This window comes from Gobio gobio (assembly GCF_949357685.1).
Source record: "Gobio gobio genome assembly, chromosome: 5".
In the NCBI taxonomy this organism is placed as follows: domain Eukaryota; kingdom Metazoa; phylum Chordata; class Actinopteri; order Cypriniformes; family Gobionidae; genus Gobio; species Gobio gobio.
The window spans coordinates 15,747,870-15,892,048 of NC_137101.1; the positions used below are offsets into that span (position 1 = coordinate 15,747,870).

The window sequence follows — 144,179 nt, forward strand, 5'->3', positions numbered from 1 at the left end:
TGTGATAACCGGTTAACATTATCGGTGCCTTATCAGGCCCGAGCCAGAACAATGGTACCAGTCCAAGCCTGAATGAACTGGAAAGGTGGCGGAGAAGACAGCCTTTGTGATTTTTGTCACTACGTGCCTGATAAAGCGAGTCTGTGAGGAGAATGAACGGAGAGGCCTATCAATTATGGCTCAATTGTTTCCTATTCATGTATAATTTAATGAGTGGGGAGACGGCATAGTAGCGCACAGTACGGAAACAAAGGTCTACACAGGCCTTTCAGAATTTGCATCCCAGCACAAACGAACACAGAAAGCCCCTCAAAGTCTCGTGTTATTGTCTGTGTGCTTGAGTCAATAGCACTGAGGAAAAAAAGATCTAAATACAAAGCTAAGCTAACTGCTAACTCAAGTGTTTTGAATGACAATTCATTCTTCACGCGTACCTCTTTTTTTATGATTCAGGTTGCGGTTTTATCTGTTTTTAATCTGCCTTGTCTAAAATTTGATGAAGATGTGGTCGCCAGTGCGAAATCATGATGAGTTTATCTGCATAAACACAAAGGAGGTGTAATTATTCTCATGCAGTGATTAAGAGTTAGATTTCCCTCAAGGTACAAAGAATTATCTCACACACGTTCCCACATATTGAGACAATGAACGTAAACAGTAAGCCATCAAATGAATGATTGCATGTGTCTAATTGGAGATGTTCATTTTGAGGCAACATTAGTGGCGACGTGGATGAGAGGCGGGAGGGCGGGGGGTATTGACACGGGTCTTCACACAAATCAAAGGTTCAGATAAGGAAATGAACCATTCAGAAGTCATCCACAAGTGACATATTCCTCGACGTTAGGGGAATGTGGTGACGCCTGCATTTTTTGCAATGCAAACGTGACAGTTTAATTACCTTTGCCTAACGTGAAGATGGAAATGGTCCGAGTCACTATGAGAGCATGTGAACATTTTTTTTTTTTTTCTTCTTTAAATGATCCTATGAATCACACAAATGCTCACCGTTTTGGCAAGCACAGCACTTTTGGAAGCTCTCATCCCTCACATGGATCCACAGCTGAAATCAGACATGATTGGACTTTGTGTTCATAACACCATTCGCTTTACAGAGTTTAAATGATGTTGCTTTTACCAAAGTGCATTCAAGGTTTAATGGTTTGAAAACCATTTGGTAGTTGATGTTTGGGTAAGTGATAGAAGTGTCCTGCGGTGTGATATGCTTCACTCTCAAAAAAATTATACAACAGCTGTTTCTTGGGCGACACCTAACAATAAGGTAATATGCACCATTTACGTACTAATTTATATTTCAGGTAATTATACATATCGGTACTAATATGCATCCTTTAGGGGTATTTTTTGTACCATTTGAGAGTAATTTACTCAATGTAAAAATGTAATTAGTGTGTGTGTGTGTGTGTGTGTGTGTGTAATGAGTATGTATATGTGTGTATATATATATATATATATATATATATATATATATATATATATATATATATATATATATATATATATATATATATATATATATATATATATATAAAATGCAGGTTTTTTTAGCTCAAAATTAATTGCTTAAATAAATAAATTTAAATTTCTTTGTTACAATACAAAATAATTTATCACGGGAAAATATGTTAAATATACACCTGTTCTCTGTTTATTAAAATTTAAACCTTAAAACGAAATGCTTAAAATTAAAAGAAAACATCCTAATTTTATTTCATGGGTTTTCATGTATGCAAGTTGGGACTCCAATGCCAGAAAGGTGGAGTGTTCAGAAAACTTATTTGAAAACAAATCATTATTTTTCCTATACACTTGGTGACAGTAGAAATTATGTACCAAAATATACACAATCCTTTTTTATTTATTTTAACTTAAGGACATGAACATCAAGTTTTTATCATCCATTACCCATTTACATGTTTAGTTTGAATGTAATATTTGACTTTTCTTGATTAGGATTTTCCTCCGCTTTCTCTTCTTTTCTCCCAGGCCCAACATACAGTCAGTCACGAAGTCATAAAAGCAAAAGTTATATAACCTGTCAGACCTAGTGTCTCTCAGCTCTAACTCAGATCAAAGTGTATGTGTATCCCTGAAGATGTCCTTTCCTCTGCTCCGGTATACCAGCCACAGCACCCATATTGGCTTTCGTATCCTGAAGGAATGGTCCACTTTTTTTCAACAAAAAATAATTTCCATCAGTGTAACATAACATGGTGGGTTTTCTGCAGACTGTAATCTCACACAAGTAGCTTCTCTTCATTGACATCCACCTAAAAATTATTTGAATTGCCCTTTGGGCAAGGACAGCTGACTGACATGTTTTGCCACTTTGAAGCCCACAGGTTGAGTTTTGCTTTCATTTCCTGAATGAGATTTCCTTGCCATCTCACCCCGCATACATCTGCATCCAGCTCACTGGCTTTTTAAGGAAAAAGAGTTCAAACTGAATCGATACGGCACACAATGAAGTGGACTCCAGCGTAAATTGGCTCACTTGGGAGACAGAAGGCGTCTCTTGCTCCAGATACAGTAAGAGAGAAGATATCTTTATTCGGGTCGGCATAAGCACATACATTAATTCAGTAGCAGGTTGATGAATACTGACATTTTTGAGACATATTGCAGGAAACGGCTTCATCATATTTTTTGTTTAAGGTTGTTTTCCACTGTTAGAGATGCAGGTTGATTTTTGTCTTGTCTTTTATTGTTGGTCATTTATTTTGTTCCCCTTGTTGATTGTCCTCTCGAGTTTTCCAGTGTCTTTTAGAAAAAACATTTTTTAAAGGCTTTCAGCTAATCAGATTTATATTTAAGTAAATGTTCATTGGTCGACCTATAATGATTTTTCACTGAAAAATGTAAATGCTCATATCTATAAAATAATACAAATAAAATCTCCCAACTATTTATGACTCTAGATAACAATAACACGGCACATGGATGGATATGAATATATAGATGTACAGACATTTCAGTTCCTCATCAATTTTTAAATTACTTGATTAATGCTTCTGAAGTTATTCAGCCAAACATATGTCCTCTAAAAATACTTAAAACATCTTAAACTGGTTTGCTGGTCTTCAAACATGGTCAGGGTGGTCTGTTGGTGAGTTTCACACCGTACTGATGTTTCCTGTGTTTCCCAAAAGCAAGATGGTACAGACCTTTTGGGAAACAGATTCAATGACTTTCTTATCATTTTTGTTTGAATAATATCAACAACACACAAGCGTAATGATTTCACATCCTTTTTGTAGTTCTGCCTGTTTGCTTCCGATAAATGCTTAAGACATAACCAAATGCGGTAACACTTTACAATAAGGTTCATTAGGTTCGTTAACATATAGTTGACTATTAGTTAACACAAACTAATAATGAACTGCACTTATAAAGCATAACTTTATCTTTGTTAATATTAATTTCAACATTTACTAATACTTTATTAAAATCTTATTAACATTAGTTAATGCACTGTGAACTAACATTATACAGTTATTAACAAATACAGTAACGAATGTACTGCTCATGGTTAGTTCATGTTAGTTAATACATTAACTAATGTTAACTAATGAAACCTTATTGTAAAGTGTTACCCCAAATGCATTTACACAAAAATTTGACATTTTTGTCCAGTGATTCTCAACCAAGAGGCCACAACAAACTTTCAAAAGGTGATAAATGATTTAAATGAAGACGAAACTATCATTAAAATGAGCTGCTAAAACAAAAACAATTTAAGATATTTCTATTTTAAATCACCCCTTCAACAACTGTGTGATGTAGCCTAACTTTAAAAGTGTTATTTCTATGACTTTAACACATCTGTTTATACAGTGGGGAGAAAAAGTATTTGATACACTGCCCATTTTGCAGGTTTGCCCACTTACAAAGCATGTAGAAGTCTGTATTTTTTTATCATAGGTGACATTAGTATTTGATACATCAGAAAAGCAGAACTAAATATTTGGTACAGAAACCTTTGTTTGCAATTACAGAGATCATACGTTTCCTGTAGTTCTTGACCAGGTTTGCACACACTGCAGCAGGGATTTTGGCCCACTCCTCCATACAGACTATTTTTTACAGACAAATTTTCTATTGGGTTCTGGTTTGGAGACTGGCTAGGCCACTCCAGGACCTTGAGATGCTTCTTACGAAGCCACTCCTTAGTTGCCCTGGCTGTGTGTTTCGGGTCGTTGTCATGCTAGAAGACCCAGCCACGACCCATCTTCAATGCTCTTACTGAGGGAAGGATGTTGTTGGCCAAGATCTCGCGATACATGGCCCCATCCATCCTCCCCTCAATACGGTGCAGTCGTCCTGTCCCCTTTACAGAAAAGCATCCCCAAAGAATAATGTTTCCACCTCCATGCTTCACGGTTGGGATGGTGTTCTTGGGGTTGTACTCATCCTTCTTCTTCCTCCAAACACGGCGAGTGGAGTTTAGACCAAAAAGCTCTATTTTTGTCTCATTTGACCACTTGACCTTCTCCCATTCCTCCTCTGGATCATTCAGATGGTCATTGGCAAACTTCAGACGGGCCAGGACATGCGCTGGCTTGAGCAGGTGGACCTTGCGTGCACTGCAGGATTTTAATCCATGACGCCGTAGCGTGTTACTAATGGTTTTCTTTGAGACTGTGGTCCCACCTCTCTTCAGGTCATTGACCAGGTCCTGCCGTGTAGTTCTGGGCTGATCCCTCACCTTCCTAATGATCATTGATGCCCCACGAGGTGAGATCTTGCATGGTGCCCCAGAACGAGGGAGATTGACTGTCATCTTGAACTTCTTCCATTTTCTAACAACTGCCAAGCTGCTTGCCTAATACCTATTGTCCTTTAGCCCATCCCAGCCTTGTGCAGGTCTACAATCTTATCCCTGATGTCCTTACACAGCTCTCTGGTCTTGGCCATTGTGGAGAGGTTGGAGTCTGTTTGATTGAGTGTGTGGACAGGTGTCTTTTATACAGGTAATGAGTTAAAACAGGTGCAGTTAATACAGGCCATGAGTGGAGAACAGGAGGGCTTCTTAAAGAAAAACTAACAGGTCCGTGAGAGCCGGAATTCTTACTGGTTGGTAGGTGATCAAATACTTATGTCATGCTATAAAATGCAAAATAATTATTTAAAAATCATACAATGTGATTTTCTGGATTTTTGTTTTAGATTCCGTCGCTCACATTTGAAGAGTACCAATGATAATAATTACAGACCTCTAAATGCTTTGTAAGTAGGAAAACCTGCATAATCGGCAGTGTATCAAATACTTGTTCTCCCAACTGTACATACATATATTTATATTTATTATATATATATATATATATATAAGTCATGTAATTAATAAAAATGACATGGACGTTTTTATAATGAATATACATTTTACAATATATGCCAAGCTCTAAAATATTTGATCAGGTATTAACATTTAGCTCCTAAAACATCTGGAATTATAAAATTTGATTATTTTAATTATAATCATAATTATTTTATACTCTTAATTTACAGAAACTAAGGCCCGGTTTCACAGACAGGGCTTAGACTAAGCCAGGATTAGGCCTTAGTTCAATTAGGACATTTAAGTAACTTTTATAAACGTCCCCAAGAAAAAAACATTACTGGTGTGCATCTTGAGACAAAACAATGCCACTGACATATTTTAAGATTTGTCAGTGCAAGATTCTTTCAGTTAAAACAGCTAAAACATGCATTTTAGTCTAGGATTAGCTTAAGTATTGTCTGTGAAACCGGGGGTAAGTGTGATAAGTTTTGAAAATTTCAGTTTTGAAAGTCAAAATTATTTAGAATCAAATTGGTACTGAAATATATAAAATCTTTTGGAACACAAAAATGGTGCTTTATGGCACTAAAAGTGGTTCTTGGTCGTAATCATAGGGGAACCACTTTTGGTGCTATATATTGTTCTGTATATGGTAGCGGTGCTATGTAGCACTTCAGTCAGTGGTGCTATATAGCACCTCAGGTGAAGAACCGCTGAAGAACCACTGCACCAAGATTGGTGCTTTACAGCACTTTTACAGCACACGCAAAGTACCAGCTACGAACCAGGAAAAGTGTTTCTTAAGTAGCACCAAAACATTGCTGGTCTAGAAGTAAGAACCGCTTACGTCAGGGGCTGGGGCGGGGTTACCGTGACCAACAAGACCAACACAAATTTGTGACCGCCATTTTTGAAATAGCAGCTAATCGAGCTAATAGTGGCTCGATTGTAATCTCCGTCTATACAAATCACGGTGAGCTGCACGAATGCGTTGGATTCGCTGTGTTTTGATGCCGATGTAGGATCATAAAGCCTCGCCAGTCGAACCAACTCCGAACCGGACCTATAGCACTAGCTCTGAACTAGCACCCTTGTGTTTCAGAGGGGGGAAAAATAAATGTATACAGGTCATTAAACTGTTTCTTTAAGACTGTGACACCACAAAAATGTTTAGCCCATAGCAAATATTCTGATAAATTCATAGCATTGCAGCCCTGATATGTGTTTCTAAGCTTCACGGCGTGATCGTGCCTTCCAATTTGAATACAAATGCATAAGCAAGTGAGAAAAGCATCCTGCTCATTTATTTCTCGTCCTCTGTACCTGTTTCACAGACACTGCTTGCCCATTGATTAGATGCCACATTGGCTGGGCTTGCACTTCCTGCAGACTCGGACCCCTCCGAGCGCCCGCACAATGGAGATGGTTCACGTGCCAGGTAATTGGCGTCAGTGGGGGACAGGTGCTCCCACAAAGCAGCAGGGGCTCTCTGCCGAGTCTCCTTTCACATGGCTGTAATTACCTAATTGAAAAACTCACTGGGGGGAAATAGAAGCGAGAGATAAGGTCTCTTTCACCAAACCGCAGGCTGCTTTTCTGTTGAGCCGAGAAAACCTCTATTTGTTGCCACTTGAGGTAAATATTGTCCAAGAGAGAAATGATGGAAGGGAAAGCAAAGATAGAGGATCCATTGTAAACGAGGGGCTGATTCAGACAGCCAGTGTTTGATGGAGGACACACAGACGAGGCAATAGACAATAGGTCAACAGATTTTTTTGTTTTAGCGTCTATGCATGTCCTGTCCCTGAACTGAGGCGATAAAGAGTGAACATGGATGTAAATCGTATAATGCCACACTATGAAAGGAGGCACCTATATGGAGTTTTATAAAAAGGATGTTTAAACTTATTCAACAAATAAACCGGGTTGTATCATTCGTAATAATAGCTCAATATATGAAAGTATTAAACATTAAACATGGAAATACTTGTTTCCTTCACTATTAAATTAAACTTTGGAATGTTTTCAATTATCTCACGTATGTTGCCATTTGTGCACTATCCCCTGGTGTCATTCACTAATTATTATTCCTATTATATTTTAATCTAGATCTTATATATGCAGTAACCAGTGTTAACTAATAGGACCTTATTATTCAAACACTTCAAACATATCACACCATATCACAATGTTTGACTGACCTTATACAGTCAAACCAAATATTATTCAGACACCAGATATCTTTTTTTGTTTTGTTTTTTAAGTGGGTGGACACTATAGTTCATTTATGTAAGCAAGGATAGTAAAGTAAACAGTGACATATTATACCCACAAATTCTTCATACCGTGGACTACCAGTAAAATGTAAAAAAAATTGGGACCAAAATTATTCAGACACTTTGACTTGAACATGTTTTGCTTAAGTGTTTTTCCTTTAATTGCTAATGCGACATTTTACACCACAGACTGATCAAAATGAAGCATTGCTTGGTAATTGGTTGACCTAAATTGTTATTATCTAATTGTGTACTTAAATTTAACAGCCGACAGCTGATTGGTTTGATTGTAATCCATTACATACCTTTCTATCAAGATTAATTTGTTCTGACACAGTTTACGTCTGAATTCTCGTCATATTTTATTACCATTTTCTAAATTATATATATATATATACATATACACACATATATATATATATATATATATATATATATATATATATATATATATATATATATATATATATATATATATATATATATATATATATATATATATATATACACATATATATATATATATATATATATATATATATATATATATATACACACACACATACATACATACACTCATCTAAAGGATTATAAGGAACACCGGTTCAATTTCTCATTGATGCAATTATCTAATCAACCAATCACATGGCAGTTGCTTCAATGCATTTAGGGGTGTGGTCCTGGTCAAGACAATCTCCTGAACTCCAAACTGAATGTCAGAATGGGAAAGAAAGGTGATTTAAGCAATTTTGAGCGTGGCATGGTTGTTGGTGCCAGACGGGCCGGTCTGAGTATTTCACAATCTGCTCAGTTACTGGGATTTTCACGCACAACCATTTCTAGGGTTTACAAAGAATGGTGTGAAAAGGGAAAAACATCCAGTATGCGGCAGTCCTGTGGGCGAAAATGCCTTGTTGATGCTAGAGGTCAGAGGAGAATGGGCCGACTGATTCAAGCTGATAGAAGAGCAACTTTGACTGAAATAACCACTCGTTACAACCGAGGTATGCAGCAAAGCATTTGTGAAGCCACAACACGCACAACCTTGAGGCGGATGGGCTACAACAGCAGAAGACCCCACCGGGTACCACTCATCTCCACTACAAATAGGAAAAAGAGGCTCCAATTTGCACAAGCTCACCAAAATTGGACAGTTGAAGACTGGAAAAATGTTGCCTGGTCTGATGAGTCTCGATTTCTGTTGAGACATTCAGATGGTAGAGTCAGAATTCGGCTGGTGGTGGTGGTGTAATGGTGTGGGGGATGTTTTCTTGGCACACTTTATGCCCCTTAGTGCCAATTGTGCATCGTTTAAATGCCACGGCCTACCTGAGCATTGTTTCTGATTATGTCCATCCCTTTATGACCACCATGTACCCATCCTCTGATGGCTACTTCCAGCAGGGTAATGCACCATATCACAACGCTCAAATCATTTCAAATTGGTTTCTTGAACATGACAATGAGTTCACTGAACTAAAATGGCCCCCACAGTCACCAGATCTCAACCCAATAGAGCATCTTTGGGATGTGGTGGAACGGGAGCTTCGTGCCCTGGATGTGCATCCCACAAATCTCCATCAACTGCAAGATGCTATCCTATCAATATAGTCCAACATTTCTAAAGAATGCTTTCAGCACCTTGTTGAATCAATGCCAAGTAGAATTAAGGCAGTTCTGAAGGCGAAAGGGGGTCAAACACAGTATTAGTATGGTGTTCCTAATAATCCTTTAGGTGAGTGTATGTGTATACATATAGATAAAACTTTTTTTTTAAAGTTATCAGTAAATGTTGACATTAACATTAAGAATAATAATTTTTTCTTTATTTAGTAAAAAATCTAAATTAATGCATACTGGTAGACTGGTAAATCTCTTTGAGAAACTTTATCTCCCAGTGAGGCCTGTGATATTCTTTATTTTCATGCAAGAGGTGCGTTCAAGAAACAATGCAGATAAATCCTCACAATTTTTCTCCTTTTAAATGTTAGAACATAGACTAGTACCATCACCCAGGTTGTCATATACAAAAGAAAGACCATGCACCTACAGACCCTCATTATTGCTGTATCAAGCCTTTGCTGTATCTGGCCTTTGACCTGCACATCCTTGTAAATCAGTTCTTGTGCCTCAGGTGGTCCAGACATGGATTGTTTGCTGCTATATTGATCCATTAGATGTAACTATGAAACATGACATCAGTCATCTCATTGTGTCCTAGAGTCTATGAAGTCATTTTGACCTTCAAGCACAGGTTGCTAATGCTTCAAATGAACCTTATGCAGGTCTACTTCTGGATTAGAAATGAACCAGGCCTTCCTGTGTCATTAACATCTACTGCTTTAATGGTTGCCAAGTAATGATATTTTAATCCATGATCCCATTATAGATTTTCCAAGGGTCATTTCCTCCTTTATTATACTGCAATCATTTTAACTTGAGTTGTGTTTTAAATTACCTCAAATGTTCACTTTGAGAAAAAGTCTGTATCAAGCTGTTATAAGGTTATTGTTGGGAAGTTGTTCAGTATTTACTGTTGTGTGATGTTATCACAGAACAAAGCCACTGTAATCATTCCAAGACACTAGCTGTGTTAATAAAAACCTGAATCAATGCTGCAACCTGGTGGAGGAAAGTTGTATTTTTTTAATCCAAAACATTTCCATTTTGATAGTATATTTTGTCTCCATATGAAAGTAGTGGGGAATTAACAGGCAAATACATTTATTTATCATAACTGAAAGTTAAGAAGCAGGTTCCCTTAATTAAGATCTAGTCGATTTCTTTCCTACACCCCCCCCCCCCCCTAAATATGCTTTCACACAAATACATCACTTTATAAATGCAAAATCTTTTAAACTGCCAACTTTATTATATAAAAATATCCCTTAATTTTTTTTTTTTTTATTATTTTTCTTCATCACTGATATAATTCTTCAGTGGAGAATGATATTGATGGTAAAAAGGTCTAAATCTGATTAATGATATATATATTATTTCATTTACATTTTCAAGTATTTTCCACTTAATGCTATTACATTTTGCAGTACATTCAATAACACTCTTAAAGGAACAGTACATCCAAAAGCGCTTTAAAACAATCATAAAAGTAATGAATTGTGTGCTAGTGTTTTTGTCTATAAAGTCTTCAGAAGTCATACAGTGTGAGGAACATCAATTCACCTGGAAAGGAAGTTTTGAATGACATTTAGGTGAATAGATTATGACAATTTCCCTTTTTGTTGACTATCCCTTTAACCAGGATAAAGTGAAATGAAAATGGCAATTTGAGAAGTAGGCTTAAATGCACATTTCATCATTCAACATGTCAGCTTCGAGGTTTCGAGCTGAACGTTCACCACTGACGTTGCGCGACTGGAAAGGCTGCGACAGTGATGTTCATATCCATTCTCCCAGAATGCATTTCTGTCGTTATTCCGCCAAAGTGACAGTATCACATCTCAGCCACCAGGTGGAGTCCTTCTCTGGATCCTCCTTACAGACTTTCCAAGTCCTCTGGTAAAGAAATGACTAACTTTCCCACAGTATGTGTGTGTGGTTCCATTCAGCGCCACTTCTAGAGGTAACAAAAATGTTTTTACGAGATCCTCTCCAAATGTGTGCTGGCAGAAAAAGTAAAGAGTGATGCATTAGCTTTGGAAAGACAAATTGGTTGGAACTCAACAAAGGGGTTAGAAACTTTCATTGGCGTTAAACTACTCCAAAACAAAACGGTAACTCACATGTTTGAAAGCATCATACACAGCCTTGAAGGCAGGCTGTTTGTCGCTGTGAAACACTCCTCTGTTGCCGTGCAACATGACAACACCTTCTTCTTCAGCAGGGATGCAGTTGCTGCCGTAAATACAGTGGTCAGGACGGTAGTTCCAGTGGCAGGGGAAGGTAAAAACCATCTCTGGGTGGACACACACATCTGTTACATAGACTTGAAAGGCAATAAAGCTACAAGTAATAAAATAAATCCTGATAGGCTTACCTGGATTGTAATGGAAGATTATATTAATCAGGTCTTGATCACCCCAGGTAATGTTGAGCTTGTATTTCTGCAATAAAGGCATGAGAAGCTCGTTCCAGTGCAGACCAACAGAGGTCATGTCATTCTGTCCAAACAGAGTAAAAAAGAAAAGAAAAAGAGTTTTTAATATCTCTATCCAAAAAAAGGAGACCTTTGGCATTCTCTTCTGGACTAAAATGGAATTGCAACATGTAAAAAAAAAAAAAAAAAAAACACAAGGCCTGGTTTCACAGACAGGGCTTAGATTAAGCCAGGATTAGCCCTTAGTTCAATTAAGGAATTTAAGTAGCTTTTATAAACATACCTTTGGAAAAAAAAAAACATTACTTGTGTGCATCTTGAGACTATTTTAAGATATTTTCAGTTTCAGATATGCATTTTAAATGGGGTACCAGGGGTAAGATGGAGTCATAAATGGATGTTTCACCAGTGCATATATGAACTTTCTATTCATCAAATAATCATGAAAAGAATGTATCATGGTTTTCACTAAAACATTAAGCACAACTGTTTTCAACTGATAATCTGATTTCTTGAGCAGCAAATCGGCATATTAGAATGCTTATTAGACACTGAAGACAAGAGTAATGATGCTGACAATTAGGCTTTGACATCACATGAATAAATTACATTTTAAGATATATTAAAATAGAAAACAGCTTTATTAAATTGTAATAATTTTTCAAGTTTTTTACTGTTTTTACCATTTTTTTTATCAAATACATGCAGCCTTGGGTAAGCGCAAACGCAAGAGACCTCTTTCAAAAATATTTTTTACAAAATATCTTACAGACCCCAAACTTAATTTATATATATATATATATATATATATATATATATATATATATATATATATATATATATATATATATATATATATATATATATATATATATATATATATATATATATATATATATATATATATATATATATATATATATAAATATAAATATATATATATATTAATTATTATATTTTGAATTATATTTTAAATGTTTGCAGCCAGGAGTTTTAATATATTAATATAGATTGTCACATGACATTTACAGCTCACATGATTGGTCTACCTATGAAGCAAAGATGGCGGCATCCAGGTCATGTCCTTCTGCATGTGCCTGCTACTGAGATGAATAGGAATAGCTGAGTTCGGGATCCTGCCCTCTAATCTCACCTTGAAATGTGTCATTCGCATCCGGGTCAAATTCATCAGCATGACACCAGAGTTGATGCCAGTTTTTCCATAATATGGATGCCGGGAGAAGCGACTGTACCAGGCAATCCGTGGCTCCTCATGCTCTGGTGCCATGGCTACTAACTGAGTGGAGTTAAAGAGCGCCAACATGTCCCAGATCAGCTCTACAGGCTGCAGGAAGAGGACATCAGTGTCCACGTAGAGTAAGGAGTCCACCTCCCTCAGAATCATCTGTAGAGAATAGAAAGAAAATGCAAAAAGTTTGTCAAACTGCAATGTTTTTGAGTTCAAACATACATTTTCTGTTCTCAGAAAAAAAGCCACCATGTCAGAAAAGAGTAATGCACATTTTATGAATTTTTTACTTCTTCTGTGTAATCTCTGTCATTTTAAAGGTACACTATGATGTTTAAATAACACAATTTAAATAGTATTTAAATTTAAGTCAATAAATCATCCATCCTTTTCCAAAACACGTTTTTATCTTAGCCTATTATAAGTGTTTATAATTTAGACCTGTTGGGATGGATTTTCATCTATAAACAGAGAAAAGTTGCTCTGGCTACCTTTGCACGAGTATGGTGTGCTAGTTGTATAGGTCAGTTGGAATCATGTTTTTAAAATAAAAAATAACACAGAACAGAGGAGAGTCTGCTGGCAAAAAAAGAATGCAACAGAGCTTGTAATAAAACAAGAATCAACATTGATTTGGCTTTTCGGAGATGCAGCGATGGCGTTTTTTTTTATTACTCAAAAACAGGAGAATAAGGTATTTTATTGAAAAGATAAATTGCCATTTATAGCTCTCTATCAGAGTTAATTGTAAAGCATTGTTTATTGTGAAGGGTCATTTCATTATGGTTGATGTAGCGTTGTGCTAGAATTTATTTTCAAGGAAGTACCGTGTCTGTTAGCGGGGAGAACTAAAGTAACATCTTCAGCTAGTCAGCTTGAGATCCTTTCCATCTAAACTGGTTATATCTCTTAAGCCGAGTCGTGAATGAGCAGTAGGATAAAGCAAGGAACACACTAAACCGACGCCGACCAACTAGTGGCAACGAAAGCAGATTGACACACCAAGCAGACACTCGACATCCGACAGCCAAGTAGCACGTCCGTTCTGCGCCTGCGTAAGAGTAAATAGCTTTCTGTACCAGCTGGAGGCAGAAGTCTGTTTTCGTTATTCAAAGCGGGAAACCGGAAGAGCGACAGGGATATATACAAAGCACCTCATAATCTCGCTCACTACAGATGATCACTTCTGGGGTTTTTTCTCGTGCACTAGCTGAACAGCCAGATTGCCCGACTGACCGACAAGCGCCGGTGCTGATTCAACATGTCGAATCGGCTGAAAAATAGCTGACGCGGACCAACGTCAGCCGACGGTGCGGAACACACAGAGAAAGCTTAGTTAGCCGACTCACGAAAACTGCCCGACGGCCAACCGTCGGCTAGGTGTGTTCCAGGCTTAACCAGATTCATCCACACGTTCTTCCGCAAAATGCATGCAGTTTTGTTTCATTCAGTTTTTTTTTAATGCTAGAGGGTCAAAAGTTACATAGTGTACCTTAAATGACCATAAATGACAATCAAGCAACAACAAAAAAAAACCTTTTGATTAAAATAGTTGCAGATATTCTAAACTAAACATGTTGTTTCAATTACTAAGACTGCAGTAATTCTCACCGGTAAGAAGAGTCTCTGTGAGGCACATGGCTTGAAAAGCTGACTCCACTCTTCATGGTTCTCATGGGGAAATGAAATGGCGTGAACAACATAGCTGAATTTCACTCGGATGAAAGCTGGCCAGGAATCCAGCTGTACAAGAGGAAAATGGGGTAAATCTTTTATCTCTTCGCACTTTCTCAATGGTTCGCTAGCAGATTGAAGGACATAGAGTTTACACTCTTGGGATATACAGGGGAAAAATGTTCCCCTAAAATGACACATATCCCCTTTAAAGGAACACGCCACTAGAGTTCAACAGTTGAGTTATACCGTTTTCTAATCCTTTCAGCCGATCTCCGGGTCTGGCGGTAGCACTTTTAGCATAGCTTAGCAAAGATCATTGAATCTGATTAGACCATTAGCATCTATTTTTCCTATTTAAAACTTGACTCTTCTGTAGTTACATCATGTACTAAGACCAATGGAAAATGAAAAGTTAATCAAGGAATTTAACTGACGTACCATGGGTGCAGCGGCGCAATGATATTACGCAGCACCTGAAAATAGTCAGGTTGTCACATTGGTTATGTTTATGGAAGTAAGCCTATTTTCAGGCGCTGCGTAATATCATTGCGCTGCTGCACCCATGGTACGGTAGCAAAGTTCCTTGATTATTACGCAGAAATGAGAGTTATAGTTCCTAGCCATATCGGCCTAGAAAATCGCAACTTTTCATATTCCGTCAGTCTTAGTACACGATGTAACTACAGATGAGTCAAGTTTTCAATAGAAAAAATATCGAAACTCTGGTAAAAAATGTTTTGAGCAAGATGCTAACGGTCTAATCTGATTCAATGATCTATCTATGCTAAGCTATGCTAAAAGTGCTACCGCCAGACCCAGAAATCGGCTGAATGGATTCAAAAATGGTAAAAAAAAATGAACTCTAGGGGAATAGGAAAATGAGCCTATTTTCAAAAATAGTGGAGTGTTCCTTTAACACTGGAGAGATTATTGTGCAACAATATAGAGGTGCGCGTGCATATATGTCAGAAATGATAATTGGCTCATTCTAACCGCTGCTTTTATGTTGGTGTGTAACTGCTCTTCTGCAAAGATGTGAAATCTCAAGTCTCGGCTGCTGAGCATGGCTGCGGTCTTCAGCATGTTGACAGCTTCCCCATATCTCTCTCCACAAGCCACCACAGCCAGCTGCATCAACGTCTCTCCCTGTCCAGGTGAAGTCACCTTGAGTGCAACATCTCTGAAAAGGGACAGTCAGTTTTAGCTTTAGCCCTATAGATGGGCTGATACAAGTATGGATGAATAAATAAACAAGATCACAACATGGTCAGTGAAAGGAGGTTCTTATCATTTAGAAATGGTTGGAAACAAAATTTTAATTTCTAATAACTTTTATAAACTTTCTATTTTTTTGTGCAATAAACATTTAAATAAATTAAACAGACAAAATGCTTAGAAAATTTTAAAAATTATAATATGATACAGATATTTTATGTTTAAAGTAAACTTTGTTACAATAGCTTATTAAATGTATTTAATAGGTCTCACGACAGAAAAAAACATAGATGGCCTGATAAAAGGATGGATGGGTAAATAAACAAGAACATAACTTATTTCCCAACAAATGGCCAGTGAAAGGATATGCTCAATGTTCAGAAAATTACAGAAATTAAAATTTAAATGAGATATTTTATTTTCTAATCATTTTCTAATTCAGCCTTTTATTGCAACTAACATTAAATCAAATGTTTTCAAAAATAGACATGGCTTAAACTAATCCTAGACCAAAATGCATGTTTGAGTTGTTTTAACGGAATGCAACTTGCACTGGCTATTCTTAAAATATGTCAGTGCCATTGTTTTGTCTCAAGATGCACACTAGAAATGTTTTTTTTTTTCTTCTTTCTGAGGCACGTTTATAAGAGCTACTTAAATGCCCTAATTAAATTAAGGGCTAATCCAGGCTTAATCTAAGCCCTGTCTGTGAAACCAGGCCATAATGTTTTAATCTAGCTTTGTTATAATAGTTTATTAAACATATTTAATAGTCTCAAAACAAAGAAGAAAAAAACATAGACAGGCTGATAAAAGGATGGATGAGTAAACAGAGAAAGGAGCTGCTTAATGGCGCTATAACTAAATTTTATTTAGTTTATTTCCTAATATTTGCAATCATTTTCTAATTTAACATATTTGGCAATTAACATTAAATAAACATCTAACATAAATAGACAAAATGTTTTAATGTAAATATGATAAAAAAAACAGATATTTCATATTTAAAACTAACTTTGTTATAATATTAAACAACACGTCTTAGAATAAAAACCATAGGATTTCTAATGTCCCATATTCATGGGTTGAGCCAATAATACAACTGTATTCATTCTATAACATGTATTAGTTAAATGGAGGGTACAGTATTCTGTCTGATGTTTTTTTTTTTTTTTACAATCTTGTTCAGAATTAGGTTAAATTAATTACATAAATTCACCGAGCCTGATGACCCATTTGTCTGTAAGCTCAGCCTACCACCTGAAATACAGGTGTGTGTGAGAGAGGCGTGATTTGGCTTTTAGTTTATCTGTTGCATCACTGCCCAGCATTAATGCTCTCGACATGCCAGCACTCTCCTTTGACAATGAATCATTACAGGTAGGTGTCAACAGCTTCCACCATAAAGAGTGTCTCAAGTCATTGTGGAATTACACAGGCTCTTGTCATGTGCATCGTTTCCCTTTCACGTGGCTTTCAGGGGTGTTGAACGTTTCCTGTATTTTTGGCCTCTAATGTAAAAAAATTATATCAATAACAATAATAATTCGGATGAACTGGCTATTGCTACTTTCCCCCGTACTCGGATAGATGCACTGCTTATTTTTAATGTAACTTAACTTTCCAAAACAGAGTTCGAAAAGACAAACACACCGTTAAAATGTTATTCACGTGAATTCCGCCTGTTAAACACACATTGTCTCTAAATAAAATGAACGAAACATCTGATTACCCGAGTCTGTGTGGGCTGGTCGCAGTAGTGGGTCGTTGTTTTGATTTCACTCCATTCAAGTTCTTTGCGACGGACGGTTCCAGCGGCGCCCTAACTTGCTTTAAAAAACTTTCTGCATCATGTTTACTGAACAAAAATAGTAACGATAGAAGAGCGATAACTATGCACAAACTAAATGTACGAATATATACACGCATTCTAAAGGGCACGGATGATGTTTTCACTTGCAAAGAGTGTGTGTGTGCGTGTACTCGCCCACTGACCACTAGCGATGTCCGTTTCGTGAAAGAATCGTTCATTTGAGTCGAATCTTTTCCAAGACTCTGATTCACAGAACATAAAAGATTAGCAGAAATGTTACCAATAATCGTTTTAGAAATTTCATTGTATGAGTTTTAACAAAATAAACTTAAATACATAGCATTTTAAATAAATAGCACACTTAAAATATGCAAACTGTATATTCTAAATCACTAGTGCAACAAACTGAAATTGGATACATGAAATTATAATTTACAAACATTAATAAAACTTTAACGAAAATACTGTAATATACAGAAATGCATGCCTACATATGACTTCAGCGTCTATCAGAGTATATCAAATGTCTATCAGAGACCACGTATTGACGAAATTTCCTAAAGAACCACTGTATCGGTTCTTTGAAATGAACTTCGAACGAACCGATTCGCACAAATCTCAGGCTTCCTATCATTAACGACCACCACCACCATCCCCCACACAAGATTTTCCCCAAATGGCGTGAGAAAGACCCCTGCTACAACAAACGCTTCAAGATTAATTCCTCAAAACTTACTAGTTATTACTTTTTTAGTACTTCTACATGGTTTCTGCTTGTCTGAAGGTAAATTTAAAACCTTTTTAAGACCAATTAAAGAAAATGTAAGGAATAAATTGAAGGGAATATAACACATCAATATGTTCTCTAAATGTAAATGTCTAAGCACACAATGAGTTGTATTAGTGACACTTCAAACTTTGCATATACAATTTCCAACAGATCTCCGTAACTTTTACATTTTTACAAAAAAAGCTTAATGCATCGTTTGAGAGAGGACATCTTGGGTGATCTTGTAAAAGTGATTTTATGATTTAAACAAGAACAAATAGGCCTATCTGCCAATATGTTGATAAAAATCATCTTAATTCAAATGAGAGTAATTTTCATACCCAATGACAGATATTTGTTCTTGTTTTAAGCATACAGGTGCTGGTCATATAATTAGAATATCATCAAAAAATTGCTTTATTTCACTAATTCCATTCAAAAAGTGAAACTTGAATATTATATTCATTCATTACACACAGACTGATATATTTCAAATGTTTATTTCTTTTAATTTTGATGATAATAACTGACAACTAAGGAAAATCCCAAATTCAGTATCTCAGAAAATTTGAATATTACTTAAGACAAATACAAAGAAAGGATTTTTAGAAATCTTGGCCAACTGAGAAAGTATGAACATGAAAAGTATGAGTATGTACAGCACTCAATACTTAGTTGGGTCTCCTTTTGCCTGAATTTCTGCAGCAATGCGGCGTGGCATCGATCAGTCTGTGGCACTGCTCAGGTGTTTTGAGAGCCCAGGTTGCTCTCATGGCCTTCAGCTCTTCTGCATTGTTGGGTCTGGCATATCGCATCTTCCTCTTCACAATACCCCATAGATTTTCTATGGGGTTAAGGTCAGGCGAGTTTGCTGGCCAATTAAGAACAGGGATACCATGGTCCTTAAACCAGGTACTGGTTGCTTTGGCACTGTGTGCAGGTGCAAAGTCCTGTTGGAAAATGAAATCCGCATCTCCATACAGTTGGTCAGAAGCATGAAGTGACCTTGGAAAACACAATGGACCAACACCAGCAGATGACATGGCACCCCAAACCATCACTGACTGTGGAAACTTTACACTGGACCTCAAGCAACGTGGATTGTGTGCCTCTCCTCTCTTCCTCCAGACTCTGGGACCCTGATTTCCAAAGGAAATGCAAAATTTACTTTCATCAGAGAACATAACTTTGGACCACTCAGCAGCAGTCCAGTCCTTTTTATCTTTAGCCCAGGCGAGACGCTTCTGACGCTGTCTGTTGTTCAAGAGTGGCTTGACACAAGGAATCCCATGTCTTGCCTCTGGCTTGGCGTGCTCAGTTGGGGACAGTTTTCCAACTAAATATCCAAATAAATCTAATTAATAAACTAAATTAACCATATAAACTAAATTACTGATCTAAAGCCCACACTGTCACTGTATGATAATTGAAATGAACTGATGACATCACCGTTTTCTCCAGAATGGCTATACGGCTGAATAAAATCATGTTGCATTATTTTCCTGTTTAACACTGTAAAGCTGCTTTGAAACAATCTGCATTGTTAAAAGCGCTATATAAATAAGGTTGACTTGACTTGCATACGTCTGTGCGTAGTGGTTCTTGAAGCACTGACTCCAGCTGCATTCCACTCTGTGAATCTCCCCCACATTTTTGAATGGGTTTTGTTTCACAATCCTCTCCAGGGTGCAGTTATCCCTATTGCTTGTACACTTTTTTCTACCACATATTTTCCTTCCCTTCGCCTCTCTATTAATGTGCTTGGACACAGAGCTCTGTGAACAGCCAGCCTCTTTTGCAATGACCTTTTGTGTCTTGCCTTCCTTGCGCCAGGTGTCAATGGTCGTCTTTTGGACAACTGTCAAGTCAGCAGTCTTCCCCATGATTGTGTAGCCTACAGAACTAGACTGAGAGACCATTTAAAGGCCTTTGCAGGTTTTGAGTTAATTAGCTGATTAGAGTGTGGCACCAGGTGTCTTCAATATTGAACCTTTCCACAATATTCTAATTTTCTGAGATACTGAATTTGGGATTTTCCTTAGTTGTCAGTTATAATCATCAAAATTAAAAGAAATAAACATTTGAAATATATCAGTCTGTGTGTAATGAATGAATATAATATACAAGTTTCACTTGTTGAATGGAATTAGTGAAATAAATAAACTTTTTGATGATATTCTAATTATGACCAGCACCTGTACATTGACTTAATTTTCTTAGAAAACAAGACTTCATTTTGAATGTCAAGTAAATTTATCTTGATTTAAGGATGTTTAGTTTATGTTTACAAAAATATTGAGGAAGACAATTTTTTTGCAGTGCATGCAATTTAATTTAGCAATTTTTCTGAATATACTGAATTTTACATTCATCTTCGGAACACAAATGAAGATATTTATTAATGAAATCTGAGAGGTTTCTGTCCCTCTATTGACAGCTTAAGCAACTGCCACTTTGATGCTTTCAACATGAATCCATATGAATTGAGCGGTTAATTCAACATTTTCTGAAGAGACTCTATTGCTTTATATGAAGAACTGGAATGACACTAGGGTGAGTAAATGACACAATTTACATTAAGTGTACTTACCTACTTCTGATCCATCCAAAATTGGACAAATTCTGTGACTGCATTATACAGTAAATTCCATTTTTATGAATTGATTCTGCAGTTCTGTCCATGTTTTCTGCATCACAGAAATCATAGGGCCCTAATAAAATGCCATGATATTGAATTTAAGACTTTCTGGGAATTGTGGAGGGTCAATTTAAGACCCGCAGAAACCATGTTCTATTTTTTATTTCAACAATTTGTTCCATTATTATTGCTATTTTCTGTTGTTGAATTTTACAGAATTACATGACTAATTTACTGATTTAAATGATCAATAATTGCAATTGTCGCAACGTGCATTTTAATGTTACAAGTAGGATTTTTCATTGAATTATTCAATAGCCATTATGACTAGTCATTACATGTTAATTGCATTCTTAGTAACGTACCTACTACTAGTAAAAATAAAAGTTTGGATTTGTGTAATAATGGCTAGTAACTACATGTGTAGTAGTACTTTTAAAATAAATATGTTTAGAGGAATACTAAAGTAACAATAGTACATGTAGACTAAATGTCACATATATTCAGAATATTTTAAGAGCGCCTTAGGCGAGCATAGAGGAACTGGACTTTCTTGTTCTTGTCTACCAGCAAAACAGGCTTTCTGCTTTATTTCAATCAGATAAAAGGAATTAAATGTTTCCTGCTGTATAAGGCAATGCCAGTTGAGAAATGGATTGTCATGTTGCGTTAAGACACTGTTATTAGCGAAGCAACAACGGTCTTCATTGTCTCAGACTAAACTTGTATGCCAGATATTGCATCACTCCTCATGGTGAGGTAAACACCACAACACTTTGAATATCATCCTCATGCACGCCATGTGCATTTCAGAGAATTGAAAAGACATTTCACCACACAAACAACCCAAATTTAATAATCACTCCCTTAAGGTCTTTGTTTCCCCCTGAAATAAATCTCTTTGGTTGACGACAGGAGTCTAAATCTTAAATTTTATTAAGAGATATTTCCTATACTGCAATATATTTATATACCACCATTCATCATAAAGTAGGGGATGAATTTAACATCTTACAAATTCATTTGTCTTTTTTTTTTTGTCAAAAAATGTTATGTTTCTCATGGAATTAACAGAATTATATAAACACAATCTAACACAAAACAGCGCTGGTAGAACAACTAACCACACAAATGTGATGCAATCTACCATGACAAGTGTCAAATAAAATGGCATGAACAAGAACAAATAAACAATGAATTTATGCGTTTGATGGGTTTTTCATAAAACCGTACAAAGTTCCAGCAGGTGCAACAAACAATTGAAAAAGGAAGTCCTGTTTCGATCACAGTTATTCATAGAGGGCGTAACGCTCACCCTGTAATGCATTGAAAGTATATTAAAGTTTCAATACGCATCTGCTGCAACTGTCATTAATGTAGAAGCAAGTGTGTTCACAACAACCTTCTAGTTGAATCAACATGTTTTTAAGCCCCTGGGCCAATTCCCAGGACGTAACGGGCGCTGTTGAAACAATTAGATTGCGGTTTTAAAAAATGGTTTATGAAACTATAGCGAAGAGAACATGAACGGGTGTCAACGTCCAAATCCAAACAGACAACAGCACTTATCTAAATTAATAATACCACCATGTTAATTGATCTAAGTGTCATCAAATTCAGACTTCAAAATTGATTTCAAACTCTACAGTTTATCTCGAGCTGACCTACTGGGCATTGTAACAAATCAAGATGAGTATCATGGTGAAATCCTATGTTCCAGATCCTTTAACTGTGGTAGTAGTGAGAGATGGCTTATTGCTGGGTTAAGTCTGTGTCTCGGTAAGTCTTGACACACATAAGCGCACGCTCCTGTGTCTGTTCGTTTAAAATGGATATATTAGGTGCAGGAGACTGGAAGTAATGTTCATAATCCACGGGTTCCTAGTGAGACTCTCCGTTGATTGAGGAACCCTCCCCTCGCGGGGACGAGGATCTGGAGATCCCCTTCTCTGTGTTGTCTGAGTTGGATCCGCTCTGGCTGTGGTGGTCTCCAGATGTGGCGCTGGAGGACGAACTGGGGGAGGGCTTAGTTTTCTCCTTAAAGTCTGTTATAATAACCGTCAGATCTCCCACTGTCACTTCCAGATGCTGTGCGCTACTCCGGTCCACATTTTTTAACCTGGGCCTGTAGGATAGAGAGCAATGAAGAACAGATTGACTTCACTTGAGCTGAATAAATGACACTTATTGCCTTCTAATGTTGTCAAAAGCACTGGTACTGTAGGATAAGTCGGTACTGAAATTTAAAAAATGTGATGATACCAGCATTTCCCTCTAGCATTTTGAGCACTGTTGAATGGATTCATAAATTCCTCTGATTGGCCATCGTGTTCACAAGCTCAACATTTATGTCTGTGATTGTTTACAATGATCAACGCTTCAAAAATGTTGTAAATAGACATCATTGATGCTCTTCATGGAGCGCTTAGATACACATGGGAGTGTTTGAAAGCAGGCGTCTATCAGCGGATATATTAGGGATCTGTTGAAAGACACCTGCTTTCAAACGCGCCTGTGTGTATCCGTGTAAGCACTTGGTGAATAGCGTTAATCATCAGACATACATGTTGAGTGTGTGAACCAAGCCTGCTGAACTCCTCTCAGAAACTGAAGCCTCCATGCCTCGATCGCCCCCAGGTGGTTGGTCCAAGTATAGCTCATAAGCCCCGCCCCTCTGTGTTTTCTAATGGATGCGAGACAAACTAAACAATCAAATTACACTTCAAATAATTTTTCCCCAAAGTTGGTTTCTGTCATTGTAGGCAGCTTGTATCACGATTTCATTTCATGTGTTCGTTTTAGGGATGCACCGATCCACATTTTTTCACTTCCGATCCGATCCCTGAATTTGGATATCGGCCGATACCGATACTATTCCGATACCAGAGCTGTGTTTGCTTTAATATTATTATTATCATTATTGTTGATTTTATGATGCTGACATAAACTCCACTCAACAGGCAAGTATGATATGAACATAATAGTGACCCAAATTATCACGGTTATCAATTTAGATTTGAAAATCAACAAACAAAAAATAAATCAAGCAGCTCTAAGCACTTTTTTAAGCTAGATTCTGTGGGATTTCCTTCCTTATAATGGCCGTCGTCAATGGCAACGCATAATGCATAAATCTCTAATATTATATCTGTAAATATATTCTCAAGCAATATTCTCATCAGTGTTCTATCAGCTATGACACATTTAAATCTAGCATATTTTGTGTAAGAGCCCATACAATATTCTAGTGAAATAAAGCATATATTTCCATATGATTTGACAGTTTATTTGGTTAAATATCAAAAATCCAAAAGGTGTGCATCATACCTAACACCTAGATGAACACTTTACAGTCAGTTTTATGATAAGTTATTCTCTTCAAATGCCATTTAAGTTAGAAACGTGTATAGCCTACCAATGTTGTATGTAACTTTAGAGACGGTCCCTACATTCGCGAACGTCAAGCCAACCTAATGCCAGTCATATAAGAGATGCGCTGTGGTTCTGCTGTGTTTGTTTGAAACTATTTTCGGTGCTGAAATATAACAAAAACTGTCAATCACTGTATGATGAATGAATCTCCTGCGTATATCGCTCGTTTATCTCTGCTTTGAGTGTAGATTTCAGCGAGAGTGAGAGCCGCGCGCGCTCTGAACAAAACTCAGCTAATCTGAACGCCTCTGATTATTACATTCATAAACTCAATATAAACACGTGTGATTGGTTATAATGCGAAACGCGATTATAACAGATGGCTTTTGAGAAGACCATAATAAGTTCAAAGTGGCTGGTGTGAGTGTTACACAGCCGAAATACACACGCAGATGGCGATTGTCAATGTCAAGCCCTGATTATTATCTCTTAAATGTCACCCTAGTCTTGTCTGCTTTTTTAAATGTTTGATTGCGTTCGTTGTGTTGTACGACGCGAGGGAGCTTCCACCTCTCTGAATTACGGTTTTGCAAACATTGTCTTGCTCTGTGGTGTTTCCAGTGTGAAGTATTTCCACACAGCTGACATGTTGGCTAGCCACAATGCTGCTCAATGCTATCCTGCTGCAAACTGCGGAATGGATTTCCTGAGCAGGGCGTGTCTCATAACTCTGTGTCTCATTGAGCCGCGCCTCCGTTCAGGAAATCCATTCCATAGTTTGCAGCCAGCTAGCAGACAAGCCGGCGGGAATCACCTTTGGAAAGCGCAGACGTGGCTCATCATGGGTATCGGATTTCTCCACAGGTTGGATCGGGAAAATCCGATACGTGAATTAAGCTGGTATCGGTCCCGATACCGATACTGGATCGGATCGGCCCCATCCCTAGTTCGTTTTTTAGTTTTAGTTAGTTATTTGATGCTATATAAACGAGGTGTGACGTCATGATTGCCAGCTGCTCTGAGTGAAGTTGTCACTGAGGCATTAACTGACTTTTTTCAGGATTTTTGGGAATAGAGTGGAGCTTTAGCTTTAATTTCTACATTTCCATAACTGTTTATTTCACACGAACATAATGAATTTTTCTGCATCTGTGGGAGTGTGGGCGGGCTTTTGATATTGCATCTCTACTTCCTGCTTCTACCGCGCAGATTCCGGTCCTGAGATCACTACTGCGCAGACTCTGCCCCAAATCTGCGCAAGATGTCAGCGCCATATTCGGACCTCCGGAGGCTTCAATAACTTAAGCGGAAGCCAATGAAGTCACGTCGTCCATATATTTTTACGGTCTATGGTGTGAACACTATGGGCCTCATTCATGAAACATTCGTAAATATATGAGCAAATTCTGAGTAATTCGCGAGTAAAGTGGACCTTTACGAAAACTCTCCTCCAGATTCACAAACGCTTCGTATACCACAGATTCAGTAGTTAATCGTGTGTATATTAATGAATTCCAAACATTCGTAAATAGGATGCGCCTGCACGCTCATTCATAATAAGCATAATCCCCGCCCATGAGTTACAACAGCAAATGACGTGGCCAGGAACGCTGTGGAATCTTCTGGAATTCTTTCTCAGGTTTGGCTCTAGTATTTTGCATAAATGCTAAAGAGACTAACTGACCATATGCCTAGCAATAAATATTAAAGGGGTGGTAAACCACGATTTCACTATTCTAACTTTAGCTAGCGTATAATGTTGCTGCTTGAGCATAAACAACATCTGCAAAGTTACAACGTTCAAAGTTTAAAGCAAAGGGAGATATTTGCTTTTAAAGAAATCAATTTCTAAGAACTACAGCAAACGGCCAGTAGGCGACTACAGACATTCCTCCAGGGTTGGTGACATCACCAGGCTCAATATTTACATAAACCCCTCCTCCGAGAATATTAAATAAGGGGGGGTGAGACCATTTTGTATCGCGGCGCTGTTGTGGTATAGTTAGGCTGGAGTGTTGTTGCCGCGATGCCGAGGAAACGCTGTTATTTTCATCCGGATTGCAGGTCTGGGGTACTTGCTTTGTTCAGCCTTCCTTGGGACAGGGGTGCGTTGCAGAGCGTTTCACATACAACATGTTATATGCACGTGTGTATGAGACGGAAGGGAACAGGCGCGTGCGGCGCTCCCGCAGCACATCTCACGGAGGAAAACTTACACAATCTTCGCGAGTTCAATGCCGGATTTGCACAACGTCAGCTGCGTGAGACAAACGCGGCCAGTGTGTGAATGCACAACACGTGCGGGGCTCCCTCCCGCAGCACATTTCACGGAGGAAAAGGTCCACAATGTTCGCGAGTTCAATGCAGGATATGCACAACGGCTTGTCCTGAAAGCTGGATTTACAAACAGAAGCCGTTTACGGGCCACAACCTGTAAGTCTGATTTATTTTTCATCTATGCGTTTTCCTGTAATAGGTTGTAGCAAGGAAGTACACAGATGACAACGCTGTTCTGCAAACCAGTCTGTTAAATGCTTATTCATACTTAACGTTATCCGACAAACACCTAACGTTACAAACACTAACGTTAAAATCTCAACAGCGAACTTGGCATTAGTGTAAATGATTCTTTGATTAGAGCTTTTATGTATTATTTATCTACAGGCATGCTAAACATGGTTCTGTGTGTGATTTGGCTACTATAGTAAAGCCAGTGTTTAGTGTTCGGTTTGGGTTAATAGTTCTTGCGACAGATATTTGGCTATAATCGTTCTAAAAATACAAAAGTAACAGTGGCATTCAGTAGCGATCACTATAGATCCGCAGTCTTTACTTTTGAGGACTGAACAGGTTGAACAGGTTCTGCTCGATCATCTTCACTAAAATGTTCTGGGTCTGATTCGGGCTCAGATTGGTATGTTTTTATTGACGCCATTGTTTCTAATACTGACCAAAGGCGTGACGTTTCCGATAAACGTGCACTGCGGTTAGCGAATCACAACACACTGGGCCAGCTAACCAATCTGAGCCCACTGCGTATTTTTGAGGGACTGGCTTCATACAACCCAGAAAGCATCAGACCGTTTTACAAGGAGGGACAGAGCAGTGTAGAATAAAGGTCAAATATATGAAAAATAATGCTTTTTTTTTTTTAAACGAAGCATGAACACATGTTACAGTGCACCCCACAAACACAATCAAGCCTTCAAAAGAATGTGTTTTACCACCCCTTTAAATTATCGAGTGTCCACCAAAGCATTTTTAGCCAGCCAAAAAACACCTGCCAGCTGGTGGCGCTTGAATGCGATTTGCAAGGGCAGCGTTTTTCCAGCTGAGATACTTTGATTGCTATGATTCAGAATATCCATGGCAGTAATGTGTTAATAGTATCTAATTTTGAAGAATATTACTGAATATAAAACAATGCCGTAAAAAGCAGTATTAACTTCTCCATTTATTGTTGTTCAGTCGCTGTACCAGTAGGATGATTGGTCGGTGTAGTTTTTGTCCCACCCTTCCTCCACTGTGATTTGATGGCTTGGTAAAAAGTGACAGTGATGAGCACTGTCTATTACCCAACGTTGAACAGTAAAAAAAATTATAATAAAAAAGACAGGGCACATCAACTCTTGAAATATTATTATGGTACATAGTGCATCAAAATGTAGTCATCAGTTTGCCTCAATTAGAACATAGAAAGTTCAAATGCTTTACGCACCATTTACACGTGGTAGGGAGCAGGTGTAAATTTCTTTCGTACCAACTAACATTTTGAAAATACGAACATTTTTGTGAATCCGAAAATTTACGTCAGAGAGGCTTTACGAACGATTTACACACACATTTGTTCTGCTCGTGTTTCATGAATGAGGCCCAATGGCCAGACATATATTCAGTGCGTGAACACGATGATCAGGTGTTTAAGAATCTGTTCAACAGCCCTCAAAATGTAGTGGGAAATGCTGGTATCGTCACATTTTAAAATTTCAGTACCGACTTGGTACTTTTGACAACACTATTGCCTCATGTAGAGCTGTTTATTAGATTAAGCTAATTTTTACAATTGATGAACTTTGCAAGATTGACAGTTTTTGAAATAAACTGAATCAACATTGAACTAAACGGAGCTGATTTGACACTACGGTCTTATGTAGAGCCGTTTCATAATTTATGAATTGTGCAACATTACCAATAACGTTATTTTCCTGTTTATTGCAGTGAAGCTGCTTTAAAACAATCTGTAAAGCCCTATATAAATAAAGAAGCGAAGTCCAGCGGCCTTGGTTTTGAAATTATTTTCTCATCCATAGGCAATTAAAAATACTTAGGCAGGCAATGAACCAAACTCATAAAGCTCATTTGATGTTATTAATCATAACATCAAAAGCATTGATTTGAAGACATATTTGGCATACATAAACATATACTTGAACAAAATTCTGAACTTAACATCTTTTATGAGTAATTAAATGACACAATGAATATATAATATACACACTATCATTCAGTAAAAATACAGAACTTTTACAGCAATGTGGTGAAATATTAAAATTTAAAATAAACTTGTCTATTTGAATATATTGTCAAATAAATGTATTGCGGTGATGGCAAAGCTGATTTTTTTCAGCATCCCATGAGCCTTTAGAAATCATTCTAATATGCTGATCTGGTGCTCAAGAAACAGTTATTATTTGGAGAGAAAAAAAAATAGTAAAACCTATGTCAAAAGGGGAGAATAATTCTATTATTTCTCAGTACATTGTGGCAGGTCAAATATAATTTATATTCAAATAGTTTACAGGTCGAGAGCAACCATATACTGTCCATTTTTCACCGAGTGAGAACATACAATGCTACATAAAATGCAAAATACACAACCAGTTCATTTGCTTGGGGAGTAAGAACTACGCAGTAAATTCATGAACACAGGGACCGTGTCGCAATGTTTCACCTCATTTTCTTGTGGCTGTTCTTTTTCAGTGTCGGTTCTCTCTCGTTCTTGTCCTTTTCCGTCTTTTCCTTTTTCTCTTTCTTGGGCTGTGTGGGTGAAGCAAACTGCTGTGTGACTTGCTGGGCTACCAGCTGGGAAACAGGACGAGGTTTCCTGTGAGGGGAAAAAATAGGAAAGAGTGAGAGGCGAGAAAGCGAGATTTCTCAAATCAGGATGACAAGCACACTAGGGCCAAATAAAAAGGACTATGTGGGGGGAAACAAGTTAAAACAGGCAAGTGTTGAAGCCAGTTGAGAAATCTTGCCTACACAGAGTAATCGGAGAAGAATGTGTTTTCTCAACAGTTGAGAAACGGTCACAATTTCACTCATCGGTTTTCCTTTATACAGCAGGAAGACAAAAACAATGGTAATTTAACTTCCTGATACAGGCTAATATCCCCTAATATACTAGCTTTTCATGCCTAAACATGAACCTTTAATACAAAAAAAATGCTATAACATTATCAATATTAGATACATGGGCTATTATTAAATAAAAAGGTACTAGATTGCAATAACACTAGATTGCGCTGAGAAATTAAAATTTTAACTGAAACTAATTCCTACCTATGGATGTAAATGACCAATTGGCCACTGCTAGAACAGCCCTTGTCCTACTGATGTCTGTTAGGATACGGTCCTGGTCTTATCATTTTAACACATCAGTTGTTGCACCCCTAATTAACGACCTGACGGCTGTGGCAATTACAGATTATATCTGGACCTATGAGCTGAAATACCCACACTGATCTCAGATCAGAGCTCAGGGTCAAGTCGTATCAGTAGCGTGGTGTTTTCAACAACAGGGATATGCTGTGACCGTTGCTCTAATGTCAAGAACAACAGCTGTTAGACCAAAAACAGACCACAACAGAGCAGTATGAAGGCCAGCGTCGCTGCTGTCTGCTTTGCCAGCACACACACAGTGATTTAAAAAACAGCTTCTCAGTATCTGTGCATTGGTGCAATGTTTACGCTTTCATCCATAACCCCAGAGTGCTTTGGGAATAGCTAATTAAGTCACACATTGTGAAATTAGGACATCTAGAGCCTTAAAGCGGAGCAGCCAAGAACTGGTCATTAGCATTGATCCTGAGCCCAAGGCAAGTGAAAACAGCCATTATTAGTTGTTGTTAGCTGTCTGCCTGCCTCGGTCTCTGCTGCATGTCAAGACCTGGCTGCTTGCTGTGGGCTCGTAACACCCTTCACACTCAGCACTGTTAGACGTGCCATTCAGAGTAAAACCAATCGATCACTTTGTGATGCATTTCCTCCGTGCCAGACAGAGTGAATCGGCCTTAATGTTGCTGATCCTGCTTATTTCTGAATGTTTGTCATGAGCGAGTGAGATATTTTGTGAAATTACTTTTTGCGAAATTACTCATTAGTCACTCTCAGTCTCACGCATACATGTTGCAACTACGTTTTTCGCTTTATATATTATTTCAAGCTATTTGTTAGCATTCTTGTACTATTGTAATGGATAAATGTAAGCCAGTCAATACTGGGTTTACTGTATATTATCCTGCTTATTACATGGCTACTTATTAAATAAATAAAATGGACATAATGGAATAACTGTTTACACCTGGTATTAAGATGCATTTTGGTCGATCGGATCACAAGTGAACAACGCTAAATACAGGTGTAAACGGGGTCTAAAACGTTTTGAGCTAGTCCACTTCCAGAGGTAGTCAAACGCATTCAACCGGATTGCTTTCGTAGTGTAAACGTTCATGTGGTCGAATGTGTTCAAACAGCCACAAAATAGCACCTACTCTCCATCTACTGCCCTAATCTTAAACATTATGGAAAAGTGCGCAAGTCAGACGGAATTTAAGCTTTGTCGGCTGAAGACAAATGTTCTCTCACCATTCCTGATTTCTAACATGCACTGACCACGTTAGCCATGGTCTTGCAGCTATCAGATCAGAAGCAAAAGCTGCTGCTCTTTGTGTGATTTCCATCATCTCCAGTCACGTTCATATGTACATTGCGTGAGCTTATTTTTGTCCATTAGATTGAAAAATCTGAAGCCCATACATTTACCCACCCATAGACCCTCACCTCGAAGATATCAGGACAGAAGTGGTTGAAAGTGGACAAAAGAGACTGATCAGGGGAATGTGCTTCTGATCCGATCGACCAAAATACATCTAAACACCATGTGTAAACAGGACCAAAATGATTTTCTTATGTGACAAAAGAGACAATGGAGTGATACGAGACATAATTGCTTAACAATTAGTATCAATTATATTTTTAATATGTAGTAACCATTTTATAAACTCAAGTAGAGACGCAACAATAATCTAATAATTATGTTATGGCCAATAACTTGTATAATTAATAAAATAGTATACAATTTTGTCTAAACAAATTACAAATAAAACATCAACATTATAATGTACAGTTGAAAAAAAATAATTGAGATAATTTACATTTAACAGTGTTAGCGTTTTTAAAGATTAACTTTAAGTGCACATTTGATCACAGCAAAGGTCATTTAAATGTAAAAATAGATATGAACATGCAATGTAAAAATAGAGGATAAGAACATGCACAATTACATTTCCAACATTGTCAATATATATATATCCAATATTTAAAAATGTTTAAAATTAAAAAATAAATTTATATTACCACCCGATAACTAATATGGTACCAATATGTTGTGTATTCTTAGCAAAACGTCACTGAAGGCTGAGACATGGCATCTCGTACAACATTTCTTAAGTCAGTTTCATTAGTAAATAAATAAAACTGATTAATTGTATTTTCTCTCTCTCTCCATATAATCATGTCAAAGTCAGCTATTACATGACACACAGTAAGCAAATGTGTCTACAAATACGTCTTTTACAGAAGTGCACAAACTAAATTTCCCACATTATCGTGTTAAATCAGAAGGAGACATGGGCTGCGTTCTCTCCTGAGTGAGTCAAGAGTCTCTCAGATGTGTTCATATCTGCATGTTTGTATAATGGCGTAATGACTGTACTGGGGAGGCTTGTGTACTCATGGGCTTGAGTGATGGGAGGGGACACTATGATTAATGCGCTACACTGTGTGAACATGCAGTCTCCATACTGCTCCTTCCTTCGCTCCACTGCCAAGCCCCCCATTTGACAGATGGCTCTCTGCCTCCCACCGTCCCACCTCTCCACACTCCGTTTTCGGCTGTTCTTTCCAAGCATTTGCTTTTTCTTTTAGCTGCTTTTCAAAATCCCACACTGCAGTTCCACATTGCTTCTCCTTCGTTTCGGTATCCAGCTTTCTCTCCTTTCATCAAAGGCCTATAACTGTCTGAATCAAAATGAGGTCAACCCGTTTGAGACAGTACAGGCATGCGCTTTTGCATGCTTTTGCAAAACATATGCAAAATTTCTCTAATAAATGATAACAGGCTCTTGTAATTACAGAATAATGTGGATGTTTTATGTGGCTTTTGGTTTATTTGGCATAGGCATGCTGGGAACGTTTCCTCAGACTGCATTAGTTTCGCCTTTTTGGGCAAAGAGACGAGAACTCACAGTGCAGCACTCTGGGTTTCTGCACACACGCAATTAGAGAGGATTTCACATGCTGCTCAACTCCTTCAAAAGGCACACTTTAGCAACTGACTTGTATAATGTGTCCGGTATGAATGAATGAATGAGATATATATAAGAAATGTATATAATTATATTCATATAATATAGTATATTATATAAATTATATTAAATAATAATTATGTAATAATATCAAAGTTTACATGTTTAATATATGAATGTATATTGTGCATATATACATATATATTTGCACCATTGTATAATTATAATTACAATCATTTTAAGCACCCCCGTAAGAAAAAGTGTCCAACTGGGGTCAGGTAAATCTAGAACCAGCCTAACTATACTTAGCTTCCTTAAGACCCACTGGTTTTGCACATTTCTACTATAGTGCATGTTTTTTTTGCACCGTTAAGCATAAAAAACATGACTGTGACTGCAAAATATGAAGGTTAGATTTATGCATTCCTCAGTAATCATTTGCAATCGAAATCCTGTCATCACCTCACCGACAGTCATGAAGGATGATTGGTCGGTCCAGTTCTCTTAACGATACCCCTATACAGAGCACAGGTTGTGTCAACAAATTATAATCGACTGCCTTAAATTTGTTGTGACAGCACAAACGTACATTAGTGTCAAGTCAAATACAGCTCCAACGTGAAAGAAAACATAATACAGCATTCTTTTTCCTCAATCTGTCATCGTGAGAGGTCTTAAGTAAAAGAAAGCGCTTGGTCTAGAGGGGACATTCTCTCTATTTGTGGTAATTGAATGGTATAATACTCTCTCCTGCAGAGTGAATGCTTTCGCTGGGAGGCAAAGAGTGTCGGTACACTGAAATTAGAGGTTTGCCGGCAGGTTCTGGGGGTCAACAGGGGAATGGCTTTAAATGCTCAACAAGAAGCTCTGCAGCTTCATCAATTAACTGTCAGTCTGTCAGCGCAAGGTAACTAAACAAACCACTCTTCGAACAAAAGCAAATATAGCCAGCGTCGAAACAACATTAAAAAGACATTCACTTGGGGGCTTGCATTATGTGATTTAAAGAGATAATTCACCTTAAAATAAAACTTGTCAAGTTTTCACCCTCACGTTGTTCCAAACCTGTTTGAATTTCTTACAATGTGTGGAATAGAGCTGCAACAAACGATTATCTTTTCGGTCGACTAATCTAGCGATTAAAATGTACCTTTCATGTAGTGTGTAACATAGATCTAAGTGAACAAAAACATCCTGCAAAGTTTGAAATATGACAGTGCACCATATATATATAGTTATTTTCTTTCAAAAGTAAGAGTCGACTCCGAGTCATTTTTAAGAATCGTTAGAAGACCGAAGCTTTTTCTCTGACTAGATGACGTCAACTTGTCAAGTTATTTGAATACGATACGCCCACTTATTGCGCTCCAAGACGCCAGTGAAAACTAGAAAACATCATGGCGACGACGCTGTGTTCTGAAGTGCGACTCAAAAGCAAACTTTTCATCTGCCCAAGGATGAGCATTTGAAGACTAAGTGGCTTGAAGACAAACCATACATCGTCGCGATTGTGTTTATTAGTCTTGTCTCTATTTGCATGTTTCGCGATCTCAGGAAGCTTTTATTATGGACTCCTATTATGGCACATGGTATCTTCTTCGTCTGTCTGTACCATATATGGACTACATGTGCACAGAGCGCCCTCCGGCTGCCTGTATGAATTGAAAACAACACATAAGAGACTCAATCACTCATGATTAGGCTACATCTGCGCATTTTGAGGAAGTATTGAATAAAAAATACTCCTCCGTTTAGAAATTTGACACAGACATATGAGAATCTATCAATATTTCTCCTCATCGGCACACTTTTGAACTAAAAGCCCAGAGGGATGTTGATTTGTCGCGAGTCTTCTAGAGGAGTTTTTTTATGAATGAGATCAGCTGAGGCTTATATTACAATCAAACGGTACCGACGCGGTTTTCATATTCATAACTCCTGACACATATTAACAAATTACTGTCACTATAAGACTTTGAGAATAAAACAGAGGTCAAAAAATGGAAGCTTGACTCTTAGATCTTTTAAATGATGTATAGATTGACATGGTAATTACTTACATCTGACAGTCATTTGAGCTAATTTAAACAAATAAAGCTTGAGGACGAATGCGCCCTCAATCCAGTTAAGAGGTTCCGAAAACCATTTATGGTGATGGACGTTCCGTTTCCGAAAATATCGGCACAGACTATACCAATCACAACTGACTGGGTCATCGGACCAATCACCGCAGATTAGTGTCACGTAAAGGCGGGGTTTTGAAAAGTGAATCACTAAAGGAATCATTTGTGAATCGCTGTCAAAACAGGTAAAAATAAATGCTTTTTTTTAATGGAAACTAAGGTCTTTTTTGTCATTGCATGCATGCAAAACTGTTGTTGGGGACTTCTAAAACAATATTTGGAAAATTTTAAATGCCATAATAGGTGCTCTTTAAAGTACTCCCACACTTTTGAATGTCGCGGTCTGGCTTTATATGATAAATTATCATTTTCACTATGCCTGGGAGCAGAAGCCGCCATCATTCTAGATCTGTTCTATTCTAGAACGTAAATAATGTGACGCTGGCGCATTTCACGCATGTCAGCGTATTTTCGTAGTCGACTTCGTCATCGATGCGTCGTTGCAGCCCTAGTGTGGAAAACACATTGTGATATTTTGAAGACTGTTCTACTTTAGATGAAAGTCGCATAATGAAAGTCAACGGGGTCCAAAACAACACAGAACCACACTGGCTTGCATTGTATTGATTGACGGAAAAAAAGTATACATTTTCATAATATCTTTCTAAAAAACATGTTCTGACCCAAATGAAATACCTGATAAGATGCACAGCAAACATGCTCTAAATGAACCACACATCAGTCAGGCTCAGCTAAATCGTGGCCTTATAAAACATTCATCTGCTATCCGCTGCACAACCACAATCTATACAAACACCCTGGTGTCATTCATATTTGACGGTTGCTTGGAAAGATGAAGCTGAAAGCAGCAATCAGAATAAATGCATGTCCTTTGCGTTTACGTGTACAATTGCTTGCCAAATGCAGCACAACAGCAGAATTATTGGAGAAAAGTGAACACGCGGCGGTATGTCAAGAAGCTCTTCATTCCTCGTAAATGAATGACCTGCGAGTATCACACAATCAAGAGGACATCATCATTAAAACCCATCATTTGCAGCCATCTCCGAGGCATTATAACAGGGCAGATGTGCAATCATGGGCTTATTTATGGGTGTGAGTGTCCGTGCTTGTGTGTGCGCATCCTGATGTGATGATGCCTCCTCTGATGACAGCATTCTTGATTAAGCCGTTGAATGCAAATGAGTTCAGGCCGTCTGGACGCCAGCTGCTGCGGTGGCCTGGACGAGTGACAGCACCCCACCCCCACATAAAAATCCTCCGCCCTCCCACACGCACTTTTGCAGTGAAAATGAACATTTGTTGGCTTCAAATAACTGCTGTCATACTTTAATTCAGCAGTGGTAATGGGATCTGAAACCTTAAAGATAATTAAGGCTTTATAAACAATCTCCCTAAAGAAAGATGATCATTATCTAGTGCTGTTGTTGAGAGCTGAGGTCTGTCATCATCATCATCATCATCATCTGCTTTTAGTGTGCGTTTATGTTCCGAAACGCAGATGAGGAATGCTTTACTTCCTGACCTGATCTCATCTTAATGACATAAGGGAAATAACTGACTGCCGACTCAGTCGCTGACTGTTCCAAAACAGGATTTTTATGACGGATGAGATGAAGGTGAGAAAATACGAGCCCATTAAATGTCTTCTTTGATGAGGTCATTAGCACTCTCTCCTGGATCCGTGCCACAGGATAGATGCTATCAGCAAGGCCGATACAAGCAGAGCATCGGCTGATACCGACTGCAGAGTCTCAGAAAAAACATATTCGCTACAACTTATTAATTTTATTTGACTTTTTACTCCCGTTTCCCTCTCTATAGAATGACTGTAATAACATCCTAAGGTGCGGGCACAGTAGCAAATATTCAGTGAAAATTAGCTGAAAGCAACAACCAGCACCAATGCATTTCGGTGAAATTTCATGGGCAAAAAAGGTCTATTGACAATAGCATAGCAACATAAAGTACAGCTTGCACAGAAGTCACTTTCAAACCAAGCAGCTTTCTATTGGTCAACATGGCTAATTCACATGACCACCCGTTGTGAAATCTGCATTGGGAAATCTTTGCCTCATGCAAAATTACAGATTCCAATTGATATGACTATGTAAAAAAGTACATTTGAGCGCATATTTATGGGTTTTTGTTAAACTCTTAGTTAAAAATGCTCTATTACACACATTACAATTGACGGTCTCTTTCCATCCTTCCAAAGGTCTTTACCAAACACATTACATCAATATACTTGGAAGCATTAAATGATACCCAGAACAAGTATTTATCTACCAATTTACAACACAAGTAGATACCACTGATAAGATCTGTGCATCCCAAAATTGTCTGAACTGCCAATAGAGGGGAAAAAGAAAAAAAAACTTATAATGATTTACTTATAGGTTGTGTCATGTACTTGTCTATAATTACAAATGAACTGAAATACACTCCAATTGCTTCTGAAATAGCTTAAATTGGTGTTTTACCAACAGAGCTGTTTAGTAACATGACACTGAGTGGTCACATTTGTTCCTGAGGTTATAAACATTGTATTAACTGTGTAATTATTAAGACACACAAGGCAAATGGCCGTGTCTTAAAACAGTGAGCTGGCTGTCTGGACAGCAATTCTGGCTGTCGAATAAAGTCCAAATATTATGTCTAGGTAGGAAGCTCACTAGATTTGAGAATAGCTCGCATTCGGACGTCGTGTGGCACTCACCGCGTTGACGTTCCCTTCCTGACATCGCACATCATGCATTTGAAAGCTTCGGCGCTGTTCTTGAATGTACACACGCTGCAGTCCCAGTAGCCGTCGTCAGAGGAGGGCTTCGCTTGCCGTTTCGGCCTTCAAAAAGCAAAACAAACAGAGAGAACATCACACCTCGGACTGTTGAAATCTTCGTAACACATATCTGATCTTATCCATGCACAAAGTCAGCAGGAGGCCTTCGCAAGCGACGCGTTCTTTAATGAAATGACACTTTAGGTTGATAAAACAGCCAGTCCGCCATGGTGGCCACTCTGTTGCGTCTTTCTCATTCACGCGCGCTGCCTAATGGTCTGTGTTTCGAGTCCTGAGATGGATTCGAGTGTCTTGAAGCCGCGGCTGTGGGAGTTTCTTTCAGTTTGTTTTTACCTCGTCGGACTCCTCTTGTCTCCCATGCTGCAGAAACTTTGTGCGAAGCGTGCAGCCACAGCCGCCTCTCGCGCTCTGTCCTCTCGCGCGGCTCCCAGCTGTCGTAGAAACTCCGGCGCAGCGGTGGTCACGTGACTGCGCTCGACCAATCCGGCGTCGATTTATTTTCTCAAAAGTAGAGTCGTGGGCTTTACTGCACCCCGCTTAAATTAAAGTCATTCGTTCCTCCTGGCACTTTCCACGAATAGGGTACAAAATAGTGGCCAAACTCGAAAAAGTTTTTCTGTTTCAGCAAATGTGACCCTAGATCACAAAACCTTACGAGTAATTGTTTTGTTAATTTGTGAATAAATATGCTTTCCATTGATGTATGGTTTGTTAGGATAGGCCAATATTAGGCCGAGATACAACTATTTGAAAATCTGGAATCTTTGAGGGTGCAAAAAAATCTATATATTGAGAAAATCGCCTTTAAAGTTGTCCAAATTAAGTCCTTAGCAATGCATATTACTACTACTACTACTAATAATAATAATAAATATATATATATATATATATATATATATATATATATAATATATTTACGGTAGGGAATTAATATCTTCATATTCTTAAAATCTTCAAAATATATTCATGGAACATGATCTTTACTTAATATCCTAATGATTTTTGGCATAAAAGAAAAATCGATCATTTTGACCCATACAATGTATTGTTGGCTATTGCCACAAATATACTTGTGCGACTTATGATTGGTTTGTGGTCCAGGGTCACAAATGGTCAGTGAAAACTTTAAATTAGCTATTTTATTGTCTAATATTTTATAATCAATAAAATATATCATTACCAAAATATGGGTCTAAATGCAGCTTAAAAACTTGATTTGTGTTTTGCTCCCATTTTTTTCCATTCCCTAGCAGAATATTTGCACAGTAACATTTTTTTACTTTGATAACTGGTTTGAATGGTTGAGACTTACAAATGTACTCAGAAGTTTTTACTAAAATGAACAATATCAGTTCAATCGATCAGTTAAATTAACTTTTTTTTGTATGCATCATATTCATGAAATGTGTGGAAATTTCACACACTCACATCTCATGCAATTAATTTAAAGTATACTATTATTTGTCTTTCTTATTGAGAATGTATATGTAATAACATGAAATACTTCTGGTTATTAATACCGGTGTGTTTGAATTATATCAGTGGGTGGAAAAGGCCTTTTAAAGTGTTCAAATGACTGCTGAGTGGTGACAGGAAGTTATTTTAAAACAATTTATTTTCCATGCTTTCTGGAACAAAAACAAGAATGTACATATGTGAAACAGAACTAAACTATATTTACAAGATTTAAAAAAAAAACATTTTTACAGAAGTTTTTAGCAGGATCTTTAAATCGCAATACTATAAACCACATAATTGGAGGAGTAGTTATCTGAATAAGGAGCATAACATCTCAGATCAAGATAAGCAGAAGTTTTCTCCACCTTTCATGTCAACATATAGTTTGACAAAATTATAAATTTAGATCAATATGTGACCTTAAAAGCAGTCGAGAACAGGCAGTCTGTTCTGAGCACATAAAAGTATGAGTCAGTCACTGAGCTCCTCCTCATCACTGAAGTAGGTGCTCTTTTTGATCCTGGGCTTGTGGGTGTCCTCTGATGTAGATGCTCGAGACGCATCCTCTGTGACCTGCTTCTTTCTCTTCTCCTCCTCCTCAACGTGTGCTTGCTGCTGATGACAGGCAAAAATTTATATTTCTCTTTGAGCCCGTTTTTACTGGGAATATTAAAGGGATAGTTCACCCAAAAATGAAAATTAGCCCATAATTTACTCACCCTCAGGTCATCCTAGGTGTATATGACATTCTTCTTTCAGACGAATAAAATCGGGGTTATATTACAAAAGTCCAGGCTAATCCAAGCATTAGAATTGGATTAATAGTTGCTCTGTTTTTGAAGTCCATAAAAAGTGCATCTGTCCATCAAATAACGTGCTCCACGCGGCTCCGGGGTGTTAATAAAGGCCTTCTGAAGCGAATCGATGCGTTTGTGTAAGAAAAATATCCATATTTAAAACTTTATAAAGTAAACTTTCAGCCGACCGCCTTCCCTGTTCAATTTATGGAAAAATTGTTGAAAGTTCCCCTGCTGATCGAAAGACTAAAGCGACCAGGTAGGCTTGTCACGTACGCATCTTGAGTTTCACTTTCAACATTCAACACTTTTCCACGGAAGGTGGTTGGCCGAAAGTTTACTTGATAAAGTTTTAAATATGAATATTTTTCTTACAAAAACGCGTTGATTAGCTTCAGAAGGCCTTTATTAACACCCCGGAGCCGCGTCGAGCAGAATATTCGACGGACAGATGCACTTTTTATGGACTTCAAAAACAGCAACTATTACTGCAATTCTAATGCTTGGATTAGCCTGGACTTTTGTAATATAACTCCGAATTGTATTCGTCTGAAAGAAGAATGTCATATACACCTAGGATAAGGGTGAGTAAATTATGGGCTAATTTTAATTTTGGGGTGAGCTATCTATTTAATGTATAATGACTGAACTTTAGAGTATATAATATTCACTGACCTGGAAAGCAATTGCCTGACTTAAACTGTCCAATGCTGGATCCTCTCCTTCTTCCTCACTGTCCTCTGGTTCTCTAAAATGACAAAAACAACATATCATTTATTTTCTCTTATATTATTTGCAATGAAGTACATATAAAAAGATTAAATCGCATTAAATACATACTAAGTAGTTTCAATTATTAATGCTAATAGGATTTACTTACACCTCCTCGGGCTGCTGGACTTTTTTCTTCTTTTTCTTTTCTTTTTTAGGTGGAGGTTCTCTCTCTCCAAGTAAATTTTTGGGACAGGCATAACTCAAGTGCCCTTCTTCCTAGCATAGACAAATGACACAACAAAACAGTGTAAGAACCTCAAAAACTTTTCTCCATCCAGTAAGTTTAAATTGTACAAGACTTGTACTAAATATGTATTAGTGAACAGGTGAAATAGCTCATATAGGAATATCTATCTATCTATCTATCTATCTATCTATCTATCTATCTATCTATCTATCTATCTATCTATCTATCTATCTATCTATCTATCTATCTATCTATCTATCTATCTATCTATCTATCTATCTATCTATCTATCTATCTATCTATCTATCTGCAGCTTTTTTATTGACTAAGGACTGGCCAAGAGGACGTTTGACTGTTTGGTTTGGTTTTACGTCATGTTTAGGGGCGTGAACATGTAAAGTCGAAGTCCCTGCAATAACAGACCGGCGTGCATCTATAAATTATTCATTCAAGAACATTGTGCAAGTTTACTGCAACAATGGAGCCGCGAACTTCACATACTTTTGAAATGCCAGAGTTTAGTTGATCCTGGTCAGCTCTCATGGTCACAGGCTTCGTCCGAAACCTGGAAAATGCTGCCTTCGGAGGACACATTTCAAGGTAGGAAGGCATCAAGGCATGTCCGAATCTAATGTTGGCTTCACTTCCTGTCGCCTGAGATACGTTCATCTGATTGAGTTTTGAAGGCAGCATAAATGTATCTTTCGTTGCCTTTTTATATCCCATAATCCTGTGCGTTCCATTCTGTGACAGTTGAGCTAGGAAAAAAAGATGCTGTCCGAAAGTTGCGTTTGCTGGTCAGTTTGTGTGTAAATGTACGTTTGTGACCAACATTTTCCACTTCTGATGTCATTTCTAGCGAGAAATTACTACTGTAGTAATTAAATATTTGTTTAGTTCTCACCAAAGCTCGCTCTATTTTGCTGTAGATCATTAAACTGTTACACTGCCTTAGAAGTCTGTGCGAAATCAGTTTCGTGAGATGCCTTAATGCACAAACGCTGCCTAACAAGTCATTGTTAGGGCGGCAGTGGCTCAGTGGTTCATGTAGGTTGTCTAAAAACTGGAAGGTTGGTGGTTCGATCCCCGGTTCCACCTGAACCAAGTGCCGAGGTGTCCATGAGCAAGACACCTAATCCCAGCAGCTCCCGACGACCTGGATGGCGCCTTGCATGGCTGACACCGCCATCGGTGTGTGAATGAATGGGTGAATGTGAGGCAATTGTAAATCGCTTTGGATGGCCGTAGGTCTGTTAAAAGCGCTATATAAATGCAGTCCATTTACCATTGTCTGATAAGGCAGTGAGACAATAATTCAGCTGCCTAGATTTTCGAACGCAGCAACAGTAGTAAACGCAACGGCGTTCTTGTTTCCAGGTGGACCGTTAAAGAACACAACACACGTCTCACAGACATCCTGCACAAATCAATCAGATGACGACTTCGAAACTCCTGAAGTGTTTCCAGATAAGTGTGCCATATGCATCAGACGCTCAGCCAACAGTCTGTGGCTGACCTATCTATCCATCCATCCCACACAGATCTGTGAAAGTGACAACCAACACGTTAACAATATCAATAGATCAGAAAACTTACCCCACATTCATAACACTTGGATTTGTCTGTGTAGTTTCTCTTTCTGATGAATTCTGTAGCTCTCCCATTGTCAATGGCGATGCTGGCCTTTACCGTTCTCCCAAACAACTGAAAGAGCAAGAGTACTTTGGATCTATGCGTTTCTTTTAAATCAGACACTTAGTAAGTCTTAATGTTATGTTAAAACAGCATACCTGTTTGTTGTTTAGTGAGCGGGCACAATTATGAGCAGACTCTCTGTCTAGGAACAGCACAAACGCCACTCCCTTACTCATCCGTGTCTGCTTATCTTTGACAACAGTCACCCTTCAGAAAAATGACATTGCGACTATGATCAAGCTATACTTTGATATAATGATATAAGTATAACAATCTATTTATTGCAGACCTAAGGAAACTTACTTCACAACCTTGCCATATTTCGTGCATAGCTGTGGGAAAATTGCAGAAAATAAGTAAACAATATTTAAAAAATTAAATAAATTTTGCAGTAAAAGAATGTAATATAGGGGGAGTAGATATCCCTTATTCTAGAAAACCTATTCATAATCATATTTTAGAGAGGGACCATCATAAACTTTAAAGTCTGTCAGATGCTTCAGGGTAAGATGTGTCATTTGCTCAACTAATACTAGTGAGCTTTGCATCCGAGTGCAGGAAATTACTATTACACTAGTCTTATTGAATATAATCATGGATTTCCCACAACATGATATATTATAAAAGCTCTAAAAAAAATCAATGAGGGAACATTTTGTATGTGCCTTAATCTGTTAGGTTAAAAAAAAAAAGATTTTCAGAAAGTGTATTTTGTTTTTCTTGTATGCAAGTATAAATTATTACACTGCATTTAAATATTTGGAATATTAAACCGTCACATGGCTACTTTATCGGTACTATAGGAAACTTAATTTAACTTAAATGTACAGCAAAAAATGCATAATGCATTATTCAATTCTGTACTAGTTTGTTCTTATTTTATTTAAAATGCAAATTGCTCAGGTATTCCCTAATGACACAACTTTCCCTTGACACGACACAGCTTACCCCCAAGTCCTATTTCTATGTTCATATGTGATGTATTCTAATTTCAACTGATTCTGAAATATATATGCCCTGTTATGTAGTTTTACTTCTTTCTCTCAATTTTCTTAACCCACTCTCCCCTATATTAATGGGTCCACTTAATGTCAACATAATTTTAACAAACAACACAGGGCACCTTGTGCAAATCGTTGTTAGTCAATGAGAATGGGATGTTCGACACATAAACAGTGCTTCTGCTGGGCGCTAAACCACCACTCATCTTTATCTCCGATATCTGAAAAAGAACATAACATTTATCACAACATGCAAATACTCATACAGAAAAATTATACTAAAAGAGCTTACGGGCAATTTTATAAAACACATTTAAGACTTACTTACCCGCGAGAATCCTACTGATTTAAAGCATGCTTAAGATAATAAAAGAATTGCGTTTGTCATGTCTAACTTTACTAAAATGTAGATGTTTAACCAGCGTGTACATCCGATTCAAAATCGCAGCTCAGCGTGACCCGGAAGATAAAGAGCAGACCGCTTTCACAACATAACACTCTCTATCAGAAAACAAATTCACAGCATTTATTGCTACACATATACATCAACAGGACTCGTTAAAAGACATTAAAATAACTATACAGTGAATAATAGCCTACATTGTAATTTAACAGCTATTTTATTAAGATTGTCAGTCATTATTTTGAAAACAATATTTGGTCTGGACCCGGAAACGTGTTTTTGATTGTGGCTGTGGAGTTTTGTTTGGGAACGGGCTGTGTTACGCCACGTTTCGTGTCAAAATATTTTTTTCATGAAAGTTATTTTGTCTTCGAAAGATAACATAATGGTAAACTGACAGGAGATATGTCAAGCAAACCACGTGAACGGTATGTAAAAGCTTGTTGTGGGCTTATGCATGTGTATGTACTGGTGAAAAACGGTATTACAGTGTCTGATTTAAATGAGTTTATTATAAATACGAGTTTGTTTGCTGGAGATGCATACATATGGGCAAAAACACAAATTAATATAAATTAGAGTTGATTCCTCGTTGAATGTGAATTGTAGCACAACCAAACAAATTCAACTGAACTGTGATGGAAGGTTTAGATGAGCGCGTGCTTTCTGTGATACAAATTATAGGTTTCGATTACAATGAACAATTTTACTTATCGGTCTAATAAACACAATATTGAAAGCAGATGATAGTATAATAAAATATGATGCCCTATTATTTCAATTAAATCATGAAACGGTTGGTTTTAGTTCTGGTTATTGATTGGTCAATACAGCGTTCCAGCCAATATAGTAGCAGAGCAATACCCGATTAGCATCTCTAATATCAAATCGTTATTTTTGTTGCGTAGTAACGTTCTCTTACGTCAGTAATTATATTTTAGCGGAGTAATGAAACTGAATTTGCTTACAATTTATCAGGTATTAATTTGTGTTTTAATAGCAACTGTAATAGCAAAACAGTAAGAAACTCGGTGTCCTGCTGCATTGTAAATACATTCATAATAAAAGAGGTTGCGCGCGTCTTGCATAACGCCATCTAGCCTTTAATATTTTATTTTTAAACGCTTCATATTCTGACAGAAGTACTAAATATTAGTGTGTTCTACTATATTGTATATGTTCAAAGCCTACAATACAAAGCCTACATGTTACCTAAGTTAGTGTGAATGTTATTATAAAATGTTTGGGGGGCTTTTTTTCTGTTAAGCAATTTATATATTTATTTATCAGTAAAAATTAGTGGTTTTTATGGCCTATAAATAATTATCTGCCCACTATAGGTTTTGGTATAACCCCATTTCTGTCTCATTTGTTACTAGATAACCGTCATACAGCTGAAGACACCGATTTTCCATTCAGAAACTAAAAGTAAGTAAGTTACTTTTTTTTTTTATGTTTGATGAAAATTGTATACAAATATTTAATAAGATTACATTAACTAATATAAAATGTTTTTGTCAATATTATGCAGTCTTTAAAGTTATTTATTGGTTCTCTTACGAGAGGTTCTCTCGTATTGCGTAAGTTCCTTACGCTACGGGAAAGTATTCTTTCTTCGAGATTTCTGAAAAACCCAAAATTATCCTTAATTTTGTAACATTGTCAACGCAGTGCGGCAGCCTGGCAGACCATAGCAGGCTATTCCAGCGTGCCATTGGCTGCTCTGCTGGCAACTGCAGCAGCCTATCGGTGAGCCCGCGTGACGTGGCGACCAATGAGGGCGCTTCGCGCCCACCTGGCTTCATTTGCCTACAGGTGGGGTGTGGCCACGTGTATATAAGCAGGGCTCACGGGCTGCATATTCGATTTTCTTTTCTTCAGCGAAGCCCTTCGCATCGCTGGATCTGGAACCCGCCGCCGTTGAACGTGCAGACGAGCAAGCAGAGGACAGCGCCTGAAGAAGCCGGCAGCATCGCGCCACCTTCAGCCATCCGTGCCTGCTCTGCTATCCGGCAGCATTATATCCTTTTATTGCTCAGTGTTGTCGCCGCTGCGTCACACTTTCACAAAAAGAGCCGAGCGTTTTTCTAAAAATGTCTCGTTCCACCTGCGGCTCGTGTCACGCGCAGCTCAGTTCCGGGGACCGCCATGTGATCTGCGCTCTCTGCCTGGGCCGTGATCACGCCGCCGCCGCACTTCTCGCCGGCGGATGCCCGGAGTGCGAAGAACTAACGATGTCGACCCTGCGGGCTCGACTCGATCAGTTCGAAGATGACATCCCTCCAGTCTCTGCTAAGCCGCGCAGGAAAAAGCCCCGCTCGCAGCGGACTCCGGAGTTGGCCGAGAGAAGCTCGCCGGAACCCTTCCCGCCCGCTTCACTCTCGCCTTCCCCGCCCCCACCCCAGGCCGCCATTTCTGTTGCCGCCTCTGGGGATGAGGCGGATACGGCCGCGGAACGCGCCGACAGCTGCTCCATCATGGCTTCCGACAGCGAGGAATGGTCTTCCGCGACCTCTTCAGTCCGAGCCTCCGGACGCTCTCGAGCGGGTGAGGACGCCGAACTGTTGCGCCTTCTCACCCGGGCTGTCGAGCAGCTAGGCCTCGAATGGGCCCCGCCTAAGGTGGCAGCGCCGAATCGGCTCGACGGATGCTTCCTGAACAGTCGCCGCCGTGCGCCCACCGCCAGGACTGCACCCTTTCTGCCAGAGCTTCACGAGGAGCTCGCGAAGTCCTGGAACGCGCCATTCTCCGCGAGGGTCTTGTCTCAGGCTTCTTCGACGCTCTCACAAGTTGACGGCGCGGCTGAGAAAGGCTACAGCGCTATCCCTCCGGTGGAAGAGGCGGTCGCAGCGCACCTTTGCCCGCCTTCTGGTTGGCGCTCAAAGGCTGCCCTCCCGTCTAAGGCCTGCAGAGTGACGTCATCGCTGATCGGCCGCGCTTTCGCTGCCTCCGGTCAAGCTGCGTCTGCTCTGCACTCTATGGCCGTGCTGCAAATCCTCCAAGCCAATCTCCTCCGTGATCTGGACGAGAGGAGCTGTGACGCTGAGCTGATCACGGATTTGCGAAGCGCGACGGATCTCTCCCTCCGCGCTACCAAGACCGCAGCACAGGCCCTCGGACGCTCCATGGCCTCCCTCACGGTAGCTGAGCGCCACCTCTGGCTCACGCTCGCGGACATGCGAGAAACAGAGCGCGCGGCCTTCTTAAACGCCCCGCTCTCTCCATCTGGGCTCTTCGGACCAGCGGTCAAGGGGATCGTCGACCGTTTCTCCGAAGTACAGAAGACGACGCAGGCCATGAACCTCTTCCTGCCTCGACGCCCAGGCGCCAGCGGTAGCTCCGTTGCTCGCCGTCCTCGCGACCAGCCAACACCGAGCTCCACGCAGCGCCCAGCGCGGCCCCCTTCGTCTCAGCGAAGACCGAGCGGCCGCCCCAGATCGCGCTCTTCCAGCCACGGTAAGCCGCCTCCCCCTCGGGGCCCCCGGCCTAGGATCGTGCTGAAGTCCGAGCCTCCAAAGCCCTCCTAGCCAGAGGCAAGAAACGACGGTTAAGTCCCGCTGCGGCCGGACCACCGTCAAAACTCTTTTTCCTGTCAGCCCCCACCACTGTGGCTGCTGCAGAGGAATTTCACGCAGCCAACGAGCCGGCAAAAACGCCCTCTCGCCTGTCAACCACCGCCGTTTTTACGGCAAACCAGAGAAATCACAAAAGTTGCATTATTTCTGGTTGCACGGCTCACGCCGTATGTGTTTCAAATGCAGTAAATGTGCCCACTTTTCTGTGTTCACCCCTGCACATAAGCACAATAAACCCCGTGTCCCCCACTCACATAAAGCGGCCTCCGGCCGCTCGAGTGCTAGAGTTAGGTCACGTGTCCGCTTGTCTGCGTCCACGCCTAGCCACCACACGCGCTGTCACACAGCCACTCTTAACCGGTCATGTTCCACGCGTAAGAGTTGTGCCCGCTCAAACGCGCTCACACATTTTCGCGAACATTATGCCCCAGGCGCTACGCGCCGCGCCACACACCATTTGTTTTCCGCCCAAGGTGGCCGAAGCGATGAGTGTAGGGCCACACACAAGACATTCCCCGCTCAAAGCGGTAGAGACACAGTGTGTAAGGCGGCCAGCCACCGAAAGCGAGCGGCTGGCCCACAGCACAGAGAGCGCGCGCACCGCGCCCGCCCCTCTTATACGGGCCGTCAAACCCGCGAAACGCGGCGTTTCGAGCCCAGAGGCCGTTCTGTCCCGTTTGGCACACGCGAAAGCGTGGGAAGCCATTCCAGGTGTATCAGAATGGGTGCTGAGAACAGTGAAGCACGGCTACACTCTGCAGTTCGCTCGCCGCCCTCCGCGCTTCTGTGCGCGTATAGAGACGAGAGTGAGCGAAGAAGTAGCACATCTACTTCGAGCGGAGATAGCCACGCTGCTGTGCAAAGGGGCTATAGAACCGGTTCCCCATTCTATGAGCGAGTCAGGCTTTTACAGCCGATATTTTCTCGTGCCAAAAAGGGACGGGTCGCTCAGACCGATTCTGGATCTGAGGCGTCTGAACAAAGCTCTTTTGAGGAGATCGTTCAAGATGCTTACGACCAAGCAGATCCTCGCGCATATTCGCCCGAGAGACTGGCTAATTTCCCTAGATTTGAAAGACGCATATTTTCAAATCAAGATAACGCCGCGTCACAGGCCATTCTTACGATTCGCCTTCGACGGCCAGGCTTATCAATACACCGTCCTTCCGTTCGGCCTGTCACTAGCACCCCGTACATTTACGAAGTGCATGGACGCGGCCCTCGCTCCCCTGAGAAACCGGGGGATGCGAATATTGAACTACTTGGACGACTGGCTCATCCTGGCGCAGTCAGAGGCCGAGCTCCTCGCCCACAGGGCAATGCTGCTCAGCCATTTGGACAGCCTGGGGCTCACGGTCAACTGGACCAAGAGCTCATTAGTGCCCACGCAATCAACCTCATTTCTGGGTTTGAATCTGGACACTGTGGCTATGTCTGCCCGCCTGTCACCACAACGCACGCGCCAAGTTCGGCGCATGGCTGCGTACTTCCGGCCGGGCAAAATCGCACCTCTCAAGCTTTTTCAGAGGATGCTGGGACGTATGGCCTCAGCTGCAGCTGTGCTCCAGCTGGGCTTAATGCGCATGCGCCCGCTGCAACGCTGGTTAAACGCCCGAGTACCTCACAGAGCCTGGGCTGCCGGAGGTTTCAGGATCAGAGTGACTCAGGGCTGTGTTGCAGCCCTAGAGCCCTGGTTAGTAGCCGACTGGTACCAGCGGGGAGTGACAATGGGAGCCATCTCACACCGCAAAGTCATCTCGACGGACGCCTCCACCTCGGGTTGGGGCGCCGTTTTCGAGGGCAAACCGGCCTCGGGCCTCTGGTCGAGCGGAGAAAAACTCCTACACATAAACTGTTTGGAGATGATAGCGGTAGAGAACGCGCTCAAGCAGTTTCTCCCGTTTATACGGGGACACCATGTGTTGGTCCGGTCGGACAATACCACGGTGGTGTCCTACGTGAACCGGCAGGGCGGTGTCAGGTCCAGGTGTCTGGGCAATCTGACGGAACGCCTGCTCGTGTGGGCACACAGCTCGCTGCGCTCGCTGAGAGCAGCGCACGTTCCGGGCCACCTCAACGTGGGCCCGGACAAGCTCGACCTCTTTGCAACAAAAGAGAACGCCCGCTGCTCGACGTTCTTGTCCAAAAGCGAGGATGCGCTGTCCCAACTTTGGCCCAGCCTCCCGCTGTATGCTTTCCCGCCGATTTCCCTATTGACCCAGGTTATAGCGAAAATCAGGGAAACGCGCCGCCCGGTGCTCCTTATAGCGCCGCGCTGGGAGAACCAGATTTGGTACCCAGAGCTGGTGAAGCTGTCGCACTCACCCCCCTGGCCAGTTCCGCTGAGAGCAGACCTCCTCTCTCAAGCAGGAGGGTCAGTTTGGCATCCCCATCCAGAGCGATGGTCTCTGCATGTATGGGTGACCAACGGATACCCGTTGACCTGCCCGAAGGGGTTATGAACACGATCTCACACTCTAGAGCCCCCTCGACGAGGCGGTTATATAGTTCTAAGTGGTCGGTGTTCACTGAGTGGTGTGCTTCCAAGGGATTGGAACCGCAGCAATGTGGGGTCCAGCGGGTGCTCTCCTTCCTCCTGGAGCTCTTGGAACTGGGCAGGTCCCCTTCCACGCTCAAAGTGTATGTAGCGGCTATAGCAGCGTTCGCCCAGACGACGCTAGGCAGCACGCTAGGAAGGAACGAGCTCATCATCCGTTTCCTCAGAGGAGCTAGACGGATGAATCCCCCGCGGCTCCCATCGGTTCCTATTTGGGATCTGGCCTTGGTCCTAGAGGCCATGAAGGCTCATCCCTTTGAACCGCTCGAGACTGTGGAACCAAGGTTCCTTTCGCTAAAAACCGCGTTCCTGATAGCTCTGGCTTCAGTGAAACGCGTGGGGGATCTACACGCGCTCTCAGTGAGCCCGACGTGTATGGAGTTCGGTCCTAATGACTCTAAGGTCATTCTCAGACCGAGGCATGGTTATGTCCCCAAAGCGATCGGCACTCCTTTCAGGGCGCAGATTATCTCCCTCTCGGCTCTGCCAGCATCCGACGAGGGGGACGGTGGCAATATCCTCTGCCCTGTCAGGGCATTGAGGGTTTATGTCACACGCTCCGCCGCCTTCAGGCGTTCTGAGCAGCTATTTGTTCCGTTTGGAGGGCGCGCTAAAGGTCTCGCCTCCTCGAAACAGACCCTGTCCAGGTGGATAGTGGACGCGATTGCAACTGCATACGCTTCCAAACACCTGCAGTGCCCGCTAGGTGTCAGAGCACACTCCACCAGAGGCATGGCCTCTTCGTGGGCTTGGGCCAGAGGGATTTCCATCCACGATATTTGCGTGGCGGCAGGCTGGGCCGTGAGATTTTACAATCTGGAAGTTCCTGCCTTACAGGCGAAAGTGTTATCAGTTCAATAAGGCTGTTGGTTCTGCCCGGTGATTCTGCGCAGACATAGCTCACATACTGGTAGTAAGTTCGGTACAAGGCTTATGTAAATTTGAAGGAGACCGGCGGTACCGTTCCCTCATTTACGAAAAGAGCTATTGTGAGTTTGAAGGTGACCGGCGGTGCCGTTACCTCACTCATATGACAAGATATTGTGAATTTGAAGGCGACCGGCCTTGCCGTTCCCTCGTTCATGAGACAAGGTGTGGTGAATTTGAAGGCGACCGGCAGGTGCCGTTCCCTCATTCATAAGGCAGGGTGTTGTAACCACCCGTTGTAACCACCCGTCAGTTCAAACGAAGTGTCCGTATATGTGGTGGCCCGTTTCCTTTACCGGCCACCCTGCCCGAGCAGTGTTATGGTCCCCGGTTCCCTGGGATACATATGCTGTATGCGAGGCGCGCACGGCGTTGACAATATGTTCCCGTAGCGTAAGGAACTTACGCAATACGAGAGAACCTCTCGTAAGAGAACGATACTCGGTTACTTAACGTAACCTCGGTTCTCTCTAGAAGAGGGAACGAGTATTGCGTTCCTTGCCGTGCGCCCCGCGGGCTTTTACGCTTCAGAACTACGAAAACCGAATATGCAGCCCGTGAGCCCTGCTTATATACACGTGGCCACGCCCCACCTGTAGGCAAATGAAGCCAGGTGGGCGCGAAGCGCCCTCATTGGTCGCCACGTCACGCGGGCTCACCGATAGGCTGCTGCAGTTGCCAGCAGAGCAGCCAATGGCACGCTGGAATAGCCTGCTATGGTCTGCCAGGCTGCCGCACTGCGTTGACAATGTTACAAAATTAAGGATAATTTTGGGTTTTTCAGAAATCTCGAAGAAAGAATACTTTCCCGTAGCGTAAGGAACTTACGCAATACTCGTTCCCTCTTCTAGAGAGAACCGAGGTTACGTTAAGTAACCGAGTATCGTTTTCTGGTTGGCATATAGGCCTGTTCTATATTTTAATTTAATTTAACTTTGATGATATAACATTTTTAGATAACTCATGTGTAAGTTTCATATTGTTACAGTTGTCTTAAATACTATTATGTCATCTGTGTCTGTTTTTGTATCTCAGTGGCTTTTAGGAGAGATCGAACTGTTATTAGAGATATTTACGAGGACCGGTTTCCTCCAGATAGATCGGTAAATATACTTATTTTCATTAATTATTTGACCATGATCAAACATTTGGTTCATACTGTGAATCAAACATCTTTGCTTGACATTGTTTGACGTTCCAGGGTCCGTTTCCAAGAGGAGGTCAAGGAGATAGGAGACCTCCCTTTGGACGTCCGGACGAGGACTACGGCCGTGGTTTTGAATACGATGGCCCTCGGTTTTACCCAAACGGTGCCCCTCGCAACTACCATGGAGATGATCAGAGAGGTTACCATGGAGACAGCCATCACTCATTTCCAAATGACCACAGGGGTGGACCACCTGGTCGAAGGGTAAAAATCAAAGTTCAGATATGTTTTTTATTTATTTATCTATTGCCTCGTTTGTTACTTTCTTATTCAGTACAGTTAGTGTTTAAAGGGGTGGTAAAACACATTCTTTCGAAGGCTTGATTGTGTTTGTGGGGTGCACTGTAATATGAGTTCATGCTTCGTTTTTAAAAAAAATCATTATTTTTCCTATATTTTACCTTTATTCTACACTGCTCTGTCCCTCCTTGTAAAAACGGTCTGATGGTTTCCGGGTTCTATGAAGCCGATCCCTCAAAAATACGTAATGGGCTCAGATTGGTTTGCTGGCCCAGTGTGTTGTGATTCGCTAACCGCCTAGTGCACGTTTGTCGGAAATGTCACACCCTTACCTTTACCGGTAGTCTGTGCTTTGGTAGTATTAGAAACAATGGAGTCTATAAAACCATACCAATTTGAGCCCAAATCGGACCCAGAACATTTTAGTGAAGATGATCGAGCAGAACCTGTTCGACCTGTTCAGTCCTCAAGAGTAAAGACTGCGGATCTATAGTGATCGCTACTGAATGGCACTTTTGTATTTTTAGAACGATTATAGCCAAATATCTGTCGCAAGAACTATTAACCCAAAATGAACACTAAACATTGGCTTTACTATAGTAGCCAAATCAAACACAGAACCATGTTTAGATTAGCATGCCTGTAGATAAACAAGCATGTAGATAAACAATACATAAATGCTCTAATCAAAGAATAATTTACACTAATTCCAAGTTTGCTGTTGAGATTTAAAAAAAGTTTGTAACGGTAGGTGTTTGTCGGATAACGTTAAGTATGAATGAGCATTTAACAGACTTGTTTGCAGAACAGCGTTGTCATTTGTTTACTTCCTTGCTACAACGTACGATTAACAATACAAACTATTACAGGAAAACACATCGACGAAAAATAAATCATACTTACATGTTGTGGCCCGTAAACAGCTTCTGTTTTTAAATCCATCTTTCAGGACAAGCCGTTGTGCGAATCCTTCATTGAACTCGCAAAGATTGTGGAAGCTTTCCTCAGTGAAATGTGCAGCGGGAGCCGTTTGGGAGTTTGTCTCGCGCAGCTGAACCGCGGCCCATGTATTGCAAATATAGACAAATATTTTCCATTATGTCACATTTTCCGGTCTTCTTCTCTTGTCTGTCTCGTGCTTTGATTTATGATGGGCAGCATATATCTGCTTCAAATGCGACCGTGTTCCCCTGTCTCATACACACATGCATATAACGTGTTGTATGTTAAATGCACTGCAACCCACCCCCGTCCCTAGGAAGGCTGAACAAAGTGGACCTGCAATCCGGATGAAAATAACCACGTATCGTCGGCATTGCGGCAACAACACTCCAGCCTACTAACTATACCACAACAATTCTTCCCCACAGCAATACAAAATGGCCTCGCCCCCCCTTATTTAATATTCTCGGAGGAGGGGTTTATGTAAATATTGGGACTGGTGATGTCAACAACCCTGGAGGAATGTCTGTAGTCGCCTACCGGCCGTTTGCTGTAGTCCTTAGAAATTGATTTCTTTAAAAGCAAATATCTCCCTTTGCTTTAAACTTTGAACGTTGTAACTTTGCAGATGTTGTTTATGCTCAAACAGCAACATTACACACTAGCTAAAGTTAGAAAAGTGAAATCGTGTTTTACCACCCCTTTAAAAAGGTCTGCCTCATACATATAATACAAACAACACAAAAATGTCAATTATTTATTGATTGTTTATTTTTTCCTTTTTCTTCTTTTTTTGACTATTATTATTATTATTATTATTATTATTATTGCTATTTGATTGTCCTGAGATGACTGAATGATATCCATCAGTTCAATAAAAGAAAAAAGATATGGAAAATAAAAGGATCATAAACACTTAAAGGAGTAGTTCACTTGAAAATGAAAATTACCCCATGATTTACTCACCCTCATCCATCCTAGTTGTAAATGACTTTCTTCTTTCTGATGAACACAATCAGACTTGTATTAGTAAATATCCTGACGCTTCCAAGCTTTTATAATAGCAGTGACGGGGTCCATTGAGTTTGAAGCTCAAGAAAAAGTGCATCCATCCATCTTTAACGTACTCCACACGGCTCCGGGGGGTTAATAAAGGCCTTCTGAAGCGAATCGATGGGGTTTTGTAAGAAAAATATCCATATTTAAAACTTTATAAAGTAAAATATCTAGCTTCCGCCAGAACGCCTTCCATATTCAACTTACGCAGAAAGTGTAACGCCTCTCGCAGTTCAAAATGCTTGAGCTACATCTGACGTCAAACGTCGCACCAGTTACGCTTTCTTTGTAAATTAAATACAGAAGGCGGTCTGGCGGAAACTAAATATTTTTCTTTATATATTTTTAAATATGGATATTTTTCTTACAAAACTCCATCAATTCGCTTCAGAAGGCCTTTATTAAGCTCCCGCCAAGCCATGTCGATTACTTTTATGATGGATGGATGCACTCTTTTGAGCTTCAAACTCAATGGGCCCCGTCACTGCCATTATAAAGCATCAGGATATTTATTAATATATCTCTGATTGTGTTCATCAGAAAGAAGAAAGACATATACACCTAGAATGGCTTGAGAGGAGTAAATCATGAGGTAATTTTCATTTTAAAGTGAACTACTCCTTTAACAATTGCAATTGTGTGTCTTGCGTTTTCATCATATCATTGTTTTGCACTTCAGCAGGAAGACTTCCCGTACTACAGAGGGCCAAGAGAGGAACCTCATGGTGGTCGCCAAATGGACTTCAGGTATTTCACAAGTTCGGCTTGCCACATAGAAAAAATATGTATTACTACAGTTTTAATGAGCTTATTCTGAATAAACTAAACTTTTTACTCTTTTGAAATAGAGGAAATACTCTCTCTTGCCACATATTCAGAGTTCAGTATTCAGAAAAAGTTAACCTCTAAATGCATTTTGAGTGACCATACAAAACATTTCGGATTTTAGTGCTGACCACTTCTGGATCTTAATATGGGGTGTAAACGGGGTCAAGGGTAGGCATGTTCTTTGAAGCTCATGTCATTTCCCCAGCAGATGGCAGAACTGTTCCTCTTGAAAACAAGCTGTGTTCCCTCCAGTGTTAATGCCTTGTTTTTATACTTTGTTTCTTGGCTTCCCTTTTTACTCTCACTCAAAGTGAAGTTTCTTAATATGGAGCATAAATCAAACTCCGAGTTGTCCTACATTTTCTGTTTGGTTTTTGTGGTTCAGCTCCCATGGAAATTCCCACAGACAGCCACTCTGTCTGCCAACTGGATGAACACAGTGAGCATCACAGTGGTTTTCCGTATCTCTTAATCTGCCTCTTTCCAGTAATTAATCGCAACAGTTCACAGCGGGGATGGAGGGCAGCCAAATGAACCTTGTGTTGTTACACCCCTGCTAAAAGAACTGAAATGGTGACATCATTGTTTTCTTAATTGGTCAAATTTATGTCACACGAAGAGCCTGTACAAGAATGCAGTATTTGACATTTGACAAAGGAGGACATTGGCTAAACTTTGAGCATGCTCACAATTATCACATTTTATATATGTATAAATATATAATATAAATAATGTTGTATATTCTATAAATAAATATACATAAAATGAAATGTATAATTAAAATCTTTATACATGCATGCACACACATTATATATTTAATTTTGTGTATATTAATTTATTTATAAAAAAAACTAAACTAATGCGAAAGATTTGACAAAGAACTATATGGACAAAACCCAGTCTTACCACTTGGGGGCGCTTTTGTAATTAGTCAGTAAGGCATGCTTGTCTAAGCCTCTCTTCATATTAAAATCAGACGTTTTTAAAGATTCAGTTTTAATGTTCTTTATGTGATCATATAAAGCATTTTCCTGCTAATTCGAATAATCTTGGATATCAGACGTGCTTTAAAGTACTTGTTTTGACCTTTTCAGTGCTTTAATCTATTGTGATGGCTTGCAATTTGGAGTGAGAGGTTAACCTTTTTTTTGGCTTGGGGTAATATCCTGGCTTCATATTGGCTGTAAGGACAGACATGTGGTAATTTGCTCTGTTAGTCCAGGGCAGACAGGGTCACCTGCACTTCAAACAGATGTGAGGTCATTAAAGTTTTGCGAGGTCACTGTGTGCGGACACATTGTCGTGTGTGTTTGTGAGAGAGGAACCTGGCTGGAGTTCAGGCCAGGGTCACTCGGACCAGGTGCCTGTGATTCTTTTACGTCCTCCCGCTCTCCTGCGCGGCAGGCCATATAAGTGGCACGTAATCGGCCCTGCGCGACCGGAGGACCCTGGCAGAGAAACAGAGTCGAGGGGGAGCAGAGTAAACTGAAGGGGGTTTTACTGCCTCTAGAACAGATGTGTGTTAATGAATGTCTTGGTTGCGGGTGAACTCGGCAGAGCTGCGGTGCTGCTCTGTTAGGCAGCGCTGCAACTTTTTACAAGCCTCATTTTGCCCTCCTCTTTGTGCAGTTTATATTGAGTTGCAATTTACAAGCAGGATGTGAAGCCTCTGGCATGGTCCTTACACATATAAGTAAAGTCTTAAATGAGGCAGAGACTAGTTTAAGAGAATCTCCTCTGTATCAGGACCAGGGGTGTCCTGCATAACTTACAGGTTTTAAACAAGTCTTTATGGACATTACTAAATCATAATTGACCCTGCTTTTCTGAATATTCAGTGACCCTTAGAAGTCATTCAACACTTAAAATAATAGTTCACCCTAAAATGAAAATGCAGAACACAAAAAATTAGGGCTGTCAAAAGATTAATCGCATCCAAAATAAAAGTTTGTGTTTACATAATATATGTGTGTGTACTCTGTTAATTATTATTTATATATTAAAAACACACACAAGCATGTATATATTTATATGCATTTATATTTATATCATATTTATAGTATATATATATAAGAAAAAAATATTATTTTTATATATAAAACATTTATATTTATATATATTATAGATTATATAAATGTATATACAGTATATACATGCAAATATTTCTTAAATATATACATGAATGTGTGTGTATTTATATATAAATAATAATTAACAGAGTACACACACATATATTATGTAAACACAAACTTTTATTTTGGATGCGATTAATCGCAATTAATCTTTTGACAGCCCTACAAAAAATATATTTTTTAAGAATGCCATATTATGAAAGTCAATGGGGTCCAAAAAAAACACTTGAACTCACTTTCATTCTATGGATTCATAATATATGTGTGTGTACTCTGTTAATTATTATTTATATATAAATACACACACATTCATGTATATATTTAAGAAATATTTGCATGTATATACTGTATATACATTTATATAATCTATAATATATATAAATATAAATGTTTTATATATAAAAATAATATTTTTGTCCATATTTTGTCCATAGAATGAAAGTGAGTTCAAGTGTTTTTTTTGGACCCCATTGACTTTCATAATATGGACAAAAACAATTTAAACATTCTTCAAAATATCTTCATTTGTGTTCCACTGAAGAAAGAAAGTAATGTGTTAGATATGACATTGTACATGTTAAAAACGCTATACAAACAGAATAAAAATACAAAGTATTTAGACATCTGAAATGACCATCCCAGTCCTGAGGCCAGTGGAAACACCTCATCTCCTCTCCTTTGACCCTTCATCCCAGTACACTCAGTGTCTGACCCTATAGGGCATGGTTCATATAAACAAGCGTCTAAGATTAACAGACTGTCCCCCCTTTAACCCCCTTCTTAACCTGTCAGAGGACAGTAGGCAACTACTAAAGCCACACATCTTAATTTTTTGTCTGTTTTGGTTTAGTATCTATTTAACTGTTTAATGAGAATATCTTATGCTAATATTTCTAAATCCAAAATGTGAATGCAAATATTTGTCTTTATTTTTCCTTTCCCGGTTCAGACCGAGTAATCGCGCAGGTCCTCCCCCGAACGCTAGGGTCCAGGCTACTTACCCTCAGCCCAGGTCTCTGCCTGCAGTAGCCCCTGATGCAGGAGATGACACCCTCATGCAGGCCATAATGAGCCTGGACAGAGGGTTTGTATTCAGACATGTTATGTAAAATGCCCTATATTGTTCTATTAGTGAACGGATACTTAACTTGTGTTTGTGCTCTGTCACAGGGAGGAACGGGACAACGTGAGACGAAAGGCACCCTTCCCGCCAGTACGCGAACGCTCTCCAGCCCGGCGGGACGTCCCCCCTTCCCCTCACAGTCGGTCGGGGTCCAGCATAAGCAGCCGCAGCTACTCACCAGATCGGGGCAAAGTGCATCCTGTCCTGCCCCAGCAGGGGAAAAGTATGAATCATCTTCAGTCAAATACTTGATTAGTCATTTCTTAGCGTTTCTTTGATTTTGATTTATATTACTTACACACAAGTTGGGGATGTCTTTTATGCTCACCAAGGCTGCATTTATGTGTTCAAACATGCAGTAAAATGGTAATATTTTAAAATATTGCTAAAATTGAATATAACAATTTCCAAATTTGACTTAAATTTGTTACTGTGATGGCAAAGTTGAATTTTTAGCAGCTGTTAATCCAGTCTTGAGTGTCTCAAGATCCTTCAGAAATCATTATAATTAAATTGAGTAATGGCAGTGGTGTTCGCATCGCAGGTATAGGCAGCGTTCCAAGCCTTTCACCATTTCTTTGGAGAAATCTCTTTGGTGGGATTTCCCACACACACAGACTGTAGATGATCAGGGTCAGTTCACAGCTTGCACTGTAGTATTTGACCTGTCAGGGACTTTTTGAAGCCTGTTGATTGATTTAAAGGCTTTCTTGACTAATTTGCACGCGAGCGCATTTTAATAAGCCCAGCTGCAGATTGAAAAGACTTTGCCTGGTTGCTTTATTCCTCATATAAACTAGATAAACTTCCTAAATGATTCCCAGACAGGTTTGATTTGAGTCGTCGTGTTTGAAAATACACAGTCTTGGACATGTCTGTACCCAAGCGTCCACCGCAGACCTCCGATCACAGATGATGTCACTCAAAGCTGTCCTAATAAAAACTCCCATCTGTGTTTGTTTCCCTGTTCTCTGTTACTATAATGAGATCCTCAGTAATAAGCTCCAGAGAGACGCTTTGAGGAGCCAATATTGGATGCACATGTTTTGGTTGCCGTACTCCAAGTGAGAGTCTCTAGATTATGCTGATCTAAAAAGATGGAGCAGGCTTGCATGCCACTGTATGATTGTATGATCTAACCTCTATTACTGATGAAAGAATTGCATCAAAAACACCTGCATTGTTGTTCACTAAGAATTACAGTACTGGTTTTTGTTCTTTTATTTGATTATGTACCAAAATGTTTTCCTCCGTTTCAGGATATGAGGAGCCGTTTGGGGCAGGGAAAGGACCGGGTGAGTAAAACCGTGCCCTTAAGGGTGTATAGATCATGTATAGATGATCCAGTCATATTTATTATACATCAACAGTCCCACCTGAAATTTGAACATGCGGAACGCTGCACAATCACCTGTTAGTCACAAAGTTTTAAATATGTTGCTTAATTTAAAGATACCAATAAGAGTGTAGGGCTCTCAGCTCCTTTTTAAATGGGTCAAACCAATGAAATTACATTTTTGCAAAAACTCTGTTGCTCATTTCACATTCAAAAAGTGTGCTGACACAGAAGTCTAAGGCAAAACATGTTGGAAAATGGTAATCTAAAACTAAATTATGATTTGGCACAAAAATGTAACGGCTTAATGGACCTTAGGGAGACAATTTTTATTATATAAATGTACAGATGGACACCGGGTATAAATAAACACAACCGCGTGGTTTTTTATCATACTGAGGAGGTTTATTGTGCGATAACGGCTGGCAGACTGTAAAATTTTCCACATATTACATGGTACTTGCCAAATAAATACATTAATGCAAATTGATGAGAGAGGCATGCTAGCAAGCTACCCTACCGTTGAGGGTTGGTTTCATAAAATCATACTGCTCTTGAATCCTGATAAAGGAAGCTTATGGCTCACACACAAGGAGATTTTGTTTCGCTTTGCTTTATAAGTTAAAGGTCAGCCTGCAGTCACAGTAACTTGAGAGAAAGCGTTGCTAATCGCACCATCGTAGAGCCTCGTTTTGTTTGTCTGCTTTCCTCTCACTTCCTTTGGCCGGGATCGTAAAAAGTCCACAGGCGTGTGTTCGAGTGTCTGATTGCTAAACCTTTCCTTCTTTTCTATCTTTCATCCATTCCCTTTTTACTTTTCTTTGCCAGATGTTTGATGGCATGCCATGTACATGCATACATTGCAAGGAGGTTGCGATTCAAATCTTAAATCTGTTCAAATCTAAACATAACTTCTGGTCGTAGACTTCTCTCCGCTCCGAATCAATTTGGCGAGCACTCCATCTCTTTCCAAAAGAATCCGTAGGTGTTGAGCCCACAGCTCACACGGAGAGGGTCATGGGGTGACACTGCAGGCACCTGGCTGTGGTTTGCCTGCAGGGAAGAGCCCTGATCAGCAGTGAGGGAACCACCTGGTTCTGCATGCCAGCTGGATATTCGGAAAGCGGGATCCGTTCCAGCATGTGAAAACGTTTACAGCACCAAATGAGTCAAGCAAGGCCATTTTCCGTGGCTTTCTGGGGGATGTTGATCCAAGTCCAAACTATAGCTGCATTGTTGGCTTGCGTCCTACAACAGATGCTTTGTTTCTTACGTTCTGATCCCAGTCTTTCATCTTCTACAGACAGGGAAAGGCCCCCCGGCCCCTCCGTGAGTGCATCACGAGACGGTTCGCCCCATAGCTCCGTATCAGTCACTAAGGTGAGTTGCACACACACACACACACACACACACACACACAGCTCCTAAACAGATGTGCTTACCAGAACACTCCCTTTCATCCGCTAAAATAATAATAAGTGTGACATGCCAGTCATTTCAGCTGATGGCAAAAAAAAACACAAATCTTCTTTGAATTTCCACCAGTAACTGGAGAATTTTTCCTTCATTTTGAAAAGCTGTTTGCTTGCGCTTTCCTCTCTCTCTCTCCTCATATGATGGGTCCTGTTTGGCGCATGAAAGGCAAGTGGTCCGTGTCGTGTTTATTCAGACCGTAAGCACTGTTCTGACACAAAACACGGCGGGTAGCTGAAGGAGAGTTTGTGGATATCACTGGGCCACCCAGGCCGCAGCAAGGTTAAAAAAAGAGGGTGAAATCCATTAGCTCAACTCTCGCCTTTATCGCAAGATCTTATCGGAGGCTCAGAGCACTCTGGACATACTCTAGGGAGCACTGAGAGCCTAAAATAAATTTGTTTCACTTTTTCTCTCATGTACTCTCCTCATTTTTCCTTTTTGTTTGTGTTTGTGTTTAGGTCAACTGAATCCGGGAACAATCATGATAAACATGCAAAATATTTGGGCAAATTTATTTATTTATTTATTTATTTTTTCATAAAATAATTTGCATTTAATTTTAATCTCTTCTGATTTATGGAGTTTTATCTGTAATGCAATCAGTTCTTTCACTGATTCTCGAGACATGGGAAGAACTGCTTTTTGAACTTTTTTTTACAACAAAATTTACAGGATATACACTCCCTTAAAGGATTATTAGGAACACCTGTTCAATTTCTCATTAATGCTATTATCTAATCAACCAATCACATGGCAGTTGTTTCAATGCATTTAGGGGTGTGGTCCTGGTCAAGACAATCTCCTGAACTCCAAACTGAATGTCAGAATGGGAAAGAAAGGTGATTTAAGCAATTTTGAGCGTGGCATGGTTGTTGGTGCCAGACAGGCCGGTCTGAGTATTTCACAATCTGCTCAGTTACTGGGATTTTCACGCACAACCATTTCTAGGGTTTACAAAGAATGGTGTGAAAAGGGAAAAACATACAGTATGCGGCAGTCCTGTGGGCGAAAATGCCTTGTTGATGCTAGAGGTCAGAGGAGAATGGGCCGACTGATTCAAGCTGATAGAAGAGCAACTTTGACTGAAATAACCACTCGTTACAACCGAGGTATGCAGCAAAGCATTTGTGAAGCCACAACACGCACAACCTTGAGGCGGATGGGCTACAACAGTAGAAGACCCCACCGGGTACCACTCATCTCCACTACAAATAGGAAAAAGAGGCTACAATTTGCACGAGCTCACCAAAATTGGACAATTGAAGACTGGAAAAATTTTGATTTCTGTTGAGACATTCAGATGGTAGAGTCAGAATTTGGCGTAAACAGAATGAGAACATGGATCCATCATGCCTTGTTACCACTGTGCAGGCTGGTGGTGGTGGTGTAATAGTGTGGGGGATGTTTTCTTGGCACACTTTAGGCCCCTTAGTGCCAATTGGGCATTGTTTAAATGCCACGGCCTACCTGAGCATTGTTTCTGACCATGTCCATCCCTTTATGACCACCATGTACCCATCCTCTGATGGCTACTTCCAGCAGGATAATGCACCATGTCACAAAGCTCGAATCATTTCAAATTGGTTTCTTGAACATGACAATGAGTTCACTGTACTAAAATGGCCCCCACAGTCACCAGATTTCAACCCAATAGAGCATCTTTGGGATGTGGTGGAACGGGAGCTTCGTGCCCTGGATGTGCATCCCACAAATCTCCATCAACTGCAAGATGCTATCCTATCAATATGGGCCAACATTTCTAAAGAATGCTTTCAGCACCTTGTTGAATCAATGCCACATAGAATTAAGGCAGTTCTGAAGGCGAAAGGGGGTCAAACACCGTATTAGTATGGTGTTCCTAATAATCCTTTAGGTGAGTGTATAATGAGTGAGTACATAATGAATTTTCCAAACCGTGTTTTTGTCTTGTTCTATATAATAAGTGACTATTTTAGACTGGTTCGGGGTGGCACCGCTGCGGAATGGCACAGTACCTGCGTGACTCGTCATAGACATAGAGAGAAGTAGCTCCGGTTGCAATGTTCTTCCGCAAGACGCATGCAGTTCTGTTTATTAACCGCTAGAGTGACAAAAGTTGTGGACTGCAGCTTTAAGAAACATACTTTTTTTTTTTACTTTTACTTAAATAGTAGAAAATAGTTTAAGAACAGATAATTGTTTGTACATTTTATCTTTAACAACTATAATATATCAGCACTGTCACCCAAAATATGAGCAAAATGTTTGAGGTTTTATATATGTGCATTTCTTTTGTTTGATCACTTAGATTCACCTCTGAACCATGTGCAGATGAAAGTTGTTTCTAGTTAGTGGATGTCTCAGTCCTTGAGCCTTTGATCTTCTTCCATAGCTCTGTTCATGGGGCATAAGCCATAACCTTGTGCCTTAGATGAAAAGAATTTGCCAGTGTAAACTGGGCCTGATAGGCGGTCTCTTAAGTTCAACAAACACACTTGTTTTGGGGATTCATTGTTTGAAGAACAAAGAACAGATGAAGCTCATGTATTTCGCTGTGGTGGGCTCATTTGTTTGTAATGCCTTTGGAGTTCTTGTCTCAGATTTATATTCATCCCCAATTATTGTTATTGATTTAAGTTTGGTTAATTGGTGCGAGACAATACAATGCAAGTTTTTGACTGGTTTCCATTCTGTCATAGTGATGTTCTGCTTTGCCTGTTTTCTGTCAAGGGGAAAAGCATCTTTCTTTCCTACTTTCCTGAATGATGAAACTGCATTTTTGGGATGTTTTAAGATGAACATGTTTCTGTATTATTCTAGCCTTTAACAACGCCTGGTTGTGTGTACTGCAGGAGGAAATGCCATCAGTGGAAGGGCCCACAGATGAAGTTCAGGCCACTGTGGATGAAGCTTCATCCGTCATGGACGACTTTCAGGAGCGACGAGCTCAAGCTATTGCTGCCAAGGCTCGGGAAATTGAGAAGGTTTGAGAAACGCTAACCTATTTCCGTAGGTCTGAGAGTATCTAAAATAGTTAGATATTTGATTAGATGTTTTAAATACAATGCCACATACTAATTTTGAATGCCTCATGTTTAAGATGCTGTATATTATGAATAGGACTGCCAGAGTTAAAGAAACGGTTCAGCTATTCACAATTTTAGGTGAACTAATGCTTTAATGCAGTGAGAGATTCATTAAATAGAAGTTACATAAGCTATTATGTTCACATTTAAAATACATTTGCATGTATTTCATTTTCTCCCCTCCTTTTTGCTCACTGCATCTACTAAGGAGATACAAGGGTAAAACACCCACTGACTCAGCGTCAAAATGATCATAATAAAGTTCCTGCTCTCTCCTCTTTCTCTTTACTGGCCCTATTAAATGAGAGATGGGATCCCCCAGGAGCGGTGAGCCAGCCCTCCTATTGAGCACCAGCCTTTAGCTCAATAGGTGCTGACGCTGTAAGATTTTAACTGTCTGCTTTTGACCCAACCTTGAGCTTTATTGGGTTATTTACATGTAGAAAACATATGATTTTTGTATGCATGGGCAAGTTTTCCTCTTAATTCACAGGAAGCCCTTTGAATCAGTCAGAATTAGTTTTGTGTTTGAATAGCTTTTTATATTCTTAAACGATCACTTTAGTATCTTTTTCTGCATGAATGACTGACATATCTACAGTTCTGTAATTTGTTCAGGATTTTCCCCCTACGCTTCTATTGATGTCGAAATGTGTTTTGATTTGCCCCGAACACAAATACTTTAGTGACAGTGGCCCTCATTTATCAATCTTGCGTAGAAACGGGCGTATATGTTGGCGTAAGATTATGCTTACACTCCTCTCACCGCCTGATTTATGAAGCTGTGCGCACTTCTGAAATCCAGGCGTACGCAAAACCTGCCCTTGATAAATGCCGCGGCTGAAAACGATCGTCATTAGAATAACACGCCCCTATATATTCAAGTCTCTGCCTCCCCCACGCCCTCATTTTACGCCATGGACACTCGGAAGACGGCAAAGAAGCGAAACTTCTCTGACGTGGAGATCGAGACCATCACCAGGGAAGTGGAAAAAAAACTAAATTGTTTTATTTGGGAGTTTAAAGAGTGGAATTAAAGGCGCCCATAAAAATGTGTAAGGTGGAAATCCAGTTTAAATAGCTTTTTGGATGAGAAATTACCTATCACAATTCATTATTTTACAGCACGTGTTTTGAAATAATATGCATTTAATTTCGTATCACATCACATGTATTGGGGTGTACAATAGTGATGATGATGATGTGATGTGGAGTACCATTCATTCACATTAATAGTTGCATGACAATTTGTTAGATTCTTATTATTATTATGATTTGTATTATTAATGACGCTTATTGCTATTTAGAAGAAGAATGTCGTTATTATTATTATTTATTTTATTATTATTTAAAAGAAGAAGAATGTCATTTTTATTATTTTGTCAGTCTGGATTATGTTCAGTCCCAGTCCGTGCGCAGCTGTCGGGCCTAACCAACGTCAGATAAAGCGCACAGGCTCGCAACTGGAGGAATACATATGCCTACAAATCAAATGCTTTGGTAAAGTCACACAAATTAAACATTGAAGTCCATGTTGCACAAAAATAAACACTGAAGTTTATAATTACTTCCCTATTCGCACGGGATTAGTATATGTGGGGAGCTCTGGTGATTTGTAATAATTGCAGAGAATGTCTGTGATCTTAATCCTGTGCGAATCGGCCATGTCTGTAATATGTAAAGTAAAAATTCCCCCGCAAATGACCTACCATATTTCGTGATAATATTAGTCCTGTGCGAATCGGCATCTATTTGGCTGGGATTAGGCGGATCGTAAATAATTTTTGCAAGGTTTTTGTGTCCTGTGCGCATTTCTATCTTTATCTTTCACGAAGAATGGAGCTAGTGTGCACCGTTATGAATTCCTGTGCGGCCGTGCGGATTATAGGCTATACTTTCACTTTAGAATGAGCACAATTTGGGAGTAATTGCTTGAATGGTGTGTTTAATATTATTCTTAATGAAAAACACAAAAACAGAACAGTACAATGACAACTCGCTTAAATGGGCACTTTTACATTTAGCTTTGAAACTGAATCTTCCTATATTGTTATTATATTGCTCAGTTACGTTTTTAATTGCGTCTGTTCTCTAACTGAACGAAATTATTTGTATTCCTATAAAACAATCAAAATGATATCGATACGACTGTTTATAATTTCATACAGCTATATAACGAAAAAACATTTTCAAGTAACATCATATCCGGGAGATAAGTCAGTAAATTCGAGTAAAATCACAGCTTATCCCGTGCGAATGCGCCACGCAAAACTCAGATGTGGGGAGTAATTTCTAAATCACACGAGGTCCCCAGATAATACTTATCCCGTGCGAATAGGGCTTTATTTGTTGTTGTTGTTGCTGTTTTTTACAGTGGGTCATAATATAGCATATCTTTGTCAGTGTGTTTTGTGGTGTTAGGAATTGTTTTTCTGCGTATTTTCGCACTAACTCAAAACGTGCGTACACCACCTCCTGAGCTGGCGTAGGATTTGAGCGTGCCGTACGCCAACGTCCATATTGATAAATCTCAAAGTTACCGTGGTTTTGGGTGTACGCCAGGTGTACGCTGGAAAATTGGTGTACGCACTTTTGATAAATGAGGGCCAGTGTGAGGATGCCTTTCAGGCCAAAGCCTGTTATTTCACAAAGTGTGTGTTTCTGTTTAAGTGTCCACCAGATGTTTAGCCTCTCCTTCAATCTGGTCTAGCCATCTCTACTCTCTTCACTTTACCTTTTTTTTAACAAACATTTAGCTGGTGTGGTCAATACAGCATGCTTTTTATGTACAATTGGTCAATATGCTATAAAAGTCTGGTCGGTGGGACATTTTGAATAATGTGCCAGTCAATCTTTTCCATGCAGTAATATTGAGCAGGGTCTAAAGATTTCAAATACATCATAAGTGGTCTGTTTGACTTAAGCTCTAGATTTCATGTCTTCTGAAAATGTACAATGGCTTTGTGTGGAAAAACGAGACATTTTCAGTCAGCCAAGCTCTCCTTGACTCTCATGAGAGTTTAAGTGACAAGTCAGATCTCTAATTCGATAATGAATAGTTCTAAGTTTAAACTGTTCAGTTTATTAGTTGAATTCAGAAGCTTATCTGAATTATCCATTCATGAATGAGACTGATCTAGTTCTTGGGTTCAACTCACTGATACCACTTTTCCACCAGAATGGTTTGCGTCCAGGCGAACTGGAGCCTGTCACAAACTGGGTGTGTGTTTCCTTAGACTTGAGGATATGTATATATCCTCTTTGGCACTAAAGAAATAGTCATATAGTTTTGGGACAACATGAGTGAGTAAATGAAAGATCTATTTTGTTTTTTTTCCCTCAGTATTTATGGTCTTTTTTTTTATTTGCTTCATGACAGTGAGCATATTCTTCAAACAAGTTGAGTTCAAGTCATGCTCAAAGAGGAATCTAGTTGGCTCTCGAATGTTTTGTTTTGACCAGCAAGATGTTTATTTTACAGATGAGCCCGTGTGATTCTAACGAGACTGAATTCCTTACTGCTAAGGTACTGTAAGTAGGGCATCTTTGTTGTGATAGTTCTGCAGTCCACGATGAGGCTTAATCTGGGTCTGAAGCAGTCTGAGAGCTTTTGAGGTCCATCAGGGATGTTTGATTCCTTCGTTCTTTAATCGCGTTTGATGTGTCTGATCTGAAAATGTCAAATTAAATCAAATAATAGACTGATACAGTTACCTCTAAAGGCCATCCCCCTTTATGTGTTTTTTTGTGTGTGTGTGTGTGCTATACTTTGTTTTCTATGCTTCTGTTCCAGATCACAGGCAATAGAGTATATCTCTTTTTGCTTTTATCAATTTGAATATGCATCTTTAAATTATTATTTTGGATTGTAAATTAGTGCTTTGTGGTTTTAGTCCATGTCTTCATCTCAATTCGAAATCAATTAGAACGATTCCATTGGAGAATTTCGCTGCATTTAACTGATGTTAGCTGTAGCTTCCATAATGCTGGGCATACAGCTGAATATATTGAAATTGCATGCACTAAAATGTAATACATTTATATAATAAAACCAACTTTGGACTTACTAATCTATAACTGAACTTTCAGTGAACCACTCTGAAAGTTATTAGTGTATAGATACTTTCCCACTTTTCCCTCCTTGTCTCTCCCACCCTTCCTGAATAATTCTCTGCTATCTTTACCCGGAATCAAGAATCAGCCTCCCACAGTACAAAAATGACACATGAAAGGCTGAACAAGAACACACACACGCACACTCGTGAGGTCCCGTTCAGCCTTCCTGTTTGATTGGGTAACAGAGGTGGGGTTCACGGGAAGTGTATGGAAGTAGAGCATGCTCTAAGAAATTGCTTCCCAGCATTCTTGGCATTGTTTTGAATTATTTAATCTCAGCGTGGCTATAGTGGCTTTCTATGTACAATGTTATAAAACAACTCCATAATAGGACACAGCAATAGGTGTTCAGCTATTTTCCCTTAAAATTAGATTCATGAATCTCAACTGATGCTATTAAATGTGTATTTTAATTGTTCTAAAGCAGCAGAAGTAGCATTCCTTTCGGAACTTCCTGTTAAACTCTGCTAACATCCTTGCTTACTGAGTTTAGTGGTGGTTTATTCTGAGCCTAGAAATCTTTTCTACTGCATTCTAGGCCACACATATAGTTGTCAGTCGTGTCTTTCAAAAAAGTTATTTACTGTAATCTTGTAATGACTTTGTCTTGTGTTTCCATTTGTTACTCATATTTGATTACAGCTTTGAATAAACTCGTAACCCCAAAGAATTAAACTTGTCCTGCACAATTTGTGATGCAAGCATAAATGGCACCTCAAATCGTGTGGCTTGTGGAGAAGTTTGCTATTAGGGCTCGTTTCCACCGAGCGGTACAGTACAGTACGATTCGGGACGGTAAACCCTGATCCGGCTTGTTTCCTTCTACAGTAACCTTACTTGATGGGCATGGTATATGCCGGGAAGTAGCGATCGATGTCATTGTCATTCTCGTACGAAGAAGAAAGCGACACCGTAAACAACAATGGAGGACATACAGCAGATCTTGTTCTTGCTTCTCGGCATGTGGCTGTTTGTCACAAGACAAAAAAAACATTGTGTTGAAACGGTATTGTGTTCAACTGTACATTAAAAAATGGCACCTCTTGTGTTGTCATTCCCCTTATAGCACGCGCAAGTAACGATTCTCTGTCAACCAATCAACGTTCTGCAGTGAGTCTAGATCCACCCTTTAGTACCGGACTACTGTGCTAGGTACCCCAACTGAAATGTCCCATAAAAGTGGTATGGTACAGTACGGTTTGGTATTTTGATACCATTCACAACTTCTGGCAAAAAACGGTAATAATTGTGTACCGTATTGTATTGTACTGTACCGCTCAGTGGAATTAAGCCATTATTGTTCCAAACATTCCAACTAAAATAAATCCCATAGATTTTATTTCTATTTATCATGTTGGTCATATTTACCATTCCTTGCTGAAATTTCGCTGGTGAAATTGCATGATTGCAAATTTTATGTATGGCCGAAACATTTCCCCACACGTTCATGTTTCTCATTCAAGTTTTTCTCACACATTCACCACAGTGAACAACAGAATGCTACTTGGTTTGAAAGTGACTTCTGTGTGAGCGGTGCTTCTTGCATTGTAGGCTATAAGGCCCCAGAAACCCTGTTTATTGGTTAAGCGTTAATGCAGTTTAAACAGTCACGCAGATTGACTCAGTAACTGCAGTCTCTCTTAATGCGCAGCCTCTGGCTACAGAGAGCTTCCTTTCTACATCATTTATCCATTCTATTCTGGAATGTTCTAATTGACTATTAGAGTTTTCTCATTGAACCTGTTTGGCTTAATGACTATTAGAGGCAGTTCTCACACAAGAACTTTGTAGGCTTTGTGTGTGGGCCTCTGTGATTCCTGGAACCAGGTGATCTCATTTTACTAGAACCTGACTCAGCTATGGGAAAGAGCCCTTATGTGAAAGCTAATGAGGAGCTCACTGCAAAAATGATTAGTCAGCACAATTAGTTGGGTAGGCACATTTCTTTCCAGACCTAGAGCTTGTCGGGGGCAGGTAGTGGGAATCACTGAGGATATGAAATGTCTTTTTTTGTGCCCAAAGTTTTTAGTTCCTGTTATTTTTTAAGTACTTCCAGATGATGATGTCTGGTTATGTAATGTTGGAGCCATGGCGGAAACTATGTTGAGATCTTTAACCATCAGTTTCTTTCAGTTTTCACATTAGTTGGGTGCATTGTGTTGCTCTGGACCATCGTACATTTATGACAATCTGATTTTATCTGTAAATTGTAGAATACATTTTTAAGATATGATCTTATGCTATAAGTTACATGTCCTAAGGGCTGTGTGTAAGTGAAGGTAATTGCAGAGGTTATGCAGACTCCCCTGGGTCTGAAACATTGCTTTGATGTCCAGAAGTGTTTGATTATCCAACCACAGTAAACATAACTGAGCTCTGAGAGTTTTGATTTGGGACTTTGTTCTATCGTCTGGATGGCAGATCAGAAAGACAGAGCGTTCTCCCAAATACACAACAAAACCGCTCTCCATCCTTATGTCTTCTGTGAACAGTAAAAGTTAGATTGGTTTTGAGACCATGCTCTGATTGTCAACACAATATTAATGCTGTCATTGTTTTTTAAATGCAACTTTATTATATTTTTATTTTACTTTTCCAATGAAAATATCAACGGGGTAAGTACATATCTGAATAATTTGTTCAACCGGGCCAGCAGGGAAAAAAAACAACATATTCTTGAGCTCCAGGATGAATTTTAATTATCATGAAATTGTTGTCTGAGCATGCCAAGGCATATGTTGTTGAATAGAAAGCCAAATGGATAATAATAAAAATCACACATACCACACATTTAACATTCTTTACGATAAGTTCCTTCTCGGTTTTTTTAGTTGTAGTTCGTGTAAGTGGCTTTGTACATGAATATATACTGTTATGTGGTGATTTTAGTTTTCCCAATGACATTTGTATGCACACAATGTTCATTTTTAAGCAGCCCTGTGAAGCAATTGTACATGCTTGCAATACATACATTTTCTTAAATCACCCTGTTGCTTAATTTGACTGCATTATAATTTTAAGCATTGGGCTGTGTGTTGTATAGGTCTATCGTCAGGACTGTGAGACTTTTGGCATGGTGGTGAAGATGCTGGTGGCCAAGGAACCCACCTTAGAGAAGCACCTGCAGAACCCACTAAAAGAGAACCTGATTGAGATCCGTGAGCGATGCCTTGAGGACTTGCAACACTTCATTGCTGAACTTGATGAGGTGGTACGACAACCTGAACCTGCTGTCTAAGGTGGCCCCATTTTACTTGACCAGCAGTTTTGTTGTTTATCTCTGAACCTACACAAGAGTCCTTCATTGTTTTTATGACTTATGTAAAGGCCATTGTACATTGTGTACTACCAAAAAGGAATCTTCCCGGAGCTCTATATATTTTTCATTTATGCTGTCCCATTTATCCATTGATACTAGTTGATGCTAGGTTGTATGATCTCTTTGTAACCTTTAAACATTAAGGAGTAATAAAAAAGAAATTGGATTGTGAACACAAGGAAATGTAATACCAGAAGAGGGTTTGCTCTGTTCCTTGTTTATTGCAGAAGCTAGATACTTTACTAGATAATGCTGGTTGTCCTGATCAAGTATGTATAAATTGAACTAAATCATAAATTTTTTCCTGACCAATGTCAAAAGTTGATGAATTAATTATGGTAAGTAAGCTGTATGGATTGAGTTAATTGCTGCTATCTGTAGTTCGGTTAAGCTGTGCAGCTGACAATAATGCATTTTCATTTTTTTTAAATCACATTTTCCATATTATGAAAGCCCAACACAAGTATTTGTGTAGTTTTTCCTTTGTGTAGTATTAAAGAGTCTTGAACTTACTATAATGCATGTTTTTCCTTTTGATTTAATAAAAATGATTTCGTGTTTGCAATTAAATCAAGTTGCTATGTGTTTAGTAATCAAATATATTTTTTCGTTTTCTCAAGCAGTCATTGAATAAATGAGAAAAATCAAGTTGCAAGGGAATGTATTAAATCTCTCTTGAATTATTTTATTGACATCTTAATGTTAAAAAGGGATAGTATGGTTACCTGTGGTGAAATGTACATAGTAGAGGGAAGATTACCCCAACACTGTTTAAGCGCATAAGCAAATTGTGGACAGAGAAATGTTTAAGGGTGCAGTTATTACACCTGCAGAGTAATGTAACAAGACCATTAAACATGAATAGTGCATATATATTTTGCATTTGCAAACCCCTGGTCAATAGAATGGCAAACCTCAATTCTGTTCATTAATAATCATTAAAAGATTCTGATGCCAGGAATTGTAATTAATCATTTAACATATTTGGATATAAAAATATCAGTATTCCGATCTTAATTTAACAAATATACATTGCTTGCACTATTAAATAATTATTCAGTTAGTCTACATGCTACTCAGTAATTTTTCTTTTGGGAATAATGCTTTTGCTATACAATGTACAAGGAAATATTACATGTTGCTTTCATTGTTCATACAACAGCAACTGACAATCTGCACTTGTAAAGACAACTTAAAACTCAAGAAAAAAAGTTTTGTTTTCCAGCTTCTTTAGGATCAGTCATGTTTATGTTCAAGCTGCAACAGAGGCATGCTTTGAGTCTTAAGTCTAAGAAATTATGCAGTTTTTGCCCTTGTGACCTTTCTTTTTCTGTTTGGTCCGTGATCCGAAAGGTGGTGTTAAAGCGGTCACGCGAGTTGGATAGTCCTCTGTATAATAATGAAAGCTTTGGGATCGGGGCTTAGGAATTGGCTGGCCAAGAAAGAATCCCTCCTCCTCAGACTCTGAAGATGAAGAGGAGCATGTTGAACACCAGTCATCTTCATCATCATCATCGCAAAAGTCTTGGAAGTGGTCCTTTCGGACCATGCCCTGCTGAGCAAAGTCTGATGTGGTTTGATGATATGGGTGCTGACTGTGTGCAGAGTGATTTAGAAGAATACCGTTCCTGGGTTCTGGTATGCTTGAGCCAATTACCTGAGGCACAACATGCAATTTACCCTGATTTTTGGAAGGCAGGTGCAAGGCATTTTCTGAACGTGTTTTCCGGCCTTGTCTGCGTTTGTGATGATGTCTGTTAGCAGGACGTCTCTGTGTTTCCTCCTCCATGTGATGGGTCCGTCTGCGAGTCCTCTCGCTCATTGGTGGTTGCCTCAAACCTAGTCCACCATAATATCCATTATCCATAACATCATCAGAGAACTTCACTTGCTGAGGTCTAGATTGGGTCTGAGATTGAGACTTGGTCCTTCTCAGCACTGGAAGATGCAGTGGAGAGGGTAGTTCCTCTCCAAAATAAGGTGGAATTCTGTCGTCTTCTTCCTCGTCTTCTCTCTCTCCTTGCTGCAGGGTCTCCTCACGGTCCAGCTCAGAGTTTAAACTCCTCAAAGAATTAGCACTTCTGTGGAGCATTGAGGAGTTAAGTGTGCCCATGTTACTTATGTTATCACACTCTTCCATCTCTCTCTCCTGCTCTTTCAGGTTTTGGAGAGAGTAGATCTGTCTGTCTTTGCTTTCTCCATCCACTGAAGCTCCTGAGAAATAAAAGACATGTTATGAGTAATTAAAATTAATTTAAGAAGGAACGAGAAATGCATGGCTCTGAGAGAAACTGTTTGAAGATGTTCCTACCTGTAATATTTGAGAGAGCTAGAGAATCCATAGAATCTCCAATGTTGTGTTCAGCCTTCCGGAGTTCACTTGTAATGCACTCCAGTGAGTCTTCATACCATTGCCTAGGCTCAGACCAGAATCCAGGCACTGCTCCCTGATCCATCTCCAGCTCTTGAATCTTTCTAGCACTAGCTGGGCCAGGGTGGCTACCATAGGCAGAGTCTCCAAGCCCATCCTGAGACTGGGCCCAATACATATCGGTGTGGTGCTTCTTACTTGAAAAATTGTGGCCGCTGATCTTCATCTCTGGCTTGGTCCTGTTGGTCTCGGAGTCTTTCGTCATCCATGGCTCAGCTGGCCTGGTGTCCTCCATGTGGATGACACCACGGTCTCCAAATTTCAGGAGCAGCTGAGTCATATAGTCCTCATGCTCAGCCCAATCTTCCACACAGTCCTCAGGGGCTTCCTGCTCATCCCGCTCTCTCCAGTAGTTGTCCTCTGCAAAGTTGATTCTCTCCAACTGATGACACATAGTCTCTGTGTTGTTACCACAGAAACTAGAGGTCCTGCAATCTGTTGCAGAATAGAGTTTTGTCTGCTGGCACTGCTCTGTTGGGCGACTACTTTTGCCCATTCGTATGCTACGCCTAGATTCCCGTGATCTGGCAGACTGAAAGGCTGAATCTGAAGAGTCGGAAGCATGGACATCCTCACCTAGGCTACAGTCCTTAGAGCAGTAGATCCGGCCCTCTTTTGGTAGGAAGGGACAGCCAAGCAGGGAGGTTTTGCATTGGGCACAACAGAAGCATTTGTCAGTAGCATGCCAGTGTACACCCTCATATGTCATTTGAGCATGGTCGACACCTGAATAAAAGTAAATCAACAAGTGAGAAATGCTGTACTTTTTCAACCAGATATACATACAACAGAGGTGTCCAATCCTGCACCTGGAGGGCCATCTTCCTGCTCCAACTCTAATTAAACAAACCTAAACCAGCTAATCCGGGTCTTCAGAATTTCTCAATACTTTCTAGTACAGGGGTTCCCAAACTTTCATTCCAGGACCCACAGTTTGAAAACCCCTGTTCTAGCATGTAGGTTGGACTGGATTTGAGCTAAACTCCAGGAGCAGGAATGGACATCCCTGCCATACAAATTCAGTTCTTACAGAGGTAACTCACCAATATTCTCCCCACAGGCCTCGCAGTACTCTGCATACAGTGACTCAAAGCATCCACAGCAGAAAGGTCGGCCATCCTTCATGATGTACCTCTGTCCTCCTAAAATAGTCTCGCACTCAAAGCAAGAGAAATGTTTCATGTGCCAGTGACGACCCTCAGCTTCAGTACACTCGTCAGCAAAGATTATCTGTGAAGAGAAACAAAATTAGACAATTTTCTTGGCCAATTCCTTCTTTGTGTATTGGCTATTTAGAAAAGGATTTATATCCTCACCTCATCACAAGCTGAACACCGGGGCTTCAGAAGCTCTGAATGATGTCTACCGCAGTAGATTTTGCCATTGTGGTAGAAATAGATGAGGTCTACCAGAAGTTCTTGACAGGTGGAGCAAGTAAAGCATGCTGAGTGCCAGCACGGGCTGGGTCCGGCTCGTGAAGCAAACACTGCCATCTCTCCACCCTTGATGTTCTCTTTGCACTGCAATTCAAAGTAACATTTTATGAGAATCAAGGGCTGGTATGTGGCTGCTGTGGTCAAACAGTCATCTTACATTGTATTGGATTTTACTCTGCATTTTTCTTTGGAACAAAGACATTAAGTTTTAATTAAAATGGACCCCCATCTCTGTTGAAATGGTCTTCTAAAGACCAACTGAGCATGGCCAAATGCATGATCATGAGTCTTTTTATAAGTACTTTTGCCAAAGTATTCATTTCACAGCTGCTTCCCATTATTACTACATGGCCGTTGGCCTTGGAAACAGGGGTGTTGAGTGTCCCGCAAATTTTTTCGGCAACGGAAACCAGAGACCCAAGATTAGCACTGCTCTGCAATGTCGTGTGTGGCAATTTGTGGTGAAGGGATACATCTGTTTTTCGGAGGTATTATGATGCTAGACTTTTTTGGTTTGTGTTTATAGTCTTCTCAACAGGAAACAACCCTCTGTACTGGCTCTCATGTGCTAACTCCAGCCCCTGAAGGAGATGGTCTTCGGCCAAAGATTGTGTGTTGTAATACTTAATCTTTTCCATGAATTTTCTCTGTGCTTTGGTTGTCTTTAGGCCATAATTGGACCATTTGCATGATTCCAAGTTGTCTGATTTACCATGACAAGTCAACATTGCTTCCAAGGGAATGTAGCATGAAGCAGAAACTTAATTTTCATGACTGTAAGTAAATTTGATATGGCCAGAATTAATAGGTGCAGATCTTCTTTCAAGTGTAGCAGTTGATCAAATAAGTATACTTTAAAGACATTCACAAAATTACCTTTAGGAGTTTGAATGTGGCCTCTTTTGATGCTCTACCTTCAACTTTGATATTTGCAAGTTAGATTTGACTAGGAGTTCTACAGATTGTGGGAAAAAAAGAGCAGGAACACTTATACGTACATGCTCACAAATGTGCTGCAGGGCTCTGGGAAGCAGTTTTGGGGTTCCCCTCCCGAGTGCCTCTTTCTTCCTCTGAATGCTAAACATGTGGAGTTCTCGTCTCTCCTCATCACTGAGGGACTGGCAGTATCGGATCTGTGTTGAAGCAAAGGTAAAAAATGTTTATTTTCCCAAATGAAGAACAGATGAATAGCTGCAGCAAGTTTTATCAAGTTATGAGTTTCTTTTTCCCACTTTTCTAAGTTGAAAAGCACACAAATCGACCTCAGAGTTTACAACAGACTTGTGTAACTCATACAAAAGACAAATAATTAGCTCTGTTTGGCCCTGCAGGGGGGTAAACAATGATGCCACATGTGAAGAGCCTTTTAGATCTATAACCCACAGTCATGCCAGGAATTCGCTAAAGTACACAGTTCTAGGTCTTACAGCAAGCACCATAAAAATCACAGAGGTACATTTTATTGCTGTTAGTGTAAAGGAGAAAGATGTCCCTCTGTGATGCCACTAAAATATCTTTATATGCAAACTCAAGAGGGATTCGTATGAACTTCTTTTATCTTTAAGATCATAAAGTCCTCTAGTAAAACCATTGTGTATTCTAGCAGAATCATCTCTGTCACTTTCATTGTTCACTTTTTTCCTCATACCTCATTGTCATGTGGTGGCAGCTGATAGAGTAGTTGTCTGATCCTGTGTTTTTCTCCAGGACTGTTGACATATGGCACCTTCTCCTCTGGCAGGCACGAAAAGTAGATCTGAACCTGATGGGGAAAGAAGGCAAACAGAGAGTGAGAGGATTAGGGTTTGCTTTCAACAGCTGAAAGCTGAAATGAGACACCAGCCTCAATTGGTGCTACATCATTCAACCTGTCATACAGGCTTCTCCCGATTGTCTCCCCCAACAAGGGGGAAGAGGGTATATCATTGACTGGGACAAAGTGTTTAAACAGTGGTGTCTGTCAGTGGCGACCCTGAAGAATATTTATAGGACGGTATGACATTAAAGACACAAAGATAGAATGTTCCTTGTGTTTAAGTGTTCCTATCTAGATGAAGACAGATTGTTATTTCTGTAACAGTGGGGTTGGGTGTATATGGGATACACTCTAAAAAAAAAAAAGGTTCTATTTGGCACCAAAAATGGTTCTTGGCTCGTAATCATAGGGAAACCTTTTTTAGTGCTATATAGCACCAATTTTGGTGCTTCAGTGGTTCTTCAGAGGTTCTTCACCGGTTCTTTGACTAAGGTGCTATATAGTGGGATTTGATATGGAGAGCTGTCATACAAATTGGCCTAAATTCTCTATAAACCTCAGGAATGTTTTTGCTTTCAAGTTAGTTTTTTTTTTTAAAGCTCGTTGCAGTGCCTTTCACAGAACTGGGGGAAGAGCTTTCATGAGGATGTCAGGCCTCCCACTTCACGTTTTGAAAAACGAGGAGAAGGTGGGTGTTAGAAAAACACATTCAACTTCGCTCCAGACCTTCTTTCACTCTAGTCCTACCTCCACCCTCGTTGGTTCTGCATGTGTTTGTGTATTGCCTTGAGTCAGGAAAGTGCCAGCTAGCCCCTAGACACAGGCTCAGTTCTGTTTGCTTACTGCATACAGCAGGGCAAGAAAGTAGCTAATCTAAATGGCTGTTTTGTTGGGACTAGTGCTTGAACCACACAAGTAGGGTAGTTTAAGCCAACACACTGAGGAGCACCACCTTTGACAGTGGTAATATTTTTGAAATGTTAACACTTTACAATAAGGTTCTATATTGTAAATTGCTCTAATTCAATGGTTAACTTGGAATAACAATGACTAATGTAATTTGAAATAATATATTTTTGAAAACAATACTATTCATTTTAATGCCAGACCATTGCAGTAGTTTAAGCATTTGGCCATAAATGACTTTACTTTGCCATTAAGAGACTCCTCTCTAAGGGGAAATGAAATGCCTGCAACAGTTTGTGCACCGCAGGGAGGATTCAAAGCAATTCCCACTAATTCTTGTTCCTCAACATGGAATTTCTTGGTTTGACTTTTCAACATGTAAATATTTTCTGTCCCTAATTTCCCTAGTACTCGTATCAGTTGTATTTTTTTTACTAGTTGTTCTGCCCTTTAAAACATTTCGGCTACTTTCAGCTGGCTTTGTCCTGCCTATCAACACGCTGTCAGTCAGATATAGGTCACATGTGTGCTCAATATCAAGGTTGAGAGGGTCCAGTCTCCACTTAGAAAGCTTTCCAGACTTTGCACATGTCAAAGAATAGATTCATTAAGAGCTGTTGGCTCCCTGCAAGGTCGTGCTTTGTTTCATGATGAACCACTGAGGATGCATGCACTGCCTAAACTTCACGTTCAGAAGCTCAGATCCTCTTGAAAATCTCATACCCAAGTGTGAAGGCTTCATAGCTTGACTGGCTGGTTTTATATAAAAGCCTAAATTGGCTGAGAATCTGATTTTAAGACCCTTTCTGTGGAGTCAGAAAGGGAAAGACCATTACATTTTTGGATGTCTGCAGATAATTAGATTTACTTGTAGAGTAAATAGAGATACTTGTAGTTAAGGCTTCCTGCCCATAACTTTGATGAGAAATCTATGCAAATAAGGACATCTGAGGCTCAAGGTTTACCTGCTCGGGTCGTAGTCCTGGAGGAACCCATGTGTACTCCTCCAGAGCGCATCCAGAATCGTCATCAGAGGTTGAACTCCTCTGAAACCCAAGTGCCACTTTGGCTCCCCTTGAGTTCATGTCCGGTGCCCGAGTAATGGGCCAGATCCCTGATGTAGTTTCAAGACTCATCAGATGGGGGCACTGTTCAGATAATAAAAAGAGGTTTTAGTTTTTAAAGATTAAATTGGGGTATACCTAAAGTTGACAGCTGCATCTGTTTTATGAAATTTGCATTATCCTTTGTGGAAGATTGTTCTCAAAACATCTTAAAATGGAGATGGTGAGCGACTTCCTGTGCTGATACCCATTGTGGGGTTTCCTTTATCTATCTGGGCCTTGAGAGTTGCCAGATATTTAAAACTATGGAGAAGTTGTGCTTTGAAATGTCAGTAGAGTATTGCCTTTCAGGTCAAGCCTTAAGCTTGCAGATAAGATGTCAATGTGTACATGAAGCAGGATTAAACACTCGTGGCTCTTTCTCCAGGCCTTCTTTATCTTGATGCTTAAGCACTTCAGAGCACTTTCTGTCGGATAAAATGCCTTTGGTCCCAAGGTGTTGAAAAGAACACTCCTACTTCAAATGTTTTGAATTGCAAATGAGTCTGACATAGTGTGTGTGAATGCCCTTGTTTGGGTTGAGGGTTGAGTTTGATGATACCCCTCTCGGTTTGCCTCGAGTCACAAGGAAAGTCCATTATGTGTCCTTAGCCCATTATGTGATAGATTACGGATTTAATGTTTTATCTTAGGTCTTTATTGCCCAGTACAAGTTATGATGGTTTCTGGTCTTGTGCATGTTGTAAGTTACCTGTTGTTCTGAGTATTGATATGCAGCGAAGCAAAGATAATAGATTTGCAATACAAAGATGCATCGATAGAGGTATCTTACAGATAACACTTTTCCCTGTTCTCTTAATGGAAAATGTCATTTGGATTGCCTAAATCACAATCCAGCTCACCTTCAATGACCCCAGTCAAATGCAAATGAATTTCTCACATCAGTGCCCAGTAACCTCTCACCACAATTACCACACCTGAATGGGAATCAATGGTCAGATACGGCTATGCAGCACCATTTATGGATCCTTCAAACAAAGCAATGAGAAAAAGAGTAGACTAGGATTTTATGATTATATATTTGGGTTTGCGTGTGATCAAATGTATATACATCAAGCCCTTATTGCTTTCTCTGCCCGCTTTACTTAAAAAAAGTCTTGCAGAGTAGGAAATGCCTGCTGTGGCTTCCAGAGCCAACATACACAAGCACTCACGTTACACCTTGTCACTCTCTGGCACCGACACAATGTGTGGCTTTGTGGCAAAAACAAAAACAGAGCGGTTCTACCCTGCCCTGTTTTCAAAGGAACATGCGTAGTAGGAGGAAAGGACATTTGAAGAGAGGTCTTTTTAAGAAAGTCACTACAGTAGAGAAATGTAAACACACCCCAGATGTATGCCTCTGATCTGACTGGCACCTCAAACTGGAGAGTGAGCACTCTGCGCAGACCGGGAGTTACCGTGTCAAATATGAAACACTTATGAAATAAACACAGACTGGTGTGTGGATTAACTGAGGGTTGGATTACAACAATTCCACCTGAGGCTAAGATTCAACAAGCCTGGGCTTCACAGTGCCTCTGTTGTCAGGTCTGGGATGTAACATTTTCTGTAATGCAAACGTCAAGTAAGCCAAGTGAGTTTGACATGCTACGAGCATCAATTTCTGCTAAGCATTGATGCATGCAGTGTAGACCAAAGATAGAGCTGAATGAAACCTGCAGCACTTCATTAAGGTGTAATGATATTCATCATATGACTAAGGCCGTGACCTACAAATATGTACATTTACATTTGTTTTAAAAGTTCAATTGCACTAGACTAAAGCAATAATTTGTCTTAATAAAATGTTATGTAAACGCTTCAGTCTGACAGAAATTGTAAAAAAAAAAAAAAAAAAAAAATCATGATTTATCACAACTGTTTATCTTTTGTCAAATGAACTTAATGTGGTTCGGATAACATATTTTGAGCTTCTATTTATTAAACTAATCTCCTTTATTTGAATTAAACTTAAAATTTAAGGGCAATCAAGTAACTTTAAGTTAAACCAACAATTTTTTTACAGTGTGCAGTAGTAAAAAGGTTCCTAGTTACTGCATGTTGATAATGTAAAAAAGGGAGAGAAAAATCATCCCAAATATACCTGTATTTTACAGTTCCGACAACTAACCTATGAATTATTGGATCTCAGAGCTGTCCGCCAAAATTAATCTTAACATTGTGTAAATGGGACCTGATATATTCCATGTGCACTCATCATCCTCTATCACATCCCATTTTTTGACCAATTTTTGATCTCAGCTCCCTAATGCCAAAACTGCATGTGATCATAACACGTTATTTAACTGCTGCTGCTTTCTGTCTGTCATCAAATATTTATCTCCCAATCAGTCTGATTGTTTGAATGTATGCGAAGTCTAGAGTTTCATATTTACAGTGCGAGACTAGTTTAGACTTGATTGCATTTCAAGAAGCATCTTACCTGTGTGTAATGCATCCTGCAGTACTCAGGAAAGGCCTCCAATTAGTGCAAGTTGCAGAGGAAGAGTCTTGCAAGCATGTCTACAATGGTATCGGTTAAATCCCGTCGAAATTCCCCTAGTCAGTGAGAATTTAGTTGTGTCCTGTGTTTCTGAACACGTTGAAATGAATGTATCGATGTGTGTGCCAAGTAGCATGTCTCCTGGTAGTCGGAGCCAACCCCGGGACAGCCCCCTTCACATTTAAGCCCTCCCCCTATACTTCAAACTGAAATCCACCCCCACCCCCAAAACAACCTTCATCCACATTCCTGCTGTAAGAGAGCTGTCCACATCCCACAACAAACTCTCTTCAATCCACAGAGCCATTTCTTTTGTCCCTAAACATTCAAAGTCAAGTACATCCTGGAGGAGTTCATTCGGCATTGAATGTTGCATAACCAATGGCCAAGAGTTCCTGTTATTTTAGCTACAATTGGCATGCCAAGGAAGAACAGAGTGTGCTCTGGAAATATGTTAACCGCACAGAATCAGATATTGGAATGGCATAATGAATCATGCAACATTAGTGTACCTCTCAGTACATGACTTTCAAGTAAGCATCTGTTACAATAATTTATGCATTTGTGCTTCTGGCGTTAACCCTCACGTTGTTCCCAACCTGAATGACTATCTTTCTTCTGTAGAACACAAAAGAAGATATTTTGAAGAATGTTTTTGTCCTTACAACGCAAGACATTGGGTCCAACACAAAATTAGACTTTAATTATATGGACAAAAACATTCTTCAATGTATCTTTCTTTGTGTTCTGCAGAAGAAGGTAAGTCATACAGATTTGGAATGAAGTAAATGATCAAAGAATTCAAATTTGATGGTGACCAATTCTGGTTCCTTAATGATTCTTTTAGTGCTTGTTCAGGAGTAAATAAAGGAGTACTGTATTAAATGCTACTGTCAAAACCCATAATGTGTCTTTAACTACATGTTTACATTTTAGTGAATCACACACAAAAAACTAAAAGAACTGACTCAGGGTCATTCTTTAGGGAGTCAGACTACACTGTGCTACGCTTGCTCTGAATTTTGTTGATTCACTGAAATGGATCCAGAATAATTTGTTCCCATATCAGACAACACTGGTAATGCGAGTTCCCGACCCTACTTGTGAGTTACTTCTCACAAGTTCTAAGGCATTTCCATAAGCTCAGTATCCCCCTCCCCTTCATTCCTTCAGACTGAGCTCAGTGTGTTGACAGTGACGATGGCCCCAATGGCCATCTCTCACCTCCACACTTCAGTTGAATACAATGACCTTATTGTGTTGATTCCTTTCCAGTTCTGGAATCTCACAAAGGAAAAACCACTGAGAAGTCTTCTTCTCTCAAGAAGCTTTAAGAATAATGGTCAACAAGTATAATCAATACGTTTTAGGGTGGTTTTTATTCTAATAATGCTAACATTTAATCATTTTAAGGATTGCAGCATGAGCTCCGAGATGCCACGGTGGCTAAGCATCTTGTGATAAATGTGCTGTTTTCGTCATTACACTCACAAAACACAAAAGCTGGACCCTCTTCACATGCATCTCTGTTTGGTCATAGCTACTTCATCACGATCCAGTTGAAATGCCACATTAAAAGCCTGAAATTGCTAGACTGAACAATTGCCAAATCATCCCAGTTAACTTTCAAGTCACTGTGAAGAACTTGAGTTTGAACATCTTCCAGATCTGAGAGGACGTTTTAGACAGCAAGATAAGATAGCAATGAAAGAACAAGCAAACCAAGATGGATTCCTCCTTGGTTTTTGGCAGAAACTACGAAGAACCACTTAACTATTAAGATAACCTTTGTTAGAGACCCTTTTCCCTGCTTAAGATGTTTATCAGGACACCATCGAAAAGGCAAAAAATGCCATGGCGATTCTTCGTAAGAGCGAAATATGAAACCGCTTGAAGAACTTTCTGTCCAGATATAGAAAGAAAGAAACCGCAATTAGCAGACAGTTCCCATCATTTCCTGGAGCAGATTCTACAATGTGTTGGTGGTGTATGTGAAGGGTGGGAGAGCACAACCCTTCCTGCTTCCTTAGAAAGCTTAAGTTGCAGTCTATTACCTCAAAACCCTGCACAGTTACCTCTGGTCTATCTTAAAGGAAAGGGAAGCTACTTGCGAAACACCTAAGGTTCACATCCTCCTCTTCCCATTGTAAAATGGGCCGACCTTCCCCTGGCAAGCCATTATAAGCGATAACGCATAATTCACCTCATTGCCACACCAATTGACAAGTGTTTAAGAATGGATGCTGCCCTGCTGTATTCACATGTCAGTGCTACCTAACTAATGACACTTTTTTCATTGACCCCTGACCCCCGCACACACCCTGCTCCCTCTGCTCATCTCTCCAAGTCTTTGGATTCGCTCTTTCCTTCCCGTGTTAATGACAAGGCATCAAACTAATGGAACATGGCACAATTGCTTGCATGCAGCTGCTCCAATTACTGCAAAACCAACATTTGTAAGCAAATAAGGTCATGTTTGTGTAAAAATAAAGCGTTGAATGCCAAGCTAAGGTTTTTGGATTCCATAAGGATCTCTTTTATCTTTGATAATTCCTTTTTGACAACCTGTTTTTTTATCTCTGCCTCTGTAGGATGGTGATTGCACTATTGATTTGATAACGACCGAATCCGAGTGTCTCACGCCGTATGTGTTTTAATTTACACTGTCAGGACAACACATCAGAGTGTCTCTGATGTAGGACAGTTTACACCTGACAACCGCAGTCATGCCACTTCTTGAGATCAGTCGTTTTGATTTGAGTAACTCTGAGGATTACGGAGGAGGAAGCGATACTGCATTGAATACTCTTTCAGGGCACAACTGCGAATTGACACAGACTCGCTCTGACATATTTTCCCTGTCTGAGCATTTTTGTCATGTAATTGCATTATGACGAACAGAAATGTAGTCGGCCGTGTAAAATGATGACTTTAAGATCAAGCAGAAGCTTCTGCCAAATGGTTAATTTAGCAATTGGATGAACAACAACTAACATCTGCTCTAAAAACATTTAATTTAGGGCGAACGTCACATACCGTCATTAATATTCATTACACAAGCCGCCCTTAGTTTGTGTGCTAAATCGCTGACAGAAAGTAAAGGAGAAAAGTTAAGAAAGGCAGACAAAGCATTTTTATACTTTTTGTTGTTTCAACAATGTTTTAGGTATAATTATTTAGCTTGTAAAATCATTTTCTTCAGATTTTCTCAAAGAAATCCAAGATTATATTTAAAAAAAATTTAATAAATAAAAAGATTGTATGCCTTCAAATGGTATATCATATGAGTTTAACTGTGGCAACTCTGTATTTAAAACCACTTTCAGGTCATTTCTGTGCTCCATCTCTGTGCATGTTGAAATTAGATAGGTATACATGTATTTCCTTAACAAATTTGTGGCATTTAGGTGGTCTAAAACAACCTTATCAGACAGTTAGGGAAGTTAAAATCATAAGAATTTACAAAAAAAATCAGCAAAAAAGATCAAAGATAATCATTAAAACAGTCACAAAACGTAATCTTAAGCATCTCCATTTCAAATTCACATGTTCATTTATACTTTCAATGGCTGTCCTCACCATTTACCATACAGTGCAGATCTGCAAGCATTTACTTCCCTCCAATCACAAAGTCCTAATTCACACCCATTATCAGCCCATTCACATTTAGCACACTGAACTCACTGAAGTCCGAATTTGAATTGACTTTATTCACACCTGGAAACTGCTTTACAGATACTGAAGTCAGATTAAAGTGATTCAAGTCTCACCCATTGCTGCCAATCAAAGCACCATATCCATCAGCAATGCTTTAGCAAGTGCTTTTCTCACTGCTCTGTTAATATTCAGAATCACGGAAGAGTAAAAAGACACAAGTTGGTGTGAGATATCGGGTCATAAAAGAAAACGGCAAACCTATGTGTGCCAAAACTTTATAGCCCGGCAATGAATGTTTGCAAGACACCTTCACAGGGTTGTAAAGCCTAATAAAAAGGCAGCAGTCGTGTTCCAGAAAAGTTTGCAAGTGAAAAGAAGGTCAGATTAGCCGGCATTACAGACACGCTGTAATGTGTAGAGACACGTTGTGTGATAAAGAGCTTTTTAAAAAGGTTTTCACACAAGCTTAAAACCATTTTCGAAAACTCAACAAGTACATAAATGTGCCAGAATTAAAAAAACATCGTCTTCCTATACTAATCCCATGGGGATTTATAGTGTAGTGTTACATAAGCCATTATTGATAGTTCTCATGCCATAGTACAGTAAAAACAACATTATTCAAGACGATTGCCACATAAATTATATGTATCACGCTAGACTGAAAAGAGCGAGTCCTGTGGGCTAAAAAAATAGATTTTGTCCTCTTTGTGGATGAATGAATATCCCTCAGTTTGGAAACCTGACCTGAACTCGTGTTGACTGTAAAATACTGTAATTAAGACTTTAAAATACTGTAATTGCATTTAGGTGTGACTGCATTATAAAAGTATACATATAATGTGGAGAAGATTATAGTAATGATGATATATGCAGAGCGTGTCTGGCTTCTCATCTGCAGTGATCCAGCTGCGTGTGTGCATGCATTTAGTTCACAATGGGCTCTGTGCCTCTGTGCCCTTTCCTGCCTCCTTAATTTGATATTGTTAACTGATACATTCCACTTTAAAAAAGGAGAGGTCACGCTAACCTCTCCAGACACAGGTGGGCTTACCTCTTAGAAGTTCGACAATGTCAAAAAAAGCATCAACTTTGATACCCAGGTCTCATTTAACCCCAAAAAACTGTTTGCTTTCAATTTATATAAGAAATTATATTTTTGGCATGAAGAAAGTTATGCTTATTTCTTTTCCTTGTGACATCAGTCTGGATTGTTAAGGTTCACACAGGGAGATTGAGGGGAATGTGATTGAGAGATGATATTTGAAAGTGTGAAAGAAACATATGTCACAATCAAATCTACTGCATAGATAATGCCCACCAGGGCTTGTGTCTGACAGCCAGCCATTTATATTGTGTAAATGTTTAATATGTTGTGCATATGTGCATTCATTACTAGTAATGAGAAGACATTTTAAAGTCCTGTAACCACAAAATCATGTATAATTAGAGGTGGTCTGAAAAACGTCTTGAGGGCCTCATGTAGAGAGCTGAAGACCACCCAGCCCAGCAACAACCCTCCTCAAACTCGACTGGGCTTCCACAGAGCGCAACGGCCCCTTACCTCTACATCTCCTAATTACAATCATTTGCCTCATACCAAACGAACACAGAACATCTGCTCCTAATGCTGCTGACTGTGATTATTAAAGAGATTTTACTCCCAGGTCGACACACAGAGGAAGCGCAACAGACAGGAATCACAAGGAGAGGTACAAGTCCGTGCTATTTGTTTTTATTAGCGAGGATACACTGCAACATGTTGAAGCAATGAGCCTGATATGTTTTGCTAGATCATTAGTCTGTTTTTCCTGGCTCAGGATCCTGGCATGCATTTTAACCAGGTGCTGATGAAGAGATCATTGACTTAATGGAGTTGATGAACCTCATCGTCTTATGTCAGTTTACTCATGTGGCTGTAACAAAAACAGCGATGCCAACGTTTGGAGATTTGCAGGCTCTGCCTCTAAGTAAACAATTTTTGCTAATGAGTTTTAATGATCACTCAATCTTTTGGCTAGTCATCTATAATACAAAATAGGGTTTGAAACAGCTTTCACAAATCAGTTGCCGTCTTGTTTTACAGTTATAATAGCAATATTATTTTTAATAGAATAGTCCGACCTCACAATTAAAGGAGGCAGTTTGTTTACTCTTGAATGTGTGTTAGTTTGACAAACCTGAAAAAATACAATAGTTTAGTGCTAAAGAAGTGCAATTTATGATACGATTATACCATCAGATTTGAATGTTTGATTTGAAATGTGTTATTAAATGTAACAATACAGTTTTAATGATTTTGGTCTTTACTCCAACAAATAAAAGCTGTACTTGCATAACTGGAAGTAGGGGTGTTTCCAAGATGGCCGCCGAGTGAACTGACTTGCCCTAAATGGGACGTTGAATTCAGTCAAGCGCTGAGTATCATTTTGAAACAAATGCATAGCTTCCACCATATACTTTGGCTGTGTAGCATTTCATTTTAGTTTACAATGTGGCCATTGATTACAAAATGGCTTAATGTTGGCAGGAAATTAAAATCTATTTCTTAAATGCATGTTAATGATTGTATTCTGAGAGATTCATCGATGTTTTTTCCATTTTTAATAGTTTTTAATCAAAATGTCAAACTTGATTTAAGTGAAATGGCAGACTTTTCTCTAGTGATATATGCGGGACTTCTCCAATCATTTTGTCATCTTAAAAACCTTCCTTTTTCCTTACAATTTACTGCAAGCTCACATTTAGATTCGCTTCCATCTAATTTTGCAGTGATGCCATTGAAGAACGATTTTTGGATCCCCAAAGAACCTTTCAATGTACAGTTCTTAAAATAATATATTTTTCTTGGAAATGGAATGGAAAGGTTCTTCATGAAACCATAGATGCCAATAAAGAACCTTTATTTGGAAAAAAAGATCTGTCAGTACTTCTGTTTTATCATGACTTTACTTTCAAATGGGGTTTGTGGACCTAAAATCCTAAATGAAACCAAGACTATCCATTAGGTTCATCTGCAGAATTTAGCATGCCTATTTTTGGCACATTTGGTCAAGTGTTAGTAAGCGATATTAGGACGTAACGGAGGCCACCTACACACCGCTTCGAGAGTGCCAAACACAGACCTCAGTCATTCTGATGATAAATTGTGCAACTGTGAATGTTATCTTGCATCATCCCCATTTAGAAGGTAATTACTCTTCTCTCAGCAGGGAAATGCAAGCCAGAAAAAAGCAGGGGGGAGAATGCAACGTTAATGACACTAGACCCCCAGGGCAGGTTGATTGTTTGGGCTTAAAACACACATACGGTGTTATACAATCTAGTCTGTTTCACATAATCCATAAACTGGTAACATGACAAGCCTGGTGCTAATCACAGACCCTACTTTTTGACAAACAAGACTGTACTTTACTTTCACTGCAAGGCTATTTATACCTGTTAGAATAGTGCCGCTTTGGGGTGGCGTTGATGATATGTAATTCAACACCATGGGATGATATAGTAATCCTCACATAATGCCTGTCTGTGTCAGGGGCCCCTCTGACAAAAATAATGCTATTCTGTTCCTTAAACCTGGGCTGAAGCTTTACTTCCTCTGTAGCCTAATCTTTTTGTGGGCATGTGGTTATTGTAAAGAGATACCCCACATCTTTGGTGACACTGATATCATAATTTGTTCTACTTTGCTCTGTATATTGTCATCTTATTTACGATATGTTATGAGATCTGTTTAAATTAATCTGCAGATACTCGAGACAGAGAGACATTTCTGCTCATTAGGTATGGAAGAAATGGGTCACGGGAGTGCAATGTATAATGATCTTCATCAAGTCTCTCTGAGGAGCAACTAGTGTTATTGAAAGGTAAAGCCCTCTGTCTCCTAACAGATGTCGGTGACCCTTTGGGGGATTCTGGGTTTCTCAGCGAAGTAAACTGCATGCATGCACACACATAGGTTACAGTGTGAATTTCAGCAGCTTCATGGCATGAAAACCACAGAAGCAGAAAGGATGAGACTCCAAAACAAGCCTTTGCATGTTGCATTTCACAGCCGAATGCGTTTAGATAATGAATCTTGTCCCAACGTTTTTCTTTTCATAGAAAAGCAAACCGTTTGGTTTCCGGGGTTCATTCATAGCACACATGATGATTCTTTACAACTTGTTACTTATGCTAGCTATTAAACCCCCATACCTTTACAAGCCAAACAAGCACACAATAAAATCTCTGTTTGGTTGCAGCGTGCTGGAAAGCCCCAAGCATTCATTAGTAAACCACAGAAAATTTATAAGCATGTCTTCCATCCCACGCTATGCGGAAAAAGCCATTACGGTATCTCAGCGGTGAAATGTGTATCTTTTTTGGATTTGATGTTAAAATATTGAATATGCAGCGACACCTACAAGTAAGTTGTTCATAGAGTTTCCACACCTTTTGACCAATGAAATTTCAGTCGGATGTAAATCGCAATACGGAAAAATCTGTATTTTACTATCCATTTTTACAGTAAGATCAAAAGTCATCAAATGTCTATGAGAGAGAAGGAAAGGTAGAAAAGGCATATCCTGATTGAATTAGCTCAGTGAGTTGGTCAGCATTGGCTTTTTAAGGCCTTGAAATGTGACTACATTCACATGAGAGTAATCATACGAGGAATTAAGCGGGAAATCCATTTGCGCACATGCCAAGTAATCTGTATTTGAAATATCACACCTGCTCTTATAGTTAGAGTTCTAATGTAAATGTATATTTAATCACAATGCCAATCGGTTATCATGCCGGCGGAAGCATTGATCTGTGCTACTTCTCAATCCAAACAACTGTAATTCAGGCAGCATGCCGCCTTTCAGCTGTCAGGATGACTGTATGATCCTCTCCGCAGCAGTTGAGATGCCCTTATCTCCATGCTGTCAGAAGCGGCCGGCTGCTGAACGTCTGCCGTACATGTTTACCTTGTCTCATCCTCACACTCTGATTATAAGGCAGCTGCCGGCAGCCGTCTGTCTGACTGAGCCAAATCATTACCTGCCTTTAATCTCCTGCTCTGATACTGCCTGTTGTGGGTAATTACTGCGGAGCCAAATCAACTTGCTCTCACTTGCATTTACAAAATCTAAACAATAAGGGGAAAAAAATAATCAAATCAATTACACCGATCCCTTGGCGTTGCAAAATATTGACTTGTTCTTGCCTCATACTCATTACTTAATATTTGTCTCCTCCCTTGTGTATTCTTTCAAGTTGGATTGTGGTGAAACGACATGTTTTAATATCGACCCGTTGTTCCACAACACATGGATATGATGCATGAAGAACCCGTGAATATGCTGTGGTTTCATGAGTGAGCCAAGGCCAGACATTTGTGTTTCATTTTCAGGCATCGAAAAATTAGAATCAACTCAAGCATCTCCCACAGTGAGCCAGACAAGCGCGCTGACCTACAAGCTGTCAGTCAGGGCGGGAAATTTCCATTTTCTCAGTTTCTCTGCACTCACATGTGATCAACTTTCCGTAGCTTTCAATAGGATTTGTGCTGTTTGCTACACAACTGTTCAATAGTTTGGGGTCGGTAAGGTTTTTTAACTAATCTTTTGAAAGAAGTCTCTTAAGGTAGCATTTATTTTATTTTAAAAAAACAGTAACAACTAATATTGTGAAATATTATTACAATTTCAAATAACTGTTTTAATATATTTTAAAACGCAAGAAGCCATTACTCCAACGTTTTCAGTGTCACATGACCCTACCGAAATCATTCTAACATGCTGGTTTTGGTGCTCAAGAAACATTATCATCAATGTTGAAAACAGTTGTGCTGTTTAATGTTTTTGTGGAAACCACAATGCATTTTTTCAGGATTCTTTGATGGATCAAAAGCTCAAATAACAGCATTTGAAATGGAATAGACTTTTACATTGTTACGTAAGAATTATGTCACTTTTGGTTGATTTAATGTGTTATTGCTGAATAAAAGTATTTTAAAAAACTTTACCGTTATACTTTTGATCAGTTGTGTAATAAATAGAAAACAATATGTCAGAGTCATGGCAATGAGCGCCATGTCCTCCTATTTTTTTAGCTGTGGTGCTAATGTGGGTGATTCATGTTTGAATCCGGCTTGCGTCATTTGCTAATAATTTCACTGTCGGTATGATTAAACTGGCACTAAAGACTACAATGGCAGCTACTAGCATTGACTTGCATTGCTTTAGACTATTTGGCTTTAATGGGATGTTGTTCTCGTTGCTATCTGAGGAAATATCTGTTGTCTAAAGTTGCTAGTTTAAATACCGGCTGGCCTGTATCAGAATCTGACTGTTTGACTCTTTCAGCTCAACTAAAGAGCAGCTTGTCTCTGTCCCCCTCTCCATGCTTGGCAGCATTCACAGGCCGGGCAAGAGAAGAGATAGAAAGCTGCCAAATGTGTTTGAGGTGTGGGGTGATTTGCATAGGTGAGCACACGTCAGGGCCTCCCAGCATAAACAGGGCACTGTGAACCTTCTCTGCTCACCGCTAGTAAATCAACACAGATACATATACAAGCACTCCTCAGAGCATACCCTGTGGGCTGGGATCTGGGGTTAGAATCGCTCTTTCTGTCGTTCTAGTAGCTACACGCACACACACACAGACTTGTTCTCACACAAATATCCCTCTATTTCACATACTAGACACATTTATTTATCATGTAAGTTCCAAACACAGCTCTAGCTTAACTAACCCAAACTTTAAACGTTTAAATAATGCTGCTTTCGTTTAGTTTATTTCCAAAGCATATGCGATTTTATTCTAGGCAATACAGAACTCTATAGATTAGAACATTTTCCAAACGTTTCCTGTCTTTAACCACATAGAAATTCTCACTGTCTAAATTGTTTATGGCTTTTTCTCAATACAACCATGATTTCTTGTACTCAAGTTTTGAAAAACTAAACAACAACTTCAAACACATCTAAGAGATATTTAGACCAACCCATGAGAGGACACACTACATCACTCTCTAGTACCGTCAGCTGAAACCGAGCTTCACATGTGGTCGTAATGGGTCATCTATTAACCAAGTCTTTACATAACAATCTCAGATCTCTGTTCGGTGCCACATTTGGAAATCTGCCACTTCCACTCAAGTCACCTGAGAAGCCCCAGGGGTCTAGTTAACTGGTTTGTCATTGACTCCCACATGGAGTCTTTTTTTAAATACCAGGCATTGCTTAAAAGGGTAGTTCGCCCCCAAACAAGACCTACTTCTGGCATTTTACTCACTGTTATGTGAGTTATACAAACTGTTATGACAGGCTTCTTTTTACGTGTAACAAAAATGTACTTTCATCATTCATTTGTGTTGACGCAATGCTGTCATTCTGCCTATCACAAGCCATGCAGCCTGAGGGTGAGTAGCCTAGCCCTAGCCCTAGATGATGACAGTTTTTATTTTCGGTTTAAATATTCCTGCGAGTACAAGATAAAAAATATCTGGAGTGCACTAGGTTTATGAAATGGATAAAAATAATTAGCCACAGTATAAGTTAACCGTGATTCTGACGTTATCTTCGTATCTGTTGCTGAGCAACGGTCTTTGAGAAACGGACACGACGACATCATCAGGCCAAATCTGCACGTGCAGAGCAACCGCTAGGGGACACCAACACCTAATGTAGGCTAGGCCTACAGCAAACTCGCTCACCTTCAAAATTAAGATACAGACGGATAGCATGCGGTTAAAGAGTATATTTAATCAAAATAATACTTTTATGTAAGGTATAATAAGAGTAGGCTATGTGCGTCATTCAGGCACATTCACGCTCAAACATATCTATCAACAGTGAACCGCGAAGGTAAGTCGCTTTTGCCTTATATGGAAATTGTCCCCAACGGCTAGTATTTAACAACTTACAGCATTCTTTTCTTTTTATTATGGAAAAGGTGAGTCTTTGGGTCATGGATTCGTGAGCTACAGGTCAGGAGACAAACGGCACCCTGATTGACAGGAAAGAGAGAAACTTTAATGACGGTAGTGACCTGAGTGACAAGGAACAGCTGAGTGTGTGTGTACACACACATCTGGAGACCCGCAGGGCTTCACACTAGACATCCATATGCTCTAACCCGCCGTGCGTCTTTCCGCACTAGTTGGTAGGTAACGTGCTGTGTTACCACAGTTTAAGTGGTGTTACACATGTCCATATTTAGGCTACTAAGTTCCTTTTCACATAATTGCAATTACATCCAGAATCATTTATGTTCAATCCGCCAGGCGGGCGTAATTAAAGGGTCAGTGGCTCATATCCCAAGTTACATCTATTGAGTTAGGCTATACAATTAAATAGGCGAACGTTAAAATGTCATGCATGCAAAACATTTTTCAATTTCTGAATTCTTAATGAAAATATCGAAGCGGTTTAACTGTCCGGAGAGTTGAAAAGTCTGTTTGTGTGTGTTTTTTTTTTGCCTATTATTATTAGGCTATTATTTTTTTCTAAAAAGGTGAAGCAACTTTCGTTTGCCAGACAACATTTTAAAAACAGTCAGTGTAAAACCAACATGCAGCAAGCCTAACGTTATTTGTAGTCGTGTGAAAAAAGACAAGAAAGAAAGAAAAAAAAAAAAGCCCAGAGTGGACCAATTTAAACCCCCATAATTGTGTGTCAATGTCAAATTGTTATTTTAAAAGATCAAACATTTTGACTACGTATTTTAGTAGGCTAGTTTTTACTTCATGGTTAGACCACCTGGCATTTTAGTGTCATTAAATAATTTAGTTATAAACGCTTTAAAGCCAACGATTACATTTTTTAAAGAACCTAACATAAAAATGTATCATTAGCTTTTAATTTGTCAGTGACCCACACGCGCACAGAAAGTTCCTAGGCTATTATTTCACCCCACAGTTCCCATTTATTCCCTTTAATTCATGCATACGCAGCTGAAAAACGATTTTTCTTTGTTTTTACACATAATACTAGAAATCGACTTGTACGACCCCGTAACATTTAACACAAAGCAACCTATTTTAAGGGCAAACAGAATGCACAAGCATACTTACGGGGACGAAATGTGCTGATTTATTCCGTTGCTGTTAGAAAATATTCACAACCGTCATTTGCTCGAGTCCAGATGACAGAAAGTAAACCAGCGGTCTTTGCAGAGGACGCGGAGCTGTTCAGTATCCAAATAGCGCAAACCAACGGGTCAGCATAGCGGAGACGCAGAAAGCGAGTTTGAATCCCAGCTGCGATGAGTAAACATGCAGTCTGCAGTCAGTTAAAGAGCCCGTGTGTTCAGTGCGCTGAAATGACATGAGCGATACTCTGCGCTGATTGGCTCAGACGCGCGGCCCCCACCAAACCCTCCACACACACACATTCTTGCGTCTCCTCTCTCACTTTCCGAGGGGTCCAAAGTAAATCAAACATCATCGGACGAATGAATGCGCAAAAGCTCACATTGAGTGGTGATATAGTGGAGAAATCAGAATCTTAACCCTTTCACATCCTAATTATGTTCTAGGGACTCTAAAAATATGCTTTATTTGTACTATAAATACAGAATGGTCATCAATAAAAATCTCATTGACAATAATATATATATTTCTAAAGTCCATTAGAGTACACTTTAGTTTTGAACAGAAACACCTAGATAATTATATGGATTTTAAGAAAAATCTCAAGAATATTTAAGTAGCCTATAACTATAAAGAGCTGGAATTAAATATTGATTTTGCTTTAAAAGTTCCTTAATAGGTTCACTTTAGGTTTTTGCTGTTTTGTATTATTCCATGTTGTTAAAAATAAAATATTAAAAAAATTCCTCCACCCTTTTATAGTTAAAAAAAAAATCATTTATTTATCGAGAAAGGAACTTTTTGTCTGTCATAGCCCCTCCCCCAAAAATGACAATGGACGAGTATTGACGTCAATGACAAGACATGCGTGAACCTTCTTTGACATAAAACCTGATGCGACAGGTCTTGAAGCACCATATTTTTAGGGCAAAAAGCACCCGAGTTCTTTGGCACTGAATGTCTGGGAAGAAAAGGGAGGCAGAGAGAGAGAGATTGACTGCACTCTTGAGGCTCCCCGAAGTGAAGTGGCTCACTCAAGGGCACTTACCCTCCACCCTATACCATGTTTGATTGAATATTTAAAATAAGTGACAAAACTTTGATTCATATCAATCAAATAGTTATAGCACATCCAGAATTCCTGTCCTACCGATGACTCAAAGTGCAATTAGTTCAATGCATTAACTGGAATGTTGACAGGTTAATGCTACACAGCTGAGTTTCTTCAGCCAACAGTCTCGTCTGTCCTGTCCATCACTACCTTGTTACTGCGTGTGTTTGTGCTGAGACATTCACTTTACAGCTTTAGAGTACAGAAACCACTTTTCTGACACCTTGACAGAACCGGCTCCGCAGCTCTTGACAGCAGACGGCCTGGGCCCCTGACCTAATTCACAGGGCTGCCCCCAACACACATACACAATGACAGCAGAAACCCCTTTCTACCATACATTTTAATCTCAGAGGCTTATCTCCCCTATTCATCTTAAGTCTGCACACTGGCACACATACATTCGCACACCTCCCACAATTGGAAACGTAAAGTCAGCTTGAAGATCGTTTTCTCTCCCTATCTCTCTTTCCTCTCTCCACCTGCTCTTCATAGACAAGGACCCCTAACAGCGCTTTAGGCCTTTATGTATCCCACAGACAACTGAAACACTAATCCTATTTACAGTGGGGCATAAAAGGTAAGACTATACACATGCTGGGAGCGAAGGGAAGTGCAGATTAACTCGGCAGAGTGCACATCTGACTGAGAGAGAGGGGTCAGTCAATCTCCAACTGCCATTTTGTGCTTCATAAACGCAGATGCTTGTGGCTTAGTGACATATAAGATTGTCCACAATAAAGAAAACTCTAGTTTAAAACGTGCCAAAGACGTTCTCTTTCAATTCATGTTGATTTTCTATGATTTTGAAAAACTATTTAATGACTAAAAATGTCATGTGGTGTAGTTAACAATCTTTTTTTTTTTTAAATCAGCATTTTGAATAGATGTGTTTGTACACATTTTAATCATACTAGATAAATACAGTGAATGTTTTTAAATACGTTTAATATAATAAATATATTTTATGAAGGTAAATAGTTTTTTTGTTTTTTGTTGCAAATATCATGTATTATTAATTCATAAAGTCACACCACTTGACATTTACATCTTGAACTAACCTTGCTTTGTCATATAAAGGTCAAATTATCTGATATTTCAAGAGTAGTATTGCCCTTGACCATCGTTTATATTATATTACATGTCTATTATATGTGACTTGTGCTGGCAAAATGAGTTATTGTTAATGGTTAATGAGTTATTGTTATTTTTCATATATTCATCATACATCAAAACCTTCAAAATTATATATGATTTGTTTGAATCTGACAAAAAATTACTGAGCTACACCTGTTAACAAGTCAATACAATCCCGAAAAGACAGAACGTGTTTTTCAGGTTTAAAAAAGGCGTTTTAATTTTAGGGCGTTTTTAATTTATAAAAGAGCAGTGCACTGCGTTTTTTTTATGTTGCTAAGCAACCCCCGAATCAGCTGTCCAACCAATTTAATCAAGGTAACCGTCACCACAACGGAAGGCCCGCCTCTCCATTCATTCGATTGGACAATGGAAAAAAACGTGAATGATGTTGGGTGCTTTTCTGATTTCTGAGTTGATTTTTTTTTTCAACTTCAGGCGCTCAGCGCACTCCTACAAAAACGCTAGGCGCAGCAGGCGGCTAAAACGTAATAAACGGGGCGCAAACAGGGCACAAAACGCTCACTGCCTATAGAAACAATTATAAAAAGGCACTGCAAAAAACACGTTCTATCTCTGAGTTGATTTTTTTTTTCAACTTCAGGCGCTCAGCGCACTCCTACAAAAACGCTAGGCGCAGCAGGCGGCTAAAACGTAATAAACGGGGCGCAAACAGGGCACAAAACGCTCACTGCCTATAGAAACAATTATAAAAAGGCACTGCAAAAAACACGTTCTATCTCTGATCGGGGCCTCAGTTTTGAGTAAAATCGAGTTAAAGTTTTCTGAAGGTTCCAAAACAAAATCACCTAGCAACCTTACCTTAAAATCCAAGGTAATAACACCAAATTGGGCACACAGCAAGTCCCATATCTATAGGGGAAAAAATTCAACTTTTTTTTCCATGAGACCACAATTGTTTGAATAACATTAATGAGACAGTCTAGATATTAAGACCTGTACTGCACGGATCTAAAATAATGTCACACATCAGATGTTTTTCCCCCACAGTTAACCAAACGTTCACTTAAGACACAACAGATAATGTTCGTGTGAATACTCGCCAAGACAGATATTTTAAAATACATTTCGGTGTATATCGGGGATCGCACTCTGTCTGACTTTGTGCGCATGCTTCGGATCTGTCAGTCAGCGCGTGTAAGATTGTTTTTCATGGACAAGGGAAAGGTACTCCTCTCAGAAAATGTACAAATAAAAATAATTTTAGATGTGTATTTGCTATTTGGAGCATTGGGATTGCAGGACGCGAGGGCTTAATCAACTAGTTTTTGTGAAAACCCCAAAATCGACATTTTGACCTGTAGCTCAAAATTATCCCATGCGCATTCCGACTCGTTTTGCCAGCATGGGTCACCTATTATATTAGCTCTTGTTTTGTTTTTTTGTTTATATATATATATATATATACACTCACCTAAAGGATTATTAGGAACACCATACTAATACTGTGTTTGACCCCCTTTCGCCTTCAGAACTGCCTTAATTCTACGTGGCATTGATTCAAAGGTGCTGAAAGCATTCTTTAGAAATGTTGACCCATATTGATAGGATAGCATCTTGCAGTTGATGGAGATTTGTGGGATGCACATCCAGGGCACGAAGCTCCCGTTCCACCACATCCCAAAGATGCTCTATTGGGTTGAGATCTGGTGACTGTGGGGGCCATTTTAGTACAGTGAACTCATTGTCATGTTCAAGAAACCAATTTGAAATGATTCGAGCTTTGTGACATGGTGCATTATCCTGCTGGAAGTAGCCATCAGAGGATGGGTACATGGTGGTCATAAAGGGATGGACATGGTCAGAAACATTGCTCAGGTAGGCCGTGGCATTTAAATGATGCCCAATTGGCACTAAGGGGCCTAAAGTGTGCCAAGAAAACATCCCCCACACCATTACACCACCACCACCAGCCTGGACAGTGGTAACAAGGCATGATGGATCCATGTTCTTATTCTGTTTACGCCAAATTCTGACTCTACCATCTGAATGTCTCAACAGAAATCGAGACTCATCAGACCAGGCAACATTTTTCCAGTCTTCAACTGTCCAATTTTGGTGAGCTCGTGCAAATTGTAGCCTCTTTTTCCTATTTGTAGTGGAGATGAGTGGTACCCGGTGGGGTCTTCTGCTGTTGTAGCCCATCCGCCTCAAGGTTGTGCGTGTTGTGGCTTCACAAATGCTTTGCCTTTATACCTCGGTTGTAACGAGTGATTATTTCAGTCAAAGTTGCTCTTCTATCAGCTTGAATCAGTCGGCTCATTCTCCTCTGACCTCTAGCATCAACAAGGCATTTTCGTCCACAGGACTGCCGCATACTGGATGTTTTTCCCTTTTCACAACATTCTTTGTAAACCCTAGAAATGGTTGTGTATCCCAGTAACTGAGCAGATTGTGAAATACTCAGACCGGCCCGTCCGGCACCAACAACCATGTCACGCTCAAAATTGCTTAAATCACCTTTCTTTCCCGTTCTGACATTCAGTTTGGAGTTCAGGAGATTGTCTTGACCAGGACAACACCCCTTAATGCATTGAAGCAAGCAACTGCCATGTGATTGGTTGATTAGATAATTGCATTAATGAGAAATTGAACAGGTGTTCCAAATAATCCTTTAGGTGAGTGTATATATGTATATATGTATATGTATATATATATATATAGAGAGAGAGAGAGAGAGAGAGAGAGAAAGACATTTTTGATCAATTAATTTAATTCATTATTTAAAAAACATTCTCATCATAGACAATGTATCTGCAAATCAAAGTATGTATGAATTGGGTTTTTAGTGTATTTTTGAATAAAAAGAGTGTCGCATTGCCCCTTAGTAGTAGAACACTGTCAAACCCAACATCAGGGCGGATCAAATCACAGGTAGTTTGTTTTCTAAATGCTGCAGGTCAGGAGTTGCTTTCTGAAGTGACATGACATTGATTTCCATGTTGCTTCAAAGGTTGTTTAAGATGGCTTCAAAGCCAGTGAAACTACACATATGTGCCACACTTAATTAATCTAACGAAGAATCTGAACCCTGCCAAAAGTAGCAAGTGATCTAATTACATTAAGGGTGTTAGAATTTCAGACACGGATCTTCTCAAATAGCCACGACGGATCATGTCGCACATGAGTTATATGTTGTATGCGTGATGATTTGGGGTAAATCACTCCTTCATGCTGTTGCCGAATCGATAGTCTGAGGTTTGGGTTGTGACCCAGTAATCCATTTTGTAGCATGTGAGAGGGTCAGTGGGTTTATAGACTTTTCAGATGACTTGTGTCTCTGTAAAACTTAACCCAATGGATTCTTTTCATTTCTTCACTGCATTTTCGGCCCCTGGCAAGAATGCATGGCAATAAGTCATTAATGTTTCATTAAGGGGGTGGGAGGGGGTGTTAACTCGTAAGTCAGACCAGCACCAGTTGTGCACCCTGCTTTCTGTGTACCCCACACACTTAAACTCTGCCCTTTGACCAAAACAAAGAGCCTGTTGATGTGCAGAGGAGAGGGTCTCTTATTACTCTGGCTAAAACACATTGCTCTATACATGCAGTCTGAGTCAGCTAAAACGTCCTACTTTCTATTCCAAACTAATGTTTTAATATGTGGTGTTCTCTTTTGTTTTTGTTCATTAATTTCACTCCTGTGAAATATAAGATCAACTCAATTTTTAGTGTTTGCCTATGAACTTCCTAGGATGTTCTGAAAATTGATTATTTTGCAAATTTTGAGTCTGATCACCTCAAGAAGCAATCCATTTAGCTTCTATTGTTTCCTGTCCAGGATGATTGTGTGCCAAATATGTTTAGGGGTCTTGAAACACACACACACACACACACACACACACACACACACATGGACTCGACTGCTCCTGCCATTTGTTATTTTTGTCAGACCTGGGATGGAAAGTCAGTGTATTCTTGTTCCTCCTTAATCCCTTTTAGGAGTCTTGTTGCTTCAGTTCATTCCTACTGAGTTCACTTCCAATCTAACCTTAATTAGACTCTTGGTGCAGGATCCAGACTTACTTTCAAAACAGGTCAAGCACACTTAAATACTTCACCGCCTGGTCTGCCCATCACATAAAGTCAATCTGGTCCCTTCTATGCCCTATTAGAGAGGCTTTAATTAGCGTTGTTCTCTGGACATAATTGACAGAACGGAAGTTTGCTGCACATACTGAAGTCAGCTGCTCTTTTGAGGTCCGGATACAGATGATTTCAGGGGACTTAATGTCAAGGACTAAGAACCAAGCCAAGGGTTTGCAAACTTTCCTCAATTAGGTCAGATTATTGTTGTAAATGTCTGTTTAACAGTGGGAACCTTTATAACTGGAGCAGTTTGCTGTTTTCTTTTCTTTTTGTTTAAGGTTTCATTGTCAAATATTAAGACAAAGATTATGGGTTCAGAAAGACCACTATAGAAAATGCTTCCGTTTGCATTTTGCATATACATTTTATTCCCATTGCAAATTATTTTATATGGAAGCTTGTTTCCAAAATAACATTTTTAAAAGATAATTGGACTTTATAACTCGCAATTCTGACAAAATTGTGAGTTATAAAGTCAGAATTGCAAAATATAAACTCCCAATTGTGAGTTATTGTTAGATATAAGGTTGCAATTCTGACTTTATAACTCGCAATGTTTACTTTATAACTCGCAATTCTGATTTTATATCATTTATATCAGTTCTTTTCTCAGAATTGTGAGATATAAAGTCAGAATTGTGAGTTATAAAGTCAGAATTGCGAGATATAAAGTCAGAATTGTGAGTTATAAAGTTAGAATTGCGAGATATAAAGTCAGAATTGTGAGATATAAAGTCAGAATTGCGAGTTTTAAAGTCAGAATTGCGAGATATAAAGTCAGAATTGTGAGTTTTAAAGTCAGAATTGCGAGATATAGAGTCAGAATTGCGAGTTTTAAAGTCAGAATTGCGAGATATAAAGTCAGAATTGTGAGATATAAAGTCCGAATTGTGAGATATAAAGTCAGAATGACGAGTTATAACGTCAGAATTGCGAGTTATAAAGTCAGAATTTGCGAGATATATAATCAGAATTGCGAGTTATAAAGTCATAATTGCGAGATATAAAGTCATAATTACCTTTTTTATTTTTTATTCTGTGGCAGAAACAAGCTTCCATAATTGTATGAGCATAAATTTTGGTTATATTGTTTATATTAAGCAGCACAACTGTTTAATAAAAAATGTTTCTTGAGCACCATATCAGATTAGAATATCTTAAAACGTAAGTATTTTGACATGGTGTCATATATTTTTCCACTGTACCTTGAGAAAACTGCTTGTTTTAACAATCAGCGTCATTATAAGGATCTATAGAGTTGAAAAAGTCAGTATGCAGGACCAGGCTTGAAAGTTGTGTTTTTCCCTGTTTCTCTGGTTCCAGTTGAGTACAAATGAACTGCTGTGGAGTTTTCCATATAATGAGTGCAAATTGAGTTTTCATTTCCAGTGAACTCCGAGGCCAAGTGCTGTTGGGGCTCTAACGCTCATGGTCACACATTGTTTCCATTCTTTCATTGGTGAGGAAATATTTAGCAAGTGCGGTTTTACACCTGATTTGTGTTCTTTGCATTTCACTGGAACTGCTTCACATCTTTACAGTTCATCATCCTGCTGACTCAAACCGCAGCGTCAGTTCTGGCTGTTAATGCCAGATCTCTCATTAACATCATTATCTCTCTTGACACTCTTTAAACCAATATTAACCCAATGGATTTCAGTTCAGTACTTATGAAACCGCTTAAACAAACAAAACCCAGGGTGAGAATGTCACTGATACTTGGAAGACTAACCGGAACTGTGCAAGATCATTGATTGGAATGTAAAACAAATTGTGGGTGGTTGTGGACTGGACCAAGCAAATATCTAAATTGTTTCCTGCTTGGCTTTGGGTGGTAAAATAGTGTGGTTTGATAGGATGGGGGTAAGGGCAAGGTCTTGTCTTTCAGGTTGATGTTTACTGAGGAATACTGAGAAACAAACAGTTTGGGGAAACAGGAGGAGGGGGGATGGGGGATGGGGGGGGGGGGGGTGTATGGAAGAAGATACCACACCACCCCAAGGTCTGTCTCAAATGCATCTCCTCTGACTACTTGTGCATTTGATCATGTGCTTTTCTAAAAATTTCAGGCAGCTGTTTTCTTTTAAAACCAGAAAACTTCAAGTTTAAAACCTTTGTTTTTACCGCAATAAATTCTTCATTTCTGCAAATAGCTGCTAATCTGCAGCATGTGTAGGTTGATCTTGATTTTCTCGTTTTGGATGCGGAGCCCAAAGGCTTCTTGGAGTGAAGGTTGTTTTCCCATCTTGGCAGGGAGGAAGTGAAGGGCGTCACAGAGCTCCAGGTTGTCCTGTGGAATGTCACAGTCGTATAAGAGAGCCAAGGGCAAAGCAGAGGCCAACGAGTCAGGGGATAGGAAGGAGGGAAAGGGGGAATGCAAATGCGGAGAGGGAAATGTAGGAGAGAAACTGAGATGTTGAACACCAAACTGAGATTCTCTCAGCTTTTGAGGGCTGAAGGACTTCAAACAGCCTAAACTGTTTCGTTTCGTTTTGTGATCAGCAGATGCGCTGAAGACAACTTTAAGGAATCTTTTACATTTGTTTAGTTTTTTTTTTTTTTTGATGCTCTGACAACTATGCATTTGAAGTCATTACAAAGTCCCCAAGAAGCCAAATCTGCATTGCACAGTCATTAACCATTTTTTGTTGAAACTTTGGTGCTTACCATTTTGTTTTACTATACTGGTAAATTTAAAACAAACTTGACTATCATCAGACCCCAAAAGCACACTTTTGAAGCCTCTGCAAGTACTCAGAGCTAAAATGAACCGAAGGCTGTAACCAAAATCCAAAGCAGATTTTGGGAGGATCACGCCCCGCTCCCCTGACAAACGGCTTCTCTCATGTTTCTGAGATAAGCCGGCCTGTGAGACTGTGAGCGCCTCTAATAGGCTGTCTGCACCAGGCTGAGGTGAAGATCAGGAGGAAGTCTAGCTCTCCCCATTCAGTCTCTCTGGGTTTGAGTTTCTGCCCCTCTCCTGATCCCTCTCTGACCCAGCGGTCACAGGACACTCTTAGGGGAGGGCTTTGCTTTTGGTGTGAAACTTGCAGCCGTGAAACCCTGAACCTCTATCCTCCTCCTCTACCTGTGACCACCCGCAAACAGAGGACAGAAGAGAAAAAACAACATTGACTTTCTTTCTTTCTTTCTGCTAGTTTTGACCATTTTGATTGGTTGAAAAGATAATCGTTTAATTAGTCTTTTTGGAGTTTGTTTCTTTGTTGTCTCTGGAGTAAGTTCATCTCTCTAGAGGAGTCATGGCTCATTTGAGGTCAATTGCATTTACAGTGCCATATGGCATGTTACTTTTTTGTTTAATTAACCCCTAGACATCTTGTTTTTCGGCTTGCAAATATATTTGACATAACGAAACATTATTGTTGTAACTACCTTTTCTTTTATTTTGATTTAGAAGATTATTTATGGGTGAAAAGATGATAATACATTTAAACTATCTCTTTAAGGATGGTGTGACGACACAGCATGCACACATGTCTGAGCCTGACGTTAAACCTTGTGTTTTATAGTTCAGTCGGTTAAAATGGACGCATTACAAGGCTTAATCATTGAGTAAGAAGGATTGCCATTGTCCATGAACCCAATAATGCAAGCCTGGAGCAATGAACACCAAAGTAATCAGGGTTATACAAATAGTTAAACTTCGAATGACAGGTAAAAGAAAACAGACTCTCAAAACATAAAGCAATGATGCATGCAGCTGATTTTTTAAAAATAATTTCTATTCTAACTATGTCTGAAATTAATCTTTCATTCCTTGGTTGGTTTTCTATGGTAATTACTCTCAGCTTTGGAGTGTCCAGGCTGGCAATACAGATAGTTTTGTCCCTGTAGTTAAAAGACAGTTTCTGAAGAGACATCTGTTGAGCATGTGCCAGACGGCCTCTGTCCTCACCTCTAGGAGAGGCTTTGAGAAATGGCTGCTCAGGGAAAACACTACATGGGGCCTTGCTGAGACCGGCCCTTTCTCCATGTCCCTGAAGCAGATCCAGTCATAGAGGTTTCTGTTTCTCTCACTCTGTTTTGGTCTATCCCTCATTGTAACTTTGTGATAACCATTCCTTAATCTGTTTCACTATGTCTGCCTTTTTGCTGAATTCTGGCACTTTATCTTTTCTCTTCTTTTTCTTTTCCCACACATCTATCCATCTATTCCTTTTTTTTTTTACTTCTTACTCACTGTATTTCTCTAGATTCAAGCTGTTCTAGTTTCCCTTTGCCTTTTTCTAAACTAAAACTTTGTGAGTTTGTTGGATTTACCATCTCTGATATATGAGGTCTAACTGTGTGTGTGTGTGTCCTGGTAAACCTACGTTATGGGGACAACTAACACTCTAAAAAAATGGTGCTATATAGCACTAAATGACTGAGCACCGCATAACCTGTTAAGATATGGTGCTATATAGCACCAAAAGTGGTTCCCCTATGATTACGAACCAAGAACCACTTTTAGTGCCATATAGCACCATATTTTTTTTTTGTGTACGTTATGTCCCCCACAAGTATGACAATACCCGAAATCTTTGTCCTTGTGGGGACATTTTTGGTCCCCATGAGGAAAATAGCTTAGAAATGATGATGCTAAAATCTAAAAATGCAGATAGTTTTATGTGATGCAGGGTTAGGGGATAGAATATACAGTTTGTTACACATCATTATGTCTATGGAAAGTATGTGTTTTATACCGGTCAAAAGATTGGAATAAAAAAGTCTCTTATGCCCACAAAGATCAAAATTACAGTAAAATAATATTTTTTTATATTTTTACAATTTAAAATACCCTTTCTTCGTTTCAAAATTTATATTAAAATTTACTTTATTCCTGTGATGGCAGTTTTCAGAGTCACATGATCAGAAATCATTCTCATGCTGATTTGGTGCTCAATTATTAATAATTGTTTTATCATTTTGAAAACCGTTATAACTGAGTTTTCTGAAGCTAAAGGAACACTTTGACTTTTTGGGACTTTAGCTTATTCGCCGTATCCCCCAGAGTTAGATAAGTCCATATATACCATTGTCATCTCTGTGCATGCCATAACTCTGTCTGACGCACCCACCGCTAACCTAGCTTAGCACAAAGACTGGAGTTAAACGGCTCCAGCTAGCCTACTGCTTAATAAGTGACAAAATAACGCCAACATTTTCCTATTTACATGTTGTGATGTGAATAGTTACATCAAGGAACTTTGCTGCCGTACCATGGGTGCAGCGGCGCAATGATATTACACAGCGCCTGAAAATAGTCCCCAGCACGCTCTCTGTGCAAGTAGGTTGTCACGTTGGTTATGTTGACAGAAGTTGGCCTATTTTCAGGCGCTGTGTAATATCATTGCGCCGCTGCACCCATGGAACGGCAGCAAAGTTCCTTGATCATTACGCAGGAATGAGAGAATAGTTCCTAGCCATTTCATCACTTATTGAGCAGTTGGCTAGCTGGAGCCGGTTACCTCCAGTCTTTGTGCTAAGCTAGGCTAGCGGTGGGTGCATCAGACAGAGTTATGGCACGCACAGAGATGAGAATGGTATGTATGGACTTATCTAACTCTGGGGGATACAGTGAATAAGCTAAAGTCCCAAAAAGTCGTTTTTTAAAATAAAATTTTTAGAGAAGAAACCAAAACTGGTCTTATGAGTGAGACATCAGCCATTTCTTCTTAAATCCATTCACGCCAATTCCCAGAATGAAAACTTTCACTGTCACTTTTGGACGTCCTATTCTCACTAAATCATTTACACAACCTCTCTCCTTTTCTCTCTTTGTTCTCTTCTTCCGTCTGGACCTCTTTCCAAGATTTCTCCATTCATTTTCACTTTTCAGTTTATTCTCCATCTTCCATTCAAAACTAGCGTACACAATTCTCTGTAGAAGTTGATTTTATCTGTGTGCATCAATCTGTTCAGACGTGCACTTATCCTTATCTGTCTTTCTATGTCATCTCCTTCTCTGATTTTTCTCCCTGCCACACACGCAAACAAGAACTGACACTGAACAAACCTGTCGGAACTCAAGTGCTTGCTCAGCACTGTGACTGTTGACTTATGTGTAGCCAGGCAGCTGTGTTGGGGAAAGTTACTTTTAAAAGAGTTACAATATTGCGTTACTCCTTAAAAAGTAACTAATTACATTACTTAGTTGTTTTTTATGACAAGTAATGCATTATGTTACTTTTGCGTTCTGATTTCATTCAAAGTTCTGTTGTTGGCAAATGTAAAGGCCCTTTTACACGAAAATTGCAAATGCAAAAGGAAATGCAAATTCATAACTGTACAGTAGCGCAGCTCAACTAAATGTTTTAGCTGTGCTACCATTCTCGATTGCAGAGCAATAGGACGCTGGAGAAGAACATTCAACACTCTTAATTTAGCAATAAAACCAACAACAAAAAAGGAAACACAACTATGATATTTATCTAAAGTAATTTTTGTTTATTATTGTTAAATTGGATCATCAAAGGTCAGCAGCAAAGACAATGATTAATAAAGTGAGATTAAAACATAAAGTATAGATTTGTAGTATTTACAGTTTTTCTCATTCACATTTCTCAGATCAGAATTGAAATTCTCAAAACTACCTGTTCAATTTTCACATCATTGTGTCACTTGTACACATCAAAAAAGCAGTTTCTCATTTCTTTGAACAAGTTGCAAATGCTTGTGACCGTCCATGCAAATGATTATGTACAATTCTCTGCCGTTTCCTACATTATCAGTTGCTTATGTCATGTTGATCAAAATGTATTATAATGGGTCTTTGTTGAATAGTCTCACCCCCACAACATTTAGGCATTAGTTCATAGCATAAGTCTTTAAATGCTGGTTGAACAAGTTGTCATAATATGTTAAGGATATTTCTATACATATCCGTAAGACGTTCACATTTCTACTTTTGTTTTTCTGTTTTTATTTCTTTGTGCTATGCAGTGCTGTCTTTTCCTTTCTGTATCGCAATGACATGGTCTGTCAACAAATTATAGTACAAACAGTAAAAGCGTAAATGTGAATCTTGTCCAGTCTCTTGTAATCAAACTCCCACATACACTAAGGTTTAACCTACAATTTACAATAATTGTCATCAAAACTTAAGCCATATTTACATCAGAACATCCCTCTGTACACTGTTATATTGACAACATGACTAAGCAATTTGACTGTCTTATCCGTACACAATGACACAAGGACTTGTCATTCTGATGGCACTGACATGTTCATTGATACAGATATTTATTTTTGAGAGCTGAACTAAGGATTTTGAGCAAGAGACTGGCTTTTGCAGGTAATCCATGGTGTTGGGCTAATTGTACAAATTGTTTTTGAGAAATGCACTTACTGTTTTGCAAATGTCGAGGATGATTCGAGAAATGTACCAAAGCGACTGAGAAAAACTTTAACATATTTAATTATTGTGGGTTTGCTTAATATTCTGAGTTTGCATTTTACTGTTTGTATTCTTTTTGAGGAATGCTGAAAATCTGTTTTTGTGCAAGTGAGATGTGTAAATGCATGATCATATCTAGTAAAATAACCATCATGTTTACATGCACACAACGCCTTTGCACTAAAACAAAGTAACTTGCGTAACTTATTTGAAAAAATAACTCAAGATATTTTGTTGTAAGTGTAAAAGTAATGTTACATCTAGTTACTTAAAAAAAGTAATCCGATTACATAACTCGCATTATTTGTAATGCGTTATGCCTAACAATGCAGGCCAGAGGCATTTAGAAACACACAGAAGAGTGACAGTAAGAGCCACTGTTCGAATTCGAAATATCATCCTTGAGCAGACCTGTGCTGTTATCACTCATGAGTTACACACAAACAAATGAGCAAACAAATTTAACCATATATTCCAACATTTCCAAATATCCCTTGTCTAAACACAATATTGGCAAAACACAAAGCAATATAGATAGATAGATAGACAGACAGACAGACAGACCGATATATATGATAAACGAGTGTCTATGTATATCTAAAAGTGTTGGTGCTTAAACTGAAGTGCCATTTCTAAGTGCTCAGATAGAATGTTGTGTGTGTGTGAGAGAGAGTGTTTTGTTCCCAAAGGACTGTTCACCACTTTTTCTCTCTCTTTCTCTCCAGACTGCACCTGTCCTTGCCATCAGGATCTCTAATTAATCACAGAGGACCTTCTTCTCCCCACTTTCTCCAAGTATACTTTCTCATTGCCATATTTGGCCTGACAGATGGCTTCCTAGTGCCAACTTACAATCATACAAGTAGATTCTCAACTTAACGCAGCACTATGAATAACTATGACTTATTTCCTGCTTATATCAGTCATATTCCCCAGACAAGGCACTTGGTCATCTTTAATGGTTGATCGCTCAGAAATTAAGTGGAATCAAACCATGCTGCAATGACAGTTACTTTAAACGGAGAGAATGCCAGAGGCACATCTGTGTTTAAAAGCTTTGGCTTTTAAACTTTGTTAACCAGTTTGGAAGTGGCTTGTCACCTCAGGGCTGAGGTAGACGGCTTTTCAGTTTCCACAAGCACAGTGGATTTCCACAGCGGAGCACGGCATCTCTCACCATTCCCACAACTATGTAAACACAGACCTGTGCCAGCGAAAACAGCTGAACGTGTGTAGAATTTAATCTCTGCTCCTTCATAGCTCTACGCTCTGCTCGCAAACTATTCCGTATAGGCGCACACTGTAAAATCATTAGATACACTTCTGAAATGCTAATCGTTCTCCTCACTCTTAGCAATCTTTATTCCTGTGACTGGTGTTCTTTGAGGAAAAACAGGAAACCTTTTGCATTTGTGTATCTCAGGTGAAGAAATGCAATGGAGCTCCTTTTTGATTTTCAGATGTGACATTAACTGCTGAAATGTGAAGATAGCTTTAAAAATCAAAGCAAATTGGTGTTATGAAATTTAGTGTGACTCATTTTCTTAAAGCTGCGGCCCGTAACTTTTTCTGGTTAAAAATGATCCAAAATAAATTTTTGTGCAAGTACTTAACCAGCCAGTGTTCAAAACGATCTCCTTACCTTAGCCCAATTCACAACGGTATGCTTGTAATAATGTGTTATAATTAGAGTGGTATGGAAATCCACCAGAAACTTGAGCATGTCTTTGCGTCATTACGTCAAGTCTGTATAGATAAAGAAGGAGTCCGGCTAGTAGTAGTATCGCATGTGAGGATGCTACAGGTGGGGGATCTTTTATAGCCTTTTCTCACAGCTGCTGGAATTATTAAACGTATCATTTAGATGGCGGATTGTAATCCAGAAAGGTCCAAACGACAATCATCAGTGACAACTGGAGATTCACCCGTAGTCAAAAGCAAAAGATTAGACTGTACAGAAATTAAAATCTACAGGTAACGCTAAAAAACATTAAATACACGTAGTCGCGCAATGCTGATGTTGTCAACATTAACAATTTGAGAACAAAGTATACTAACAATTTGGGGAAAAAATTATTCTGATTATCAAAGATATTCAAAATCTAAGGAGCAATGTGCCAAATTAAAATGACATGCGGTGACTCACAATGGAATTCACTGTGATCTCATTTTGTGTACTGTGTTGATCTTGACCTGCTCTGGGTGCTACTGATCAGACCTAAAGTGTCAGACTTGACTCTGGGCATGTTTTATGTCTGATTCAGCCCTGACACAGAATGCAGAATGTCACTTCATATTGGCCTGATTTAAAGACTCAGCCGCCTCTTTGGAGCTCATCTGGTTTAGATTGATGAACTAGATGATTTATTCAAGGCTCTATGATAAGATGGGGTGATTTGCAGCAGTTCTTTCAAAATGACATGTGGAGTTAATAATACACTGTTTGGGAGCTTTGAGGGTAGAGTGGTATGTAGCTTTGTCATATGTTCTCTCCATGGTATGGATAAACATTTTGACACCTAGCCTCTGCTATCCAGGACACCACGTTCTCTCATATCACAATCTCTGACTGCATGTGTCCTCGCAAATCATCTGTCATGATGCCCTTATGAAAAAAACCCCGCCAGTCTGGGTCACGCCAAATGGACTAGCAGCCATGAGAGTAGGTGAGACCTCTGGCGCCTTTCAGATTCACTTCATGCCGGCCCTCTATCTGAAATGGCGCCACCAACGCACCTGATGTGTGACATTTGGAAATAAAGCAGTGACTGTTGTCTTGCATGTTATGAAAACTCATTTTACTGTAAAAAGCTATTTAATGCAGCATCTTGATATCATGAACTGCTTTTGATGCAATTGCAACTTGGTGCAAGTTGTTACTGACAACTTTTATGTACCTTTATGTATATATATATATATATATATATACACATATATACACATATATATACATATGTACACATAAACGGTTAGATAAAAATAACATTTTGTCTCAGCATTGGGTGTTTTTATTGTAAACACCTTTATTACCTTTGTTGCAGGATCCTGCAGACTAATGTTTCTGGTCTCTAGTTCGATACCAGCTTATTTTAGGCAACCTGTCTACAGAAAAGGGGCATCCGTGGTCTGGATCAGTTTAAATCTAATCTACTTTTTCAAGTCTCAGCTGTGAGCAAAAAAAAATGGCCCTAGGGAGAGAGAGAGAGAGAGAGAGAGAGAGAGAGAAAGTCCTTGAGGGTTTGTTAGAGGCTGCATGTTATATGAGTGGCTAAATGGAATGGATTTGTTTCTAATCCTTGAGTCAAACATCAGTCTGCTGAATAATGCCTTTAGATATGCCCTAAGAATAATGGCGGGGGAAAGTGACAAAGAATAAAAGAGAAAAGCAACGGCAAAAGACCCACAAAGAGATACCAATGCTTTGCATTACCTTGCCTGATGAATACTACATAAACATCCTCTTATCATATGAACAGAAGAGCCCTTATTTTCAACGTACTTACAGAATCATTGTTTACTCAGACTTAATGACTACAGTCATGTCCAACACACCCCACCATTCCATGAATCACAAACTACATGCCCTTGAAACAAAGAGATACACATTCCACAGGGAATAATAATCCCATAAGTAACCACAAAAAATTTGCCGTGGGCTCATGGACTCCACAGATGTTGCAATGCATTATGGGGGTTTCAACAGCATCAGAGGTTGTTAGGAACCGGAGCAGAACAAATATGCATGGAGAAAACTTCTTAATGCTAAAGTTAGACCTACAATGTGTTTTTTACATTGTGTGTATATATATCTACTATATATATATTATATCTATAATACATCTCTTCTTGGCAAGATGCAGACTGTCAATGAAGCCAAGAGAGGACCTAGTTGAGGGGGATTTGAATTTTGCAGTGCTGGGCCCTCATGGTTTAATGCCAAGAAAAGCAACCCAGCTGAACAAATGTGAGAGAGGGTTTTAAACAAAGCATAAACATATCCCAGGCCTCCAGACCACTCCTACCAGTTTGAAGTGAAAGTCTTCATCATGGCTGCCATATATAACAGCACTGTATGTGTTTTTCTGCTCTTAGCCCGACAGCTAAGGAATACAACATTAATCACTTGTTACTTATTACTGAAATTAATAAGGTTTCGAGAAAACTCTTTGAACTCTAAAAACACTTATGTTGGATGATGAGAAGGGTGTGCCAAATATGAAATCAATAAAGCTTAAGTTTTTTTTTTTTTTTTTTTTTCGTTTGTCGCAGCCATCTTGTCTCAGCCTTCCATACCAACACTTAACAGTTCATGATAAAGTCTTGTTTGTCTTTTCAAATGAACTTTTTTATTTATCAAAACATCCAGAAATTTTTTTTTATCATGTTTTCCACAAAAATATAAAAAATATTAAGGAGCCCAACTGTTTTCAGAATTTATAATACAATAAGAAATGGTTCTTGAGCACCTAGCAAACATTTAGTTTGTGTATTACAGATTAATCGTAAAACTTTAAACAGTTCAGTCAGACATACATCAGTGAGTTGGATGTGGATTAGGTGGGATTGTCTCTTGACTAGTATGAACACTCTCACTGTCTCATTTGACTGTTTTCTGGATATCTCCAACTGTGTGTTTACATGCTGCTTTCTTCTCTCAGCAGGAACATGCCCCCAAAGCTGCAGGGTTCCCCACGGAGGCAACCTTTACGCTGCTAAAGTCAGAGGTCGTCAGTCCCAGAGGGAAACAGTGGCGACACCCCAGTGGCTGAGGAGACTGAGGCGTTCAGTAGACTAATGGGGTCTGACTTCATCATTAAGGAGGTGGACAAATCATTATATACACCCGCACATCCATTTGGGAGACAAGTCTGCTTATATTTATCTAAAGGAAAACATACAAAAAAATGAATTTCAGACACATTTTATTTAAAAGATCATTGTCTTTCTTCATTCATTGTCATTTTCACATTCATGGACTACATTTTTACAATTCTAAACAAAACACATTCATATTTTTAGAGTCAAAAGAGAGCCACATCACCCCATCACCCCAAACTTGTCCCTTTAGCGTGAGCAATTGGATTAGGCTGTTCGGTTGGTGTAGTGTCAGAGGCTAAATGGATGGCTGGGCACCATGATGGATGAACATTGCCAACAAGGCGCCTTTCCATCTGACAGACCAACATACATCATCTATTAGGCTCATTTTTGGCCGCTCAGTGGCCACATCATGGCCAAAATAACCAAATGTGTGACCACAGGGATGGCAGTATCACAAGTCTGTATCTTTAACCCTTCAGTGAAGCTCTTTAGCTTAAACCATTTAAAATGATTGAATTTAAGACTTTAATCACATTTCACATGTAGGAAACCTGGGCTGTGTTTCCCAAAAGCATTGTAAACCTAAGTAGATCCCATTGCCACCAATGGTCTCTACGATCAACTTAGCTCATGATGCTTTTGAGAAACACAGCTTCGGTTGTTTTGTGTATTGTATGAAAAAAAAGACCGAAACACATTAAGTCGTTATTACATGAAAGTTTTGATTTCATGCATTGTGAATTACTTCAAAAGAATGATTAAAATGTCTTTAGTTTGGATAAAGAAAAGCATCTGGGAAATGGATAAAACTGATTAAATAAATTTTTTACGTCCAAATTAAAGTAGCTATTAAATGTATTAAAAGACAATACAGTAATATACAGTATCATTTTAAGTGCAACTTAAGAAAAACCTTTAAAAAAAAAAAACATTTGCCAGCTGATTTTTTTTGTCATCATCACCCTCATATCTTATGAAATGTTATGATTTTCTTTCTTGCACAAAAGGAGAAATTTAATGTCAAAGGCTTTTCTTTCCCATAAAATGGAAGTGAATAGTGACCATGGCTGTCAAGCGAGATTTTGATATATTTTTTATATTTTCTTATGATACATTTTAAATATACTTGCACTTAAACACTATTCATTAATGTATACTTTTATTGTTCCATTTTTAAACATTAATTCATATATTATATATTATAATATGATGTATATGTTTAAGATTTATATCGTTTTCAAAGTAAACATTTATTTAATTAATGCATTTTTATTCAAACATTCAGTTACAATTTTCTTTTTCAAATTAATAAATGAATATTAAATTTTTTTTAAGGGGGACTCATCACACTCATTTTAGAGTTTACACCTATACATGATTAATCTGGTGCTTTCTCTGATTTAAATTAATACGCTGAATATACCAAAATGAATTAAATGGTCTTAACCAGCCTAAACATCCTTCACTCTTATTGCATACATGCAAGTATTGTTCTTCTCACTTCCATATGTAGGCACAGCCCCAGGGAAGATCCAGGCACCCCCTCCCAAGCCCTGGTTATTTGTTTACACTTTGGTTCATGGATAATGCAGCCCTCAGGCTCATATAAAAAAACTGCAGCTATTACTAACAAACCATTGATTCACAAAGAGCGTTGGTGTCAACCTGTCCTTAACAGAATCTTGTGTGTCACCACTAACTGTGTGTTGTTCCAAAAGGGCTGTTCACCATCCTCTTTTCCAATGGTTCTTCTGTTTGGATGTGTTTGGGATGGGGGTTGGATAAGTTCATTTCCCGCTGTGGGATCGACCTGTCAAATGAGAGGCAGCATTTTTATTAAGCTCCACAAACAATACGATAATGTGACCAGAGCAGCATTAAACAATAGCTGCAATTAACCTCATTTGCTTGATTAGTCAGGTGCCAGGGCTGTACTTCTCTAAAATAGGGCATAGAGCTGTACTTAACCCCCTGCTGTGATGTATAGTCAATGCAAATATGTTATATGCCCTAACAGGGGTCCAGTTTTATGTGAAAGCGTAATTTATGATGCTGAAGGATTAAATTGGCATTTACAGCCCCATTATTTACAGTATATAGTTATTGAATGTATACAGGGAATGTGTCTTGCTATTTTTTTAGGTCAACATTGTTATTTTATTGTCTCAATTAAAATGTGTAATTTATTGGTTAGATGAGCCTGGGAAAGTTAAAGGGATAATTCGCCCCCAAAAAAATTCAAATTCTGTCATTATTTACTTAACCCCATGTCATGTTGTTCTTTCTTTATACAAAAGGAGATATTTAAGGAAAATTGTCCAAGCGTTACTACGGCTGTCAGGCAAGATTTTCAAGGCTTACATTTCTTAGACTTAAACAGAGCTATCATATTTCTTGGAATATACAGATGTTATGAACTATGTTTATGATGGTTGTATGGTGCTTGTTTTGCTTTTTGGAGCTTAAACCATTTACTTTCACTGAATGGAAAAGAGCAGCATGAACATTCTCTAAACCATTTTCTTTTGTGCTCCTCATAAGAAAGAAAGTCACACGGGTTGGGAATGACATGAGTAGAGGATGACAGAATGTTTATTTTTTTGGGTGACTTATCCCTTCAATCATTATTAAAAATGTGGATGATTTTTTGCATTCTTTTCAGAAGAATAATATTGTAAAGGCAGTGAGTTTAATGGCACATGAGAGGTGACGTGGGGCTCAAACTCTCACCGCAGAGCATCTGTGGCATTACAGATCAATACGGCATTGAAACCACCATGATGAGGCATTATTGAACCTCTCCTACTTGCTGTGTTGATCCACAGCTGGAGTTAGGTCAGACCCCCAGTATGGAGGGCTGAATGTTGCGTGGGCACATGACAATTAATGAATAACTTACCGAAAGCACAACAGAGGATACGGAAGTTACTGAACAGGAAATAAAAACTCACTCAAGGTTTTTATATGGTTACAAGAGCCTTCTCTTTCTGTAGTACTCTTTTTCTTCTAACACAAAGGCCTTTGATCATTCTAGGTTGGTTGTCATGTTTCTTCTGGACTTATTCGGGACCTTATCCCAACCAAAGTGTTTCAATAGACTGAATATTCTCTTCTTTTTTAACTTGACACTTTTTTTGAAAAAGCATGAAAGTACATTATAATCATGTACATTGGGGTATAAAAGTCATTTTTAATTAAAGTACCGTGAAGATTAGTCCGGTAGCACACATTTTGTCCTCCGCATATAAGCTAAATAAAGCCCGAACCTCGCCGTCCATCAGTCGTATGTTTTAAACTTCATTGTTGATTCGAATAGCCAACAACAGTTACTGCACGCACCACAACAATCAAAAATGCTGCGTGAACTCAACCAATCAGCCTGTTCAGCGCCCAAGTCCCACCCCCGAAAGTTCCTGAACTTTGAAAAAGTACTACCTCATGAGTAGGACCGTTTTGAGGGGGAAATATTTACCTGGAACTTAATTTAGACCCTGGTTCCTGCAGTCAAAACAAACCGAATACCACCCCAAATTCCCTAGTTCCTGGGGAAAGTTCCTGCGGTGGAAACGCGGATTAAAATTAAAATATTGGGTACTCTAAGTAAAAAATAAAAATAATAATAATTTTTTAAAAATCCAGAAAATCACATTGTATGATTTTTAAGTAATTAATTGGCATTTTATTGCATGACATAAGTATTTGATACATCAGAAAAGCAGAACTTAATATTTGGTACAGAAACCTTTGTTTTGCAATTACAGAGATCATACGTTCCCTGTAGTTCTTGACCAGATTTGCACACACTGCAGCAGGGATTTTTGCCCACTCATACAGACCTTCTCCAGATCATTCAGGTTTCGGAGATGCCGCTGGGCAATACGGACATTCAGCTCCCTCCAAAGATTTTCTATTGGGTTTAGGTCTGGAGACTGGCTAGGCCACTCCAGGACCTTGAGATGCTTCTTACGGAGCAACTCCTTAGTTGCCCTGGCTGTGTTTCAGGCCGTTGTCATGCTGGAAGACCCATCCACGACCCATCTTCAATGCTCTTACTAAGGGAAGGATATTGTTGGCCAAGATCTCGCGATACATGGCCCCATCCATCCTCCCCTCAATACGGTGCAGTCGTCCTGTCCCCTTTACAGAAAAGCATCCCCAAAGAATGATGTTTCCACCTACATGCTTCATGGTTGGGATGGTGTTCTTGGGGTTGTACTCATCCTTCTTCTTCCTCCAAACACTGCAAATGGAGTTTAGACCAAAAAGCTCTATTTTTGTCTCATCAGACCACATGACCATCTCCCATTCCTCCTCTGGATCATCCAGATGGTCAGGACATGCGCTGGCTTGAGCAGGGGGACCTTGCTTGCGCTGCAGGATTTTAATCCATGAAGGCGTAGTGTGTTACTAATGGTTTTCTTTGAGACTGTGGTCCCAGCTCTCTTCAGGTCATTGACCAGGTCCTGCCGTGTAGTTCTGGGCTGATCCCTCACCTTCATGATCGTTGATGCCCCACGAGGTGAGATCTTGCATGGTGCCCCGGACCGAGGGAGATTGACTGTCATCTTGAACTTCTTCCATTTTCTAATAATTGCACCAACAGTTGTTGCCTTCTCACCAAGCTGCTTGTCTATTGTCCTGTAGCCCATCCCAGCCTTGTGCAGGTCTACAATTTTATCCCTGATGTCCTTACACAGCTCTCTGGTCTTGGCCATTGTGGAGAGGTTGGAGTCTGTTTGATTGAGTGTATGGACAGGTGTCTTTTATACAGGTAATGAGTTCAAACAGGTGCAGTTAATACAGGTAATGAGTGGACAACAGGAGGGCTTCTTAAAGAAAAACTAATGGGGCTGTGAGAGCTGGAATTCTTACTGGTTGGTAGGTGATCAAATACTTATGTCAGCATTTGGTCTAAGACTTTTTGACCCCGTATATCATTCAGACTTTAAAGGGGATTTCATATATACTCGTGAACTTTCTATGACTCTTGCATTCCGTGTGTGCGGGCACTTTACAGTATGTCCCTTGGCAGACACCTGCAGTTCAGCCTACTCTTGTCAAGATCTGTAAGTCTGTGTTTTACAACATCACATTTTTCATTTAGCCCCCAAAGCTCTCTATGCAACTAAAATGAATCATGCGCAACATTTCCTACTGAGAAGTTATTTGTGAACAAAGGTCGGGCCTTCACCTTCAGGCACGTTTGATTCAGTGTGTTCATGTTGTGGACATTCACTTTCTTCTCTATTCTTCTCTTTCAGGATTGTCTTTCACTGATGCCCCCCAGTTGTTTTGGGATATGGATTTCTCATGCACCTGTCTGATCCACAAATAGACGGCACTCTTTACCATGACAACAGATTGTGCCCCTGCTAATCATTGGTGAGTAGCATACGCTTCAACCTTTTCCATATTTAGTCAACAAAAACCCTGAATGTCCCTGATCTTATTGACAAGGTTTTACCATTTCATTTGTTGAGAGAGTAATGCTTTGTTTTGGATTGAATTATGTACTAGGCAGCTCTTTTAAACACAAATACATAGGGATGTATAGATAATTTGTTTCATTGGCTCAAGAGGAATAAAAGCTGCTATTGTCCAATCTGAGTCACTTTAAAATTGTGCATTTTAAGGGTAAAATAATTATACTGATGCCTACAAACTTGTGTGGAGACATATTTATTGGTCTGATAGAAAGTCTGTGTTATCCGTCTTGTCTTTATAGGCACGATTACCAAAGATGACCCTAACCCTAAATCCATCCAAGCCTAAAGGGGAATTGGTTCTAAGATGGTTGACAGGAACTCCAAGAGGAACCTAGAAAGAATGAGGCCCTTGAAAAGAAAAGGTTAGGATGAAATGGATAAATGCATGGATTGATGGGTTGATTTATGATCTGATGAATCCTATAACCTTGCAACGTCTGTTTTCTGACACAACCTTTGTTGGAGAGGGTTAAGGATTCTCTTCCTTTGTTTTCTCGGAGATTAATCTGACTGATTCATGGGCAGAGGGTGCTTGTGTTTGTAAGACATGCATTTGGCTACTCATGCCATAGAGTCTTCAAAGATGATTTTGCGTTTAGGAGGCTTGCAGGGGCTTTGGAAAATGATACATAGATTAAATACACTTTTTTTTCTAGCAGTAAAAACACTCACAATCCCCTATAGTTGAAGGAGGAACCAAAACTAACATCACAGTGAGTGTGCTTAAAAAAAGAAAAGGATAAAAAAGCCCTGTCTTCCTCCAAACCCTAGAGAATGCAGACATATTTATGAACAGCTGCTCTTTGAATCAGATACAAGTGAAAAATGAATTGAACTCATTTTGCGTTGTGCTGTTTTATTCTTGGAACAGGGATGATTTGGAGTGTGTTGGACTTTGCCAAGACTACACAAACACAGATTCATATCATTAATGCCTCTCCATGACTTTCTGTTCATGGAAGAGAGCAATATAAAGATCAAACATGTACAAACAAAATATAAGTAGGCATAAAGGGTAGACATGCAGAATAGGGTTAATACGTTTTAAGAATAAGTTAATAAGAATAAGTTTTTGCAGCGTTAGAAAATGAAGGAGACTGCAGACCTTCAATGATCCCCTTTTTATACATTGTTTGACAGCATTTTTTATATTGTATATGTATACTTTTTGCATTTACAAACTTGAGGTGTGGACACATTAGAGATTGTTCAGCAACATTTTGAGGGCATTTCGTGATTCTGTTTTCTGTTGTCAACAGTGTAGCGATGTATATAATCACTTTCAAACCAAGCAGCTTTTTGTTGGTCATTGCGGCGATTACATTGTCTGGCTATCACCAGACCAAGCTCAATCTTTTAAGATTGAACATTGGTCTGGGGCGTCTGCTCTGTATTTTCTACTGCACAAGAGACGATCAACGGGCATAGTTCAATTGACTCTGTACGAAATTGGATAGTCCTTCAATCAAACAGACCACAAGAGGCGTGATCAACGGGCATAGTTCAAATGTCTCTGTACGCAATTGGATAGTCCTTCAACCAATCAGACCAATGATACATCGCTTCTCTATCCGTCATTGTGTTAAACCCACCAATAGCGCGCCAGGTGGATAAGCCGGTTTGTGGTTCAAATCAAATCGCCAGCAGATCGGGCTGGGTTTACCCAGTCTAGCGATTACACATATAATTCTTATTATTATTCGAAACAAATACATTTCTATAGGAATCCACACAATCAGGAAATTCGTGTAAGTGTTATAACACTTACACAAATTTCCTGATTGTGTGGATTCCTATAGAAATGTATTTGATTTTGCCTGTAAAAAAATTTATGAACAACTGTAAATGTGACCGCACATTTAGAGATTATTTCAGAACTTCCTGAATGCTTCTTTAAAAATTGGTACAGCATGTTTAAAAATGAAATAGTGTCAGTTTTTCACTCTGTACTAATAATCATAACATGTACAACATGCCTCCGTGATGCTGAGTTATTGTGGGTGGTTGGCAGGATGTTGTAGTGCAGTTGCTATGCAGTTTCTAGGGTATTCCGAGTAGTTCAAAAAGAGCCCACCTTCAAGTCCAGAAATATCTATGGTATTTTTTGTCATGTTTATTGTTTGCCCAATTTTCTTTTCATTTCATAGTCCATTTTCACACTGATTGCTTAACCTCAAGTATGAGCATTAGTTAGTGATGCTTGCATTAACAAGCAACACCAAGTATACTTACATTCTATAATCTTTTTTTCTCAGCAGAACAAAGACTGTAGGTTCTTTGTCTCTCTGTTTAGTTGTATAAATCTTTCACAGAGAAATAAAAGTGGGCTCGACCCGTCTCCGTCTCTGATTTACGTGCAACAACATCGGCTTGCACTTCATTGCACTTCATTCAGTGTTTTCTCAGAGCGCTGAACCTCTTCAGCCGAGCACAGCATATTTGATGTAAGTGTGGCAGACAGTCACTCCCCGTTCCCCTCTGCTCGTGTTTTACGAGCTCTGACTATAAAACCAAAGGCTGAACTGCCCAATAGGAAACAGTCTCCCAATGGGATCATAGATGGCCTTGAATGAAAGAAGGGGAAGAGACTAATTCTTTTTCTGACATGGTGTGCATGGAACTAAAGAATGAATCTGGGGGTGTGTTTGTACGTACATGTGTTGCTGTAAGTTTTCCATGTGAAAACTATAGGGTTTTTTGAAAGCTTTCTTTTCTGATTTTAGGAGTAAAGGCCCACTGACATCAAGAATGATAACTATAATGATAACGATAAAGATATAGTTATAAAAATCGTTCTAAATATAAAAGAACAGCAGAGTCCACAGCACAACTATAACGGTAGGGTGACCAGACGTCCCGTTTTTGCTCGGTGAAAACCGGATATGTGTCAGTATATTAGATTCTCTCTTAAAGTGACAGCAGCCTAAAATACCTGTCTGTGTCATTAATGTTAATCAAACAACAAAAGATTTTAAAGACATGGATACATGTTAAATAATCCTACTGTACCTGAAAAACGTATCTGTCCTTGAAATCATATTTGTCCTTGTTTGTAATTGGCTTATTTGTTCTTTTTTGTATATAACAAAAATAAAGTAACTATTAAAGGAACACGCCGACTTTTTGGGACTTTAGCTTATTCACCGTATTCCCCGGAGTTAGATAAATCCATACATACCATTCTCATCTCCGTGCGTGCCATAACTCTGTCTGAAGCACCCACCGCTAGCCTAGCTTAGCACAAGACTGGAGTTAAATGGCTCCAGCTCCTACTGGTTCCTAGCTGGAACCATTTAACTCCAGTCTTTGTGCTAAGCTAGGCTAGTGGTGGGTGTGTCAGACAGAGTTATGGCACGCACAGAGATGAGAATGGTATAATGAATGAATAAGATGAATAAGCTAAAGTCCCAAAAAGTCGGTGTGTTCCTTTAAATATTGTCAAATCGATTAATCGCAACTAATTGCATCCGAAATAAAAGTTTTTGTTTACATAATGTATGTGTGTGTACTGTGTATAATTAATATGTATATATAAATACACACTCATTCATGTATATATTTAAAACATATTTGCATGTGTATATATATATATATATATATATATGTATATATATATATATATATGTATATAAAATGTTATATATAAATATAAATATTTTATATATAAATATATTTAAAAATTGTTAATATATACATGCATGTGTGTTTATTTATACATAATAATTAGGCACAGTACGCACACATATTATCTAAACACAAACTTTTATTTTGGATGTGATTAATCGTGATTAATCGATTTGACAGCACTAATAACATCACTAAGTTGCAATAGATGTGATGTCTATCCCGTCCTATATTCCACCATCAAAAATCTGGTCACCCTACAATAACGGCATAGAAGGAACGATATCGTTGGAATCACTCTCAGAGCAATTTTTTGCAGCTGATGAATGATAAAAACATTGACAGCCATTCAGAATCCATCCTGCTTTAAGAGCTCGAGCATTTAAAGCGGCAGACGGCAGAACTGCAGCGCATGCTCATAATGAACAGAACATTATTGTCCGATGGTGTGGACGCTAATATCGTTATAGTTATCTTTATATTGTTCTTGGTGTGAACAGACCTGGTAAAATGGTAAACATGGTAAAATGTGCAGTTTTTTTATTGACTTATTTTTCACTAGGCACATAGCAAGAAACATGAGAAGGCATTCATCCCCCACCATCACCTAAACAAAAAAAATGTTTGCTCACAAATAATTTACAAGCCCATCTTTGGCTCATCAATGTGACAATCATAATTAGAGCGTGACATGGGAGGTTGTGACCCCTGGCAGTGCAGCCTATAACAAACGTTAAGCCCTGAGGCTGAAGGCAGGTCAGGTCTTAGATCAGGAGCTTTAGGCCACCCAGTTTGGCAGGTCTACCTATAAACAAGGATGTGAACTGAAGAAGATTGTACACATGTGTTTTCATTTCTGTAAAATGATCACTTACCAGTGATCGAGGGTGGAATGCATCAAAAGTCCAGGATGACAGATCTGATTGTAGAATCCTGATCTGTGGTAGCATCTAGGTTTTAGATTATTTTGTACGCCAAATTATAATTTACTGGCATAAACAAGTTTAAAATATCTTCATTTTATGCTTACAACAACAATAAAAATACATTCCAAAGGGTTTTTCTATATATAGCCCCGTAGTTAATAATACATCTCACTGTGTAGACATAAGCAAAAAAATGACACAATCAACATTTGATTGTTTTGGAATTAAGTGTGTTTATTTATGTGTGTGTATTTGTTTTGTGTTTAATTTCTAAACAGGGTCTGTTGTTCATTTTTGGTCTGTCAGAGTCGTTCAAAATCTATGCCATGTCCTCGTATGCCCTTTCTTTGTGGCAACATTTGTTTATATGCAGGAAACCGAATGTCTAACACAGCAGATTATCAACTGATTTCGACCAGTTTTTTTTTTAGTAAAATCCACACAAAAGTGGTCGTCGTGGTGAAGGGATACAACAGAATGGAAAATACATCTAAATAATAAACAGAAGAAAGCAGGGATAATTGTAACTCTTCTTCATTTATTTGAAAAAAGAAAAACCTCTGAAATTACGGTTCAGTCGTCTTTGATATGTCTGTAGTCATTACCCATGTTAATTAAATTTATAGGAATGACAGAGAAAGAACAAGAAATAGATGTGTGTGTATATGAAATGAATTGGGTTTGTCCCCTGAGACGTCACATAAGATGGCAAAAGATTTTGACAGGTCTATGTAAATAAAGAAGTCAGTATTTGACAGGGGTACAACAGAATCACAAAGTCACCATGAATCAAAATTGAAAAACTAAAAATGCATGGATATTCCAGTACGTATTATAATTTTTTTTTTTTTTTTTAATGTAATGCCTTTGTAATCATTAATCTCTTCTCTGATTAAGTGTTTACTGGCGTGAGGGCGGGACGACCTGTCACTCACATGAGATCGACCAATAACAAACCACAAAGATCCAATGATCCAATCAATTCCCGATGGACAAAATCAAGTCCCGCACTAAATGTTTTCTTGATCGAGAAGCCGTTTCACTCTATACATCACAATAAGGAAGAAAAGACACATGCCGATTGTAATATCAATAGTTTCCTTATTGTTTTCATTAGAAACTCATCAGAAATACATGTTTCTCTTTTGCTCTCATCATGGCTCTTAAAGGGAATCGTATGAACTAAGCCAAATACATTTCTACAGATTCTGTGGTTGTTTTCTTTAATATTTTGGCTAATTTGATTATGATTTTATCTACTAGTAAATGTGTAGTACTCTATTTAACACTTTTAAAATCCAATCCGTTGAATTCCACAGTTTTCCTCCAAAAGTCAGTGCAGAAAATGTGCAAAAAAGTCAAAGATTCCTTCTGGTACTGCTGATAGAGTTTAATCTGTGACCTCTGGGTTACCCGTACAGCCATGTGAGACTTTAGTTGAAGACATCACACGTGTCCTCTATCTGTCTATCTGTAGCCCACATACTATTATCTCATTGGACAGAGATTCCACCTCTCATAGCAGACTGCACATCTCTCCAATGACTCATTACATGCAAAGGCCTATGCCTATGGTAAAGGACTTTGTCAGATTACATTAATGTTATGCACATACAGACATTAGCTGTGCACAAGTAAAGCACAACATAAAAAACGTTATTTCTTAACCTGCTATAATTTTCTAAATTTGTGTGAAAAAAGTCAATCATTATTGAATTATCTGTATTAGGATACATAAAATGTTAGATAAGAATTAGCCTTTGCAAGACAAAGGAGTCAGACATTTTATTCCAAAAATGTTTAAAACATAATACAACGTCATTTCCACAAGCACAGTGCATAATTTAATGTGCATTCAATTCAATTCACATTTATTTGTATATCGCTTTTCACAATACATATCGTTTCAAAGCAGCTTTACAGAAAATACATGATACATTTCATATACACATATGATAAAAAAAGTGTTTGTCAAGAGAGTATTTCTTAAAGTCCACAGAGCCAGAAACCCCTAGAGCGGAAGAAACAACCGTATGCTGAAATATAATAAATGATAGTCAGATTATCCATTGTGAAAACCAAATGCAGAATGGAATGCCTGCCTCTTTTTTTCATTCTCTCTCTTTCTCTCTAAACAAGAACCATGTGTTTCTTCCTACATCTTCATGTTCTCACAAAGTGCTGTTCGCTAACTTTCCCAACACAGTGACCGTCAGTGTCTCTGAGTCATAAGTCTCATATTTAACACACGTTCCAGACTGTAATGTGTTCAGTATAACTATTCATCAGTACAGAATGAGAAAGAGTCTCCACCAGTTTGCACGGAACGCCCGGATTTAAATAGGCCATTTAATTCTCCACTGCTACGTCAAGGTTATTAGATGTAAAATGTTGTAATGCACAAACGCAATAAAGGAGAAAGTCGTGTGAATGTAATTTTTACAATCAGCAAAATTTCCATCGCTCTGGAGTTTTTGGGCAGAGTGAGAGCATATGGGAACACAGTAAGCCAGGTTTGTTCAAAGCCCTCTGCCGTTTTCCCAGCATGCCCAAACCTCCATACAGGGCTTATCAGGCCTCTGTGCACATTCCACACAATGTTAGCTGGAGACAATGCTGTTACAATGCATGATAATGTATTTTCCATCTCCCACTCTCTCTCTCTGCCCTACACTCTTTTTTAAAGGTGCAGTCACATTAAACTTAAAGCCTACAAAATTTCTTATTGGCCCACAATGAATGTAGGCAATAGGGTATAATGTCACACTCCAGTGCTTCTGGTTTTGATGAAAACTAAATGACAAAACAAATGTACATTCAAAGTTATATTATATTATATTATATTAATGTACTTTTATGTATTTAGAATAGGTCTACATAAAATGCTAGCTATAAAATAGCTCTAGGGATAATATGTTTACGAGCTGTTTAATTAAAAATATATAAATATTAAATGCTCCTTTTTACAAGATGTAAAGTATGTGTCTGATGTCCCCAGATTGTGTATGTGAAGTTTAAGCTCAAAATACTCCACAAATATTTTTTATTGCATGTTAAAATTGTCACTTTTTGAGGGCGAGCAAAAACGTGTCGTTTTTGTGTGTGTCCCTTTAAATGCAATTGAGCTGCTGATCCTGGCCGCCTTTCTAGAAGAGGGCGGAGCTTTAAATGCTCAAGTTAGCAGCTCCGATGACCTCATGCAGACACGCACTGAAAATGTCCAAAACTGTTAAAATGCCTTTTATGTTCAAACCGGAGTAGGACAATGATGGAGAGACTCAAGAAGAAGTGACAACATGTAGAATACAACAGGACGTTTCTGAATGGTTAGTTGATGAATTTAAAGGGTTAGTTCACCCAAAAATGAAATTTCTTCCATTAATGACTCACCCCAATGTTGTTCCACACCCGTAAGACCTCCGTTCATCCTCGGAACACAGTTTAAGATATTTTAGGTTTAGTCCGAGGGCTTTCAGTCCTTTGAATGTAAGTGTATGCACACTTTGCTGTCCACGTCCAGAAAGGTAATGAAAACATCATCAAAGTACTCCATATGTGACATCATTTGGTTAGTTAGACTCTTTTGAAGCGTTGACAATACATTTTGGTCCAAAAATAACAAAAACTAAGACTTTATTAAGCATTGTCTTCTCTTCCGGCTTTGTTTGAATCCGCGTTCACGACGGCACAGTGACGCTGCTGACGTAAGACGCTGTGACGTGTTATCTGGTGCGACAGAGCTTTGTTTGTAGTCTTAGGGAGACGCACGCTGTAAACAAGCTGTTCTACATTGTTTGTATTGCTATATTTTTTTTTAAATGGTGCGTAAGTGTGTATGTCCCGGATGCCCTAATCGCCAAAGATAACCAGATAACACGTCACAGCGTCTTACGTCAGCAGCGTCGTGAACGCGGATTCAAACAAAGCCGGAAGAGAAGACAATGCTTAATAAAGTCTTAGTTTTTGTTATTTTTGGACCAAAATGTATTGTTGACGCTTCAAAAGAGTCTAACTAACCAAATGATGTCACATATGGACTACTTTGATGATGTTTTCATTACCTTTCTGGAAGTGGACAGCAAAGTTTGCACACACTTACATTCAAAGGACTGAAAGCCCTCGGACTAAATCTAAAATATCTTAAACTGTGTTCCGAGGATGAACGGAGGTCTTACGGGTGTAGAACAACATTGGGGTGAGTCATTAATGGAAGAAATTTCATTTTTGGGTGAACTAACCCTTTAAGTAGCTGATGTGGAGTTAACTATCTTCAAGTCATTGATTAGCATATTCTGTCATGATAAGCTATAAATCGCTCGTGTAGGGCCTGTTGCAAGATGTCTACAAAGAATATATGCTGCATGAAGATAGAACAGGTATAGTTTAGTTTAATGACATGCTATTGCATTTGTGATACGTACTGTATTGCAATAAATGTGAAAAGACGGATGCAACTGTGCTCTATACAACAACTCTTCCTCTTCTCATCATGGCCTCGCTCCCTTTGTTGCGTGTGCCCGGGGGCAGGGTTTATGTACATTTTAGGGGTAGTGGTGTCACTAACCCTTGAATAAGCTTGTTGTAGTCCTAGCCATTTCTTTAAAAGTAAATATCTCCCTTTGCTTTGATATTTGAGCATCGTAACTTTGCAGATGTTGTTTATGCTCAAACAGCAACATTACACACTAACTAAAGTTAAAAAAGTCAATCAACCACCCCTTTAATTGTGTGTATTTATACAATAACATAACATACTTGCAGTAACATTTATGTCGCCTTTTCTGTTTTGTACCCACACACATGTACAAATGGAAGTAGGGAATGGGGTGACATTAGCCATCATCCCTGTGCTAGCGGGAAAGGCATGATAATATTGCTCCATTACTCTTCTAGCCACTCATACAACACCTAATGCAACCCATCCTTTCTCCCTATATATTTCTCATTCAAGTATTCCCAGTTGTTAAGAGTAACTCTATGAGAGTCTTCATGTTTGTTCAGCAATTATGATGAGGACCTGCATGACGATGGTGTGAAGATGACTCTAATAGAATCCATCTGTGGAGTCGGCCAGGACAGTTAAAAGCTCTAATAAGATCTTATTAGTCTCGGGATGGGACTGTTGTTATCTTAACTGCTGCCATTTCCCCCCCTGCAGACACCTTCATCAACCACACTGTGCTCTCTTTTCTTGCTTGTTCTGTAGCTCTCTCGTGCTACTTTTGATTCTTACTCTCTCTTGCGAACTAATTTATCCACTTCTTTGCTCTCTCTTTGCATGTATTTGAGTGGTTCTCTATCTTGTAACGATGCCTCCAGATGTTTCTAATAAAACTAGTGTCAGGGAGGAGTATTGCTGGCAGATCTGCGCTTTTGTGAGCTGTTCTTCGACATTTAGGGAAAAAGCGCTTTAAGAGGACTGCAGGGCAGTAACTCAGTGCTCTTTTGGGGAGGGGTGGACAGTTTGGCATGGCTTTGAAAGGGGCCCAAGGAAAGGCGCTCGTGCATTTGTCTTTTTTCATCACGCTCCATGTTTCTGGTTTCTGCGGTCATGATACGAATGATCGTTCAGGAAATGAGAGGGACCCAAATCTTTTTCAAACTTGTCATCGCCATTAGAGATTTGCTCAGGCAGGTCATGCAGCCAGACGGCTCAAATTATTACGTTTCACAGAAAATAAGGACCAGGATGTCTGATAAACGCTAACCTTTGTTACATGCAGTTAAGATACAAAGATACATTACAAAAACATATTCCAATTCGGAGTAAATGTTGAAGTGTGCCGTTTTTCAATGTTAAAATGCTTTTACCTCTTAATGTGCAGTGACAACTATAAGAGAGCCATTTCTAAGACTGACTTCATGTAGAGCAGGGATCCTCAAATCTGGCCCATGAGATCCACTTTCCTGCAGAGTTTAGCCCTAACCCTATAATCAACGTCTTCAGGATCACTAAAAAATCACAGGTAGGTGAGTTTGATCAGGGTTGGAGCTAAACTCTGTAGCGTATTGGCCCTCCAAAGCCAGATTTGAGGAACCCTGATGTAGAGTGTAAACATTTAAAAGTTAAACTCAGAATTAAAGGGATAGTTCACCCAAAAATGACAATTTTGAATCATTTATTCACCCTCATGTTGTTCCAAACCTGTAAATGATGACAAAATTTTCATTTTTGTGTTAACTATCTCTTTAACTCTTAAATACATTTATTTAAGAGTTAAATAAAAATGTTACCCTGGGTTAGTAATTAATCCAGCTTGTTTTACAGGATGCGTAACATAGGTGAACCAGGTTAATGTTCTAATTTGCATATTTATGAGGTCAGGAACATTGATTGGAAGAATACAACTTAAAATTTGAAGATTCTTAAAATAGCTCGGCAAATGTAAAAATGTTGCTAGTGCATGTTTAAAGTACATTTTGCTAACGTTCCAAACTAGTTAACATCATTTCTTAATCAAACGTTATTTCTTAATATTCCCTGAACATTCAAAACCTCCAGTTTTTTAAATGTTTTTAAAACTCCTTTTTTCCTTGGTTATACGAATGTTAAAGGAACACTTCACTCATTTTCAGTTAAACAGTTGAGTTTTACCATTTTTGAATCCTTTCAGCCAATCTCCGGGTCTGGCGGTAGCACTTTTAGCATAGCTTAGCATAGATCATTGAATCTGATTAGTCCATTAGCATCTCGCTCAAAAAAATGACCAAAGTTTCAATATTTTTCCTATTTAAAACTTGACTCTTCTGTAGTTACATCGTGTACTAAGACCGACGGAATATGAAAAGTTGCGATTTTCTAGACTGATATGGCTAGGAACTATACTCTCATTCCTGCGTAATAATCAAGGAACTTTGCTGCCGTACCATGGTTGCAGCGGCACAATGATATTAAGCAGCAACTGAAAATAGTCCCCAGCATGCTCTCTGTGCAAGCAGGTTGTCGGTTATGTTTACGGAAGTTAGCCTATTTTCATGCACTGCGTAATATCATTGTGCCGCTGCACCCATGGTACGGCAGCAAAGTTCCTTGATTATTACGCAGGAATGAGAGTATAGTTCCATATCGGCCTAGAAAATCGCAACTTTTCCTTTTCCTTCGGTCTTAGTACACAATGTAACTACAGAAGAGTCAAGGTTTAAATAGGAAAAATATCGAAACTCTTTGGTCATTTTTTTGAGCAAGATGCTAACGGTCTAATCAGATTCAATGCTAAGCTATGCTAAAAGTGCTACAGCCAGACCTGGAGATCGGCTGAATGGATTCGAAAACGGTAAAACTCAACTGTTGAACTCTAGGGAAGTTGGAAAATGAGCCTATTTTTTTTTTTTTTTTTTAAAGTGGCGTGTTCCTTTAACAACATTCAATTCTTTAATTTTGCAAACATTAAGGGAACGTTACTTTCAAATGTTCTCTGAATGTTTTGAAACAAGTAGTAACATTTTAAAAGCGTTAGACGAACATCCAATTAAAACATTTCAGAAAAATTCTTCCATGAGCGCTGTATAAATAATGTTTTCATGGTAACATTTTGAGAACATTGTAACATTCTGGTACTGCTTAGTTTTACTCTGCAAAAGGCACTACAGTTTGTCAGTCAATTAGTTTCTGTTTCACGATGCATAGTCCCACCTTAAACAAGGTCATGGGTTCAGGGAGTTCATAAATGTGTGTATGTCGTAATGTATATGTAATGTTACTCAATAAAAGCACTAAATACATAAATATGTAAATATCAAATGTATTAGACGATGCTTAGAAGAAAAGTTGTCAATTGAATGTTCCTTTTTTTACACAGACAACTGCAAATTGTGTTTTTAGCTTTACATTTTTCTGCTGTGAAGTGCATTGTGGGCGGGAGAAACCCCTCAAACCGAGAGAAATCACTCTCACTGTCCTGATTGGCTGAACATTTTAATTTATGTGAACAAATTGCTTGTTGCTTATAACTTATCTCGTTGCATCTGTTTGGGACGCAGTGTAGGACAACTTCAAAGTAGGAGCATCAGGTTTTACCCATGCAGTGGGTTATTTTCTTTCAAGATCATTTTTTTTCTGTCACAGAAATATGCACCATCATTAGTCACCATGAAATATGAGTAAGCATAAATCTCTCTGCAGTACCTCAAGTGAAATGAAGTGCACTGTTTGATCACAAGAGTATGGAACGTTTCTGCTTTGTGTTATTTTTATAGATTTGTATTTTGGGATTGTTTCAAGGCTGGTTACACTGTCAATAGCACTTGGTTGTTTCCTTTGCTCTTGTGACATCTTTCTGGAAATGTCTCAGATCTGTAATTGGTTTAAGATGCAGAGCACGCTTCAGACAGAAGGGGAAATAAACTTTGATAGTAGGCACTTGCTATGTTTTAATGTACATCATCATGGGACTGGAGAGCAAACTTCACGGTTTATTATGTCCCATGAAGTCATTTGATGGAATGAGATGCCCAGTTTGACTAATTAGTATAGTTGGTTTATGCAAAAAAAAAAAAAAAAAAGTTAATGGTTGAGGCTTGGATATTAGCCAAGGATACTCTTCCAGTAAAATCTACTTGGACTTAGCCCAGAGGCCCCGGCCTTGTTTCTGAGGTCATCTTGTGATCCTCGTCTCAAGTCTGCTCGACTGTTTGGCATTCTTGGAATGGAATGTGAAACTGAGTGGACGCCACCACCATAGTTGTCTTGGCAATGCAATTTACAGCTTGTTAACCCAGGAATTAGTCTGGAGAGACGGCGTCCAAATGTTGTCCTTCATCATTGTGGATCCTCAGATTTGAACAGTTTTTAACCTTTGTGTAGGTCAAGGAAAACCATATCCCGGGCCTCTCATGTTTGCAGATATAACCTTGTGCATGACTGGACTGGAAAACAGGTTCTATATGGACTGGCTCCAACCTAGATTGCAGGAAATGCAATTACCCTTTCAAAAAATGACATTTACAGACCCGGTGGTAAATGGCTACATGTAAGAATGACGTTTGGTATAATTACGTAAAAACAAGCGTTAAATCCATTGTGCAAATTATATGTGAATGTCAGGTGATCGACTTTTTTTTTTTTTCCGTCATGTAATCTGTTAAGATTTGTCTTGTGCAACCAAAATGATCTTTAGATGCTTTATCTAGAACTAGACTTTTTTGTGATATTATGTATTGGGGTTTAAAACAATTTTCACACAAATTATTTTTTAATATAACAAATTGCTAGTAAATTTCACAAATAATTAAAAAGTAACATTGCATTAAAAAGACATTTTTAAGAAAGACTGGAATAGTATTTGTTTTATTTACAACTTAGAAAAATAGAAAAATATTTTTTACACTGTTGAGATATGCAAATCTATTAAAGTAAAGTATCACACTCTAAAAAATGCTGGGTTGAAAATGGACTAATCCAGCAATTGGGTTGTTTTAACCCAGCGATTGGGTTGTTTTAAGCAAACATTTAACCCAACCACTGGGTTAAAACAACCCATTTGCTGGGTTAGTCCATTTTCAATCCAACTTGAGTTGTTTTTAACCCAGCATATTTTAGAGTGCAATAGATTACTTTTGATCAAACAACCTACTGTTGCTATGCTCAAAACCCACAACATCAACTATAGCATCTATTTGGTACCAGAAAAAAAAATGCATTTTGACAAACGTCTAATCTAGCATTGTGGTTACTGTCATTTGTAAATACTAGTGAAATGTTTCTAATGTAATATGTAGAATTTATGTAATTTTAAGACCCCCAGCCTTTTGTTTTGACTTCCCTTAGGGGGTTGAAGCCTTAATTAGGGGTGTCAAAATACTCCTTCCCTCAATCCTCCACCTATAATTTGCAGCCTGGTTAAATCCCTAATGTCTAAATGCCATATTTCTCCCTGGCTTAAAATGGGTATGGAATGGGGTATCAGGGTAATGTTTTATCACATCTAAAACCTCAGGAATGCCGTTATTTCAACGTGAAATGTCTCCGTTGATGGAAGCTTTATTTTACTTCAACAAAACACCACTTCAGCGAACATATCACCTGTCAAATCTCTTTTATGAACCATGACTAAATGCGTTTGGCCAGGCTTTACAGCATAGCAAGCTAATGCTGGAAAAGCCACTTCAGTGGAGACATCAATTTAAGGATATAGACCACAGATAATATCAGGCAGGAAGAGAAACTTGGATCTTTTATTTCTGACTGAGCTTGGCTCTGGCAAACGGTTTTAACATCCACTAGATATGCAATCTTTATTTCTTGGGACGTTGCCTTACAGCCTGCAGGCTACAATATTTTGTTGACCTGAGGAGCTGAACCGTGAGGGCAGCAGAGCCAAAGAAGAACTGGGACACACTGGCAGACTTCAGACGCCATCATCCACCTCTTGTCCAAACAGACATAAAAAGCTTAGACCTGTGTGGCAAGAGCTCTGGAGCCAAGAGTGTCAGATGAGGTGTGTGCATTAGCTTAATACGAATTCAAGAGGTTATCCTGACATGGGAAAGCAGTGACTAAGATCAGGAACAAGGATGAAAACCGATGAAACCAGAAATGTTAGTATTTAGACAAACACTTTCCATTCAATAAGCATGTAACTTAATCATCTATTAGCAATTGGATTTTGAATAAATAAATAAATAAATAAAGTGAACATATTTATTTATTTTGAACCAGCTGGATTTTGAATGCAATTTAAAATAAATACATAAATAAATTCAAATACACGTCATTTTATTCACATTTGATTTATTATACATTTTAATTATTTAAATATTTATTTAACTTTGAATCTATTTAATTTTGAATGCAGCTTGAAGGAGACATATTATGCCTCTTTTTACAAGATGTAAAATAAGTCTCTGATGGGTTCTGATGTGTGTATGTAAAGTTTTAGCTCAAAATACCCCACAGATAATTTTTTATAGCATGTTGAAAATGGGGGCCACTTTTGGGGGTTAGCAAAAACGTGGCGTTTTTGTGTGTGTCCCTTTAAATGCAAATGAGCTGGTGCTGCCGGCCTCTCTTTCAATGAGAGGGGCGGAGCTCCAAGAGCTCATACCAGCCGGCAACAAAACAGGACAATCTCGCTCATCTAAAATGTCAGAAGCTGTACTAGTGGTGTTCAGTTCAAACCGAAGTCGGACAATTATGCCTATAGAGAGCCAGAGAAATTATGCTGTATGGAGATAGTATAGTTTAGTTTAATTACAGTCATAACTTATGTTGTCATCTTGCTTTTTCCACTATTAGTACAATCCTGTTGTAGTGGATCCCGTCCGAATGATAGCCAAAACTTTACTGATGAGTTTTATTAAGTTTATTGTACATCACACAAAAGACAAAGCATCCGTTTTCACTCCAATCACAGTAAGAGCTGAGTAAAACACAGTACAAGAAGTGCGCTTTAAAGTCTTATCCAAAAACTCTCTCTCCGTCCGTCAACAACCACGATTGTTGACGGCAGAAAGAGTTTTTGGCTAAGGCTTTAATGCGCACTTCTTGTACTGTTTTATTCAATCTGCAAACGGCTTGTAAAAGTGACTTTTGCATAATAGGTCCCCTTTTAAATGAATAAATAAAATGCTATTTTATTAAATTTGTGTGTTTGTAACCAAATTTTTCACATTTTTGATTTCATATACATATATTCTTCTCATATATTCATTATTTTATTATCTTTGTTAAAAATAATTAATTGTTTTAGTGTCTATTAGAGTTGCCTCTAATAAAGCATGTGCTTGTTTGTGTTTATGGTTATGAGGAAGTTACACTAGTGATTTTGCCCTGATCTGGGTTCATGCAGAAGTAAACCGGGACAAACACCGCCGCCAGCTGAATCATCACACACCATCAAGGCCTAGACACATTTCAATCATACAATTCTTGCTGTCACTTTAATATGCAACGAGTTAATACAAGAATGGAAGCGATGCAAGTGTTTTTGTGTGTATGCATGCATTAATGTTAGCAAGTAATCAGCATTATTTCAGATGCATTGCAAGATCAACTTAATAATGCATAAACGCAATCTTTAGCTCTTAAAAAACTGATTCTAATCATAAGTCTGGGAGGAAATTAAACTTCTCTGGAAAAAAAGAGATGATGAATGGGGAGTTGGGATGGAGGTATGCCCAAATAATAGTCGGAAGGAATGAGGTAAGGAGCTGTTTATATGCAATTATCATTATGACTGGTGGGATTATGTGAACACGCATTTTGACAGTCATTACCTCCATAGTGCAACCTCTGTTTTATAATCCACAAACATTAACTTCACGTTTTGAAAATGCATAGATTACATTCCGTATTAGAGCTAGAAGGAAATCAAGCTCTCTGGGCAAGAATAAGCAGATCATTTCCTGACTTTAATAAAAACTTTCCACTATCTGGATAAATCATGAGAAATTTATGAGCATCTGCAACGCATGCTCTTCCTTCTGAATAAAACATTAATTTTGCCCCTAGAAATTTATGACGGTATGCTGGAACGTTTCTGGACCTACCGGATAAACGGCCGAGGGAGGTTGGACTTGTAGCACGAAAAAAATAACGTGAAGATATTCTGTAAGATGTCTGTCACAGAAGAATGAACTGAGATTTATGTCAAAGGAAAAGAAACTCCTAGTACTGAACTGAAAATTGGCCTTCAGCGTCCCACAGACCTGTGTCACGGCTCATGTGATTTATGAGTTCGATGAGGTCTCGACTTTAGTGTGGGAAGCAGCTGCCAAAGTGTTTTGACAGCACAGAGATGGAATATCTGAACCGGCCCCCTCCTGAAAATACACCCCGGCCCTCAGAAGCCCACAGCACAGTAGGGAACATCCACCCAAGATGAGCAGATAGGACAGGAGACTGATCCATCTTATCCAACATCGGGTGACAGGACCTCCGCTGAGTTTGCGTTCCGCTTCGTTTAGGGAGATTTGTCTGAAGAGGGCGAATAAAGCAGAGTAAACAGGACCGCGGCGAGCACGGTGCTCAGTGAAGGAGAGAAAACATTTGGGCAAAGAGAGAAGAACCTCTAATAGAGATAAAGATCTGAGTGCTCATGGCCCTCACGTCTGGCAGCTGAACAGACAACATGACTGATTACATGAGAGGGGATTTTCAGCCTCTCCATGGAGAATAGTTTTAGTGAAGAGGGAATGACAGAGAGACGGCATGAAACCACTGGCTCATATCACAATAGAGTCCAAGGATGCCAGACAACTGACATACGGAAAGAAAAAAAAAAGCAGTCCAGTTCCATTAAAGAAATGACTTGATGAGTAGGGTATTTTTTTCCTGGTGTTTTTCCTATATGGGACGTTTTTGCTGTTTGCGATCAAACGCAAGGTGGTCATGCTTTCCCTGAAGAGTTTATTTAGGTTCAAGCTTCATTTGAATTTAATTGAAAATGACAACAAAAAAAATTCTGTGTGTGCAATGTAACCACCATGTTTGCAAAAGACTGTTGACTTCCATTCCATCTTTATTAGTATTTGGGTTAGTATTAAGTCGTACCTTTGTGAAAAAAGTTCAGCATACTTTTAAAAATAGAACTTATTACGGAAATATACTTTAATATAATATACTTAAGTGCAAGCTAAATATAATGTTTTTGGACACAATTGCAATGAAATAAAAATGTATTATAGTTTATATGTGTATTAAATGCAATTAGCTGAACTTTAGATGGCTTTTATGACCGCTTAAGTCGGACTTAAGTATATTTTTATATGTACAAAAATAAAAAGGGAAAATGTACTGGTAATTTTCTGTCAGGACATTATCCAGTAATTTTTTATTTTAAATTTTTATAAAAAACTGAAATTTCCGCCAACCCTTAAAACACAACCTAATGCAATGCATAATTCAAAATACAGGTAAAACACCTGTAAAAAAACAATAAGGAAAATTCATTCACATTTCTACAGTACATTGTGCCCTATTTTTACGGACTTACAAAAAAAGAGAGTTTTCACTTATTAATAATTTATTTATTTGACTTATTTCAATAATTATTTAAAATGTACATTAGAGTAAAACTTGTCACACATAAGGTTTTGTTAACATTAGTTAACATGAACTAACAATGAACGAAACTTCTACTACATGTATTAATTTTAGTTAATGATAATCTCAACATTTACTAATAGGCCTACATTTTTTAAATCAAAAGTCATTGTAACAGTGGGTGGTTGATAAAGGCGCACGACGAAGGAACTGGTGAAAATTACAGTGTCTTTAATCAAGAAACACACTCAGAAGATACCACGTTCACACAAACAATAACTGACAAAGGACTGAACAGAAAATGGAGTATAAATACACATGATAAATGATACTAAACAGGAACAGCTGGACTAATCAGACACTATAGCAGCTAATGAGAACTAATAGGCGAGACAGAAAATGAACTAAACTGAACATAATCGTGACAGTCATATTTGTTAACAATGCACTGCAACTAACATGAACAAACAATGAATGGCTGTATTTGTATTAACTATATCATTAAGAAAGATTTGGCGGAGGTTATGTGTGGACTGATGAATCTCAATGAAACACAAGTTGCATGATGATGCTGCAGAGCGGTGTCTTCAAAAATCTACTGAGAAATATAATAATAAATGCATCTCTAGCACAGTGGAGCATGGAGGAAGAGGTGTCATTGTGTGGGAGCCTTTTTAGCTGCTGAAAATAGTGAGCTACTTCACTGTGAAAAGGCATGTAATGCTTTGGCGTACAGGAGAATATTGCAGAATGGCTTGCTTCACACAAATGAAAAGTTAGAGGAATGATCAGATGTTATTTTTCAACAAGACAATGCTCCTAAATTGAAAATACAACCAAGTGGCTTGAGAACAAGTCCATCAGGCTCATGTTTGAACCCTATAGTGAATATCTGGCCTCACATTAAACTCAAACAAACTGGGAGACTCGTGAACTGTTTGAAGCCAGTAACATTGATATTGAACACTGACAGAAAGTAAACTGTGATAGTAAGGAGAAAGAAGCGTAAGTAGGGATTCGAACTCAGGTCGCCCAAAACACAACTGCACAGCACGGCGGATCACTACCCCCAGGGACAACTGAACAACTGATGTTGCTCATTGTAAAAAAAAAATTTTTTGCTGTGAACCAAAAAGTGATATGATAATTCCACCTGAAACAGGAAGTTTGGGCGGGATATATTGAACGGTGAAAAAATATCCAATAGGCTTTAGTTACACATGAGCCATAATGTGCTGATTGCTAGTCAGTTGCAGGTGGTATTAGCAGCAGGGACATTTGAATGGAAGAACATCTGCAGTGCAACATGGTCCGTTTTCTTAGATAAAACAGATTATAATTTAGTAAAAATGAATTGTTTTAAGTCGTTTTTGGAGTACTCTAGCATATAGGTGATCTCAAAGCTAACACACATGGACTAAAAGCCACAAAAACTCTTGGAAGTTAATCATCCATCCAAGCCTGAGAAGGTAAGTTTGGAGAACAAGAAAATTAGCAAATAATTCAGTTTAATAAACATAATAGCCCCATGTTGACAACACCTGTTGACTTTTACTCTTTAATAGGAAGCCTCCTTTCAAATCCCCTAAAATTCATCCTCTAAAATGTTTCCCTCTTCTGTCTGACTAATCCACAAAAGGAAGTCAATTTATAATGAATTCATCATCTCATATTTCCTATAGGAAGGCAGGGGACTGTATTGATTATTGCTGAGTAGGACACACAGAAAGGTCAGCCTCCAATTACACCGATGTGGCCCTGCAATCTAGAGATGGCCCTCTTGATTCAGAGCCGTCCTGGTGTGCTGGGAAGCCGTGTGCTTAACGGGTCCTGGGACAGATTAACTTCCCACTGCAATCAATCAATCTCCTTCTGTCAGCCATTTGCAAATCCGCAGGGGGGCATCCTTAACAAAAGTGCCCTACCCACAATCCCTTGCTCCGCGGGGTCAAGGCCGAGACTTACAGGATGACTATAAGCACAGGGCCTCTCAGAGGTCTGACCTGCTCAGGTTTTCCATTCTGATTTGGGGTTTTGCTTCAGAAATTCTAATTGGCAAACAAATTGAACATAATGGTGCTTTTTCTTGCATATACTTTGATTGCTAATCCAAAACATATGGGTTCCTTTTGTCATAGCAATGGCTATAGTGCTTAGACTTATTCATATATAGAGTATGTGGAAGTCTTTTAAGCTACTGTAGATACCCGTACTTCACTTCTAATTGATTTGTATTTCACTGATATGATGTTCCTTCCTCTTCATTTGCTGGCTCATAAAAAGTGAAAGCAAAGTGAAATGATGCTGCTTTCAGCTCCTTGTACTTTAATGATGTAGACATTGTTATCTCTGTTTTATGGACTCTTCCAGAACACTTCTTGCATTTGTGGCTTAATTTCACTTTTTCACGTTCTTATTAATCACTCAGATCGCCTGTTATCCTCAAACAGCACAGCACACATATTTCTTTCATAAAAGAAAAAAAAATTGTATCTGGAAATATGCTGATTTGAGTGAGATACAGTGTTCAAGTGCACTGCCTGCAGTTATTATGGCAATTTTTACCTAATGAATATTAATTATAAGACACTGATGTAGCTTTGCAACCTTCCAGGAGCTTCAGGTCCCGTGTAATATTCATCATAACTGAAAAGTAATGTGATTATTAGTCATATTTCAGCATTCAATTTTAGGTAGGTTGTTGCAGACAAAAAAAATTAAGTCAGATTCCCAAATTGGTGTTAAATTAGGAACATTTAGAACATACTTTAGAGGTTTGAATTATAATTTGTATATATTTTATTAAACATAATAATTAAATGGATAAAGAAATTCATTATGTTTATGTTTTATTGTATTATTAATACATATTGATATATGTTTTATAAGTTGTTAATAGCTTAATTAAAAGATAATTATTTATGATGAACTTCATTACTGATAACCAAGTGAACAAAAATAACTTTAACTTTTAATATCATAAAGCATCGTCTATTTTATCCTTTTTTTCTCCAATTATAATCAGTGTGGTTGTCTGTTTTGTCCATTTGTATCTATTTGCTGTATATTAGAAGTCTTTCTTCCATACCATAAGGCATATGTTGCAACCTTAGTATACTCCACTTGAGCTCATTATGGACATCTGCCTAAGTATGTTTAATATGCTGTATCTGTATGTCCATGTTTGCATCAATCTTTCTAGTCAGCTAAATTAATGTTAAATGAATTCAAATGCATGAATGCCTTTGTTGGGTGTAAGCATGTTCGAAAAGCTGACAACCTTTTACAAGGTTAGAGCAGATAAGACAGACACCCACACAGGGGAATTTGAAGCACATTATGCAAATAGATGCATTAAAGTGAGTGGCTTATGCTGTACAGACATGTAATGGAGCCAGTTAATGCCATTCAGTTCCTTTAGGACAGGCGCATCACCTTATCTGCTTTAATTGGCATTGATCAAATCCAGCATTTGCATGCAAAGCTGAAAGTTTCTGAATAGCTGATAGTTTCCGATAGGTGTTTGGGCTTGAGAATGACTCCTTAATGCATTTCCAGGGAAGACTCAGTAGACAGGATGCAATTAACAAAAAGAAAATTATACAACAACAACGAAACTTAAAGGGATAGTTCACCCAAAAAGGAAAATTCTGTCATCATTTACTCGCCCTCAAGTTGTTCCAAACCTGTATGAGTTTCTTTGTTCTGCTGAACACAAAAGAAGATATTTTGAAGAATGTTTGTAACAAAGCAGATAGAGCCACCATTGACTACCATAGTATTTTTTCCCCTACTATGGTAATCAATGGTTGCTCTATCCGCAAAATGTTTAATTTTTGGGTGAACTATTCCTTTAACTTGATTCGATTGTTGATAATGTTTGTGTTATAAGCAATATAACATTTACAAGCTTCATCCTCAAGCACAACTCTTTTGCACAATGGTGACAGCAATAAATAATAATAATACTTTTAAATACTCACATAAAAGAACATTAAACACTTACAAGTCTCTTTTCCCCATCAAAAACACATCAAATAGTTTCAAAATAAATGTTTATTTTCAACACTCCCTCTATCTAATTCCCATGTAAAGCATGCTGGGAATATTTATAGATAATGCTGATGTAGTGTCACACCTCTAGTCATGAAATATATTTAATATTCATCAAAACCTAAAAGGGATATGATTATTAGTCACCATAAAAGCTCACAGTGTGAAAATATGTAGCATGTAGGAAATATGTTTGAATCTCAGTGTGCATATTTTATGAAATAAATAAATATTTGACTGATTATTTGTTTTATTTATTATTAATACATATATTTCAACATTTTGATGGTTTGCCACCAGGGGGCTTTGATCTGATGCATCAACGAACCAGTCTAATTAACATATGGTAAGTGATCTCAGGTCTCAAAGTTCAGTTTTAATGACTGGTGTGTATAATGGAAAAAAAATGTGAGTGATAGTTAATTGTTTCACTGGCCTGGTTAACCAAGTTCCCAAACACACACACACAGGCTATTATACATACCATAGATCAACAGCATGTTTCACTATAAAACCAAACTTTTCAAACTAGTTTACTCTTAAAAAAAAAACAAAAAAAAACAAATATATATATATATATATATATATATATATATATATATATATATATATATATATATATATATATATATATATATATATATATATATATATATATATATATATATATATATATATATAATGTATATATATAGTAGTATTATAACAATATTATACTAAAATACTATTTATTTACAAGTACATCTCCAGCATGCATCATAGGCTTCATGTACCCATCCTCAATATAAGCACAACTCTTCTGCACAATGGCAACCCCCATAAATTAATGTAACAGAAACTTCGAAATCCTCAAATACAGACAATTAAACTCTCCTCCTTTTCTAATTTTTCTGGAAATCACATAAAATAACACTTAGTTTCAACATTTATTCTCCCAACACAGTCCCATGCAAAGCATGCTTGGATCCAGAAATACACTACCCAATTTCAATTAAAGCAACAAAGTTTTTCATGTAGTCCCAATTTGTATTTTGAGAAAATATTCTTTCATAGAGATTGTATGAGGGTAGAATATTCACAGACAACTAGTGTAATCTCATTAAGGAAGGATATTGTGTTAATAGAAAGATGAGTACGATTTGTTTTTGCACAGTGCAGGCAAGATGTCATTTTGTGTATCTGCTAAATGAAACAGGCCTCAACCTCAGTTCAGACAGTTACAGATCCACAGAAAGAATAGCACCATCTTTTCTTCCTTTTGTCTGAGATAAAAATAAGATATCGCCACAGGGATTGGAAGCAGCTTTCGGCTCCCAATGCAGTCAAGTGACCAAGCACTCTTGTGTTTAATTAGTCTATACTTGGATCTCTTCGAGACATTAAAGAACTCTGTGGCTGGAGGTCAGTGCAGTGTCTGGGAAGCTCACTGAAATAATAAATATACAGAAACATGCCAGACTGCATTCTGGGAACAAAACCCAGGTACTCGACCTCAAAGCTTTGATGGGTATGTTTAATTAAAGACAGATCCTCTTTATTGCATCTCTAAATAACTGACCCTCGATTTACGTCTGACTCGGAATGGATGCCTGGAGCCAAAGCGAATTGTGTGAGTGGAGCTCTGATCACAGATGTAGCCGCGTGTTCTGAGAGGCCTGAAATAAGAAACATACTGCCATTATCATTTGGCTCCGCAGTGGACAGATTGCTGTGCTGTTGTGGCATGTGTTTCCTCCGTTCGCTGATATATAGCAGGGATGTTGCAAGAATGGAAATGTGAAGTTGTCCGGGATGTTTGGCTAGACCTTCTGAGAATATGTATGGATACTTGCAGTTTAAAAGAAAGCTAGTTGTAGTGGAGGATGTGCAGTGGGTCCAAAATGTCTGAGACCAGGGGTCCGTTCTTCGTACCTCGCTTAAGACATCTGAGATGATTTGACAGTTGCCAGATCTTCTGATCGTGATAACTGAACTCTGGCTAATTTGGTTCTTCAAACAAATTTGTGGATCGGATTAAATTATCTGGATGAAATTGTCTGAGATTACTAAGTGTTCTCGTGTTCCCTGAAGAGGGAAGTTGCATCGATACACGAACCCACGATCAGCAATGCAGCGATTGGCTGAGTAAACGTAGTGAACTTGACGTATTTCTAGACCTTTAAGGAAACCAAAGTTATAATAGATAAATCATTTATATTATTTGTACAGGCTTTACATTTTTATTTCATTGTTGTAATTATCAATTCATTTGATTTTACCTTCGAAGCATGATTTGTTACGTGACAGCATTAATATACTAAAAATTTATTACTATCTAAGTTTCTTAAGGATCAAGATCAAGTTATCTGCATCTCAAGCGGTGCATCAAGCCACTCCCATAATATCTGTCACCACTACTGGTCTAGCCTATATAAATATTATTTCAAATTATTTTTTATATTTATATTATTCAATTATTATTGCCCCTGGTAAGCAACTCTTGATATATATAAGCAGTGGTTGGGACAGATTTTAAGTATCAACGCCGCTTAAAAACATGCAAACTAATCCTGTTTACATTA

At 38.9% G+C, this 144,179-nt stretch overlaps 5 protein-coding genes across 12 annotated transcripts; 1 reads left to right on the top strand and 4 right to left on the bottom strand.

Moving 5' to 3' along the window:
• Positions 1-10,202: 10,202 nt before the first annotated feature.
• On the bottom strand, positions 10,203-17,775 carry gxylt1b (glucoside xylosyltransferase 1b). Its single transcript, XM_079817901.1, has 7 exons — positions 17,506-17,775; positions 15,552-15,738; positions 14,493-14,624; positions 12,786-13,037; positions 11,573-11,696; positions 11,319-11,491; positions 10,203-11,198 (listed from the first exon to the last, which is right to left on the bottom strand). Exons 1-7 carry the CDS (start codon positions 17,700-17,702, stop codon positions 11,037-11,039), a joined length of 1,227 nt encoding a protein of 408 aa, XP_079674027.1. The 5' UTR covers positions 17,703-17,775; the 3' UTR covers positions 10,203-11,036.
• Positions 17,776-21,913: 4,138 nt separating this feature from the next.
• Positions 21,914-38,367, bottom strand: yaf2 (YY1 associated factor 2). Its single transcript, XM_079817902.1, has 4 exons — positions 38,231-38,367; positions 37,814-37,939; positions 29,317-29,469; positions 21,914-23,118 (listed from the first exon to the last, which is right to left on the bottom strand). The coding sequence occupies exons 1-4, from the start codon at positions 38,254-38,256 to the stop codon at positions 22,875-22,877; spliced, it is 549 nt and encodes a 182-aa protein (XP_079674028.1). The 5' UTR covers positions 38,257-38,367; the 3' UTR covers positions 21,914-22,874.
• A 1,134-nt stretch (positions 38,368-39,501) lies between these two features.
• On the bottom strand, positions 39,502-44,277 carry zcrb1 (zinc finger CCHC-type and RNA binding motif 1). Of its 4 annotated transcripts, none has more exons than XM_079817911.1 (8): positions 44,138-44,277; positions 43,932-44,030; positions 43,112-43,140; positions 42,904-43,015; positions 42,710-42,817; positions 41,033-41,142; positions 40,828-40,900; positions 39,502-39,967 (listed from the first exon to the last, which is right to left on the bottom strand). In XM_079817911.1, the coding sequence occupies exons 2-8, from the start codon at positions 44,013-44,015 to the stop codon at positions 39,827-39,829; spliced, it is 657 nt and encodes a 218-aa protein (XP_079674037.1). In that variant the 5' UTR covers positions 44,016-44,030; positions 44,138-44,277; the 3' UTR covers positions 39,502-39,826. The 4 variants fall into 4 exon arrangements, with proteins under 4 accessions (XP_079674037.1, XP_079674036.1, XP_079674039.1 ...); XM_079817910.1 differs by having other exon boundaries at positions 39,502-39,970; XM_079817913.1 differs by having other exon boundaries at positions 41,615-42,817; positions 44,138-44,270.
• Positions 44,261-73,069, top strand: pphln1 (periphilin 1). 4 transcript variants are annotated; one of them, XM_079817908.1, is made up of 11 exons: positions 44,261-44,640; positions 45,592-45,644; positions 52,307-52,374; positions 52,473-52,682; positions 55,396-55,463; positions 58,626-58,760; positions 58,847-59,022; positions 60,059-60,094; positions 61,439-61,515; positions 64,443-64,574; positions 71,836-73,069. In XM_079817908.1, coding segments are annotated over exons 2-11 (1,098 nt in total). In that variant the 5' UTR covers positions 44,261-44,640; positions 45,592-45,643; the 3' UTR covers positions 72,031-73,069. The 4 variants fall into 4 exon arrangements, with proteins under 4 accessions (XP_079674034.1, XP_079674033.1, XP_079674031.1 ...); XM_079817907.1 differs by having other exon boundaries at positions 45,592-45,640; XM_079817905.1 differs by having other exon boundaries at positions 45,592-45,640; positions 52,473-52,694; positions 71,836-73,067.
• Positions 72,317-95,187, bottom strand: prickle1b (prickle homolog 1b). 2 transcript variants are annotated; one of them, XM_079817904.1, is made up of 8 exons: positions 94,953-95,187; positions 79,606-79,788; positions 77,627-77,740; positions 76,977-77,111; positions 75,859-76,062; positions 75,586-75,772; positions 74,423-75,268; positions 72,317-74,325 (listed from the first exon to the last, which is right to left on the bottom strand). In XM_079817904.1, exons 2-8 carry the CDS (start codon positions 79,774-79,776, stop codon positions 73,400-73,402), a joined length of 2,583 nt encoding a protein of 860 aa, XP_079674030.1. In that variant the 5' UTR covers positions 79,777-79,788; positions 94,953-95,187; the 3' UTR covers positions 72,317-73,399. The 2 variants fall into 2 exon arrangements, with proteins under 2 accessions (XP_079674030.1, XP_079674029.1); XM_079817903.1 differs by lacking the exon at positions 94,953-95,187 and adding an exon at positions 82,190-82,373 and having other exon boundaries at positions 72,319-74,325.
• Between the last annotated feature and the right edge of the window lie 48,992 nt (positions 95,188-144,179).

Coding starts and splice junctions, on each gene's coding strand:
- gxylt1b (XM_079817901.1), bottom strand. CDS start 17,702: ATGCGTGTATATATTCGTACATTTAGTTTGTGCATAGTTATCGCTCTT. Junction 14,625..15,551: donor ACACCAACATAAAAGCAGCG/GTTAGAATGAGC, acceptor CCTCTTGTACAG/CTGGATTCCTGGCCAGCTTT. Junction 13,038..14,492: donor CACAGAGACTCTTCTTACCG/GTGAGAATTACT, acceptor TATTCTCTACAG/ATGATTCTGAGGGAGGTGGA.
- prickle1b (XM_079817903.1), bottom strand. Junction 77,112..77,626: donor TGCCACCACATGACAATGAG/GTATGAGGAAAA, acceptor GCTTCAACACAG/ATCCGATACTGCCAGTCCCT. Junction 76,063..76,976: donor TGCAGCACATTTGTGAGCAT/GTACGTATAAGT, acceptor TTTGAATTGCAG/TGCAAAGAGAACATCAAGGG.
- yaf2 (XM_079817902.1), bottom strand. CDS start 38,256: ATGGGAGACAAGAGGAGTCCGACGAG. Junction 37,940..38,230: donor GACAAGAGGAGTCCGACGAG/GTAAAAACAAAC, acceptor TGCTTTTTGAAG/GCCGAAACGGCAAGCGAAGC. Junction 29,470..37,813: donor AGGAAGGGAACGTCAACGCG/GTGAGTGCCACA, acceptor TTCCCCTCACAG/GAAACCTCGTCCTGTTTCCC.
- pphln1 (XM_079817905.1), top strand. Junction 52,375..52,472: donor GGTTTCCTCCAGATAGATCG/GTAAATATACTT, acceptor TTGACGTTCCAG/GGTCCGTTTCCAAGAGGAGG. Junction 64,575..71,835: donor AGGCTCGGGAAATTGAGAAG/GTTTGAGAAACG, acceptor TGTGTTGTATAG/GTCTATCGTCAGGACTGTGA.
- zcrb1 (XM_079817910.1), bottom strand. CDS start 44,015: ATGAGTGGTGGTTTAGCGCCCAGCAGAAGCACTGTTTATGTGTCGAAC. Junction 43,016..43,111: donor AAATATGGCAAGGTTGTGAA/GTAAGTTTCCTT, acceptor ATTTTTCTGAAG/GGTGACTGTTGTCAAAGATA. Junction 40,901..41,032: donor GTCCAGCAGCCCGAGGAGGT/GTAAGTAAATCC, acceptor TTGTCATTTTAG/AGAACCAGAGGACAGTGAGG.